The sequence below is a fragment of the Myodes glareolus genome, chromosome 22, assembly GCF_982192425.1.
Source record: "Myodes glareolus chromosome 22, mMyoGla1.1, whole genome shotgun sequence".
Lineage (NCBI taxonomy): Eukaryota > Metazoa > Chordata > Mammalia > Rodentia > Cricetidae > Myodes > Myodes glareolus.
In genome coordinates, this window is record NC_142047.1 from 13,568,411 (window position 1) to 13,700,857 (window position 132,447).

General features: G+C 50.9%; 12 protein-coding genes across 23 annotated transcripts; 6 read left to right on the forward strand and 6 right to left on the reverse strand.

Annotated features, from left to right (window-relative positions):
- The first annotated feature begins 1,783 nt into the window (after positions 1–1,783).
- On the forward strand, positions 1,784–4,958 carry Klf1 (KLF transcription factor 1). Of its 2 annotated transcripts, none has more exons than XM_048434697.3 (3): positions 1,784–1,967; positions 2,546–3,365; positions 4,426–4,958. In XM_048434697.3, exons 1-3 carry the CDS (start codon positions 1,881–1,883, stop codon positions 4,599–4,601), a joined length of 1,083 nt encoding a protein of 360 aa, XP_048290654.3. In that variant the 5' UTR covers positions 1,784–1,880; the 3' UTR covers positions 4,602–4,958. The 2 variants fall into 2 exon arrangements, with proteins under 2 accessions (XP_048290654.3, XP_085538337.2); XM_085682211.2 differs by having other exon boundaries at positions 1,832–1,967; positions 4,411–4,958.
- A 2,550-nt stretch (positions 4,959–7,508) lies between these two features.
- Dnase2 (deoxyribonuclease 2, lysosomal) lies at positions 7,509–10,335 on the forward strand. The gene is made up of 6 exons (XM_048434696.3): positions 7,509–7,732; positions 7,864–8,044; positions 8,138–8,216; positions 8,439–8,603; positions 8,688–8,885; positions 9,572–10,335. The coding sequence occupies exons 1-6, from the start codon at positions 7,638–7,640 to the stop codon at positions 9,916–9,918; spliced, it is 1,065 nt and encodes a 354-aa protein (XP_048290653.1). The 5' UTR covers positions 7,509–7,637; the 3' UTR covers positions 9,919–10,335.
- A 204-nt stretch (positions 10,336–10,539) lies between these two features.
- Positions 10,540–45,980, reverse strand: Mast1 (microtubule associated serine/threonine kinase 1). 3 transcript variants are annotated; one of them, XM_087900419.1, is made up of 27 exons: positions 45,878–45,980; positions 38,507–38,538; positions 36,700–36,788; positions 36,233–36,308; positions 32,536–32,614; positions 30,995–31,155; positions 30,788–30,863; positions 30,436–30,645; positions 27,966–28,067; positions 27,753–27,885; positions 27,619–27,686; positions 24,759–24,844; positions 24,462–24,670; positions 19,790–19,928; positions 19,554–19,686; positions 19,252–19,417; positions 19,071–19,172; positions 18,807–18,929; positions 17,250–17,359; positions 16,602–16,780; positions 16,277–16,524; positions 15,064–15,270; positions 14,646–14,875; positions 14,294–14,416; positions 14,078–14,214; positions 11,954–12,141; positions 10,540–11,876 (listed from the first exon to the last, which is right to left on the reverse strand). In XM_087900419.1, the coding sequence occupies exons 1-27, from the start codon at positions 45,914–45,916 to the stop codon at positions 10,621–10,623; spliced, it is 4,701 nt and encodes a 1,566-aa protein (XP_087756545.1). In that variant the 5' UTR covers positions 45,917–45,980; the 3' UTR covers positions 10,540–10,620. The 3 variants fall into 3 exon arrangements, with proteins under 3 accessions (XP_087756545.1, XP_087756544.1, XP_087756546.1); XM_087900418.1 differs by lacking the exons at positions 38,507–38,538; positions 45,878–45,980 and adding an exon at positions 38,166–38,339; XM_087900420.1 differs by lacking the exons at positions 38,507–38,538; positions 45,878–45,980 and adding an exon at positions 36,877–36,987.
- A 3,770-nt stretch (positions 45,981–49,750) lies between these two features.
- Rtbdn (retbindin) lies at positions 49,751–53,956 on the forward strand. Its single transcript, XM_048434723.3, has 6 exons — positions 49,751–49,841; positions 50,321–50,559; positions 51,504–51,657; positions 51,777–51,887; positions 52,792–52,888; positions 53,585–53,956. The coding sequence occupies exons 2-6, from the start codon at positions 50,391–50,393 to the stop codon at positions 53,768–53,770; spliced, it is 717 nt and encodes a 238-aa protein (XP_048290680.2). The 5' UTR covers positions 49,751–49,841; positions 50,321–50,390; the 3' UTR covers positions 53,771–53,956.
- Positions 53,957–54,974: 1,018 nt separating this feature from the next.
- On the reverse strand, positions 54,975–62,444 carry Rnaseh2a (ribonuclease H2 subunit A). 2 transcript variants are annotated; one of them, XM_048434691.3, is made up of 8 exons: positions 62,205–62,444; positions 61,941–62,012; positions 61,683–61,809; positions 61,496–61,583; positions 57,426–57,563; positions 57,230–57,317; positions 55,596–55,719; positions 54,975–55,493 (listed from the first exon to the last, which is right to left on the reverse strand). In XM_048434691.3, exons 1-8 carry the CDS (start codon positions 62,329–62,331, stop codon positions 55,349–55,351), a joined length of 909 nt encoding a protein of 302 aa, XP_048290648.1. In that variant the 5' UTR covers positions 62,332–62,444; the 3' UTR covers positions 54,975–55,348. The 2 variants fall into 2 exon arrangements, with proteins under 2 accessions (XP_048290648.1, XP_048290649.1); XM_048434692.3 differs by having other exon boundaries at positions 55,180–55,493; positions 62,249–62,388.
- A 19-nt stretch (positions 62,445–62,463) lies between these two features.
- Thsd8 (thrombospondin type 1 domain containing 8) lies at positions 62,464–66,475 on the reverse strand. Its single transcript, XM_048434694.3, has 3 exons — positions 66,271–66,475; positions 64,203–64,408; positions 62,464–62,629 (listed from the first exon to the last, which is right to left on the reverse strand). Exons 1-2 carry the CDS (start codon positions 66,416–66,418, stop codon positions 64,209–64,211), a joined length of 348 nt encoding a protein of 115 aa, XP_048290651.2. The 5' UTR covers positions 66,419–66,475; the 3' UTR covers positions 62,464–62,629; positions 64,203–64,208.
- Positions 66,476–66,584: 109 nt separating this feature from the next.
- Prdx2 (peroxiredoxin 2) lies at positions 66,585–70,639 on the forward strand. The gene is made up of 6 exons (XM_048434693.2): positions 66,585–66,739; positions 67,220–67,324; positions 67,414–67,567; positions 68,225–68,347; positions 68,495–68,625; positions 70,323–70,639. The coding sequence occupies exons 2-6, from the start codon at positions 67,222–67,224 to the stop codon at positions 70,406–70,408; spliced, it is 597 nt and encodes a 198-aa protein (XP_048290650.1). The 5' UTR covers positions 66,585–66,739; positions 67,220–67,221; the 3' UTR covers positions 70,409–70,639.
- Positions 70,640–73,662: 3,023 nt separating this feature from the next.
- On the reverse strand, positions 73,663–75,492 carry Junb (JunB proto-oncogene, AP-1 transcription factor subunit). The gene has a single exon (XM_048434690.3). It carries the CDS (start codon positions 75,184–75,186, stop codon positions 74,152–74,154), a length of 1,035 nt encoding a protein of 344 aa, XP_048290647.1. The 5' UTR covers positions 75,187–75,492; the 3' UTR covers positions 73,663–74,151.
- Positions 75,493–87,227: 11,735 nt separating this feature from the next.
- Positions 87,228–101,125, forward strand: Hook2 (hook microtubule tethering protein 2). 5 transcript variants are annotated; one of them, XM_087900426.1, is made up of 22 exons: positions 87,228–87,392; positions 87,869–87,954; positions 88,025–88,097; positions 89,992–90,042; positions 90,127–90,222; positions 90,378–90,445; positions 90,770–90,832; positions 91,157–91,237; positions 91,332–91,492; positions 91,570–91,710; positions 92,380–92,581; positions 93,693–93,803; positions 93,907–93,994; positions 96,657–96,726; positions 97,235–97,372; positions 97,452–97,539; positions 97,736–97,770; positions 99,232–99,314; positions 99,404–99,504; positions 100,375–100,485; positions 100,554–100,625; positions 100,715–101,125. In XM_087900426.1, exons 1-22 carry the CDS (start codon positions 87,371–87,373, stop codon positions 100,862–100,864), a joined length of 2,091 nt encoding a protein of 696 aa, XP_087756552.1. In that variant the 5' UTR covers positions 87,228–87,370; the 3' UTR covers positions 100,865–101,125. The 5 variants fall into 5 exon arrangements, with proteins under 5 accessions (XP_087756552.1, XP_087756549.1, XP_087756550.1 ...); XM_087900423.1 differs by having other exon boundaries at positions 87,229–87,392; positions 90,127–90,259; XM_087900424.1 differs by having other exon boundaries at positions 87,229–87,392; positions 99,401–99,504.
- A 3,368-nt stretch (positions 101,126–104,493) lies between these two features.
- Best2 (bestrophin 2) lies at positions 104,494–110,663 on the reverse strand. 3 transcript variants are annotated; one of them, XM_085682214.2, is made up of 11 exons: positions 110,524–110,663; positions 109,642–109,846; positions 109,449–109,543; positions 108,274–108,507; positions 108,045–108,199; positions 107,699–107,776; positions 107,021–107,173; positions 106,856–106,936; positions 106,566–106,720; positions 105,201–105,298; positions 104,494–104,942 (listed from the first exon to the last, which is right to left on the reverse strand). In XM_085682214.2, exons 2-11 carry the CDS (start codon positions 109,791–109,793, stop codon positions 104,875–104,877), a joined length of 1,269 nt encoding a protein of 422 aa, XP_085538340.2. In that variant the 5' UTR covers positions 109,794–109,846; positions 110,524–110,663; the 3' UTR covers positions 104,494–104,874. The 3 variants fall into 3 exon arrangements, with proteins under 3 accessions (XP_085538340.2, XP_085538338.2, XP_085538339.2); XM_085682212.2 differs by having other exon boundaries at positions 104,494–105,298; XM_085682213.2 differs by having other exon boundaries at positions 104,494–105,298; positions 109,642–109,867; positions 110,524–110,595.
- A 4,515-nt stretch (positions 110,664–115,178) lies between these two features.
- On the reverse strand, positions 115,179–123,853 carry Get3 (guided entry of tail-anchored proteins factor 3, ATPase). Its single transcript, XM_048434679.3, has 7 exons — positions 123,678–123,853; positions 122,783–122,930; positions 117,281–117,429; positions 117,049–117,199; positions 116,311–116,418; positions 115,979–116,176; positions 115,179–115,526 (listed from the first exon to the last, which is right to left on the reverse strand). Exons 1-7 carry the CDS (start codon positions 123,836–123,838, stop codon positions 115,395–115,397), a joined length of 1,047 nt encoding a protein of 348 aa, XP_048290636.1. The 5' UTR covers positions 123,839–123,853; the 3' UTR covers positions 115,179–115,394.
- A 1,391-nt stretch (positions 123,854–125,244) lies between these two features.
- Trir (telomerase RNA component interacting RNase) lies at positions 125,245–128,765 on the forward strand. 2 transcript variants are annotated; one of them, XR_007232009.2, is made up of 3 exons: positions 125,245–125,650; positions 127,911–128,104; positions 128,350–128,421. XR_007232009.2 is itself a non-coding variant. In XM_048434680.3 (3 exons), the coding sequence occupies exons 1-3, from the start codon at positions 125,315–125,317 to the stop codon at positions 128,455–128,457; spliced, it is 522 nt and encodes a 173-aa protein (XP_048290637.1). In that variant the 5' UTR covers positions 125,260–125,314; the 3' UTR covers positions 128,458–128,765. The 2 variants fall into 2 exon arrangements, 1 of the variants encoding a protein (XP_048290637.1); XM_048434680.3 differs by having other exon boundaries at positions 125,260–125,650; positions 128,027–128,104; positions 128,350–128,765.
- The last annotated feature ends 3,682 nt before the right edge of the window (positions 128,766–132,447 follow it).

The following is a 132,447-nucleotide window of genomic DNA, read 5'->3' on the forward strand; positions in this document are numbered from 1 at the left end:
ATAAACCAATCACAGGGACATATATTTACAGTGTAAAAGAATATTCCACAGCCAGCAGCCACTCTATTAACTGAACAATATCTGAAACCCTCATGTTTATTTTTGTATCTGAGGCTATCTCTGTGTTTGATGGGAAGGTGTGAGTTTAATAATTATAGAGACATCACGTTTGAGAATTCGCATGAGTCTGCTTGGTGTGACCAGAGCGTAAGTGGAACCGCATAGCTGTGTGGCTGCCTCGCCAGCAATCACTGTCATTATGAATTCTGCCTGCAGGCTCACCTGACTGTATCCCAAATTGCTAGGCCACACCAACACCAACACAACAACACTTATCTATTTATCTGACACTTACAGTGCATTAGGTAGTGTAATTAATCTGCAGGTGACTAACAGGTATATGGGAAAGCAGGGTGTGCCGGTACTTACCTATGTAAATGGGCAGCCAGGAGGCTCGGGCAGGATCACAAGTTCTAGGCCAGCCTGGCTACACAATGAGCTTTGTTACATGAACTCTTCCTGAGAAGTGAACATGTACTACCCACCCCAGACTGCGCACTGATGGCAAAGTTCTCTCCCTCTGAAGGAATGTCACAAGGCCCACGTTTGAGGGTGACAATAGACGTTATGCACCAAGTATCAGGTACCACAACAGAGAGACCTTGGGACATGTGAAGCCTGTTCCAAAAAACAACATTACTAAATGTATGTATGTTACTAGATGTATGTAGATTCAGTGCATATGTTTGTTTTTATTTACTATTATTGGTTTTTTGAGACAGGGTTTCTTTGTGTAGCCTTGACTGTCCTAGAACTAGCTCTGTAGACCAGGCTGGCTTCAAACTCACATAGATCAGCCTGCCTCTGCCTCCCAAGTGCTGGATTAAAGGCATGCGCCACTATGCCTGGCTAGATGCCATTTTCTATAGTGGATTTGATGTCCCCTGTGTATACCAAGCAGTGATGGTGCATGTGTGGCCATATGGTATAAGTGACACTCCCCTATCCTGCCTCGCGTGGCACCAGAATGAAGGTATAAGAATTGCAGGCTCTTTACCACAGCACACAGGCTGTGCTTCCATCTCATGACCCTAGCCCGCCCAGAGGACCCACACTGCAGGGTTTATAACATTCCCGTCAGCTCCACAGAGTTTCCAGTGAAGGTCCTCAGTCTCCAAGCTTGGACTGATTTGAAGGGCTCCCTCTTGCTAAATGGCTCAGACCCCAAGACAACTCAGGCAATTCAAAGTCAAGATAATTTGTGGCCCCAACCCCCAGCCCTTCTGCTCAAGGAGGGATAGAGCTATGGCTGTTCTGGGCCCCCTACCTGATAGCAGCCTAAAACATCTGGTTTGTCTGATAATGCCTGAAAGAGAGCTGGTGCCAAGTCCCGCCATTAGCACCGTTGGTGCTGTTTGTTGGGGAGGATAAAGGGGGACAGTAACCCAGCTGGAGGTCAAAGGGTCCCAAAGACCTTTCCCAAGAAATCTATCCTTCCTGGTCTACCCCTTCTCCAAGGAGACTTGAGTCCAGACCAGGGGGGCCTCTCATTTCTCTGGGGGGGGGGTAGGGTAAGTGGGAATCAGGCCCTTACCTGAACCCTAAAATTTTGGAGCCCCTATCCTTTGACTTCTGACTTAGTTTACATACAGGATTGGTTTCCCGGGACCAGTTCCCAAACAGGCAAGGTAAGGTCTGTTCCCTTGAAAGTAACACACATATCACTACCACCCTCCCTGCCTGGCCTGTGTCTTATCAGAGAAGACAGCCAATCAGAGGAGGACAGAAAGGAGCCCTCCAAGGAGCCCTCCAAGCCTCATAGCTCATGAGGCAGAAGAGGGAGAGTCCACCCTGAGGCCCAGGGTGGACATCAGCCAGTCATGGCCGCAGCTGAGACTGCCTTGTCCTCCATCAGTACACTCGCCACGCTGGGCCAGTTCCTGGACACCCAAGAGGATTTCCCCAAGGTGGGGCCAGTGGGGGGAAGGTGGTCTTGCTGTGACCTAGGGCATAGTGCTTGGGGGCCATGCTTCTGTCTTACTTTAGTATCCTTCTCTGTTCAAGGTTTTCTCTTGTTGGGGGAGTGAGCGTGGTTTGGGGTACTGTTCTAAGGATCTGAGAGCAAGGTGAGGCCTGTTTCTGTAACAGGAAGCTGAGTTCTGAGCTTAAGAGGCCAGCCTCAGACAAAGTCCCAGATAAAGGCTTCCTGGGATTCTCAGGCTTTGAGATGTAACCCTTGTTGGAAGGTGTGAAAAGGCAGGGAATGGCTGCGGGAAAGAGTCAAGACTGCCCCTTAGCCTCCCATTTTGAACTCTGCGACCCCTTCCCCCATCCTGAATGCTGTTCTCGGTAAGTGTCTTATCTGTCTCTAGCCAGACCTAATGGACTTGTCTGGAGCCGAGATGGAGGTTAGGGGAACAGTGTGGGGGAAGCAATAGGCATGCAAACTCCTCGACCAACCTGCCCCAACGGTGTTTCCAGCCGGGACTGCATCAGGGCCAGGTACTGGGTGCCCACCATTCAAGCAGTGCGCTCCCTCCCGCAGTGGTGGCGCCCCGACGAGACACAGGATTTGGGCCCGGGTCCCCCGGATCTCACCGGGCCATCCCTTCACGTGAGTCTGAAAACGCAGCCCCCTCCCGGAGAGGACGAGGACTTTGCGAGGGACGTGACCTGTGCCTGGGATCCGGATCTTTTCCTTACCAACTTCCCAGGTCCCGAGCCGCCAGGCACTCCCCGGACCTGTGCTCTGGTGCCCAGCGGGGCTCCGGTGGCACAGTACGCGCCGCCCGAGGCTCTGGGCGCCTATGCAGGTGGCCCAGGGTTGGTGGCCGGGTCTTTGGGCTCCGAGGAGCACGCGGGCTGGGCGCACACCGCCCCGCGAGCCCCAGCCCCTGAGCCCTTCGTGGCTCCTGACCTGGCTCCGGGATCTGTGCCAAAGGCGCAGCCTGCATTCTCCGATTCGCGAGCGAGCTCGGCAAGCGGTTTCTTCCCGCGGTCCGGGCTCGGGGTGCCCACGGCTCCCAGCGCCCCCTACGGGCTGCTGTCAGGGTACCCTGCGCTGTACACCGCGCCACAGTACCAAGGGCATTTTCAGCTCTTTCGCGGGCTCACGGCGCCTTCTGCCGGCCCCGCCGCGCCCACTTCCTTCCTGAATTGTCTGGGACCCGGCGCGGTGGGCACAGAACTCGGGGCCACCGCGCTCGCGAGAGACGCAGGCTTGTCCCCGGGAGCCGCGCCGCCCAAGCGCAGCCGGCAAGCTTTAACAAGAAAGAGGCAAGCGGCACACACCTGCGGGCACCAGGGCTGCGGAAAGAGCTACACCAAAAGCTCGCATCTGAAGGCTCACCTGCGCACGCACACAGGTAAGGGAGGAGCCGAGCGGTGGGGGCGGAGCCTGGAGCCGGAAGCGGTGCAAAGGGTGGGACCAGAGGGTGGGCAGAGGCGTGGCTAAAGGCGACCCCAGAGCTAGAGGCCTGAAGTGGGATCGTGAGACTCTGGCTAAAGTCTATAGGGGCAATTTCAGACCCAAATGTGGGTGGGCGAACCCCGGAAGTCAGGAGGCAGAGGCAGGTGGGTATCAGTGACTTCTAGACTAACCTGGTCTATTATAACAAATTCCAGAAGCCAGGGGTTCATAGTGAAATTCTATCTCAAAAATAAATAGACAGACAGATAAGTAAATGGGTGTAAGGAGAGGACCTGGGGAACATTTGGGGGGCCTCAGGGTTAGAAGCTGATGTGTAAGACCTGGTTTGGAGATGGGCAGAGGAGCAGAATGCAGGATGAGAGTAGCAAGGGCGGTGGGGGAGGGGGGTGACCTAGAGGGGCGACCCGGGGGAGGGTACAAACTTAGAATACCAGAACTCAGGGTATGGCCAATATTCACGTGCATGCTCCAGTTGGAAGCGTCCGGGATCCGGGGGTAGAATCAGTCCCAGACATAAGGCGGGCTGGAAAAAGAGATGGAAATGCTGGGAGACAGGATAGGAAGAGAAACCAGGTCATACCAGGGGTGTAAGACAGTTGTGGGCCTCCTGAGCACCGCAGGCCCACGCGCCAGGTGTATAATGGGAAGAGGGGAATCACTGGAGACAAGGCCTTGACTGGACATCAGCGGGAGGCTCTGCCAGTGCGTGAGATAGCTGGAACACTGAGAACAAAGAACGAAGGTGCAGCCACATAAGGTCTCAGGCAAGGGACTAAAACAAAGGAAGTGGGGTAGATGACTGGAAATGAGAAAACCCCAGGATCGCAGCTGCAGGTCCAGGAAAGGGTCAGGGTCACAGAGGGCAGGGCTGTGCGCCTCTCTTTAAACTGTGCGGGTTAAGATGAATAAACCTAAGACCTGACTCCACCTCATCAAATATGCAAATCGGAGCTGGATGGTTCGGACCATGGTACTCATAACTCCCCGTCCTTCAGGAGAGAAGCCTTATGCTTGCTCTTGGGATGGCTGCGATTGGAGATTCGCTCGCTCTGACGAACTGACGCGCCACTACCGGAAGCACACTGGCCAGCGACCCTTCTGCTGCGGACTCTGCCCACGTGCCTTTTCACGTTCTGACCACCTAGCTTTGCATATGAAGCGTCACCTCTGAGCTCCAGTCCTGCACAGACACAAGAGTGGATCCAAGGATGGTCTTCCAAAGATGGGCCAATATTGGACTTATAGCCCTACAGACCTACCCAGATCAAGAACTGACCCGTAGACAATGCAAAGGAGCCTTCAACAGAATCCTCACATGTCCCCAGGGAGCCACACAGAAACATCTGATGGCCCCACAGACCCAGCAAGACAGACCACCAATAAATGAACTCAGATGGACCCTTATCAGAGCAGGAGTGACCCTGAGTCTTGTGGAGTGGGGGTGAGAGTTCCCAGAGTCTAGAAGGGGCCTTCACACTGTCTATCAACTGGGATTGTCGTTGGTATTATTAAATTCTCCTGTATAAAACCGGTGTCAGCCTCACTGTAACATGGGCCTGGAAATTAGGAGCACTGAGCCCCTAGCAGGTGGGAGACTTCTGTACACACACACCTCCTACATCTTCTGAAACACATTCACTTCTGATGGCCCCTCCCCCCACAGTGCAATCTTCATAGCCCTTCTCCATCAAGGTCACCCTATACAGCCACGTCACCTGTCGTCAACCCAGGGACACTGACAACTGTCATCTGCCCTCTTCCCACCTCCCTTTTTTTTTTTTCTTAAGATATGATCTTACTATGTAGCCCTAGTTGGCCTGAAACTCTGCAGACCAAGTTGGCACCAATCACAGAGACCATCTTATCATCCTGCCTCTGCCCCCTGAGTGCTCTGCCTTTCTGTCCGTCTCTCTTTCTGAGACAGGGTTTCTCTGTGTAGCTCTGGCTGTCCTGGAACTCACTCTGAAGACCAGGCTGACCTTGAACGCAGAGACCCACCTGCCTCTGCCTCCCGAGTGTTTTTTTCCTAATATTTACTTATTGTGTATATAGTGTTCTGTCTACATATATGCCTGCTGGTCAGGAGAGGTTCCCAGAGACTGGCGTCTGGAAAACAAGGCGTGAAGGGGTTGTGGAAGTGTGAATCAGCCTCCAAGCTCTCTGGTGTGCGCAGCTGAGAGTTTGAGTGGGTTGTAATCGAGTGTCTGTGGTAGACTGACAATCCTCTTGTAAGATTGAGGGCAGGAGGCTGATGTCACTAGGCTCACCCCACTGGGACAGACTTGTTTTGTCTTCAGGTCTCAAAAAGTAAAAACAAAAACAAAAAACTGGACACGGTGGTACATGCCTTTAAACCCAGTACTTGGAAAGCAGAACTGGGTGAATTTCTGAGTTTGAGGCCAGTCTGGTATACAGAGTGAGTTCCAAGGCAACCAGGGCTACATAATATAGAGATTCTGTCTTTAAAAAAAGGTGCAGGGGGTGAGGGGGAGAGAAGCATGGTGCTGCAGGCCTTTAGGCCCAGCATTCAGGAGGCAGGTGGATTTCTTCCGCTGTAGGCCAGCCTGATCTAAATAGTGAGTTCCAGACCAGCCAGGGCTACGGTGCTACAGGCCTGTAATACCAAACTTTGGGGGTGGAAGCAGGAGGGTCAGTGTCAGGGCCTGAGTGACATAGTCAGTCTATGGTAGAGTGCTCAACAGTCCCTGTATTCCTGCCTCGTCACAACCCAAAGTGACTCCTGGTCAGTGTCACAATGAGGGCCAGAAAACTTGCAGAACAGACAGAGAGAGGATGCAGAAGGCAATGTGCCAAACTGGGAGGTAGAGACAGGCAGATCTTTGTGAGTTCAAGGCCATCCTGGTCTACAGAGTGGCCAGCCAGGACAGCCAGAGCCACACAGAGAAACCCTGTTTTGATCCTATCTCAAAACAAACAAACAAAGCAAGCAAAGAGTCTAAGTAAGCAAGGGTGACCCAGCTGGGTATGGTGCCCCATTCACACTGGGAATCTAAGCACTCACGAGGGTGAGACAGGAAGATGGTAAGTTAGAAGTTAGCCTTGACTACACAGTGAAAGGGGCAAGGGTGGTAATGGCTGGAGAGATGCCTCAGGGGTTACAAGCACCTATCGCTCTTCCAGAGGCCCTGAATTCATACCCAGCACCCAAACAGTGCTTATGACTACCTGTAAGTCCAGCTCCAGGGATCTAACACCTATGGAGATCTGCTCATTCTGAACATGGTATGCAAAACTCACGAGGGCATAAGCAGATGCACATAACTAATAGTTAAGAAGTTGGAAGGATGGCTCATATTTATAACCTCAGCCCTCACTCGGGAGGCTGAGCAAGAGTTGAGAGTTCCAGGACAGCCTGAGCTTACAATGAGACCCTGTCTCATAAAAATAATAACCAATAAGACTCAGCCTGTAAAGGTGCCTGCTGTCAAGCTCGACCCCCAAGCCCCATACAGTGGAAGGGGAAACTCCCACAAATTGTCCTGGCCTCCACATATATACAGTGTGGTTGAGCGACTCTGGGATTTGAGCTCTTGGGTGGTAGAGGCAGGAAGATCAGGAATTCAAGGGTCAACCACAGTGTTAAGAGGTCAGAGAAGGAATCAGAAAACTGTCAGAAAAAAAAAAAACAGAAAGAAAAAGGCCAAGATGATTAGTGCATGCTTTTGAAACAATTTTTTAAGAGGCAGATCTCTGTGAGCTCCAGGTCAGCCAGGACTACATAGTGAGATCCTGTCTCAAATAAACCATAAATAAAAATTTTTAAAAAGAGAGAAAGGGAAAGAAAAAAGAGATGGCTCAGTGGTTGCATAGACACCCAAATGATACACAGACACACATACATGCTGGCAAAAATACCTGACCTGCTCCAAAATGTGCCTGAGTTATAGAGCGGTAATAATTGGAGAGCCTTAAAAGAATCATGTGACAGACACTGCCTAAGGGCGGGGTGTGTCCAAGGGTGGCGCCTACCCGGGGCTGAGTCGCAAGAAACAGGAGGGCGGGGTCGGCCCTGGAGGGGGCGGGGTCCGCGGGAGGGATCGCGGCAGAGGAAGCCCCGCCTCGGTGCTCGGGGCCTTGCGGGCGCGTCGCCTTCACCCAGGTCCCTGCGGACTTTAGGGGGAAGTGAGTCTGGACCCCGTGACCCGGCCGTCCTGGGTCTTTCCACAGATTCCATCGCTGCCGCCTCATGGCAGGGCCGAGCTCGCTGCTGCTGGCCGCGCTGCTGTGGGTCCCTGCCGAAGCCCTGAGCTGCTATGGAGACTCCGGGCAGCCTGTGGACTGGTGAGCAAGGAGCTGCCTGCCCGACTGTCCCCTCAGGCTGCGTGGGCACCGGCGCGGGCACTGGGATTGAGGCGCTTTTCGGCGAAACCTCAGATCCCTTCACTCCCCCGCTTGTCTCCCCTGACCTCCAGGTTCGTGGTATACAAGCTGCCAGCGAACAGCGGGTCTGGGGATAGTTCATGGAAGGGTTTGAAGTACAAATACATGGATCAGAGCTCCGACGGTTGGCGCGACGGTGTGGGATACATCAACAGCTCGGAGGGAGCCGTGGGCCGCAGCCTGCTGCCGTTGTACCGAGACAACTCCAGCCAGGTGACCGAGTGCTGTGGGAACATGGGCTGGATTACTGTGGTGGGTCCCACGGGGTAGGGAGGATAGTTACGTGGCCTCTTTGCATTCTTCCAGCTGGCCTTCCTACTCTACAACGACCAGCCTCCTAATCCCAGCTCAGCTCCGGACTCTTCCAGCCGTGGCCATACAAAGGGTGAGGCTTGGGCTGGTGGTCCTGGAACCGCCCTGAATTTCTTGTAAATTTACCCAAACTAATCTGTGACCTACATGAAGGGTGATGGTGGGGGGATCTGCCCCGTCCAACCCTCGGCCAGAGTTTCCTATCAGTACCTAAGACTCCAGTACCTGGTTACAGATGAGCTGGCTCGAGGGGCCTACTTCCAGCAGCTTCTCTGACTTCCTTCTTGTGACTTAGGTGTTCTGCTCCTGGATCAAGAAGGGGGCTTCTGGCTGATCCACAGTGTGCCGCGCTTCCCACCCCCTGTGTCCTCTGGTTCATACAGCTGGCCTCCTAATGCTCAAACCTATGGCCAGACCCTACTCTGCGTGTCCTTCCCCTTCACCCAGTTTCTCGAGATTGGTAAGTGGAATCGTTAAGGTGTGGTAAATCTCAAACTGCTTGGCATAACCAGTCTCACGTTTTCCCCCTGGCCTTGTCTTCCAGGCAGGCAGCTAATCTATACCTATCCCCTGGTCTATGACCACAAGCTGGAAGGCAACTTTGCCCAGAAATTACCTGACCTACAGCAGGTGATCAAGGGTTACCATGTCCTCCATGAGCCCTGGAACAGTAGAGCAACACTCACGTCACAAGCTGGGGCCACCTTCCAGAGTTTTGCCAAGGCTGGAAAATTTGGAGATGGTGAGTCCTGGGGTTGAGGGGTAAAGAGCGCTTTCTTTGACAGCCCCAAGCCTGAGGGCAGGGCACATTTAGAGCCAGATGACTTTGCGAGTCATATTACAGTAACAGCCGTGAGTAGCAAACATCCAACAGGCCAGCTGGGCAGACGGCACATATCTGTAATCCCAGCACTACGGAGGCTGAGATAGGAGCTCGAGATTGGCCAGCAGACCTAGGTTCAAGTGTTGGTTCTGGATGTGCAGTATATGATATGACCTGAGTCTGTTTGCTCATCTGACAATTTAGAATATTGATGCTTTCCCTAAGAGGGTTGTGAAATAGCGTAGGTTCTTTGGTAAGGATGACCTTGTTCTCGTTTTGTTTTTGTTTTGGACATAGGGTCTCAATGTATAGCCCTGACTGGTCTGGAATGCACAGAGATCCACCTGCCTCTGCCTCCTGAGGGCTGATTTTAAAGGTTTGGGCCACCATGCCTAGCCTATCCTTTTGTTTTTGAGGTAAGGTCTCACTGTACATTGCAGGCTAGACCACCTGAGATTCTCTTGTTCCAATTTTCAGAGCGTTAGGATTGTAGATGTGACCTGGCTTGTTCATGTCACTCCAGAATTAGACAGTTGAGCTCTGAGAAAGACACTGGCCTGAGGACTCTAACAGCGACCCTCCCCTCCCCCTTCCTTTGCCTGCAGACCTGTACTCTGGCTGGTTGGCAGCAGCCCTCGACAGCGACCTACAGGTCCAATTCTGGCCAAATTCTCAAGGCACCCTGTCTTCCAACTGCTCTGGGACGCACCAGATTCTTGATGTGAATCAGACAGGCTTCTCTGGCCCATCTGGACCGACCTTTAGTGCCACTGAAGACCACTCCAAATGGTGTGTGGCCCCTCAAGGGCCTTGGGCCTGTGTGGGTGACATGAACAGGAACAAAGGAGAGATGCACCGAGGTGGGGGCACACTGTGTACCCAACTGCCTTCCTTCTGGAAGGCCTTCCAGTCCCTGGTAAAGGCCTGCAAGCCCTGTGAAGAGAACAGCTGACCAAGAGCCCAACAGAGCAAAGACTAAAAGAGTCAGGGACTAGCTGGGCATGGTGGCGTTCACCTTTAATCCCAGCACTGAGAGGCAGGCAGATCTCTGAGTTCAAGGTCAGCCTGGTCTACAAAATGAGTTCCAGGGCTACACAGAGAGAGTGTGTCTTGAAACCCCCAACCCCCCAAAAGGGACTAGTTTAGACTTGAATTTATTTTGGGGGGGGTGGTTTTGAACCTACCACAAGCTGCACAATCACCCTACAGCTGAACTCCACCCTCTGCCCTGACTATGAGTCTGAATACCAATCCAGCCCCTTCCTAACTGGGTACTTAATAGTGCCTTAACCTCTCTGACTGTCTACTGGTTTGTAATATGGGCATCACAACACATGTCTCTAGACGCTGTAATAAAAGGAACTCTGTACATGAGGCTGTTACCTTTCTCTTCAGACAGACACTAGGACACAGTGGTGGGACCACCACTTCCTAGGTCTGCCCCAAGCTGTTTTCATGTGAGGAACTGGCAGTGGATGGGACTCAGAAAGGCTCAACTGACAACTACCTTCCCACTTCTACCAAGCACAGGAGCCATTCCTTGTCCCGAGAGGAAATGTGAACCCCGGAAAGCTCAGGCAGCACGGGCACTTTATTTATATGTGTACATATGTATACAGGCAACTGTACAACACAGGGCCAAAGGCCTGCCCCGCTATGGGCCTAGAGGTGCGGGGCTGGGTGCCCCAGTTTTGGTTAGGCCTGCGGAAGTCACGGCTTCGGCAGGACACCGGGAGTTCAACCCTGTTTCAGGCTTGGCGCCTGGGACCACAAGGGAAGCAGGAGGGACTGGAGGAACTGCACTTCGGGACACATTCTTTGTTGGGACTAGGGCTGGAGTCTGGGGGTCGGGAGAGAGCTTAGGGGAAGCGGGCTTGGAGCGAGGTCCGCTTAGTGTGGTCCGCTCTTCCACCTCCTCGAGCACCCAGCGCTCCCGGCCCCTTGGCGCTTCAGGCACTAGAGGCACCTGGGCTACAGGTTCTTTCAATCCCTTGGAGTCTGTGCCCAGAGGCTGAGTTGTCTGGGTCTTGACCCCTGGCCGGGCAGGCTCTACAACAATGGGCACCGGGGGTGGGCCTGCCTCGCCAGAGCTACAGCGCCGGCCTGTCTCATGTTCCTGCACCGGGCTTAGCGCCGCCTTGGCCAAGGCCCTGGCCACCCCACCTGGGCCATCCTCAGTCTGCACGCTCTGGTGCCTCGTGCAGCCCGAGTCACGCTCCAGGGTCCGGCTCCCGGGGGTTGTCGCGCGAGGCGGGGTGCAAGCCTCTGCACCCCCCGGGGACTCCTCTTTACTTGACGCCATCGGCCTCGGGGCACCCTCGGGTAGCAATGGGTCCGCGCCCAAACTCAGGGGCGATTCCTGGCGGCCCAGGCGTCGCACGGCGACCTGCCGGGTCGTTCCAGGACCCTCGATGGGAGGCGTCTCACCATCGGACTCGGCGAGGCTATGTAGTGCCAGCTCACCGTGGAAGTCCTTGCGGAAATCCGGGTGACCCACTTCGAGGCTGTGTTTGCGCAGTGCGCCTTTTTTGTCTGAGCCCAGCGAAGCCCCCAGCTTCTCCGCTGACTGCACCCGCTTGAGCAGCGGCGAGCGTGGCGGCTCTGCACTCTTGGGGCGCGGGCGCACAACAGGCGGTGAGGAGTGCAATTTGGCGGGGAAGCTCTGCGTGGTGTGTGAGCTGCCCACCGTGTGGCCTGGAAGCGGCGGCGGCGACGCCTGCGTCGGGGATGGCGTGTGTGCCAGTGGTGACAGCGGGATGTTGCCGGCCGATTTACAGCGTGCAGAGCGGTACTGACGGTGTAGCTTCGGTGAAAGCCCGTGCAGGGTGCTGGGCCGGATGTGGTGCGACGCCGATGACGCGGGAGAGTTAGGGGTGCTGGAAGCTGGGGAGCTACTCTGTGATGAGGCGCCTGCAGGCCAGAGAAGGTGCAAGCAGTCTGAGCACTGCAGTGCCCCGTCCCCTACCCCGCGCAGGCGCAGAACCTACCTAGGTACGCGGAGTCAGGCGTGGAGCGATAGCTGTGCGTGGGCGAGCGTGCTGGTAATCCGTGCGTGGGCGAGCCGGGAAGACTGTCGCTGGACGACAAGGACCGGTTCAGTGAGGACAGCGATCTGCTAGTGTGCAGCAGGTTTGACTGTTTTGTGATCTTCCGGAAGAGGGAGCTGCGCTTCTTACTGGGGGATAAATACCAAAGGGTCAGCTCTCCTTAACTCTGGAACTCTGGGTTTTCCCGCTTCTGGATTGCAGCCCAGTAACCGCCTACCCCTTCCTAGCACTCCCCTTTCCCTACAACCCATCTATTGAAGCAGAACTTTTGACTCGATCCTGGTTGGACATGCCTACTCTTTCCTGGCCACTTAACAATCCCAGCCAGAAATCCCTTCCAAACAAACTCGGCCCCTTCTGGTCTCCGCCACATATTTTAGTCACGCCCCTTCGCACTCAACTCTCTTACTCGATTGATTTGCTTCCTTCACTGAAATCCTCACTTAGGTCCTGACCAAACTTACTGATCAAAACTGCTCCCCCAACCTCTTTCTTAGACAGGGTCACTATATAGTTCTGACTGTACTGAAACTATGCAGACTAGGCTGGCTTCCAACTCACAGAGATCTGCCTCCCTCTTGCGCACTGGGATTAAAGGCGTGCGCCAGTACAACCAGCTGTCAAAACTGTTCTCTTTGTAGCTGGAGAGATGACTCAGCAGGTAAGAACAGTGGCTGTTCTTCCAGAGGACCGGGGTTGGAATCCCAGCACCCACATGGCATCTGACAACCACCTGGAACTCTCTTTCCAGAGAATCTGGCACCCTCTTCTGGCCTCCTTAGGCACCAGGTACACACGTGATACACATCAACAGAAGCAATCAAAACGTTAATGCAAGGAAACAAAATCTAAAACAAAACAAAACTGTTCTCTTGGGGCTGGAGCGATAGCTCAGTGGTTAAGAGGGTATATTGCCCTTGCAGAGAACCTGGGCGCCTCTGTTGGACAGCTAGCTCAGAATGTCTGTAACCCCAGCTTCCAGGGGAATCCCATGCCCTGTTTTGGCCTCCACAGGCCAAAACATACTCATATTCACAGACACACACTTATGCATGATTAAAATAAAATCCTTTTAAAATTTAAATAAACTTTTCTCTTGGATCTGGGGAGGTGACTCTGTGGGATGAATACCTGGGTTCAGTCCACAGGGCAAGCACATGTGTGCATGAACACACACACACATCAGTATTCCTGGTCCCACCCTTTCCCTTAGCCCTTCCAATGTATAAGAGAAGAACTTACAGTCATGCCCCATAATATAACCACATAATATAAGCCACACCGTGTTAGTCTCACATGACTATCTGGCCTAGTGACCTCCCAGGTGAGCTGATATTCACGGCAGGAAATCCTGGGAGTGAGGAAGTAAAGATGCATTTGTCCTGACACTTCCATCGCGACAAATAATGCTTGACTATGTTTCCTTTCTTTTCTTCCCGTCCTCTATAGGCTCACACTGGCCTTTAATATCCAGAGGTCCCCTTGCCTCAGCCTCCCAAGAGCTGGAATTACAGGGGTGCCCCCACCTGATGGTCTGCTTAACTGTATTCCAGGTGGCTCAGTCTTTTTGTTGTTGTTTTGGGTTTTGTTTGTTTTTGTTTTTCAAGACAGACTTTCTCTGTGTAACAGTTCTAGCTGTCCTGGAACCAGTGTTTGTGTTGTTTTGTTTTTGAGACAGCATCTCTCTACATACGTCCTGAACAAGACCAGGCTAGCCTTGAACTCAGAGATCAGCCTGTCTTTGCCACCACACTGTCTTTGAACCTTGGGAATTGGGGACCGCTGGAATTAAAGCATGTACCACCTTGCCCAGCCAGTAGTAATCTTTTATCTCAACCCCTTTCAAATCCTGTTGAAAGAGGTCTAACCTGATCAAGGGTTTATCCACAATGCTTTTATTTTAAATAGTTTCCTTCCCAGGCTCCCCTACTTCCCCCCCCCCCCGGGTTTGATTGACAGTCTTTACTTCCCTTCCCTTCCTACCCACCACACTTTCCCTTCTGTTCCTAGCATCTCTCACACCACCCATTGTTAGGAGGATAAACTACTTATGGTCCCGCCCACCTCTCTTGGCCATCTTTAGCGGAAGGCCTCTTGTTCCTACGAGCCATTTTGGCCTTGTAACTGCTGCGCCTGGCAGGCCCAATGCGGATGGAGGTGTTTTCAAAGGGTGTGGTGGTCACAGCTACTTTGTTGCCGCTCTGGGAGAAGGGAGGGAAACCCATTGGTTAGAGGCTGCTGGGTCCTGTTCCACCCTCCTTTCCTTTCCTTTCCACTCACCTTCAGGATCAGCTCCACCACCTCAGGATGCACCATGCCATGCACAGGCTCACCGTTCACGTGGGTGATGAGGTCCCCAGCACAGAGCCCTGCCTCTTGTGCAGGACCCCCTTCCTCCACGTGCTGTAAATGGGGAAACCCACAGGGGCATGATTATGATTGAGGGGTTGAAAAGGAAGAAAGCTCCATATTATTTGCTCTGGTTCTTTATGAAATAGTCATTATTCTCCCCATTACACAGATGAAGAAACTGAGATTAGAGAACTAAGAGAGAGAGAGAAGTCTCACCTAGAGTCTCCTGCCTTTCACCCTAAGCATTGTGTCCCCCCAGTCCCCAGCCTGTGAGACTCACCCACACAATATGGTGGACACTGTAGACATCTGAGTCGCCCATGTAAACACGAATGGCACGCAGCGTGAACCCGTATTTCTTGCCTGAGCGTTGGATGGTGATGGGGGACCGGAGTCCACTGACAGCTGGTGAGTAGTCCCGGCTAGGTGAAGAGTCCCGTGAGGATGGATTGGAGGAGAGAGATCGAGGGGACATGGGACTAGCAAGGGGTGAGCCTCCGTGTGGGTCCACTGCAGACACAAAACAATGATCAGAGATCAGGACAAACCTCACAGCGCCATCCCAGCGTCTGTCCTTCGTGCCTTCCGAGTCAAAGCCCCATAGCAGATTCTTCATTGCTACATCCCGACAGCAAAGGTGCACCTGTCAGTCACCACTGCAGGGAACCCCTTCCCAGGCGGGTGGGGCCCAGCTTCACCTGCAGGAATCATGACCGACAAGGCGGTAGCCGAGGCTGACTTGATAACTTTGCCCCCAGTTCGAGAAGGTCGCTTCTCCACAGCAAGATCTCCAGACAGCTGCTGGTGCCTTGCCCTTCGCAAAACCAGGTCATTGGTGGCCCTGGGACCTGATGGGTCTCCATCCTTGGAGGGTGGGCACAGGTCACCTGGGTGTGAGCGCTCAGCTGCAAGAGAGAGCAAGAGCTATCAGGTGAGGGGCTTTTCATGCACTCTTCCTGTTCCTTACGCTGCACAGAACAGCCATAGACCCTGTGGTACAGCCTCTGGCCCCAGACAGCAACACCAGCCTTCCATTTGGCTGAATGACAGCCTGGGATAGTGAGTGTTGGTTTTGAGAAAGGGTCTCAAATGCCTGCCTATTCGAGAACTCACTGTGTCGACCAGATTGGCCTTGAACTCATAGAGACCACCTGCCTCTGTCTCCCAAGTGCTGGGTCTGTAGGCAGGTACCATCGCATTTGGTTTGGTGCTCTCTTAGTTTCTATTTATTTTTATTTGATGAGTGTTTCGCCTGCATGTATGTATGCGCACCGTGTGTTCAGTGCCTGCAAAGTCAGAAGAGGGCGTTGCATTCCCTGGAACTGAAACTGTGAATGCTGTGAGCAATGCAGTAGTTCAGATCCTGGGAACTGGGCCTGAGGTCTCTGAAAGAGCAGCAAGTGCTCTTAACCACTGAACTATATGTCTCCAGCCCCTGAGTGATCTTTATAAAAGGAAATTCAGCTAGCAACCCCCACTCACCTCATCCCCACCTCAGAGGTAGAATTACCAGCTCTTCCGAACTATGCTTTTTTTGGGGGGGGGGGTTGGTTTGGTTTTTTGAGACAGGGTTTCTCTGTAGCTTTGGAGCCTGTCCTGGAACTTGCTCTGTAGACCAGGCTGGCCTCGAACTCACAGAGATCCACCTGCCTCTGCCTCCCGAAAGCTGAGATTAAAAACGTGTGCCACCACCACCCGGGCTCCAAACTACCACTCCTACCACAAGTTTTGTTGTGTGGCTAAATCCTTAAGCCATAGCCCAGGTACCCCACTGAGCCTCACCGACCTTGTTAAGCTCTCTCAGTGGTAACACCCTCAGTTAGGTGCGTGTACAGTGCATGGGATCTTGCACGTACATTAATTGGATGCTCAATAGATGGTCCCTGGGAAACTGGGGGAGAAGGCACTCACAGGCCTCTGGGTCTCCAGGAGTAGAAATTCCCTCTCCTTGTGCTGCCTCTTTGGGGAGACGTGTATCCAGTGAGCTAGAGGGATCGGAGCTGGGCCGAGGAGGCCTGCGGAGTCGGGCCTCATCTTCGTCTTCCTGAGGGGCACTGAAGCGGCTGGGCTCCAGCAGCGCCGAGAAACGTCTGCGTGCTCCCAGCGGGGGACTGGCCTCCCCTTCCAGGAAACTGGCTTCAGACGCTGAGAAGCGCTTACTGCACGGAGGGCGGCCAGATCAGAAGGGACACTCCCATTCGGCCCCGCCCTGAAGCCCCTCTATAGCCCTGCTTACATCTCCGGGGAACCCCCTCTCCAGGTCTTCTCGCGCAGAGTCAGGCCACCCAGTCCCTCCCGCTTGCTGGCCACCTTCTCCTCTGGGCCCTTGGCGCTTGGGTCCCGTTTGCTAGCGCCTGATGCTGACACAGGGGTCTTGGGCTCGTGCTGCGACAGCTGCTCCATACTGCTATACACCTAAGAGCCGAGGAGTGGGAGATGCTGAGTCCGTCTTCTCGCGACATCCAGTCAGTTTTTCTGCAACCGCGCTCTGTCCTCCCTGGGCGCCGTTTGCTCAATTCTACAATTCCCTGCAGTTCTGCCGTCCAGAACCCTCAAAGTCAAGCCTGCCTGTTCTAGACCCTCCCGGTCCAGCTCCCTGATCGCTGTGTTCTCTACCTTCCCCCGCTTCTGTCTGTCGGGCACCAGGTTGGGCCAGGCATCCCTCCAGTTGCTCAGTACTGGTTGGACCCTTGCACGGCTTTGCCCCGCCCCCGCGGTCATCCTCAACCTCAGGCCAGCCCAGTGGCAAAGATCTGCCCTGTAGACCCCCACCCTCCTCCCCAACAAGATTTCTCCACTCCCTAGCTCCCACCCCTTCTGCAACTTTCCAAACGGAGAACCCTGAGTGCCTGGGACCCTTGCAGCCCAGCCCGGCTCGGCGCACCTTGCTGAAGCGCGGAGAGCAGGAGGAGAATTGGCGGATCTCCACGGGCTCCTCCTCGGTGGTGTCGTCCTCGTCGTAGGAGTTAACGTGGTGATACCTGTCCGAGCGGGCTGGAGAACCGCCGCCTCCTCAGAGCCCAGCCAGACTTTGTCCTCGCCATGCCCCCTCCAGTTTGCTCCGGGCTCCTCCCCCAGACGCCTCCCCCGCCCCCATTCTCCAAATCTCTCTGCCTTTCCCCAAGTCTTGGGGAGGTCAAACTACCAGATCCGCGTTTACAGCACCCAGCACCCTGATTCCACCTCAGGCTACTACAAGTCTTGCTCCCTTCTGGGTCCTAGCCCTGTCATCTAGCCAAAGTCCAGGCCCAACCTGACAACTCCCCCACGTTGAGGCTCAACCCCTGTCCCCTACCAAAGTCATTACCCACGTCTTAGTACAGGCACTGCTCCTAAAGTGGACCGCGCCAAATCCCAGGAGGCCATGCCCCAAAAGCAATTGGGTCTTGTCTCTTTTTTTGCCTTCCTGGGGGTTAAACAGAAGTTCTCTCCCATGCTAGGCAAGCAAACACTCTACCCCTAAGCCATGTCCCTAACCATTGTCTCAGTGACACTTTTCTTTTCGTTTTTCTTCTTTTAATAATAAAAAGTGTGTGTGTGTGTGTGTGTGTGTGTGTGTGTGTGTGTGTGTGTGTGTGCCGCGTGCGCGCATGCGCATACACTTGAGTTTTGGTGTAGGTTCCTGGGGAGGCTAGAGGCATCAGATCCAGGGAATCTACGGTTACAGATGTTTCTGAGCATCCCTTGCCGTCCGCCAATCCCCACCCTCTGGCATGGGGTGTTGGAAACAGAACCTGTGTCCACGCTGGCAGTAAGGACTCAGAACCCTTGAACCTTCTTCCCAGCTTTTTGTCATTTCTGTTCTGTTTTAATGTGTCTGAGTGTTTTGCCTGCATGTATGTCACGGCGTCACACTCATGCCTGGTGTCCCTGACGGTCAGAAATGGATGCTGGATCCCCTAGGCCTGAAGTTATAGCTGACTGTGAATTGGGTTCTGAGAATAACTACTGAGCCATCTCTGTAGCCCCACCACCACTTTCTGAGAGGGTCTCATTATGTAGCCATGACTGGCTAGCCTGGAACTCACAGAGATCTACCTACATTTGCCTCCCAAGTGCTGAGATTAAAGCCGCATGCTACCATGCCCAGCTTCAAAACGGTTTACTGTAGCCAAGGTAGCCTTGAACTTGAGAGATAGTTGAGGATCACCTTGAACTCGAGGTAGCCCAGCTTCCCAAGTGCTGGGATAACAGACATTTGCCACAATGTCCAGATTCACTTTCTATTTTAAAATGGGGTCTCACCAAGGTGCCCGGGCTGTCCCTGAACTCTCAGTGACACAGAAAACCTTCTTAGGAGCTGGGAGGACGGGCCTGCACCCTGAGGCCTGAGCAGCTTCAGTCTTTTTATCCTGACACACCCTCAGACAGGCCCTGTCCTAGCCCTCTAGCTAAGGCCTCCTTGGATCTGGCTTTGTGTCTTTCCCTACCCCCAACTCACTGTCAAAGTAGCTGGTGTCATCTTCCGACTCTAGGTGGGGAATGAACTCTGCCTTCTGCCGCAGCAGCCCCGTCCAGTCTAGGTCTCGGAAGAAACTGTGTTGCTTCACTTCAAAAGCCCCACCTGTGGGCAGGAGACACCTGACAGCCTGCCCAGCCGCCAAGACCCCCAACCCCCAGCCCTTCCGGCCATCTTCTACCGCAGGCCTCAGGTGGACCAGTCCTGCTTCCCAAGCTCAGCCGACTGTGCAGAAAGGCATCTTACCTGCCCCAAGTCGGACCAGGGGGTTGGTCTGCAAGAGGCTAGATATTAGCAGCTGGGCGTCTGTAGGCAGGGCCTCATCTCCTTCAGGCCATAGTATGTCATCTGCAAAGCGAAGGGAAGTTGAGCGGTCCAGGCTGCCCATCTTTCCACAGTCCCACCTACCCACCTAGGAGGCACGTACCACTGATGACCTGTCCAAAGAGCTCTTCTGGGGTATCCCCGAAGAAAGGCACACAGCCTACCAGGAACTCGTAGAGAATGATCCCCATAGCCCACCAGTCCACTGGCTTGCCGTAGCCCTGGCGCAGGATGACCTCGGGTGCGATGTACTCTGGGGTCCCACACACCTGGGGGCAGGCGGTCAGCCTGTGCCCTGGCCACAGAAGGGGCCTCAAGGGAGAGCTGTGCCCCCCACCAGGCCCTGGGCCCCTGAGGTCCTTCCAGGTCACTCCACCCTTGGTGACCCCCATGCCCGCCACACACCTGTTTGTCCAGGAACTCCCGGGCATCCTTCTCAATGTGGCCTTCATATAAGTTGGTTGTGAGACTCATGAGTCCCATCTTGGAGAGGCCAAAATCCGTGAGTTTGATGTGGCCCATGGAGGTGATGAGGAGGCTGCAGGCACAGAACATAAGCAGGTTTCAAAAGTGAGTCCTTTCCCTTCACCCACGTGTCTTCCAAGGAACAGGACAGGGTTAGAATAAAGGTCAAGACTCACTTGTCTGGTTTGAGATCACGGTGCACGATGCCATAATTGTGTAAGTACTCAAGGGCCAGAACCGTTTCTGCAAAATACATCCGAGCCATCTCCACGGGCAGCGCCCCAATGTTCTTCAGGAGGGTGGCACAGTCACCACCTGAGAGTCAGGGAAGGGAATCAAGCAAAGAGGGGTCACCCTGCACCCAAAGCCAAGCACACAGCATGCATTGTAGCTCTACTTCCATTGTACCCATTTGCAGAAGGGGAAAACTGAGGTCTAGGGATGGAGCCAGTCTGAGAAGGAGCTGCACTCTCCTAGGCTCACCTCCCGCTATTAGTCATCCTCTGGCATTGGTATGACCAGTCCACTTTCTACATAAGGACTCTGACTCAGGTCTGCTCAGACAGGAAGCTGATGATTGTGAGTTTTGTTTGGAATCAAAGACAGCATGACTTGACCTCTTGAGAATTGAACCTTGAGGGCCAGAGTTTTTTTTTTTCCATAGTAAGAAAAGTATAACCATATTTATTAAACTTGAGGTAAGTCCTGTACAATAAAATAAAAGAATTTCTAGAGGCATCACAATCCCTGACTTCAAACTCTACTACAGAGCTGCAGTACTGAAAACAGCCTGGTATTGGCATAACAATAGACAGGAGGACCAATGGAACTGAATAGAAGACCCGGATATCAATCTACACATCTTTGAATATCTGATTTTGACAAAGAAGCAAAAACTATCAAATGGAAAAAAAGAAAGCATATTTAACAAGTGGTACTGGCATAACTGGATATCAACATGTAGAAGAATGAAAACAGATTCATATCTATCACCGTACACAAAACTCAAGTCCAAATGGATCAAAGATCTCAACATAAAGTCAGCCATACTGAACCTTATAGAAGGGAAAGTTGTAAGTACACTTGAATGCATTGACCCTGGAGACCACTTCCTAAATATAACCCCAGCAGCACAGACACCAAGAGAAACAATTAATAAATGGGACCTCCTGAAACTGAAAAGCTTCTGTAAAACAAAGGGCACAGTCAACAAGACAAAACAACAGCCTACATACAGAATGGGAAAAGATCTTCACTAACATCTGACAGAGGTCTGATCTCCAAAATATATAAAGAACTCAAGAAGTTGGACACCAAAAGAACACATAATCCAATAAACAGATCTAAACAGAGAACTCTCAACAGACGAATCTAAAATGTTTGAAAGACACTTAAGGAAATGTTCAACATCCTTAGTCATCAGAGAAATGCAAATCAAAGCAACTCTGAGATTCCATCTTACACCTGTAAGAATGACCAAGATCAAAAACACTGATGACAACTTATGCTGGGGGAAAAGGGAACACTTCTGCATTGCTGGTGGGAATGCAAGCTGGTACAGCCCCTTTGGATGTCAGTGTGGTGATTTCTCAGGAAATTAGGAAACAACCTTCCTCAAGACCCAGTAATACCACTTTTGGGTATATATCCAAAGGATGCTCAATTGTGCCACAAGGACATGTGCTCAATTATGTTCATAGCAGCTTTGTTTGTCCTAATCAGAACCTGGAAACAACCTAAATGCCCCTCGACCGAAGAATGGATAAGGAAAATGTGGTACATTTACACAATGGAGTACTACACAGCAGAAAAAAATAATGACATCTTGAATTTTGCAGGAAAATGGATGGAGCTAGAAAACATTATTTTGAGTGAGGCAACCCAGACACAGAAAGACAATTATCACATGTACTCACTCATAGGTGATTTTTAAACATAAAGCAAAGAAAACCAGCCTACAAATCACAATCCCAGAGAATTTAGACCACAATGAGGACACTAAAAGAGATTTACATAGATCTAATCTACATGGGAAGTAGAAAGTAGAAAAAGACAAGATCTCCTGAGTAAATTGGGAGCATGGGGACCTTGGGGGAGGGTTGAAGGGGTGAGGGGAGAGGCAGGGAGGGGAGCAGAGAAAAATATAGAGCTAATAAATATCAATTAATAAAAGTGAAAAAAAGAAGTTTTTCAGAATACAAAAGAAAAAAACAAATAAACAACAACCCGCCCTCCCCCCCCAAAAATAACCTTGAGGTAAGGTGGGCAGGGAAAAGAGGGAGAAGCACATTCTGGAATGATTTCTCAAACCAGCACTCACACTGGTACCCAGATCAATGGCTGGGACACCGCCCTCCCAGCTGGCAGAGCCCTTCCTTCCCTAGGAAGAACAGCAGCAGAAGGGTGACTGCTCCACCCCCGTCTGTTCCCTCTGTAGTTCTCAGTCGGCATTCTGGGAAAAGGGAATTACCTCTATCACCTGCAAGTTACTCAGAGCTGACAGTTCTTTCGTTTAAGGAAGAAGAAGAGGAGGAATAGCTGCCTTAGGTGGAAGGCAGGAAGGCGGGACTGGAGGGCCGCGCAAACCCAATGGAAGGAAACCCACTCCTGGTCAGAGGTTTTTAAACGTAGGCTCCTGGCCTCCACCCAGGAGGAGTGTGGCCCACATGTTATTAGTCATGACGCAGGTGGGACCCACAGCCTTGCACATGCTCAGCAACCACTCCACTCCTGAGTCACACTCTCAGCCCCTGGTGGTGGCTTCTAGACAGGTGTTTTACTACTGAACCACATCCTTGCTCAAATACCAGTATTTCAGTCTTCCTGATAGCCATTCTCCCCTTTTCTTACAGGGGAGCTGTCACTCTAGGCAGGGTACCTAGGTCAATATGCAGCAGGTTTATGCTCTCCAAGGTTTATGCTCTTTTGCACGAACATTGGCCATAGCATGGAATCTGCTGGGCAGCAGCCTTGCTACAGTAGGGTATATCAGGAGGGAATGTGCATATGAGAGTGCAGGGCTATGTGATAGCTAATGGCTTGGTAATAGCACCTGGATACAGTCACTCCGAAAGGGGGCACAGACCTTTCTATCAAGTGAGCTGATATATTTCTTTATTGCATAATATAGAAAAAGATAGATGAAATGGCTGGGGCTGAAACCAAGCACACACAGGGTCCTGGGTTCAAACTCCAACACTCCTCAGAAATACAGAAAGATGGAAAATAAATGTAAAATATAAAGCAAGAATGATGATGTAAAGTATGAGCTTTAGTTAATACTATAATTAGTTAATTTATGATATTTTATTTACAATAATATTTATTATTAACTAAATCATAACTGAAGCTGGCCTCGAACTTCCTCTACCTATGATGGGCTGTGGACATGGCCCAGAGGGAGAGTCAATGCCTAGAATCCCCCAATAAGGGGTTAGGAGTGTGCCTCAGCAGAACACACCCAGAAAAGCAGAATTGGAGAGGGACAAACATGTGGAAAGTGAAAGGAGTAAATGGGGGATGCTGCACCCCTCTACTCCCAGCTACCCGGGGGCTGAGTGATGCTGCACCCCTCTACTCCAGCTACCCGGGGGCTGAGTGATGCTGTACCCCTCTACTCCCAGCTACCCAGAGGCTGAGTGATGCTGCACCCCTCTACTCCAGCTACCCGGGGGCTGAGTGATGCTGCACCCCTCTACTCCAGCTACCCGGGGGCTGAGTGATGCTGTACCCCTCTACTCCAGCTACCCGGAGGCTGGGGGAGGCTGCACCCCTCTACTCCAGCTACCTGGAGGCTGGGGGAGGCTGCACCCCTCTACTCCAGCTACCCGGAGGCTGGGGGAGGCGATGGAACAGGGAGTTCCAGGTCAGTGTCAGCTACACTCTGAAGACTATTTCAGGAAGAAAGACAGGAAGGAAGGAAGGAAGGAAGGAAGGAAGGAAGGAAGGAAGGAAGGAAGGAAGGAAGGAAGGATCAGATGAATGTGATTACAACTGTCTATAATGATCTCTGGTGCCCTCTTCTGGGTGCAGGCATACATGCAGGCAGAACACAGGACACTGCATATAATAAATAAATAAAATCTTAAAAACAAGAAGCAAAGTTGGATGGCGGTGGTGCACGCCTTTAATTCCAGCACTTGAGAGGCAGAGGCAGGCGGATCTCTGTGAGTTTGAGGCCAGCCTAGTCTACAAGAGCTAGTTCCAGGACAGGCTCCAAAGCTACAGAGAAACCCTATCTCGAAAAAACAAAAAACAAAACAAAAAGCCAAGAAACAAAAATGAGAATACAACTCAAAAACAAACAAACAAACAAACAAACAACTAAAAAACCAAACCAAAACAAAAAGACAACCCAAGAAACAGAAAAACAGGTGCTCCATTGAATGGGTGAAAAATAAATAAATTGATGAAAAGATGGATATAGAATGCAAATTGAGAGGTGTATTACATACCAATAGAACGCAAAACAGCTAATCCTGTACCCCCCAACTCATTCCTAAACAAGTAAATAGCATAATGAGCCCCAGTACTCAGAAGGATGAAGAAGGAAAAACAAAGTTAGAAGTCAGCCTGGGCTACATATTGAGACCCTGTCTCAAAACAAAAATAATACCAAATAAACGATGGGCACAATGGGCAGACAGATCAAGAACAGGATAGCAAACAGTTGGGAAAACAAGTATATAATCTAAGGGGTGACCCTGGATCTAGAGGGTGGCCCAGCCGCGTTGGCTGGCACAGAGACGCCCCAAAGGAAACAAGCATATGATCTAAGGGGTGACCCTGAGTCTAAAGGGTGGCCCAGCAGCGTTGGCTGGCGCAGAGATGCCCCAAAGGTGGCCGCACCTTCCACATACTCCATGACCATGCAAAGGTGTCGCCGGGTCTCAAAGGAGCAGAACATGCCAACCACAAAAGGATTCTCCGCAAACGTGAGGATGTCGCGCTCCACGAACGCCTGCTGGATCTGGTTGCGCAGGATCAGGTTCTGTTTGTTGATCTTCTTCATGGCGAAGCGCTGCCTTGTATCCCGGTGCCGCACCAGGTAGACGGCCCTGCGGGGGAAGGGAGCGAGGACCGGCCATCACCTCTGAGACACCCGGCCTCCGCCACCCTCCCCCGCCAGAGCCCCGGGTGGCTCACCCGTAGGCACCATTGCTTATGAGTTTGATAGTGTCAAAGTCACTCTCCCCAGGAGGTTTCTTGGCCTTTGAGGTGCTGCTGCGACCCTACAGGGCAAAGTAGAAGACCATCGTCATCATCACCTTTACACACGAGGAAACTGAGGAACAGAAGGGATGAATAAGTCCTTTATCCAGTTTGCACAGTGAGAAAGCAACAAAGGTGCCACCTGAACACAAACTTTCTCTGGTGAAGTATTCCTAACTTGGCTGTTAGGAAAGACAGAAAACCTATGAAGTGGCGAATCAGAATAGCATGCACATAGATAAAATGTTGCTAGAAGTTGGGAGCTGGAAAGATAGCTCAATGGGTTAAGGGACTTAACCAAGTCTGACAACCTGAGTCTCATCTCCAGGACCCACAGGATAAAAGAAGAAAACAAATTCCCAAAACTTGTCCCTTGCTTCCATATGCATGCTGTGGCATGTATCCCCTCCCGATTTAAAAAAAAAAAAGCAACTGAATATAATAAGATGTTTAAAAAAGAAAAGGGACTGCTAGGTGTGGTGGCACACACCTGTGAGCTTGTCCCTTGGGAAGTTGAGACAGGAGGCACAGACGCTAAAGGTTACATAATAAATTTCAGGTTACTCCTAGCTACATCAGAGACCTTGTCTCAAATAATAGAGGAAGAGGGAATGAGCAAATCCAGAGGTAGAGTTAAACCAGTGTCCCTGGGATCTGAGGGAGGGAACTGAATGGCACTCAGTATATTAGAGGTTTCTCTCTGGCAATGGAGAGAGAAGCTGTAGCTAGAGAGTCAGAGCTGTACAGCAGTGCAGGCATGCAGCACGCTACAATGTTTACAAAGGGGCTAGCGGCCAGCTGATTCCTAGCACAACCGAAATCACCAGCAAACAGAAAAAGTGGTTCAGTTGGTGACTTCTGCTATTTTGCAAACATCTGTAGTCTCAAATACTGGGGAAACTGAAGCAGAAGGTTCACTTGAGCCCAGGAGTTTGAGGTTAGTCTAGGCAACATAGCAACAACCCACCTCAATATTTGTAAGGATTTATTTTTATATGTGGGTTACAGATGGTTTTGAGCCATCCAATGTGAGTATTGAAAACTGAACTCAGTTTCTCTGCAAGAGCAGAGGTGTTCTGCTCTTTTTTCAAATATATAATTTATTTTATTTTATGTTCATTGGTGTTTTGCCTGAATGTGTGTCTGAGTGAATGTCAGGAGCCCTGGAACTGGAGTTACAGACAGGTGTGAGGTGCCGCCATGTGGGTGCTGGGACTTGAACCTGGGTCCTCTGGAAGAGTAGTCAGTGCTCTCAGCCACTGAGCCATCTCTCCAGCCCCAAATGTTCTACTCTGAACCTTTAAGCTAGCTCTCTGGATGTTAGTCCCTACATCCGAAGCATTTTACTTATTTATTTGCTTTTAACTTGAGGGCTTTGTTTGTTTGTTTGAGACAGGGTCTCTCTCTACAAATCCTGGCTGTCCTGGAACTCACCATGTGAACCAGGCCAGCCTCTAATTCCCAGACCCACCTGACTCTACCTCCAAAGTGCTGGAATTAAAGGCAAGTGCCACCATACCTACCCTCAATTTTTTTCCTTTCTCTCTCTTCCTTCCTTCCTTCCTTCTTCTTCTTCTTCTTTTTTTTGTTTTTTTGTTTGTTTGTTTGTTTACTGAGACAAGGTTTCTCTGTGTAACAGACCTGATTGTCCTGGAACTTGCTTTGTAGACCAGACTGGCCTCTAACTCACATAGATCCTCCTGCCTCTGCCTTCTGAGTACTGGGATTGAAGATGTGCTACACCACCACCTGGCAAATCTCAATTTTTAAAAAAATGGCTGGTGGTGGTGCATGCCTTAAATTCTAGCACTTGGGAGGCAGACACAAGTGGATCTTAGTGAGTTCAAGATCAACCTGGTCTACAAAGTGAGTTCCAGGGTAGCTAGGACTGTGACACACAGAGAAACCCTGTCTCAAAAAAAAAATGAGGGAGGTGAACTAAAAAAAAAAGGTGACATAGTCCAGCAGCACCTGGGAGGCTGAGGAACAGTATACTCATGAGTTCTAGGCCAGCCTGCGCGAAATAGTGGGATCCTGTTTTTAAATTTTGAGGTCTTGGGTCTGAGGCGATAGCTCAAGTCCATAAAGTGCCTGCCATGCGAGCATAAGGGCTCGAGTTCAGTTCCCCGCAATCATCTGAGTTGGCAATGGTGCCCGTGTGTAACCCCAACACTGGGCAGGGTGGAGGCGGCCGATGTGTGGAGTTCACTGGAGAGCCAGCCTAGTTGACTGGTGAACTTTACGTTCAATGAGACACCTTATGTCAAAGAACAAGGTGCAGACTGATTGAGAAAGACACCAAATACCACCTCTAGTTCCCACCTGTACACACGCACGCGCGTGCACGTGGACACACTCACACATACTCACACTCACATGCCCTGAAAGGATGGCTCAGCCAATCCAAGTGCTTGCTATTCTTTCAGAGAACCTGAGTTTGGCTCTTTGCACCTATGCCAAGTAGCTTACCACTGCCTATTAGTCTAGCTCCAGGGGACCCGATGCCCTCTTGTGGGACACCCACACCCACGTGCACCCACACATAAATGCAGACACACACAAATAATAATAATGATAAGATCAATGCTGAAAGAACAAGAAGTCTGAGGATGGAGTTCAGCAGCAGAGCACACACACAAGACTTTGTGCTCCGCGCTATTACGACACACACACAAACACTAAGCTCGTGGAGAAAGAACTGTCGCACAGGTGGGGAAACTGAGACGCAGAGTGTGAGACCAAGGCCACCCACAGCCCCTGGCCGGCCCAGCGTCAAGCTCTGGCTGCAGCTCACCTCGGACGTGTCGTCTTGTTCGGGCGTGTTGGAGCCCCCGCTGTCCTGCTCCTCCAGACGGACCACATCTAGAATGAGGTGGGTGTGAGCCGCTGCCCCACTGCTCGGCCCGCCCCCTCAGGCCCCTTGCACACCTGGAAAGGGGTCCCGGGTGAGGCCCAACTGTCGGATGATGTAGCGGGGGATGTCGGTTTTGACCAGGTGGCCCTCCTTGGCATGTCCCTCGGCTGCCTCCAGCAGGTGGTAGAACTCTTCCGGGTTGAATTCCTGGGGCAGAAATGGGCTTCACTTGCTGTGCCCGCCCCCAGGGCCGCCCCATCCCTCACGGCCCTCCAGCAGCCCCTCACCAGGCACTCCAGAAGTCTTGCAGGGCGAGAGATGATGATGAGCAATCTCTTCACCAGCTGGGTAACGAAGGCCACCTCCAGGCTCTCGGAGCGCTCGTAGGCCTGCGGTGGAGGAAGTAAGGTCATGGTCTCAGGGGTCAGCTGCTTGGCCAGGCCTTGTTCTCAGACCAGGCTCCCCAGGTTCTGGGGCTAAACGGAGCCTGCAATGTTTTTACTGTTCTATTTCCAGAAGAGAGCTGGGGGTGCAAGCCCAGCTCTGCTCTACACAGCAAGCGAGACCCCGTCCAAAGTGATGGCTATGTATTATTTGTGTATGTGTGATGTACAAGGGTGTAGGAATGTGTGTACCATGGTGGGTGCCACACGTGAAGGCCAGAGGACATCATTTGGGAGTAGGGTTGTCTCCTACTGTGGGCTCGAGGGGGTTACCAGCCCTACCATTCTTCCAAGGCTACGTTTATTAAAGTGAGTGGGGCAGACATCTTGGAACTCCAGATGTGGGTCAGTGGGAGATGAGGGCCTGCTTACCTGGGCTTTATCCTCAACACACACACACACACACACACACTGGAGTGGGGGTGGCAGTCAGGGAGATGGCTCAGCAGGTTATAGTACCTGCTGTGCAAGTCTTACAGCCTGAGTTTGGTTCCCAGAACCCATGACAGAAGTGACTCCCACAAGTTGCCCTCTTGTGTGTCCCCCATACAAATAATAGGTAAAACTTAAAATTAAAACGAGGGGCTGGAGATGGCCCAGCAGTTAAGAGCAGTGGCTACTCTCGCAGAGAAGCCAGGTTTAATCCCCTGTACCCTGATAGCACCAACAACCTTGTGTAATTCCAGTTCCAAGGGATTCTGGCTTCCGTGGGCAATGCACATACTCATGCACAAACATACATGTAGGTCAAACACCCATATGCAAAAAATACAAAAACACATCTTTAAAAACAAAATAAAATTTAAAAAAGGAAAGGAGCGAGCAACTTGCCGTCCTCGACCTCTTCTGGGCACAAGGTTAAATGGCATCGGAGCCGCAGAGCAAGCACTGGAGACAGATTTGACACAAGCCTACTGCTTCCTCCGCTCAGGGCATACTCCTTCTGGCTCTTTCCACAGAAGCCGTCTGTTTATTCTTGTCCCATTTCCCATGTCACAGCCCCAGAGAGCCTTCCTGAGAACTCTTGATAAGGCATCCAGTCACTGTTTTGTTTCCCTCTCCTAGCCCTAAACTGATACCATGATCCTTGACCTGTTTCCATGGTTCCTGAATGGCACTTACATTCCAGGAAGGCTGGGATACTTGTCTTCTGTGCCGGCCATGTCCCGGCACAGAGGAAGGGCTCAATAAGTGCCCTCCACGATTCTTGACTTGACTGGGATACTGTCTTGTTTGCTGTTATTCATACACCCACTTAATTCATTAATTAATTCCCGCATTCATTCATAGGCAAGGTCTGCTGTGGAGGCCAGGCTGGCCTGGAACTTGGGATGCTCTTACCTAAGCTTCCCTAGTGCTGGGATGACAGGCGTGTGCTGCCACAGTAGGTTCATCCAGTGGTGTGTGTGTGGGTGTGTGTGGTGCTAGGGACAGAACCTGAGGCTACCACATGTTAAGCAAACCCTCTGTCAATGAGCCATGCCCCCCAGAGACACGTATGTAATATTTGTTGAGCATCTACTGTGAGCCAGACACCAGGGACTCTGTATTGAACAGAACAACCTCGGTGCCCAACATTGGAGTAGGGAAACCAAGAAAGAAGACAAGTAAAAATATACAGAATGTGTTGTGTGTGCAGAGTTAGAAATTACGCACAGCCTGGGTGTGGGGCTGCAGGTCTGTGACGCCGGGAAGCTGAGACAGGAAGATGGCAAGTTCAAGGCCTGCATGGGTTATGCAGTGATTTGAAGGCCAGTTAGTGGACAACTTAGTGCAAACTAGAGATGTAACTTAGTTGGCAGAGTGCTCTCCTAGCATGTAAAGGCTGGGATGCATCCCAGCGTCTCATAAACCGGAAGTGGTGGCATAAAACTGTAAACCAGCACTCAATAGGTGGAAGTTGGAGGTTCTGGGGTTCAAGGCCATCCTCGGCTACATAGCAAGTGGGGGGGCCTGCCTGCACTACTCGATACCCTGTCTTGAACAAAAATAAAAAGGAAATAAACAAATAGGGGCTGGAAATGTAGCTCAGTCATAGAGCACTTGTCTCAAATGTTCTAGGTCACTGGGTCACAGGGTTCAATTCCCAGTGAGGGGAAAAGGGAGGAAGGTCTAGGAGGCCATCAGAGAAGGTGACAATTACTTAAACAACTAAAGGCCGCTAAGGAAAAAATTCCAGCTCCTCCATCGGACCTAGAGTGGGAACCACCTCCCAGTCTCTCGCTGCTCGCCCGGCTCCATGCACTTCGCGGGTGGAGGAACCGGGCGGAGCCTGCCCGGCTCGTGGGCGGGATCTGAAGCCCTTGACACTCACATCCTGAAGCAGCTTCTCCAGATTTTCCTGCAGTTCGTAGAAGTAGACCGTGGTGATGAGCCCATCGCGGGACTTGGTAAGGCAGTCTCGAGCCAGCTCAATGATCTGGTGGTGGATGAAGCTGAGCACGCCGTCGGCCAGCGGCAGCACGCTGTCAGGTTCGTAGGCGCGGGCGAAGTCCCGTAGCTTCTCTTCCATTTGCGCGGTGGCCTGGGCAGCGGTACAAGGATGCAGGGAGAGCTTGGAGGCTGTGGTCACCGGAGCCTGCGCCGCGCGCGCCGACCGCTAGGGGGCGCGCGGAGCCCAGGTGCGCCCGCGAGCTAGTGATGGTCATGGGGGGGGGGGCTCTCACCTTTGGGAACCGCTCCTTGTACACGTGGTTCATCATCACGATTTCGTTGTCGTAGGAGGAGGGGGAGCGGCCGGGACTGCAGGAAAAGAAGCACCCTGTCTTTGTGCTGACTCCCCAAACCCCCGAGCGCTGCTTCACTCTATTTTCCCAGGGCCGAAGGTTCTTGGTCATGCACCAAAACCCCATCCCTCTCAGGTGCCAGCGCACCTGAGACTCCGAGAGCGGGGCCGCACGGCGGGGGAGCGGCGGCCACCATCCTCGTCCGTGATGCTCTCGGTGCTGCCGAAGTGTTTGGACAGAAAGTGCAACTCGTCCACCGTGGGCTGGTAGGGGAGCTGATGAAGGCGCTCCTGGGAGGAGCAGGAGGACTAGGAGAGAGCGGGGAGTCAGAGCCGGAACTGGAGCAACCCAGCACTCGACCCTGGCCTGGGGCTCCCTTCTGTGATTCCAGCGCTTCAGAGTTTGAGGCCAGCCTCGGTTACACTGAGTGAGACCTATCTCAAAACACCAAGTGGATGGGGGGGGGGATTGCCGTGAGGAACCATCGTGGCGCCTATCATATCACAATGTACTCTCAAGGCCTTCCACTAGACCACAAGATCCTGCCCTCCGGGCCTTGTCTTCTTGCCACCATCTCTTCCTGCTCTCCCCTTTGCCTGCTCTGTTCCTTCCCCGCTGGTCCTGCTGATCCTTGTACAACATGCTTCTGCCCCAGGGCCTTGGCATTAGCTGTTTTCCAAACTTGGGCCATTCCTCTGTGAATCACTTGCTCTGCTCCAAGTCTTGACTGCACGGTTAGCTTTCTTTCTCCTTCCTTCCTTCCTTCCTTCCTTCCTCCCTTCCTTCCTTCCTTCCTTCCTTCCTTCCTTTTGTGGTACTGGGGATCAAGCCCAGGCCCTCAGGTGTGAAAGGCAAACACTTCACCAATACAGCTAATTTCCTCTGCAATTTGTTTCTTTCCTTTTCCTCCTTTTCCCTTCTCTCTCTCTCTCTCTCTCTCTCTCTCTCTCTCTCTCTCTCTCTCTTTCTCTCTCTCTCTCTGTAGTGGTGATGGTGAGGAACTGAAGTAGGTCTCATTTAGCTCAGGCTGGCCTTGAACTCCTGATGTTCCTGTCTCAGACTCTCCAGCTGGGATTGCAGGCCCATGCCACCTCGGCCAACTACATGACACAGGGACCCTCAACTTGCTGCTGTGCCATGTTTCCTGAGGCCTTCGGGAATTGACCTATGCTGCTGGCCTCCTGAGCATCTCACCCTAACCCCTTCCCATTCAAGCTGATCCTTTGTCCTGGTATCAACCACTTCTTCCAGGAAGCCTTGCTTTATACCCCTAGCCAAGTCATGTGATCATGTATCAATGTTTGTTAAACTTCACAGCAGAGGGTAAGAGAATCAGAGCTGTGTCTCTGAAGGGCATTGCAGGAGAGAGATTTGAGTGCCCAATGTGTAAGCAAATGGACTCTAGGTAGAAGTCATGGCGGCCTGACTTTGACTAGATAAAGACACTTGGGCACATGCCTTAATTCCCCAAGACTGTGCCATCATGGACAAGAAATGAGTAGGTTCCCGGGAAAATGCAGTGAGAGCAGAGAAGAGGCTCTGGGGGACAGATGTCACCTCTAGTGCATGGACAAACGGACACTCACGAAGGGCAGTGGAACCCAGCCTCTCAGTCCGTCTGGGACTGCTGGTTTTCATGTGGTCACTTCGGTCCCCGCCCTCCCCATCGTCTCCCTCCACATACTCACTGAAACAGTTGAGCTGGGTGTGTTGGTGCCATAGCCAGAGGAAGGGAGCGAGGCAAGTGACCAGCGGCGTCCATCCGCCCTGGAACCCAAACAAGCTGCTCTGGGTTCTGCCAGGGGCCCTCTCACTCCTGGAGTGAGAACCAGCATGGGGATGGGGAATGGGGAGCCTCAGATACCTGAGGCTTTCAGAGTGAAATGAAAGATGGCATATTTAAGCCAGGTGCCATGGTCGTGGAGGACAAATCCCTCCCTTTGGGACTTCCCCAGAATCCTTCCTTGTTTGGTACTATCACCATACCAAAATACCCAACCTCCCAGCAGGGTGTGGTAGAGCAAGACTTTAATCCCAGGCACAGGTAAGTGGATCTCTGTGAGGTCGAGGTCAGCCTGGTCTAGTTACAGAACAGCTAAAAGTGTTACACGGAGAAACCCTGTCTCAAAAAACAACAAAACAAAACAAAAGGCCCCCCAGATTGGGCACAGAAGGATTGGAAAAGCCCATCCAAAGGAAGCTAAGAATGTGGCTCAGCAGTAGAGAGCTTTCTTAGAATGTACAAGATCTTGGGTTCAGTCTCCTGCACCCCAAAAATGGTAACAGTACAATAAAAAGAAACTAAGATGAATAAATCACACCCTGGATCCCCAGCATCTAACTCCAGGGAATTCCCACAAGACATTTCTCAGAGAAGACCCCTAAGCATCTTCTCAGATAAAAGGCACCCATCCTCTAACAGATCCAGTGACACAGTGACTTGGGTCTATACACGTTTGTTCACACAGTCACTCTCATAGTGTGACTACGACCTCTCATGTTCTTGTGCCTAGTTTGGCTGAGTTCACGGACTGAGACCGAGAGGCTGGCACGTGATGACAATCCTAACACTCAGAAGGCGGAGGCTGGAGGATCAAAGCATTTGAGGTCAGCCTGGACTACAGAGTGAGCTTCAGGATAGCCAGGACTACAGAGAAACCCTGTCTCAAAACAAAACAAAACAAAACAGCACTTGTTGATCTTTTAAAGGACCCAGGTTCAGTGCCCAGCACATACATGTTGGCTCACAGTTCCAGGGACTCAGGAATGAATCCTTCTTCTGAACCCAGCAGGCATGATGCATATACATACAGGCAGCCATAGAAACAAAATATATAAAACTTAAAAATTAAACAAAACAAAACAAGGCCAGTGAGACGGTTCAGTGGGGAATGAGTTTGTTTTGAAAGCCTGATGACCTGAATTTGGTTTTTGGAACCCATGGTAGTCACAGCAGACCGAGTCCTGACCATTGTTGTCTGACCTCCCCATGAGCACCACCACACATTCACACACACGTGCATGTATGACACATGTAAAGAAAGGAATACATGTAAAGAAAAAGGTCAAGACTGGCAATGATGTGCTCACTTTTAGTCCCAGCACTTGGGTGACAGAGGCAAGTGGGTCTCTGTGAGTTCAAGGCCAGCTTGGTCTACAAAACCACTTAGGTCAAACAGGGCTACAGTAGTAAGATCCCATCTCAAAAGAGGGGGTGGATTTGCTGGCAAACGTGCAAAAACAGCTGCTCAAGACGTAGGAGATTCTTAGCAGCAGAGGCCAGTATCATCCTTGGTTACAGGGCAAGTTGTAGTCACCCTAAGCTATATGAGACCCTGTCCCAAACAAAACAAAACACATACAAAAATTCAGACTGTTGGGTCTGGGTGGAGCAGCAGTTAAGAGTACCGTACTGGTTACTCCTGCAGAGGACCTGGGTTCAGCTCCCAGCATCCACAAAGTGACTCCATAGTCCTATAACTCCAGTTACAGGAGATCTGATGCCCTCTTTGGGCCTCAGAGAGCACCAGGCACTCTAGTGGTACACACACACACACATAAAAAAAAAAACAAAATTTAAAAATCTTTTTAAAAATTTCAACTCTTAAGGCCAGCTTGTCTTCTAGCAATTTCCAGGACAGCCGGGGCTACACAGAGAAACCCTGCCTTCAAAGAGAAAGCAAAACAGAAAATTCCAACTCTCAGCCAGGTGGTAGTGGCACAAGCTTTTAATTCTGGCACTCAGGAGGCAGAGGCAGGTGAATCTCTGTGAGTTTGAGGCCACCCTGGTCTACAGAGTGAGTTCCAGGACAGCCAGGGCTACACGGGGAGACCCCGTCTCGAAAAACTAAAAAGAAAAGAGTAAATTCCAGCTCTCAGTCCCACACTCATCTCCTTGTTAAAGGCAGTTGTGAGCACGCGCAGCCCCGTACATGAACCCAAATACCGTACTCTCGCACACTAATACCCAATCGCGTGCCAAAGCAGACACACACTGACATGGCGCTATACACAAGGGAGCCGAGCGCACACTGACACACATAGAGTTGCATACTGACTCACACACTCCGTGGTTTCATCTCCGTGCAGCTACACAGTGGAGACTTTCATTCACTGTCAGACAGTCAGACTCCCACACAGCTACACTCTCATCCAGTCACACTGATGCCCACACCCATTGATGCACACGGGCCAGAACTCCTTCACATATATACTATGTCACAGACATACATTCGCATCCATTCCCGCTCAGCAGGACCACAAGCTCATCCAGGCACACTGACACCCATTCACTGATGCACCCAGGCACACGCTCCCTCAGACACACACACATCCCACACCGGCTGCACATGCCGCAGAGATACAGAGGTGGGGGTGTCCTCCTTTAGCATGCGTTTACAAACCTACAGTACACATAGATTTACATTCGAATGCATTTGCCCATCATTCATGCTTGCGTACCCCCACACTGGCACTCGGATGGCCAGTACCATAGACACACACTCTAATAGGGTGGGCTCTGGCCTTTTTCTACACAGAACAAACCCAGAGTCATGCTTGGCTTCCACTCTCTTCAGCTAAGTTCTACTACTGTTGAAAGGGGCCCCCGCCCTGTCCAGGAAGCCATTCTCTGTCCCCATTCCTCTCCTGCAGCCTTCATCAGTCTTCACTACGATTCCCCTCCTTTATCTTTACTGCCTCACCCTCCCCTCGTCACACTAAGGTCAGAAATGAGGTGTCCTTCATCCCATATGTCCTGTTCCTTTCAGGTTCATAACCATGAATATAGCTCAAGAAAAGGCGCCCCAACTTCCACTCCTGGCCCAAAGATTCCGATGACTCTCTATCTAAGTCTCTCCACAAAAAGCAGGAAGTCTTTGCCCCTCCCCACTTTTCATTATGGTCCCCAAAAAGATTCATTTAAATCCACCGAGAACCTTGGAGGCAACCGTAACATCTTACCTTTTGGAAGGTTGAGAAAATGCATTAACCACCCTCCCTCCCCACCCCCCACCCTCGCTGGAGGCACTGAGGCCCTAAATGGGCTCTGTGCAATGTGCGCTTGCGCACCTCATCTTGACAGCCCTGTTCTGTTGCTATGGAAACGGTCGGCCAAGCGCACAAGGCTTGGAGAAGGCCGACCCTGGGGCCCCAGAGTACAGCAGTTTCCCTCCACTGCAAAGGAGGACCCCTCCTCTCCATTCTGGATCAGTGATTGGTTCCACCTTTTTATAAGCTCCCCCTTGAATTCATGTAGGACACTGAGGCCCTTCCACTGGTCCCCAGAGGCTACTCGGGTGCAATTAGGACAAGAACAGATGGTGGCCCAGACGGTGGATGGGGAGGATAGCACCGAGTTCTGGGGCCCTCAGGGGAAGAACTCACCTTCGGGACGAAGCGAATGAGAAGTGGGCAGGGGTATTGGGAGAGAAGTTGCGGGGGCTGTCCAGGGGACTGCTACCTGCAGGAGAAAGGAGGACTTTAGGGTCTTTTGGTCACCAAAATAAGTTGCTAGGGACAGCTCACCCTTCTAATGTAGGCCCGTGCATGTATGGTAGAACACGCCCCTTTTGCAGTGGCCCCGCCTCTCTCAACATTTTGGGGGGGGGGGTCTCGATTCACTGAACTCACCCAGATGTCTGTCTACTCGGCCTCCTCTAAGACGGCTCCGCCCTTCAGCTCTGGTTCCTCCTTTCTGCTTCTACAAGGTCTAACCCAGCTTCCTCTAAACTGGGTGCAACCCACTCATCAATCCAGAATGGCCCCGCCCATAAGGAATGGCCACGCCCCGACTGTGGCCCCGCCTCCTACGGTCTAAATCCAAACGTACCCAGGCTGCATCTTTGTCTCACCTAAGTGGCCTGGCAGCGGGGAGTGGGGTCGCGGCAGGGTCGGTGAAGTGCTTGTCAGGATGAGGCTTTTCCTGTTACTGGTGCGGCAACTGCCAGGGAAGGAAAGCGGGGATCAAGAGAGGCCCCAGACCCTTGAGTGTGAGCCTATGAAGTCACTCTTCCGGTTCAGATCCTCACTTCTCTTCCATGCTGCAGCCAGTGTATGACGCTTCCAGAGTAGAGTGCGACTCGTGTGCAGCTCTGTGAGGTCTGTGTCAATTCTGGCCTGATAGCCATGGTGACACCACTGGTCATCCTGAATGTCCGTGTCCTTGAGATGCCCATAACATTCACAGTCTATAGACACATGTGGCAACCACGGGATGAGACCCACACTGGTGTGTCATGTATGCTATCTCTGTGACAACACATCTTTCTCTGTGTGGTGCAGTGAGAAACACAGCGTGTTCATGACTGTGTGACTCCTGCATGGTGCATGACTTCCGCTGCAGGTGTGCAGTTGACACCAGGGTATCAGCACGAGGTACACTGGCTGTGTGTGTCCATCACTGTGTGTTCCCATCCCTGTGTGTGAATTTAACACCCTGTGACACTGGGCACCTCCAAGCATGCAACGATGCACCACATGGATACGTGCTGTGTGACTGTGTGTGTCCTTGCCTCTGCAGAAGTCCCTATGTCTGTTTAGCCTGGTGTCAATCTAACACCGCTGTTGTGACAGGGTTAGGTGCGTGAATGTGTCATTTTAAAAACGGGTCGTTTTCGGTGGGTGGTCTTGCATGTAGCATTTTACTAAGCGAGCACAGTCTGTGTGACACCGGAGGTGACCCTATTTGTCCATGGCTTTGACCTGTGGCTGAGTACATGTGGTGCCTCCCAATGAGTGTATGGGAACCTCTAGGGTGTGTGTGTGTGTGTGTGTGTGTGTGGTCATATTCTGTGTGACACCGTGTCACTATTTTCAGTGTGAGGCTGTGTTAGACTTGGGAGGGTCCATGCAGTGATAGCGACCCCCATTTCCTCCTAGCAGCTGCAGAAGAGAAGCCCCCAGTTGCTCTAGCCCCTTCGCTCTCAGCCGCAGTGACTGAGCATATTAGCTTGTCCAAGAGCACGCGGATGGAGGAGGGGGGGGAGGCCAGGCTGCGGCTATTGTTCTGAGGGTGCCAAGCCCCCCCCCCGCCGTACCCTACCCCCACCGGGCCTCCTGAGCCCACCACGTCTGCAAACAAAGGCGCTGCAACCCCCCGCCGGCACGACCCCTGTCCCCAGCTCAGGCCTTTCTAGTCTCTACAGCAGCAGCACTGCCCGCACCGCCCGCGTTCAACCCTATCCCCTGCGGGAGGGCACAGCGGACACCTCTGGCGCAGCTGGACAGCGAGCAGCATCCCGGCCCCGCCCTGCCGCAGCAGCCGACCGGGAGGCTTCACCGGGAAGACCAGGATAGGGTGTCGGGGTTGGGGGTCTACCTCTTGGTGCGGCGGAACATGCTGCCGCCGGGGAAGGAGGGCATCGAGAAATTGGAAAGCGCGGTCCAGAGAGAGTCAGACATGACCCGGCGGCGGCGACATGGTGGCAGGTGCGGCAGCGGCAGCGGCAGCGGCGGCAGCAGCACAGGGAGCGAGTGTGCTGGGCGGAGGCTGGAGCCGCAGCGGCGGCCAGGGGAGGGCGGGGGAGGGGAGGGCCCTGCTGCTGCGGCCGGTCGCGAGGGGGCGCTGCGGGGTGTCGTCGCGCGAGGCCCCGCCCGCGTGCACGCCTGGTGCCCCTACCTGGGGATAGCATGCCGGTGCATCTTTCCCCCAAAGCTCACCTGCTGCTTTTCCGGGGCAAGGGCAAATCCTTCTGGAAGAAAAAGGGGTAAAAAGGATGGAGGTCAGCGTGGACATATGGCCACTGCCCAAATTGCAGCTCCGTTCACCTAAGGGGCAAGAGCGTCATCAGCATGACCATGTCACCCTTGCCTTTCTCCTGATTCCCGGTAGCCAAAACAGAGTGAAGTGCACAAGAAATAGACCCAACTGGACATCTGAAAGCATGTTCATGCGAATAAAGTTTTGTTTGCTTTCTGACAAGACAGGATCTCACTCTAGCTCAGGATGGCTTGGAACTCACCCAGGCTGTCCTCCAACCAGAGATCCCACTGCCTCACGTCCAAAGTGCTCAGATCACAGTTGTGAGCCACCATGACAATATTTGTAAAACATTGTTCTTTGTTCTGGATAGGGTCTCATGTAGTCCAAGCTGGTCTTGAACTTGCTGTGTAGCTGAAGGATAACCTTGATCTTCTGATCCTGCCGCTACACCTCCTCAGCACCGGCATACAGGCATGCGCCACCACACCCTGTATATGGTACTGAGTATCAAACCCAGGCCTTTGTGCACTTTCCCAGGTGAGTCATGAAAAATATTTCTGGCAGACCCAGAGGCCAACAAGCTTGACCGCTGGAGGTAGATTTCTAAGACCCACACTGTGGAAGGAGAGAACCCACTCCAAAAGAAAGCTGTGTACCTCTACACTCACACTGACACACACAAATAATTGCAAAGTTTCTCTCCCCAGGAATGTTTCCTGCTGTTGGTGGAGATGCACACTTTTAATTCAGCACCCGGGGAGTAGAAGCAAGAGAATCTCTCTGAATTTGAGGCCAGACTGCTCTACACATCTTGTTCCAGGCCAACCAGAGCTATACAGTGAGACCGTCTCAGGTAAATAAATACATACATTTATTGAACATCAGATCTTAATGCTGGACACTGGGAACATGGCAGTTAATAAGAAAAATGAATGTCTAGCCTTTGGGAAAAGACATTTAGAAGCACTTGCTTGTCATTCTAGCTACACAGAAGGCTGAGGCAGGATGTTCTTGCAACCAAGACTGTCCTGGACTCCATAACAAGAAAATAGATGATGTCTTTTAAAATAATAACCCACAGATATTAAATAAGAGTAATATAGGAGTAATAATATAGTAGAGATGGCTCAGTGGTTAAAAACACTTTGTTGCTCTTGAAAAGGACCCAGGTTTAGTTGCCAGCACTCACATGGCAGCATTACAAATGTCTGTAACTGCAGTTCCAGGGGAAATGATGCTATTTTCTGGCCTCTGTTGTACTGCACACACATTGTGCACAGGCATACACGCAAGCAAGACACACATACACATAAATAAAAATAGAGTTCATCATTATCCTTGGCTACATAGGGAGTTCAAGACTACATAAGAGATCCTGTCTCAAAAATAAATAAATAAATAATAAAAAATAAGAGGAAAAAGTGGCTTGTATGGCCACTCAATGAGTCAGGCTACCAAACCTGAGAACATGAGTTTGTTCCCTGGGACCTACATGGTAGAAGAAGAGAAATGATTTACAGAAGTTATTCCCTGATCTCCACATGTACCACATGTTCATTCAGGACAGGCACCCACCACACACGCACACGCACGCACATATGCACACACACACACACACACACACACACACACACACACACACACACTGAGATTTAAAAAGGAAGGAAGGGGCCACCACAGAAGAACTGTGGAGAGAATGTCTAGGGTACTGCAAGGATGAAGGCCTGGACATAATATAGAACTTACGTGTCTCAAGCATAAATGAAGAAATGAATGACTTCCTACGTCCCGACAGCCCTGCCCCACTCAAGGCCTGCTCGTAGAGTTGGGGTAGCATAGTAAATGGGACTTTGAGAGAAGCCAAAAGCTCTTTAATTAAAAAATTATATAGGCAGAATCAGGTGGATCTCTGAGTTCCAGGCTAGGCCACCCTGGTCTATAGAGTTTCAGGACAGCCAGGACTACACAGAGAAACCCTGTCTCAAATAAAGGAAAGAAAAAGAAAGAAAAAGAGAAGAAATGAGGGAATAAGGTTGGAGAGATGGCTCAGGAGCTAAGAGCAAGGACTGCTCTTTCAGAGGTCCTGAGTTTAATTCCTAGCAACCACATGGTATGTGATTGGTACAGAAGAATCTTTGTATGTGGTAAATATGTATTACTCTCATTAGTCAATAAGGGGCTGACTGACCTATAACTAGGCAGAAAGGGACTGGGTGAGAAAGCCAGACTAGGAGGACACTGGGAGTCTCCAGAGTTGGGAGCCAGACACAGAGGAAGCAGGACTTTTAGAAAATGAGGTAACAAGCCAGGGCTTAGTGGTGTACACCTTTAACCCCAGCACTCGGGAGGCAGAGACAGGCGGGTCTCTGTGAGTTTGAGGCCAGCCTGGTCTACAGAGCTAGTTCTAGTACAGCCAGGACTGTTTCGCAGAGAAACCCTGTCTCAAAAACCAAAGCAAAGCAAAACAAAACAAAAACAAAAATAAAACAAACAAAAAAGAAATAAATTGAGATATCAAGCCATAAACCACATGGTAGGACTTAGATAAGAAATAAAGGTTAGGGGGCTGGAGAGATGGCTCGGTGGTTAAGAGCATTGCCTGCTCTTCCAAAGGTCCTGAGTTCAATTCCCGGCAACCACACGGTGGCTCACAACCATCTGTAATGAGGTGCCTTCTTCTGGCCTGCAGGATATTGTATACGTAATAAATAAATAGATATTTTTAAAAAAGAAATATAGGTTAATTTAAATGTAAGAGCTAGTGAGTAATGAGCCTAAGCTAATGACCAAGCACGAGTACTTACATGAAAAGTCTGCCTACAGCATGGCTCACCACCATCTATAATAGGAGCTGATGCTCTCTTCTGGCTTGCAGCTGTATTTGCAGAGTACTCATACATAAAATATAAATAAATTTAAAAATTTAAAATATATTATAAAAATAAATCTTTAGAAAATGGAAAGGAGGGCAGGTGGCGATGGCACACACTTTAGCCCCAGCACTTGGGAGGCAGAGGCAAGGGAATCTCTGACTTTGAGGCTAACCTACTCTACAGAACAAGTTCCAGCACAGCCAGGGGTACACAGAGAAACCCTCTGTTAAAAAACAAAAGCCAAAACAAAAATGAAAAAGAGGAAAAGTCATTACATCGTCCCGATCCTTTTCAGAGGAGAGCAGTGGGATTAGTAACCTGTCTTTCACAGGCTGAACTAAAGGAGGTTGACTAGCAATGCAGGTGAGAAGAGTTGGGTGAAGGTTTCAAAAGATTTGTTTTATTTTGAAACAAGGTCTCACATAGCCTATGCTGTCCTTGAACTCCTGTCTCCACTTCCCAGGTGCTGAGATTGTAGATGCAAGCTAACATGCCTTGCTTCAGTGAATCTTTTGAAGGAGAAAAAAGGTATGTTATGATGCTGGTGACATTCCAGTGGATAAAGACTGTAATGAATAAGTTTAAGAACCAGAATTCCGGGCTGGAGAAATGGCTCAGCAGTTAAAAGCACTGACTGCTCTTCCAGAGGATCCGGGTTCAATTCCCAGCACCCACATGGCAGCTCACAATTCTCTGAAAATCCAGTTCCAGGGGATCTGACACCTTCACACTAATGCACATAAAAGATAAATAAATCATAAAAAAAGGAACCAGAATTCTAGGGCTGGAGAGATGGCTCAGTGGTTAAGAGCACATACCATTCTCCCTGAGGACCTGGATTCAGTTCCCAACACCCACATCAGGTAGCTCACAGCCTGTAACCCAGGCTCCGGGGTATTTAGTACATCTGACCTCTGTGGGCACTTGTATTCATGTGCAACTACCCACACACATACACATGATTAAAATAGATCTTTAAGAATAAAATACTTCTTGCAGGGCACGGTGGCATGCAACTTTGATCTCAGCACTTAAGAGGAAGAGAGTAGACAGGAAGATTCAAAGCCAGCCTGATCTACATAGGAACACCCTACTCAATAGATAAAAATAAATAAAATCTTAAACAAAACAAAACAAGAACCAGAATTCTAGTCCTCAACACCTACCCGAATGCTAAATGGGCATGAGGGCTCCCAGGCAAACCCAGTGCTGGGATGGGGTGGAGATGAGGGACCCCCAGGACAGACTGACTAGCTAGACTAGCCCATGTTAGCAAGCTCTGAGGTCATCCAGAGAACCTGCATCAGTAAATAAGGAGAGGACTGGAGGAAGACAGCAGGTATCAACCTCCAGCCTCTACACACATGTGCACACACGTGTGTACTCACGCACATGTGGACACAAATATATGCATGCATGCACACCACATACATACATGTGCAAAATTCTTTCTATGATCTCTCAGAGATGAAAACCTGGCTTTTAAATCCCAAACTTGCCTTTTGTGACCTTGGCAAATGACCTTCCCAAAGTACCCCTGTCTCCTAGAGGAGTCTGTGTGGTGATGCAGGTTTTAGCATTTTAGGGTGGTACCTGGCACTTGGTGTATGCTCAGCAAGTTGTAAGTACAGGGCAGAAGAGATGCTCAGCTCTTAAGGGTGTTTGAACAAGCCTAGTTCCATGAGTTCCAGCCACAGGAACCACGTAGTGAAAGCAAAGAACCCCCTTCTACAAATTGTGACATATGCTCACCTACATACACATACATACATTCACACACACAGATAGACAGACAGATAGATAGATGGTAAGATAGATCGATAGATGGTAAGATAGATAGATAGATGGATGGATGGATGGATGGATGGACGGACGGACGGACAGACAGAAAGACAGATAGATAGATAAATAGATAGATACAGGTTGGAGAGAAAGCTTAGCAGTTTAGAGCACTTGTTCTTGCAGAGGATTTGATTCCCAATACCTACCTACATGGCAATTTACAGCTGTCTGAAATTCCAGCTATAGGGGATCTAATGCCTTCTTCTGGCCTCTATGATCCCTGGCTACTGGTAGTTCACAGACATTCATGCAGGCAAAACATCCTTACACATGAATTTCAAAATTAGTAAGACAAATTTTTAAGTAAAAATTTAAAATGTTAAAGTAATAAGTCAGAATAAAAGTTATTGATAGGCATGGCACACAGCAGAGAATGTCTCAGAGGATCCTACCACTTTCATGTACAAAGGGCATTCAGACAGAGCAGGGTCAAAGGGCAGCCTGCCCTGGGGAGCCAAAGTGGCCAGAAAGCCAGACTAGATCTTCTCTCTTGTAATGGCAGGTTTGGGGTGAATTGGTCTCCCGGTTTACAAGCTAAGCAGCTTTAATGGACCTAGCAAAAGTAAGACCTGGATTTTTCAGTCATGGGGCCAAGGTCTCCAGACCTTTGTAACGAGGCATAGGATGATAAGCCTTAAAGAATCTTTAACTACCACAGAAAGAAGTCCTCAGAATGAACCTCATCTGCAAGCTACCCATAAACATCCCAGAGTGGAGAAAAGGGACAAACCAGAGCCACAGAAATTTAGATCCTTTCTGTATTCAGGAGGCAGAGGCAGGGGAATCTTTGCGAGTTTGTGAGTTCGAGGTCAGCCTGGTCTATATAGCAAGTTCCAGGCTACACAGTGAGATGCTATCTCAACACAGTTTTTAAAATTAGATAAAAATAAAGAAAGAAGAGAAATGTAGAACCTTGGAGTCATGTTAGACAAACGCCACCTCCCACTCCCCTACTCCAGCTGCAGAGCTGTTCTGCTTCTCCCGGCAGGGTGCTGTGCTCTTCGTGTTTAGTATCCTAACTGCACACAGGCGACTCTGGAGCTGAGGAATAGTGGGATATTTGCTTAGCGGTGGAACCGATGCGAGTGAATGGACCCAGGCATTACAGTGGCTAGCTCAGAAGGCAGAGGTGGCCGCATTCGAGAGAGCAGGAATTCCTTGCACGTCCTGAACTGAGTGGATGAGCAGCCATAATATAGGGGTTGGGGGCGGAGGCTTGCGTCAGAGACAAAGTCCCGCGTGGCGTTGAGCCAATGGGATTCGGCGCCGGTTCGAAGGACCGGGACACACCCCGTTCAGGGCCCGCCCACTTCCATCCTTCTGCGAGGAGCGGGTGCCTTGGACCGGCTTAGCTGCTGTAGTACTTCCTCTGGCTTTGCCGCAACACCCTCTCGTACTCAAGACTCACACTCCTGATCTACCCTGGGAGCAGGAGGGAAAGTGAGGAAAGACGTCGAGAAACCCAGGCTTTGAGACTCTGTTTGAAAGCAAATTAGCTTTCCAATCAGGGGCTGTTCCAGCCTCCTGGGATGTCTTTCCTACTGAGTCTCATTTTCCCCCCTGCCCTTACTGATTGCTCACCTCTCCGTGGTCTTGATCTTGGAAATGATGCATTAAGGGAGCCTACAATTGGACAAGAGCCTGGGCTCACAACTGATTTAGTCTAAATTCTGGAGCACAATCAGGGACTGACCTCCAAGGAGGCTCAGAAGAACCAGCTTCTAGGTAGCCCTAGGCGTTAAGCCTTGATCATTTCCCCTGTGAGGTTAGTTTATAAACTCAGAAGGACAAGCCAAACCTCAGAGGACAGTTTCAGCCTCAAACTCCCTACCTGCCTGAGGATTTGTTTCAGCTTTCCCTCACTCCAAAACCCCTCAATATCCCACTCTGTGCACTGGACTCACGCCTCCTGCGCCTGCGCAGCCTAGCGACCAGCATCTTCGAAGACTGATTGCAAGGAGCTAAAAATCGCTCCCGCCCACCCACAAGCTGGGCTGGACTTAAGGATCGCGGGCGGGTGTGTGTATGTGTGTGTGTGTGGTGGGAGTATTGTAGTGGAGGGGGTGGAATGCAAAGTGGGAAGGCTGTCTAGGTGCCTGTCCAATTAGGGCAGTAGGAAGAGTCCTAGTGGCCAGACAGGTGAATGGAGGACTCAGGTTCGCAAGCCTAGGAAGGGCTCTGAGGCGGTGAGGTGGGAGGCTGACGAACAAACATGTTTACAGCTGCTGAAGTGCTGGTAACCCCGAGGGGCTCGAACCCTGGGGCAATAACTTTACTTGCCGCACCTTCACCCCCAGACTGTCCAAACGTCTGGGCAAGGACCTGGGCCCCGCTGCCTCCGACTCCGGTGGGGCCAGATGCAGCCCAGACCATCCTCGAGGGGGCGCGCTAGGATGCAGCCCCTCCAGTAGCCTCCGGGATACACGGGCAACGCCTGAGGGGCGGGGTCCGCGCTGCCAGGACGCGCGGCCACTGCACTCCTAGCCCAGAGCATCCTCTAGCAGTACTAAGGGTCGCCAGGGCCGACCCGGGCGCAAGTTCTCCTGCGTCCTGCTCGGCCCCGCCCCAGGGCACCGACCCCATCCCCTCCTTGGAGCCCGGGCTGCAGCGTACCTGCAGCCTCCGGCGGCGAATCAGGCCCGAATCGTCCATGGCGGCGGCGACTTCGGTCCGGGGGAGGGAGGAGGGAAGTGGCGGCAGCAGGAGGAGGGAGGAGGGAGGAAGAGAGAAGCCTCGGGGACCGCGGCGGCGGCCGGTGAGGGAGGGGGGGCGGAGGGCGGAGCGAAGCGGGGCGGGCCCGGCGCCGTCACTGCGTCTGGGAGCTGGAGCCCGGTTTCGGCCACCGTTGCCCGCGCTGGTGGTGGTGGGGCGAGCAGGGTTGGGTGGGTGGAGCCTCCAGATGTCCCAAAGGGAGGCATGCTGGCGAGAGACCCTATCAAGACATTCTCTTGCACAGACCCTCCAACCCAAGAAAGATCCCCAAGGGAGCTATTCTCAACAGACGAATTCCCGGTGCGACTAGCGGCCCCCCCACAGGCGACACATTCCCACAAGGATGTGATCTGCCATGAAGAGCTATCCCTTCACCCTGAAAATCACTTCTAATACAGATAGTGTCTGAGAGGTGACGCTTCATCTCAATATCCCCCTTCCTGAAGAGGCATTTCTTCAAAGATCCTATTGGTGACATATTTGGGCACCCTGGAGCGAATATCCCCCACAATGGGACCACTCGAAGGCATATTCTCTTCTCTGTGGGAAACTGTCTCCACCCCAGGACATCCTCAGATCTCCACAGATGCATTCTTCCAGAGTCACGTGTTCAGCCAAGAGGCTGGTTCTCATGGGAGTTTCCCCCTCAGAAAAATGTGTATATACACTCAACTCAGACCTCCTTCCTTTGCCTGACACAGGACAGAACCCCTTAAGTCCTGCAGCCCCTCCAGAGTCTTTGCCTCATGGTCAGGATTAAGGAGTTAGGCCAGGTCAGGATATATTTATAAGAGCGATTAGCTGGTAGCTGGGGAGGGGGCAGATGGAGTGATCCTTACTCCGCTCCAGCTCACTCGGTTTAGGCCAAACTAGACCACGCTTCCCAGCGTTGGAGAGGACATCACCTGAACCCTAGACAGAGCGGGAAGTGGAAGGGTGGCCCTCTGAACTAGTGTGACCTCCATTGGACAACGGAGGGGAGAAGAGGGCTGGGTCAGTGTGTTCTTGGTGGTTGGCCCTCGTTTCTGCACCTTTGCCTGTGTTATTGTTGCCTGCATCTTTCTCAGTTGGTCAGCATAACCACCTCAATGAGTCTGTTGCTTATATTTGTCTATCCACGACTTGCAATTTTTCTCTTGTTCCCAGCCTAGAAAGCTGTCCCTGGTGCTGGCTTCGTGCTCCTGTCCACGGTGCTGAAATGTGAGCACCGTGAAGGCGATGAGGGCATGCGTGTGCACAGGGTCTTGAGGGAGGCAAACCCCACAAACACGATAGATATGACTCTCAACCACCTTGGTCCAGCCCAGACAAAAGCTGTTTCCTGTAACAGTTGGCTCCTGGGACCTCTATGATGTCACTGTTGCTCATAGAAAGATAGAGAAATAGAGGTTCCAGTCTAGCCTGGGTTACATAGGGATATCCTTCCCTAGGGAGGCATTAATTCATTAATTTCCTTACTCAACATCTACTGAGCATGTTCGGTGAGAAAGTACAAAATTTGGCAATATAGGAGTTCAGCAATGAAAAGACCAAAGCTACATCCCTGCCTTTGGGCCAGAGAGGTTAAGTTCCACAACAAGCTGCAGGGATGTCTTACCCACTAAGAGTACACTGACTGCTCTTCCAGAAGACCTGAGTTTAATTCCTAGCACCCATGTAGTGGCTCACAACTGTTCATAACTCCTATTCCAGGGGATCTGAGATCTTCGTTTGGCCTCTATAGGTACCAGGCACAAACATGATGGGCATATACATGCAGTCAAAATACCTATATGCATAACATAACTTAAACTAGAAGTAGAGTGATTGATGCTCTTGCAGAGAAACAGAGTTTGGCTCCCAGATCCACACTGGGTAGTTGACAAGAGCATGTACCCTCAGCTCTGGGTGATCAGAGGCATCTGACCTCCCCAGGCAACTACAGTAAAGTGCACACATACCCCCAGACCCAATGCATACTAAAATAATTAAATAATTATTTTTTATTAAATAATTAAAGTAAGCCTTTAAAAATGCCTGCCTCACTGTGAGATAGGAGGGAGACACATTTCTGGTGGTGCTATACATATTCTATAAGGATGGATGCATATCTCTAAAAACATGCATATGACATAGGAGTAAAAGCAGAAAGTGCTCTGCACATACACTGTTGTGTACACACATATTCTACAAATACATTCACAAACACTGCATATCCTTACACATCTTACTCTTTAAACACAGACACAAACAAGTACTCACACATAATGTGTACACACTCCTCAAATAAAGACCCACTTATTCTCCAAAAGCATGCATAATGGGTTAGGGAGATTGTTCAGTGGTTAAGAGAACATACCACCCATGCAGAGGACCCAAGTTCAATTCCCAGCACCCATGTCAGGCAGCTCATTGCTGCCTGTAACTCCAGCTCCAGTTGGATCAGAGGACTATGACCTCATAGGGCGACTGCACTCATATCCAAAGAGACAGACAGACACACACACACACACACACACCTGTCTTAAAATAGTAAAATATAAAAACACACACACACACAAAATCAGCAAAGAGAATCACACACAACAAACATAAATATTTGCAAATATCCAGCAAACAGACACACATAATATACATAAACAAGCACACACACACACACACACACACACACACACACACACACAGGCTGGAGAGATGGCTCAGCAGCTAAGAACACTGACTACTCTTCCAGAGGTCTGGAGTTCATTTCCCAGCAGCAACATGCCCTCTTCTTGCATAAAGACATACATGCAGATAAAGCACTCATGTACATAAAATAAACCTTTTTAAAAAGATACCTTCTTAAAAACTTACATTCTGCAATCATACAAACATATATTTAGGAAAAACGGACATACAGACACTTATCAAATGCAAACACACTTAAAAAAAAATTACAAACCCAACATGTACAACTCCAAAACCCAAGGATGCTCTATGGTGCACAGTTCCCACTTAACACACAGATACACACTCCTCCCAGCAGCTGGCACACAGGTGCATGAGAGCCATGCACACCCCCTTCTCCAGCGCTTTTCCCCCACCTGGTTCTCCATCTAGAGTCGAGTCAATTCTGTGAAAACAGATTGCCAGATCTTGTATAAGTGCACCCCAGAAACCAGTACCGTGTTGCTTTATGTGTTTCTTTTTGAGGTAGGAATTCTGCCATGGCTGTCCTAGAACTCATTCTGCAGACCAATTCTCCTGCCTCTGTCTCCTCAGTGCTGGGATTAAAGGTGTGGGCCACCATGCCCAGCTTCTCAGAGTGTATGTTTAATAAATGTCTATTGGGCAGGTGTGGTGGTGCACACCTTTAACCCTAGCACTTGGGAGACAGAAGCAGGCAGATTTCTGTGAATTTAAGGTCTACAGAGCAAGTTCCAGGACAGCCAAAGTTACATAGAACCTTGTCTCAAAAAAAGCAAAACAAATAAACAAATATCTTGAATTAATGAACAGAATGCTAAAGGACACGGATTACAATAACTGGAGAAAGGTACAGCAGTCTATACCAGCCAGCATGCACATGAAACCACGTACTCAAGAGACATTCTCTCATACAACACAGAAGAGAGACAGAGACACAGGGTTACCCACACATCACACACACGCACGCACCCAAGTCAGTCAGACAGACAGGATCTTAAATCCCGAGTTTAACACAAGGCAAGCTTGTTAATATAAATGCACCAGTCCCAAGAGCACGTGTTTTGTGGCTGTGGCGGGTGGGACTTTGGAAAGCCCCGCCCCTGAAGCAAACCGCACCCCTTACAGTTGCCGCTGTTCACTGGCCTTGTTCTGTGGTTCTGAGGTGTCTTCACAGCCCCTATACGCCAGCCCGCTAAAGGTGAGTGGCAGGGAGTAGGTAGGGAGGTGGGAAATCTTGTCTCCCATACCCTTGCCTTCCTCTGTCCAGAAGCTTGTAGTACCTAGGGGCAGAACCCCAGCCCTGCCAGAATCGAGCTCATACTAAAGGTCCAGACCAGGGCGGAAGCTCCTAAGCCGATTGTGGATCCAGAGAAGGTGACCGTGAAAGTAGTGAGGAGGGCAGGGCTGGAGAGAGAGAGGAAATCTTGGGTGGAAGAGCTGAGGTGATCCTGCTCCTCTGAAGGAAGTTAGTAGCAGAGGGCAAACAGGGTGAGAGATTGTTTGCATGTGTGGTTTAAGCTGGGGGTGGTGCGTGGGCCAGAAAGAATGTGTGTGCTGGGAGGGGCTCTTCCCTGAAACTCCCCCTAGGGTTCTGAGAGCCTGGCCTTTGCCTGGCCTCCTCTAGTATTGCCCATTCTCTGTTCTTCCTGGCACTCATCTCTGGTGTCCGCTCACCAGCGCCGAGCTGAACCTCCAGGACAGTCACACCTCACCCTTCCATACCAGCTGGCTCTTGTCTCAGGTGGACATGGCCCACAAAGGCCACTTTCAACCCAGCAGCCTGGACTGGGCCCTGCGACTGATCCTGGCATGGATCTTCTTGGTGGCCTGTGGAGGGAGTCACCCCCTGCAAGTTATGTTCTGGGGACACCCTGGGCTGCCAGCCAGTGTGCGCACAACCCAGCTGCACCTAGCAGGTGAGCATCTTATGTAAATCCTAACCCAGAGAAACCCCACTCTGAGCTTCCTTATAAGAGGGTAGTGACGAGGGTGGGCAGCCAGGGTTAGTGATAATACCAGTCTCTGGGTATCAGGCTGCTTGGTTCCAATTTCAAATCCACACTTTGGTGCTGTGACCTTGAGCCAGTCAGTTGACCGGGGTAGAGAGAGAGGTTCTGTGATGCCCACCTGTAATCCCAGCACGCAGAAGGTGGATGTAGGAGGATTAGGGTTTCAAGGCCAGCTACATAGGGAGTTGGAAGGCCAGGCTGAACCACATGAAACTCTATCTCAAAATAAATGCATAGGGCTGACGAGAGGGCTCAGTGGGTAGAAATGACTGCCAAAAGCTCAACAACCTGAGTTAGGTTCCTGGAACTCATATGGTGAAGAGAGAATCAACTCCTGCAACTTGCCCTGACCTCCATACACACACGCGATGGTACATGACTACACATACAACAAATACAATTCTAAAAATTAGTATAAATAATGCTGAAGATATAACTCAATGATAGAATGTATGCCTAACATGGGTAGTGCCCTAGATCCAATCCCCAGTATATAAGAACATGGAGAAATCACAGAGCTAACATGCAGGTGTTGTGGAAATGAAGTGCATACAAAGAAACACAGACATAACCCATTATGAGTGATACACGGTTCTGCTTGAAGTCACATTTCTCAGAAAAATGTCTCCAATAATGGGAGTTGAACCTGGTGCCTTTTACACACTCGGCAAGCTTTATACCACTAGGCCATCCCTAGCCCTATTTGTTCTTATTCTCACCCAGGATCTAAGTTCCCTCTGCTCCAGCCTCCAAGTGTCTGGGATTGCAGATCCATGCCGTTTCACTCAACTCAAGAGAAATCTTTTTAAGGTTCTTCTCTTTGGGATGGCTGATAAAATTCCTGTTGTCAGGGCACCCTCAGTCCTCGGTTCCACAGCCTTACCCGAGGATCCAAGATCCTGGTTCACAGACATCACCAGAACCTTGCTGTGCCTCAGAGATAGACAGGCCAGAGGCATCAAGCCCAGGAATCCCCCTAGAGAGCTGCGGTGTGCCAAGCCCAGAGTGAGTACTGCACCCACTAGCCTGTCCATCTGCTCTTCGCCCTATTTGTCCGCACCTGGGCTCAGACTTCATTTCCCCTGAGGACTGTGCCCTGCCTGTTCTGTCTCTCCCACGTCCAGATGTGAATTCTTCTTGGGACGCCTCCAACGTACCCTCCGCAATCGCTTCCACCCGCCGCTGCTTGGAGTGCACCAAGAGCAGCCTCTCTGCCCGGAGCTCTGCCAGACTTGGTAAGGGAGGCGGGGACAGGGGCGTGCCCTACAGTATGGGCAGGGCGGAGGGCCTTAGCCCCTACAGAGCAAGGGTCGGTCTATGAGAAGAGATCTAGTGTGTACCCGAGGTAAAAGGGTAGATCCAGGTAGATGCCACGGTAAAAGAGAATGAACTAGCATTTAAGGCAGCGTGAAACCATGGCTCTGGACGGCCAGGAAGTTTCAAAAGATTCAAGTTTTTGACCCTTAGAGGAGCTAAAAGAGGAATGCAAGGAGCAGCTCACAAACAGGTTCTCTGGGCTGGAGAGATGGCTCAGCCGTTAAGAGTGCTTACTACTTTTTCAGAGGACCTGGGTTCAGTTCCCAATACTTATGTCAGGCTCACAGTTGCTTATAATTCCAGCTCCAGGGTATCTGACGTCCTCTTTGGAATCCCCCTGGCACCAGCACTAGTGTGTACACACATAATTTAAAAGTAATTTTAAGTTGGGTGATGGTGGCACATGCCTTAAGTTCCAGCACTCAGGAAGCAGAGGCAGGAGGATCTCTGAGTTCCAGGCCAGCCTGGTCTACAGAGTTAATTCCAGGACAGTCAGGGCTACACAGAGAAACCCTAACTTAAAAATTAAGTTAAATACTTTTTAAAAGGTGAAGGGAATGGATAGTGTGGTGGTACTGGTGGCCTCTAATACCAGTACTTGGGAAAGTGGGTCAGGAATTCAAGGTCATCCTGAGACACCAAACAGCTTCTAGACTAACTTCAGGGCCTGTCTAGGAATAAATGAATCAGCCTGGGATATGGACCCTGCAAAGGCTGGGTTGGTCTTTTGAAGGGATGGAGCCTGAGGGTGAGGCTGTTGGTCAGAGAGCAGGACAAACTGGCTCCAAAACCCTAACCCATTTTCCCTTCTCATATACTCAGGTTCACTACCTGCAAGGCAGATTTCACCTGTGGTCCGACTTGGCTGCAGCCCTCTGGGAAGAGGGGCTGTGAGGCCAGCTGCCGCACCTATGGGCAGGTGAGGACCAAAGCGAGGGGTTGGGTGGGATTCATACTGTGGTCTGAAGAACCGACATGCTCCAACACCTGAGGTCTTTTACTTTGAGTTAGGGACTTTCTACGTAGCTCTTGCTATCCTGAAACTCACTACTTAGACCAGGCTGCCTGTTGCTCTAGTACTCTCAATCCCTTTAAAAGTGTGGGTTACCACAGCTGGATCATCTTTAAAGACTTACTTTTATTCTGTGTATGAGTGTTTTGCCTGCCTGCATGTGTACTACCTATGTGCCTGGAGGAACTCCTTACACAATGTGGAGTCCCTAGAATTGCAATTACGGTTGTAAACTACCACGTGGGTGCTGGAAATCTAACCTGGGATCTCTGTAAGAGCAGCCAATTCTCTTACTGGCTGAACCATCTCTCTAGTCTAAAGGGCCATAGGCTCATGCTCCACTCTCCCACCGTTCCAGCCTCAGTGTGGGACGTGTGCATGGTGCCCAGGAGCCCACTGACGCCAGACTCTCCTTCCATGCTACTGTCTTTGCTCTGGGTTCTCAGCAGGCCCAAGAAATCTGTTATCCCTCCCCTGGCCCTGCCAGAGACTGACCAGTCCCTCAAAGGAACACCATTGCTCAGATCACACCCTGGACCAGAAGACCTGTCCCAGCAACGCAGGCTCCACCTTCTTTAACCCTGACCCCACCCTTTCTCCTAGACCTTCGCCAATGCTGAAGACCTGTGCCGCACAGTTCTGGGCCACACACTACGGGTGGCAGCTCCAGGTTCACGCCACTGTCTCAATGTCTCCACCTCCTCCCCACGTGCCCGCCGCTCTCGCACCTGGATCTTGAATGCTGCAGGCAGCGGCAGCGGTAGCGGCAGCGGAGACAGCCCTGAGTAGATGTTTGGCTTCCCTGGGTCAGGAGCCAAATAGAGTCACATTCCTCTCCTCTCCCTCCCAAACCACGCCACGCCCTGGGGCTGCCTAGACAGATTTTTTTTTTTTCTACCCACTATCCTAGAAATGGCTCACCTCTCACTTATTTGCTCTCTTTCCCAGAATAAAGTTACTGCCTAGACCACGTTATACGATGTGGTTGCTGCTTGGAGTAGTTGGGAAGCTGCAAAAAAATGATAATCTCATAGGGGAGGAGGAAGAGGGGGAGAGGAAAGGAAAGGAAAGAGAGACCAGGAAAATGGCCCAGCAGGCCAACTGATGACCTATGCTCTATCCCCAGAACTCACACAGTAGCAAAAGAACCAATTCTTGCCGGGCGGTGGTGGCACATGCCTTTAATCCCAGCACTCGGGAGACAGAGGCAGGCGGATCTCTGTGAGTTCGATACCAGCCTGGTCTACAAGAGCTAGTTCCAGGACAGGCTCCAAAGCTACAGAGAAACCCTGTCTCAAAAAAACGAAAAGAAAAAGAAAAATTTTTTTTTGCAAGTTGTCCTCTGACCTCCACATTTGTTCCTTTCCCCCAAATAAACAAACTATTTCTGGCTTTGAGTCAGGATCTCATGTAGCCTTGCCTGACCTGAACTTACACGGAGGTGTGTCTGCCTCTGACTCCCAAATGCTGGGATTAAAGGTGTGCGCCACTACAACGGCACTGACTCTCCTGCCCACCGCTCCTTCTACAGCAGAGGACCTGATTCCCAATACCCACAAGGTGGCTCCAAACCATCTCTAACTCCAGTTGGAGGTGATTTGGTGCCCTCTTCTGACTTCATTGAGTATTGCATGGATGTGGTGCAGAGACATATCTGCATGCAACACACACACACACATACACGCACAGATATGTATATCTTCCCCCTACCCCTCAGAGAGAGCTGGCTGTCCTGGATCTCACTCTATAGACCAGGCTGGCCTCAAACTCACAGAGATCCACCTGCTTCTGTCTCCCAAGTGCTGGGATTAAAGGCATGCGTCGCCACTGCCTAGCAACACCTTTATTTCCATCTCTCGGGAGAAAACACAAAGGCAGACTTCTGTGAGTTTAAGGCCAGTCTGGTTTACAAATTGAGTTCTAGGACAGTCTGGGCTACATAGAGAAATCCTGTCTTGAAAAACAAGACAAAAATCTAAAACGGGGCCAAGCATGGTAGCACACACCTTTACTCACAAGCACTCCAGAGGCAAAAGCAGATGAATCCTGTTGAGTTCAAGGACAGCCTTATTGCTGGGTGGTGGAGCACACCTTTAATCCCAACACTTGGGAGGCAGAGGCAGGTGGATCTCGGTGAGCTCAAGGCCAGCCTGGTCTACTTAGTGAGTTCCTGCAAACTAGGGCTACACAGTGACACATTGCTTTAAAAAAAAATTTATCAAACTGTACCAACCTAGAAACACCTATTCTGTTTGAGGAGTCAGCTGCCAGCCACGGGCATACTCCTGCCAGACCTCAGCCACAAAGCACAGCGTTTACTCTCTGTGAACAGCTTTCATTCCTAGGGGTAGGTACACACATTCACTCCTAGAGGCTGCTGGCTGCCTCCAGGCCTCGCTCCTGGAAGTATCTGTGGGGGAGCTGTGGGCGGCAGGTCTGAGGTCCCTGGCTGAGGAAGTAGGATGTGATCCTTCCTGGTCGCTCAGGATCTTCCTCAGCGGCCGAGTCCTCCCTGTGGGGAAAAGGAATGACACTGGCCACTTCCCAAGAAACTGAGTGAACAAACATGGCCTCCCTCCCTCTTCTGCCCCCTCAGCACGCTCAGGACACGAACCACGTGACACTTTCTGCCTCCTTTTCCAGGATGGCCTGTGCTGTGCTCCAGCTGAACCGAACAAACTGGGGGAAGCCAAAGACGGGGTCCACGTGTTTCCTCAACCAGGCTTTCGTCTTGGGATCTAGGGAGAGAGAAATAATGGTGATTGCACCAGAGTGGCAGGTGACAGTCACGTGACACCTTCGTCCTCAGCTTCTTTGTTGTTGTTGTTAAGACAGAATTTCACTCTGTAGATCACTGACTGGTCACCCGCCTGCCTCTGCCTCCAGAATGTTGGGATTAAGGACGCATGTCTTTGGTTTTTTTGAGTACAAAGACACCCCCTCTATCTTAAGTTCCTATCTGTCCCATGTCCTTTGCATAGGCAGGTATAGTCTGTCTCCAACCCCCATTCTGTGTCTCATCAGTGCTTAAGAAGTTTTGGGAGTATTTCTGAGACAACTCCCTAAAACACAAGGATAACAGTCATCAAACTGATTTTTTTTGTCTGGGACAAGGTCTTGCTATGCTGCCCACGTTAGCCCCAAACTTGTGATCCTCCTGCTCCTGTTTCAAGGATAAGAAAGTACTACTGTGTCTAGCTTAACCTTTTCTTTCTTAAGAATTTTGTTGTGGGGTGGAACTCAAGGCCTTGTCCACGATGAGCACATATTCTGCCACTGAGGTATACACCAGCCTTAAGTCGCTGAATCCTCGCAGCAGCCCATGTCCGCGCTTGTGTTTGGGGAGTGGGTGTGCAAGTATTCCTGTCCATAACGGAGGAGACTGTGAGTCTCATAATGGAAAGAGTATGAAATGAATCTGTGGCCCAACGCCTTCCATTTGCTTTTGTTTGCTTGCTTTGGTTCTTCAGGACAGGGTTTCTCTATGTAGCCCAGGCTGACTGCAAACTCACACAGATCCACCTGCCTCTGCCTCCCGAGTGCTGGGATCAAAGATGTATACCACCACCCAATTTTATTTTCCTTTTTTTTAATCTTCCAGTTTTTAAATATTTATTTTTGGTTTTTCAGACAGGGTTTCTCTTTGTAGTCCTGGCTGTTCTGGAACTTACTCTATAGACCAGGGTGGCCTCAAACTCACAGAGATCAGCCTGTCTCTGCTTCCTGAGTGCTGATATTAAAGGCATGTGCCACCACTGCCAGGCTTAATGTTTATTTTAAAGTGTATGTATGTGTGTCTCTGTGTGTATGAATGCATGTACCCTTGGAGGCCACTGGCTTCCCTAAAGCTGAAGTTACAGACAGTTATGAGCTGCCCAATGTGGGTGCTGGGAACTGAACTCTGGTCCTCAGCAAGAGCAGTCAAGTACTCTTAGCTACTGAACCACCTCTCCAGACCTCATTTTGATTTCTGAAAATATTTCCTTTTATTTTACATATGTGCACCATGTGTTTTGCAGGCATCAGACATGCACATGGCACACAGATATACATGCTGGCAAACCACCCATACATATAAAATAGAATTTTGTTTTGCCTTTTGAGACAGGGTCTTCATATAGCCCTAGCTGTTGTGAAGCTTACTATGTAGAGCAGAATGGCCTCAAACCCAGAGATCCTCCTGCTTATGCCTCCAGAGTATTATAAAAGAGTTTTTAAAACGTAATGAAAAGAAGCCCCTCAGTTCACCATTGGGATAGCCTGAGCCATAGTCAGAGTCCAGATCCTGCAAACTCTCCACAAACTGCCAGTTCTTCACAGCCTGGTCTCGAGCCACCTGCAGGCAAGGCAGGAAGTAGTTTAGTGTCTCCTTCCTCATGGGAGTCTTGCCTGTCCCTACACAGGGGAGATGCTGGGAATGGGCCTTGGCCGGCAGGATGCTAACCTTGGCAAAGATGCTGGCAGCACTGACCACAGGGAACAGGGAATCTGCTTTGGCCTTGACTGTCACCTCTATCCCTGGAAAGCGTTGTTGCAGCCGAGCCTGGTACGTCTCTGGCATTCCTACAGTGTCCACAAATACCTGCCATGGTGACAGAAACACAGAAAAGAAATGGAATCACCTAACCAACAGCAGAAAAGACAACTGTAAAGCACGCAGTCTCCTACTCTACTGAGGACCAAACTCAATTCCTAGCACTAAGCTGCCAGCCCAGTGTTGTTTCATCTTATGGTGTACAAGTGTTCTGTCTGCATGTATGTCTGTGCATGCGCTTGCCTTGTACGGATGTTTTGTCTGCATGTGTGTCTGTGCATGCGTTTGCCTGGTGATTGCAGAGGCCAGAAGAGGTCAGGTCAGATGCCCTGGAACTGGAGTCACAGACAATTGTGAGCTCCCATTGAGGTGCTGGAAATTGAACATGGAGCCCCTAGAAGAACAGACAGTGTTCTCTAACTGCTGAGCCCCCTGGGTTTTAATTACTATAAAATGTGGGGGCCATGGAAACAGCTTAGCAGGTACAGGTGCTTGCGCTCTGTCTGGATCTTAGTTAGAGACTCAGTCCCCCAAGACAAGAGAAAGCTGACTCTGAGTTACCCTGACTCCCCATGCATGCCTTGACATGTATGTGTCAGTGCTCACGCATATACTGCACACCAATGTTTTGGGGTACCTGCCTCAGATTAAAGGTAGGTGTCTCCATATGTGGCATAATACATATTTAAAATATTTTTATTTTATACATATGAGTATTTTGTCTACATGTATGTTTATGTATCATTTGTATGCTTGATGCCTACAGAGGCCAGGAGAGGGCGTCAGATCCCTTGGAGGTGTAGTTAGTTTTAGCCACTGAGAAAGTTAAAGAACTGAACACAGACCTGGAAGAGCAACAAGTGCTCTTAGCTGTTCAGCCATCTTTCCAACCCAGTTTTTTTTCCTTTTCAAGGGAGGTTTCGCTGTAGCTTTGGAGCCTGTCCTGGAACTCACTCTGTAGACTAGGTTGACCTTGAACTCAGAGATCTGTCTGCCTCTGCCTCCCAAATGTTGGGATTAAAGGTGTGCACCACCACTGCTAGGCCAGCCACACAATTTTTTAAAAAAATTATTTATCAGGGTTAAGGATAGTTCAATCATAAGACTGCCTCTTACTACACGGGCAGCTCTTTCCGCCCCACCTACAGCACTGTTTAAAACATTGGTCTCAATCTTCCTTTAACACAGCTACTCATGTAAAAAAAACCATAAAATTATTTTGTTGCTACTTCCTAACTATAATTTTGCTGTTATGAACTGTAATGTAGATATCTGATATGCAGGATATCTGATAAACGATCCCTCAAAGGGGTTGCAACCCACAGGTTGAGAACTACTGACCTAAAACAAGATATGCTTTCCCTAAGCATGCGACAGGCTTGGGCACTTAGTGCGCACCGTTATTCTAGGGGCTGAGGACGAGGCAGCAAACACCCTGCATTAGAATTCTTGCATTTGGGCTGGGGATATGGCTCGGCAGGCAGAGTGTTTGCCTAGAACGCTCAAAGCCTCCGTTCCGTCCCCAGGTCCACATCCCTAGCTTTGGTGGCATAGGCCTGTCCTCCCAGCTCTTGGAAGACGGAAGTAGAGATCAGAAGCTCAAGGGCTAACTGCATATGGAGCTGGAGGACATGCTGAGCTACACGATAGCCCTCAAAAACAAAAAGGGTTAGAAAGATGGCTCAGGAGTCAAGAGCACTTGCTGTTCTCAGAGGACCTGGCTTCACTTCCAACACCCACACGGTGGCTCAAAACTATTTGTAACTCTAATTGCAGGAGATCTGATACCTTCTTCTGACATCCAATGGGCACCATAATGCATGTGATATACATACATACATACATGCAAACAGCCATACACATAATCTTTTAAGTTCATTAAATAAAAAAACAAAACAAAACCCTACATTTCACTGAGACTGTCAGCTTTGCAAAAAGCAGGGCAAAGGGGGCCACCTAAAAGTGGGCTCACTGAGAAAACTGGATGGGATGGATTCCCAGGTGTAGGGTGGACCCTGGCATAGGACAGAAGCCAGAACAAGTAGAACTGTGGAATCACTCTGGACCACTGGAGACTTAGGATAGGGAGGTTGGGGCATATATTTAGGGCAGGAATAATCAAAATAAAATCTGGTTCTAATGCTGAATTTGCCAACTAAACTTTTCCTAAAGGAAATCTTATTCACTTTTTGTAGTATGTGTGTGCACATACACACAGGCCAGGCTGTGGAAGTCAGAAGACACTGAAGAAGCCAGTTCCCCCTCATGAGGATTGAACTCAGATTGCCAGAGGTTCTTATGCACTGAACCACCTTGATGTAGGAGAGTAGGCGCAGGTGCTTGAGCATGCTCGGCACAGCTCTACTGCTCACCTGCAAAGCTGACCCTCGTTTCCCTTCCATCCACTGTGTGTATGCACGTGTGCCTCAGCGCGCCAGGTGAAGGGTGCATGAACATTCAGGAGGAAGCCGGAAGTCACAGTCAGGGCTTTTCCTCATTGCTCTTCAAAAGCCACCATATAGCCAGGCCCCAAGGTGGGTGGCGTGTACCTTTAGACCCAGCCCTTGGGAGGCAGAGGCAGGTAAACCTCTGAGTTCAAGGCCAGCCAAACCCTTTCTCAGAAACAAAACTAAACCAACAACAACAACAAAAATAAACAAAAAGAAGAAAACCCATCTCTGTGAGTTCAAGGCCAGCCTGGTCTACAAGAGCTAGTTCCAGGACAGGCTCCAAAGGTACAGAGAAACCTGTCTCAAAAAAAACAAAAAACCAGGCTGGAGAGATGGCTCAGCGGTTAAGAGCACTGACTGCTCTTCCCGAGGACCCAGGTTCAATTCCCAGCACCTACATGTTGGCTCACAACTGTCTGTAATTCCAGTTCCAGAGGAGCCAGAACCCATGGCAAAACACCAATGCACATAAAATAAAAAAATGTATGCCTGGAACTGGAGTTAGAATGTTTGTGTCTGAGTCACCCTGTGGTCCTGGGACTCCAACCCAGGTCCTCTGGAATAGCTGCCACAACTCTCATCTCTCTAGCCCTCTGTTTGTTTGTTTGTTTTTGTTTTGTTTTGTTTTGTTTGAGACAGGGTTTCTCTGTGTAGCCTTAGATATGCTGGAACTCAGTCTGTAGACCAGGCTGGTCTCAAACTCACAGACATCCACTTGACTCTGCCTCTCAAGTGCTGGGACTAAAGGTGCACACCACCACCCCAACTGTTACTGTAGCCTGGCTCTAGGGTGACTTTTGAAGAACAACTGAGGAAAATCCCCGACTGTGACCTCTGGCTTCCACCTGAATGAACATGTACGTTTTTATTTATTTATTTGTTTGCCTAATTTATTTATTTATTTTGACACAAGGTCTCTCACTAGACCTGGAGCTCCCCAATTCACCTAGACTGGCTAGCCAGCAAGACCCCAAGATCTGCCTTCATCCCGGTTAAGTGTATCGGGATGACAGGTTTATGTCACTGTGCCTGACTTTACACTGGGGGCTATGGATCCAAAGAAAGGTTTTAGACAGGGTCTCACTATGGGTGGATGTCCTGGAACTCAGAGATCAGCCTGCCTCTGCCTCCTGAGTGCCACCATGGCTTTTCACACTCATGCCTCTGCAACAGGCATGTACCAACTAAGCCATGGAGGGTCTTCATGTATGCCCGAAAGTCACAATTCTCCTCCTCCACTATGTCCAGCTTTATGATTTAAAACAAACAAACAAAACAAAACATGGTTCCAGGTGGTACAGGCTGACACCAACTCACTCTGGAGCTAAGGGTGGCTGGCCTTAAAATCTTGATCCTCCTGCCTCCACTTCCTAAGTGCTACAACTCTGATTTCAAGCAATGCTGGGATGGAAGCCGGGACTTCAAGCATGCTAGGCAAACAACCTACCAGCTGAACTCCATCCCCAGCTTCAATTTTTTAAAGCCCCTTTCACCAGAAGGCCACCAAAAGGCTGTGACCCAACAGCTCACCTGGGTGACATTCACACCCTGATCCAGCGCATACTGTATCAGCCCCGCAGCTGTATCATGGGACAGGGAGTTGAGGTTGTACTTGACCCTGTGGTAAGGGACAGAGCTTAGCCAACACCATCCCAGATGCAGAACCCAGCCAACCTGTGTTGGTTGCTCTTCCCCCACCCACGCAGGGGCCCCTTACCGCCCAAGCATGCTGGTAGAGATCAGGTTTGGAGACAGAATGTCCAAAGCCCATCCCACAAAGTCTCCATCCTCCTCCATTTTCGCAAAGAGCCTCTCCCGCTCGTTCTCTGTCAAGGTCTTTGAATCTGAGAAGTTAAAGAAAAAGGGGGGTGGGGAGCAGCTCGCTGGGTCTTTCAGTTCCGCTTCCCCCCTCCATCTCACCTGCCCCCTGCACATACCCCAAAACCCCGAATGTAGACATTCAACACAGGCTCACCTGCCACTTTCAGGCCTTCAAGATCTGTCAGGCGGGACAGCGGGCAGTAACAGATGGCATAGACCATGGGTCCTTGGGAGGGAAGTCAGATTTCTGAGAGCGGGGTACCAACCAGTGAACACCTAAAAGTCGCCTACCTTGTTTCATCACCACCACGGCCCAAGGACATCCCACTATCACTCCTGGTCGATCTCCACTCCCACGTCCCTGCAATCTACACCCCTTTCACAACGCGCCTCCCAGCCTGCGGCCCTGGGGGCGCACCAAGCACCGGGCCCCGGCCCGCTTCATCCACGCCCAGGACGCACGGCTCCTTGAGGCACACGGCAGGTACAGGAGAGCTCAGGCGACAGCGGCCCGTATTGTCCCTTTCCAGCTCGCTGAGATCCATGCCGCCTCAGCGACAGCCAAAAGCTGCAGAAAACAAGACTGCAGGCGCAGCTCCCAGCGCGCGTTTTCCGCAAGTCCAGTTGCCGCTCTCGATGCCGACCAATCGACGTGCAGGGCCCGCCCCCGACGCACCCGTCGGCGTGGTCGTTGGCGCGCGCGACGCTGTCGCCGCCGCTGTACTCTCTTCTGGGAATTGTAGTCCCCAAGAGCTACCACTAAGGGCGCGGTTTGTAGTCGGGGCTGGGCGGGGTCACTTTGCAAGCTCCGCCCCGTTGCTGCTGGAACCAGGCCCTCAGTGACTGATGTAAAGAGAAATAAAGAGGAAATTAAGATGCAGTTTAGTTGACTGTTTTTTTGCGGTTTTTTGTTTGTTTGAGACAGTTTCTTATGAAGCCCAGGTTGCCTCCCCTGAAGTCACAACGTGGCCTAGGATGACCTTCTACTCATAATGCCTCCTGTCTACCTTCAGGATGATGTACCAGCCCACACTCAGTGGACTTTTCTTGAGACTTAATAGACCAAATATAAGCCAGGCGGTGATGGTGCACGCCTTTAATTCCAGCACTCAGGAGGTAGAGGCAGGTGGATCTTTGGGTTTGAGGCCAGCCTGGTCTGCAGAGCGAGTTCCAGGACAGCCATGGCTACACAGAGAAACCTTGTCTGAAAGAAGAACAAGCCTAACAAAATGACAAAAGATCAAATATTGCACTCTCGGAGTCTTGGTCTCACGTCTCTCACCTGACGTTCAGGTTTGTGCTAGACATCTGACTGTCTCTCCACGTGCACTTTTGTTGTTGTTGTTGTTGTTGTTGTTGTTTTTGCCTGGCTGACCTAGAACTCGCTACATAAATTGGCCTTGAACTCACAGAGATACACCTGCCCCTGCCTCTCCAGCGCCAACACACTCCACATTCTCCACATAGTCTATGCGCCTAGTACTAGGTGTCCCAGATTTAACAGGGCTCAGGCCTTCTGACTCCGATTTCCCAAACCCCCGTGTTAATAGCTCTCAAGGCCCCTGCTGCCTCCAGGACCTGTCCCATGATACCATCTCATGGAAGTAAAGCCTTCTCTACCACTATTATAGATTCCAGGCCCCGGCAGATTCCCATTTAAGGTTTGCACACACCATGCAGGCTTCTTTCTCCCTTCTTTCCCCCACCCATCCTCCCTTCTCCTGCTCTTCCCTAATTTAGGGAACCCTACATCTCCCAGACCTCTCTGCTAATTCAATCACACTCCTCTACTGTTCCCTTCCTCAGTGGGACACAAGTCCTTTTGTGTGGAATCTTGTTTCTCATCAAAGTCAAGGTCCATCCTCTGAGTTCCAGTTCATCTATCACGTGCCTCTCTTCAACCCTTCCCTTTTCTGCTTTTTTTGTTTGTTTGTTTGTTTTGTTTTTGTTTTATTTTTGTTTTGTTTTTTTGAAACAGGGTTTCTCTGTAGCTTTGGAGCCTGTCCGGGAACTAGCTGGAAAGATCCGCCTGCCTCTGCCTCCCGAGTGCTGGGATTAAAGGAGTGCGCCACCACTGCCTGGCTCTGCTTTGTTTTGAAGACAAGGTTTCCTGTAGCCTTAAATGGCCTGCCCTTGCTATCTACATAGCCCAGGTTGATCTTGGAACTCTTGATCCTACTGCTTCTGTCTTGGGCACCAACAAGGTTCGCCTCCACCAACATTTCCCACCTTCCCCCTGGCTATTAGAAAGACTCCTGTGTCCAAAGTCAGCTGCCTGCTCCCCCCACCAGCCTAAAGTCTCAGACTTTGGGTCCAAGTGCTCATCTCATGCCAGCCCGTACCTCACTTCTCTCCCCGCCTACTCCTGGGTCCTCTGGATCCTCCCTGGCTTCTCTGCGCCTCCCCAGCTGCTCACCTCTGCTCAGATCCTCCAGTCGCAGTCCATCGGTTTGCAAGATGAACAATCCCGTTGTCGGCAGGGCCTCAACTGTATCAGGTTCTCCCGGTCCATGAACACAGGGACCGGCGCTGTGCCCTGCACCTGACGGCTGCGCTCCTGTTTGCCCAGATCGCAGAAACACCGCCACTCTCCCCACGGGCCTAGGACGGAATCTTCCACTACTGGAGAAGGAGGGTGGACTTGAAAACCCAGGTGGGAAAATTAACCCCCTTACAGGTGACTTGTCCGGGGAGGGACAGAGATAAGGAACCTAAGGACAGCTGGCGTTCGAAGACTACGCTGCCTCTGTGTAGTGGTGAGCTAGGAGAGCAAGCCACCTGTCAGGCTGACACCCCGTGAACTGCCCACAGCTGCAAACCAATACCTCCAATCTGTGCCAGCCTGCTCAGCTGGGAGTCGGGACTCTCTGTCCTCCTTCACACCTGACAACCAAAGTTGACTCTTGTCCTAAGGGACTTAATCGGGCTACGCAGCAGGCCCACTGCCACCTGACAGGCAGGGCTAACAGAGGGTGATCTATATGACACACTGAGCCTATTTCAATCCCCTGCTGCTGCCAGCCTGTGCTAACTTGTAGCAACAAAGTAGTTTTTATGCTCAGGAGCTGCTACGCCTTTTTTTTTTTTTTTTTCCAGTGTTGTGCTAAAGATAAAGGTAAGATTTAATCCAGGGCTCACACACTCTGGTCAAGTGTTCTACCACCCGACCTACACTTTTTTTTTTAATATTTATTTATTTATTATGTATACAATGTTCTCTCTGCGTGTACGCCCACAGGCCAGAAGAGGACACCAGATCCCCTTACAGATGGTTGTGAGCCACCATGTGGTTGCTGGGAATTGAACTCAGGACCTTTGGAAGAGCAGGCAATGCTCTTAACCTCTGAGCCATCTCTCCAGCCCCCAAACTTTTTTTTTTCCGATTATTAATCAGCACATTGATCACATTTACCATCGATTCAGCACAATTATCATAGATTTATCATGACTATCGACAGCGCAGGCAGGATTCTAACCCACGACGGTTGGCACCAGGGCGACCCCTGGCACCGGCACACAGCGTTAAGCTGCTCTACCTCTCTGAGCCCCTGCTCGAGCTGGTGCGACCTACACTTTTACAGGACTCTTTTTCCTTCCTTCCTTCCTTCCTTCCTTCCTTCCTTCCTTCCTTTCTTCCTCCCTCCCTCCCTTTTTTCCTCCCTCCCTCCCTCCTTTCCTTCCTTCCTTTCTTGCCAGAGTCTCATGTACTCCAAGTTGGCCTCCAATTCCTTTGGTAGCCAGAGATGACTCTGAACTTCAGATCCCCTGACTTCAGTTCCGAAAAGTTAGGATTGCTATAGGGTAGTGGATTCTGCAGTGCTGGGGAAGGAACAGGACTTCATGCTGGCTGGCTGGGCCAAGGGCTCCTCCATCTGAGCTACCAGTACAACATCAAGTCTTATCACAACTCCTTATTGATACTTGTGTGTGGAGATGAACTCAGCCTGGTGCCTCATACCCTTCCTCGACAGATCTTTGCCAAACAATCCCAGCTTTTCCCATCCTCCCCTGAGGCCTTTTGGCCTTTGCATTTGTTCCCGTCTTCTGGGACACTGCTGCCCAATCTCTGTAATTTTGACCCTGCTAGTCATTCCGGCTGTATGGGTTGCTACCATCCTCACCACACCTTGGCTGACATCTCAGGCTGACTGGGCCAGTTTCCATCTCTGTCCCTACCCTTCCTAGCGCTGTGTTTATAGGTTGTTTATTGTCTCCTGGTGCCCTGCTCCTGACAGGCAGTGTCTGTTACATTTATCAGACCACCAAGGAAGCTGCCGGGTAAAATTTTCAATATAGTGAAATGAAACAAAAACAACCACAGATGAGAAACCAACACACTCAGAGAAAAGCGGCCAGTCCCAGAGGGCAGGCCTGTGCTGAGCTGGGCAGAGTCGGCACAGGAGGGTCTGTGTGTAGCCAGCTGGCTAAGTGAGGCTTCTGGGGGTACCTTTTGAAACTGTCACTCCCGCCACCTTCAAGTTTACCCTTTTTTCGCTGCAGCTTCAGCAGCTCCCAGGTATCACCTGCGCCCTGCTGGCCAAAATACTGGTAGTCCGGGTCTATCTGAGTAGAGGACACCAGCCCCAGAAGTACTAGAGGTGGCAGCAGTAGAGCCAGCCGGCTCCGGGCCATGCCCGGACTCCAACCGACCCCAACGCGCCCCTGCGGCTCGGGACCGCGCGGAGCCCACAGCACAGACAATCCCGGCATCCGCAAGGGCACACCCCACCCATCTCCCTGTGCAAGCGCGTGAACCGGTCCTCGCGCTTCCCCTCTGCAGGCGCAGTGGATTCGACCGCGGAGCTGTCCCGCCCACCTCCCCCTGCCCTGCTTCGTGTGGTTTGGGCCGCGCATAAAAAGCTCTAGGGCCTAGGGCTCACTTGGTTCTGAGATCTCTGTTTTCTGTGTCCTGTCGTGTCTGGTCGTCCGCGTGTCCGGATCTTGCCCACGCAGGTATGGAAACCCAGAGTGCACACGAATAGGAGGAGCCCCATTGGTGTGGTTTTGGGTCTATTACGACCTCCTTGCTGGCGGTCTTTGTTTTCCGTGCTCTATGGTGGCCGCCTTTGTCCTTGCAGGGATGGGGGTGGTGGGATGGGGGTTGGGGGCAGACTCAAGGCTGGAGCCCTGGCTTGCAGGCCGTAGCGCCGAGCTCACGGGCTCACCATCCCGTTCTGAAACCAAGGGCTCACGGCCCTTCCCCCGTGCTTGGGCTGACTCAGGTGGCAGCGGTGACCCCATCACTTGGGCCCTGTTTGGGGGGGGGGGGGGACGGGTCTCCTGAGTCCTTGCAGACCTTGTTCTGCAACAAGGGAGGTTGAATATGAGTGCTGCTGTTTCCACATCTCGCACTCAGTGTCTGGACTCAGCCCCAAGAGTGACCTTGGGAAAGCCAGACAAAGGGTCTTTTGCGTTGTGGGTCTCTGCTTGCAGTCATGGCATCCGGCAACGCACGTATCGGAAAGCCGGCCCCTGATTTCACGGCCACCGCGGTGGTGGATGGCGCCTTCAAGGAAGTCAAGCTTTCGGACTACAGAGGTGAAGCTGCCCGGAGGGAACCCAGGTGGGGATAGGGTAATATGAAAGGGACTTGAACTAACTTTTCTTCCGTTCTCCTCTTCCCTTAGGGAAGTACGTGGTCCTCTTTTTCTACCCGCTGGACTTCACTTTCGTGTGCCCCACGGAGATCATCGCTTTTAGCAACCACGCTGAGGACTTTCGAAAGCTGGGTTGCGAGGTGCTCGGAGTGTCTGTGGACTCTCAGTTCACCCACCTGGCGTGGTATGGGTCTGCGAGGGGAGCGGGTGCAGAGATGTAGGAAAGCCCAAACTATGGGGATAAACTGTCTTCCACCTTCATCTTCTAAAGAATGGAAACAATTACACCCAAGCCCTTACAATGATGACGGTAATTAGCGTTTGGCACCTAGTTGGAAGGTGGAGGAAACTGCAGAGGCTTCGTGGCTTAGTTCTCAGGAGACAAACTGCTTTGCCCTATTTCATGAAATGGGAAACTAGTTCTCAAGAGGATGGGTTGATAGATGAGAGCTGGATGATGGTGGGAACTCCCCTCCCTCCCTTCCTCCCTTTTTTCAAAACTAGGAGTCAGTCCAAGGTCTCATTGCTGCAAAGCAAGTGCCCTCCCACTGAGCTCTACCCCTGCTGTTGGGCAATGGGAACTCTGATGTGGTGTCTCTACTGCAAGTTACGGGAGCCCACAGTGAAGCTACTTGGAGATGAAGCTTTATCTGGGGCCATCTCTTCCCAGCTATGCTGCCTACACCAGGGTGGGGTGGGTGGAGCTCCCCAGCCATTTTTAAATCCTTTATCTCTTGCTGCCAGTACCCTCACTCAGCCCTTATCACACTGGAGGCCCATGGGGGAGAATTCTGCTGTGCTGGACATCCTACGGTTCCAACCCTGACTCTCTCACCCACAGGATCAACACTCCACGGAAGGAGGGAGGCTTGGGCCCCCTGAACATCCCCCTGCTTGCTGATGTGACTAGAAGCTTGTCCCAGAACTATGGCGTGTTAAAAACTGACGAGGGCATTGCCTACAGGTACAGCAGGGACCTCAGCCCAGCTCCAGGATCCCCATCTCAAAGCTAAAGGGACCACTGTGGCTAATGGGGTGTGTGCGCGTTTCCTTCCCTGGCCCTGGCAGTGGGGGGCTCCAATCTCCTCACTGTAGGCCCTCATGTCTTCAGGGGCCTCTTTATCATCGATGCCAAAGGTGTCCTGCGTCAGATCACAGTCAATGACCTCCCGGTGGGACGCTCCGTAGATGAGGCTCTTCGCCTAGTCCAGGCCTTTCAGTACACAGATGAGCACGGGGAAGGTGAGTGAGTGTCCGCAAATGGGGAGGCCCTTCTCACCTTGCCCAGCTTGCAGACATGAGCCTTCTGCCCTAACAGCTTTGTGGGGTGGATGTCAAAGCCCCAAACAAGGGCTGAAGAGATGGCTGGAACACTGGCTGCTTTCCCAGAGGGCGAGGGCTGGATTCTCAGCACCCACATGGTAGCTCATAAGCATCTATAATTCCAGTCTCAGGGGATCTGACACTTTCTTCTGTCCCCCTTCTGTAGCAACACAAACATGTACACAGGCAAAACAAACACTAGGTTTTTTTTTTTTTTAAGCCCCATACAAAATTCAGTTCTCTGCCTGCGGGGAGTGTCTAGGATGGGGTGGCGATTCGTATACATAGTAGACAAAGCTGAGGAGCTGGGAGCTGGCTGGAGGTATTTGATCTAGGTGTGCTGGGTTGTACCTGCCATCCCCATACTTGGAAGACTGAGGCAGAAGGAAGTCTGAGGCAGGATTAAAGCTAGCCCATGGTATATAATGAGACCTTTTCTTAAACAACCAAAACAAAAAGGTAAAAAAATAAGCACTGACAGGCTTGCCTACAGGATTTCAAGCTGGGAATTTGACTTGGTCGAGTGCTTGCCTGGCGTTCAAAAAGCCCTGAGTTCAGTCCCTGACAGGATAAAGCTGGGTGTGTGGTGGATGCTGGTAATCCCAGCACTCAGGAAGCCCAGGGAGAAAGGTCAGGTTGAGGGTCATCTTCAGCTACTGAGTTAATTCAAGGCCAGCCCAAACTCCTTGAGAACCTACCTCAAAAAAAAAAAAAAAAAAAAAAAAGGTATTTGAAAAGTGTCCCAAGTTAATCTTAGTTGGGTTAGAGTAAGCCCTTCCATACACACGTGTGTGTGTGTGTATGAGAAAAGGTCTCAGTATGTATTGCTGTTGGCCTGGAGCTAGCTGTGTAGATCAGCACAGACATTCTCTTGTTAGTGATCAAAGCTTCAAACATACTAGACAGTGCTCTTCCACTGAGCTATAGCGGCAGTCCAATCAGGACCTCATATGGAAGGGACTGCTGACCATAGGTACAAAGTTTGGGGAAGTTAAGGCTGATTGAGTGAGAGAGTTGAAGGGGAGGAGCGTGGAGACAGGCCTATAATCTCAGCGCTTGGCAGGTGAAGCAGGGGGCCAGCATGGGCTACAGACTGAGACAGTTTTAAAATCAAAAGGCTCAGTGTGGTGATACAGTCCAGACACTGGGGCAGCAGAGGAGGAGATTCGCTGCATGTTTGAGGCCAGCCTGATCTGTGGAGAGAGTTGAAGAAGACAGCTACACCTAGATGTAGAGCCCTTGCCTGGCTTACAAAAGGCCCAGGGCTTAAACGCCAGTACTTCAGCAAGTAAAATAAAAAGAATTTGCAGCTTAGTGTGGTGATACACCTCTGTGATTCCAGCAGTCAGGCTGAGATAGGGCTGTCATGGGGTCTAGGCCAAAAATAAATAAATAGATAAATAGATTAATTAATTAATTAATTAATTAATTAAAAATATGCAGGACAAACAGAACATAGAAAAGTGTTGCTCAGGAAACCGTCTCACTTGCAATTTGGAACCCTGGCCCTTAGCTCCCAGACTCTTCATGCGGCCTAGGCTCTTGCGTGGCCTTCTTATTCCTGACCTTGGTGCTGGTGCTGAGCCTCACGTGTTCATCCTTGTGTGTTTTTCTAGTCTGTCCTGCTGGCTGGAAGCCCGGCAGTGACACCATCAAGCCCAATGTGGATGACAGCAAGGAATACTTCTCCAAACACAACTAAGATGGCTAAACATCAGTGATCCTGAGTTCTTGAATCTCGCCCCACGTGGATGTCCCGTGCTGGCCCAGAAAAGACTAGATCCCCCTCCCACGTTCTGTGTGGGGGCTGGAGGCTGGGCCAAGGTTTTCTCATTCCCCACCCGGAATCTGGTGAATAGTGACCCCCTGCCCTGAACCTACCCAGCTGGGCACCGGTCTATAGAAAACCAATAAAGTATTAGGGACAGTGGAAGACTGTTTTGGTGTACTCTCTAGCTTTTGACTCCAACCCAATTGTTAAACTCTGGCCTGTACAAGTGGCTCTGCAATTACTCCTCTTCACCACAAGGTGGAGGCATTACCACATTCACTGCTCGGTACTCCATTACCCCGTGACCTGAGAGTGGAGAGACTTAGTGAGATCGGTATTTTTTTTTTAAATATTTATTTATTTATTTATTATGTATACAATATTCTGTCTGTGTGTATGCCTGCAGGCCAGAAGAGGGCACCAGACCCAATTTCAGATCTGAGATCAGTATTTAAAAACAAACAAAACAACCGGATCGGGCAGTGGTGGTGCACCTCCTTTAATCCTAGCACTCGGGAAGCAGAGGCAGATCTCTGTGAGCTCGAGACCAGCCTGTTCTACAAGAGCTAGTTCCAGGACAGGCTCCAAAGCTTACAGAGAAACCCTGCCTCAAAAAACCAAAAAAGAAAACACCAATAACAGGACCGGAGAGGAGATGGTTTAGCCGTTAAGAGCGCTTCTTGCTCTAAACAGCCAAAACAGGTGGGCAGCTTACTTCTAGATCCTGTCTCTGTAGACCAGTGCCCGCATCTTGCCATCAGCCGTAAAGTGCTATTTAACAACTGGGATCGTCACTGGGTCTCCTCATTGGATGGGAATAAAATCAGATCATCACGTGAATTCCAGTAGGTGAAGTCCAGGCTCAGTCCCATTTCCATGTAATATTTTGGGCAAGCGAGTGAGACCAAGGTCCTGAGAGAGCCAACAGTGGGAGTCGCTGGGTAGAGCATTTGCTTCCTGAGGTCGACGGCTGAGGAGGGTGAGGAGGGTTAGATCGGAGATGGGTGTTTCAGAGGTTCCATTCAGCTGTGTGCACTTAAACAGCTTTGCCATTCTGAGTTCCACTTTCATTCCTCAGAACAAAGACGATCTGGTTGTTTGTTTCTATTTGTGTTTTGACACAAGAGTCATCAAACTATAGTTCCTTCAGCCTGAGCTGAAATTTTACCCTTACACCTTTGTGCCTTCAACATCTCACTCTGGAAGTCATTCATAGCTCCCCCCCCCCCACACTTTGGTACTGTTTTTCCCTTTTTCCATTAAAGGGATGGAATCCAGGGCCTCTCGAAGGACATGTGCACACTCTACCATAGAGCCCCATACTCAGCTATTCCCTGGAATCTAATGTCTCCCCAAAGCTCCTGCTTGGGTCTCCTTTGAGTTCATCCACCCTACTGTGATTCCTCCCATTTCATGTGCCTTCTTCAGGTTTGTTTGGGCCACAGTATGCGCATCCCTGTCCCAAGCTTTGCTCGGGCCCTGCACTGCCAAATCTGTTGCAGGGCTAACAGTGCATTACATTCATAGATCAGCCTGCCTCCCCTGCCCCAGCAGACACACTTTGAGCTGATCCTCCTCTTCCTAACTCTCATCGCCATTTTTCAAATCATGTTTGCCCTCACTTTTATTTCATTGGTTTTTCGAGACAGGGATTTTTTGGGGGTAGCCCTTGGCTGTCTTGGAACTAGTTCTGTAAAAGTGGTTTTTGCTTAGAAGAGTGCAGTGCCTGTGGAGGCCAGAAGAGGGCATTGCATCCCCTGGAGCTTGTTATAGGGGTTCGTGAGCCGCCTAAGATGGGTGCAGTGCATGCTATGGAATAGCAGTGGTTCATGCCTTTAACTGCTGAGCCATTTCCTCAGCCCGTCTTTTTTCTTCTTTTAAAAAGTGTCTGTGTCTGTGTGTGCGCGCTCGCGTACTCATTTGTGCTGAAGGTATGTGAAGGTGAGTGCTTCTTCCTCCAGGGCCCAGGGATCAAACTCAAGTACTCAGGATTGGGGGCAAGCATCTTTACCCGCTGAGCCATTTAATCTCATCTACCCCTTATCTCCTCTCTCTCTCTCTCTCTCTCTCTCTCTCTCTCTCTCTCTCTCTCTCTCTCTCTTCTTTTTCCTATCTATAGTGTGATCCAAGCTGTCTCTGAGGTTTTGTTTGGTTGGGGTCAGGGTTTTGTTGTTGTGTTGTTTTTGAGGGGATGGGAGGTGAGGCAGGGTTTCTCTGTGTAGCCCTGGCTGTCCTGTCCTGGAGTACACTCTGTAGACCAAGCTAGCCACGAACTCAGAGATCCGCCTTACTATGTAGACTGACTTAAAGCCCATCCACTTTAGTACTTAACTATTCCTCGGCTCCACCCGAATACTATGGTTTTCCTCTTTGCACTGAGGTCTTCCAGCTTCAAGGCCAGCGAGATCCCACCAGCAACTAGCAGCTTTGACTTCAGCTGCTGGGGAGCGGGCCCAGCATAAAGGCTGCGGCAGCGCCCAGCGGCCCAAACAACTGCCCCGACAGGACCAGACCTGGCAGTCGCCAGCTTCTGGCCTGGCACACGGGAGGGGACACTGGCAGGCGGGCGCCGCCCTTCCTGGCGGGAGTTGCCCCGACGGCGTCTGCCACACCGAAGCTGCAGCTGGGCTCCACCAGGGTCAGAGCCGACGGAGGGGGCGTGGGCGCGGCGAGACTCCGGCGCCAGCCTGTTGAGAGCCGCTCGGGTGGCTCCCTATGCCCAGGAGAGCGTAGCCCTCCCGCCGCGGGCGCCCTGGACCCGGGCCTGGGGCTTTCCGCGCCCAGAGGGCCGCCTGCCCGGGAAAATCCCGGCCCCCTTCCCGGCGCCGAGGCCCTGCCCGGCAGAGCTGGGGGAGGGGATTCCCGGAATCTGCCCGGAGACCGCGCTGGCGTCACTGAGCAGAATAGGCCCATATATGGGCAGCGCTTCCGGCGCGTCAGCGGGGAAAGCCCCGGCGCTGGGCGGCTGGGCGGGGCGCGGCGTACACATCCCGCGTTTTGTCCAGGGCGGCTTCTTCCCTGCCACTGCCTGCCTGCCCTGCGTCGGTGCCAGCGCAGGGGATGGAGGTCTGGATGCTTGTACTGGGCCCTAGGATATCTGAGAGGAGCGAGCTCCAAAAGCAACGGCTGGGGGCAGCCCGTTCTCCCGCCACCCGCCCGGCTTGGAAGAAAGAAGACCACAGAAATTAATAAAGACAATTTTTTTTTACTTAAATAGATTCAATAAAAAGTCAAACACACACACAAACACATCTTAAAATAGACTCTTAGACACGAAGTGCGTGTTTCTTCTCCACAGTACTGTGCAGAGGGGGAGGGTAGGGGGCGGAGGTCCCTCCCTAGTGTCCCGGCAGGCTGAGTACCAGGCGGCGGGGCCAGCTCCGCCGCGATAGCCCCCTTCTCCCTCCCTGTTAAATACACAAATATATTATATTCAATATGAATTCGGTCTCTTCCCAGAAAAAAAAAAAAGACATACAAAATACGCTGACAGTGGGGGGCCATGTAAACGTCGAGGTGGAGGGACTGGGCGCAGGCGGGCGAGCCCGAGTCCAGTGTGTGCGCGGTGCCCCAGGCCTCCGGGCGGATGCCCATCGCCTGCCCCCCTCACCCCAGCGGGGGGCGGGCGTCCAGCCTTCCGGGCTGGGGGTGTCCGTGTGGAGCTAGGGAGGCGCTCAGAAGGCGTGTCCTTTGACCCCTAGCAGTAGCTGGCAGCCGTTGCTGACGTGGGTCATGACCTTCTGCTTGAGCTGGGCCACTTGCTCCCGTAGGAGGCCCGCAGTACTCGACAGCCCCGCGTTCTCAGCCTTCAGAGTCTTCACCTTGTCCTCCAGGCGCGCGATGCGCTCCAGCTTCCGCTTCCGGCACTTGGTAGCCGCCAGCCTGTTCCGCAGCCGCTTTCGCTCCACTTTGATGCGCTCCTGGTCTTCCATGTTGATGGGGGACACCGGCGGCGTGGCGTCGCGGCTGCGTGCCTCTGGGACGGTCTGCGGTTCCTCTTTAAAGGCCGCGGCGCCGCGACCCAAGCCCAGCTGCGCCGGGTGGCCGCCCGCAAAAGGTGGTGCATGTGGGAGGTAGCTGATGGTGGCCGTCGGGTACGAGCTCCCAGTCCCGACAGCGGCCCCGGCGCCTCCAGAGGATGCAGAGGCTGGGGAATAACTGCTGAGGTTGGTGTAGACGGGAGGCGGCTCCGGACCAGCGTAGACGCCCCCTGGCCCAGCCTGGGGACCCCCGCTGGCGCCCAGGGACACGTTGGGGGGCGTCACGTGGTTCATCTTGTGCAGGTCGTCCAGGGCTTTGACAAAGCCGTCCGCGAAGCCCTCCTGCTCCTCGGTGACGCCGCCCCCTGTACCTCCACCGCTGCCACCCCCACGGGGGTAAAAGTACTGTCCCGGAGGCGTGGGCGTCGTCGTGATCACGCCGTTGCTGTTGGGGACGATCAAACGCTCCAGTTCGGTGGAGGCGAGCTTCAGAGACGCGCCTGTGTCTGATCCCTGACCCGAAAAGTAGCTGCCTGCCCCACTGCCCTCTGGGCCCGGGCCGCGCGCTCCAGGGCCCTTGAGACCCCGATAGGGATCCGTCAGGTTGAGCGCCAAGGTGGGTTTCAGGAGTTTGTAGTCGTGTAGAGACAGACTGCTAGGGGTTCGACCGTATCCCGCCGCTGCGTATGAGTCGTCGTGATAGAAAGGCTGTTCCATTTTCGTGCACATCCGGGCGGTCTGGGAAAGGTCCCCCTGAAGGGCCGCCCCGGGCCTCGCTGCGGCGAGCGGCGAGCTGTCCTCGGCAGCGGCGGGACCCGGTGTACGGTCGCGCGTCCTCGGGAACTGGAGACGGTCGGCAGCGGCCAGTTGGAAGCCGTGCGTAAAAGCGTTGCCGGGTTTTCGGACCTCGTCTCTCCCTCCGTGGTGTGCCCGCTCCCTCGGCGTCGCTTTCTTCAGTTCCCCGCTCCTCGCAGGATCCAAAACTGGCCCGGCCACCCTCAAGGTCCCCACCGCGCTGCCCCAGCCCCAAGCTTTTATACTGAGTTTGTCAGCTACGGAAGTGCGCTCTGATTGGCCGACGCGGGAGCCGGGCCCCCGCGGCCCCCTCCTAGAGCGTGGGGAAGGGGAGGAGGCGGCTCGCGTCACTGTCAGGAAGCGCGTGTCCTTGTAAACAGCGGCCACGAGCCTGGTGGCTCTGCGCGGCTGCAGGGGGGAGGGGCTGTAGGGATGGAGACACTCCAGCCAAGGGATGTTGAGGGGCTGAGGCACACAGCGGTTAGGACTGCGGGAGTACACCTAGTTGAATATGAGAGCTTGGTGCGCAGCAAGTGGGGAAGGGGGGCCTCGGATACACCCGGTAGAGTCTCGAGGGACCCAGAGTACCCGTAGCTTGAGAACTGACAATACACTAGAAGACCCCAGCAAGCAGGGAAGGGACAAATCGGAAGGAATTTGTCAACATTTAACCCAGGGATTAACTGGAGGTCCCAGGTACAAAAGGCTTGAAGGACTGGAATTGTCACAGGTGGGAGGAAGGAGTAAGGAAGCGGGGCTCAGGTACCTATTGTGCAAGAAATGAGTAGGGAGGGGTTCTAGAGGCCATAGATGAGTCTGAAGATTCTCCTATAAGTGGAAATGGGAGAGCATTGTCCTGCATACACTGAGGTAATAGAAGAGGTGAAGGATGGGAACATGTCTACCAAAGGTTGAGGCTACTGTGGCCACTTGCACAATTCTGATGGCGAGTTAGATGGGTCAGGGCACGACTTCCGAGCTGTAAGGGCGATGACAGTAGGGTATCTGAGATCTGCCTGAGCAGATGACTCGGGGGATCCCAGAGACAAGGGACTTGTACGAATAGGGCTGTGCCTCGTGGGTGGTCCCTAGGCACCTGCATAGCTTGGACCCTAAGCCCAAAGCCCTCCCTTAGTCACCCTGGGCTCGCCCGATACCCTGCCAGCTCTTGGAGAGCCGACGGGCGGGATAGCTGGGGCGCGGTCGCCCAACCCCACTCCCTTCCTTAGAAACAGGCTAAGGAAAGAGAGCAGAGGCAGGAAGTGTGGCAACAGCCCCGAGGGGGAAAGAGCCCGGCCCTGTCTCGTCATTCTGAGCCTACAGGACGGTGCGCCCGGCCCTGGGCCCTGCCAATTCTGCTCCTGAGAAGAGGAACCCGGGCAAGCGACCCCCGAGGAAGTCACAGCCCAGCTACAAACGCCTCCAGTCACTGTCTGTTCTCCCCCATCTAATAAATGGTTCAGCCTGCAGTCTCCGGCGACTACTAAGCCTGGCAGCCCGAGGACTGTTCCATTGACCCTCTGGAGGGGGGATGCAGCCTGGGAGCGGGGCCTTCATCACCAAGGCAACAGGCCGGAGTCCGCGAATTGGATTGGGGGCGGGGCAACCCCCTGAATTTCTCCCCAAGATCCATATTAGGGCACAGGAAGAGGTGGGACCAGTGTAGTCTTGGGGCGGGGAATTAGGAGCCAGGAACCCAGGGTAGCTGCCAGGTCCCAGGGCGCGCCCGGGCCCCCGGACGGCTAGTCCGGACCAGCCTCGACCGCCACCCCCGGGGGCCTCCCGGCGGCCTTACCCAGCCCCGCGGAGCAGCTCTGGGGCTGAGTCCTGTCCCGCCCGACTGGGTCGGACGCAGCCTGGCAGGTCCCCGCCTGCCCGCGGGCCTGGGTCGGACTTTGCCCCCGGCCCGCCAGGGCGCGGAGGGGGCGGGATGATGCCTTTAGGCATACCTGGCGCCTGGGCAGGCTGGTACAGGGCTGCCTCCTCCACTGGGTATGTGCCCTTCCCTTCTGCCAGAAGATCTAGGGTCCCCTTTCCCGACCCCATGTCTTTGAAGTCTGGATACTCCTCTTGCCTACTTCCATTTCAGTTGGGAGTGAGTGAGGTACCTAAAAGAAGGTCCCTGCCTTACTAAACCGGCTCCCTCATCTGGGAACCTTTCCACTCAAGTCGCAGGGAGAAAATGGAAGAACTCACAGCCCCTTCTCCAGGAAGGGCAAGGTGGAGGTTTAAATAGCAAGGTTTCCAGTTAGACAGGTGGAACTTCCAAGTAGTATGGGAGCCACCAGAAGACAGGGTGAGAGTTCCATCGCTTCCTCTTTCCCAGACTCAGGTCTCTCTGGTAAGACAGAGGAGGTTTCTTTAGAGAGAAGCTTAGGGACAGGAGCTAACTAATAGACTCATAGATCACCTACTGTGGGACAGAGAAGGAAATCGAAAGAGGCAAAAGAGAAACAGCTGGGAGGGGGGGAGGGGGGAAGTCCAGCAGAGTAGGGACATTGGAAAGGAAGGAGCTGGGGACATCCCAGTCTTTGAAAGATCCTTGTGACCCTTAAGTGCTCCCTCCCATCTTGCCCTTGCTTGAACAGCTCCCCTCCCCCACCACAGTCTCAAGGGAGATTCCAGAAGCCGCTGAGTCTGCGGGCATGCTGCCAGGCCTGTGTCTCCTGCCCATGCTAATAACTGCAGCTGACATGTGGCCTGGCCCGAGGGGGTGCTGGCCGCAGCCTTTGGGGGCAGGGCAGGACGGAGGGCAACATGTTGGGAAGCCAACCTGCCTGTCCCACTGGCCAGGAGGCCACACTGACTCACCCATGCCACAGCTGAAGCTGGCTAGGCCAAAGGGAAGTCCTGGAGAGAGGCCAGGCCTGCCCAAAGAGGGTCCAAAGAGAAGACAAGAGTGGGTGGCTGGAGGCAAGGAGGCAGAACAAGGGGAGACACCCAGAGAGACAGATGGGGCCAGGTTAGTCTTCTGCAGACATGGAGACTGGGAGATACTTAAGACAGGCAGACAGACTGTCTGAGAAATAGTAATTATTATTTTAATAGCTAACACTTATATGGTTCTTACCGTGGACCAGACACTGTTCTAAAGTGGCTTACATAAAGTTGGTCATTGGCTACTTCCAATGATCCAGGCAATTGCATGCTGTATGAGTTTCCATTTAACATATGAGAAATTGAAGCAAAGGAAATGAAGGACCTTTAATAATTGTCTCAGAGCTAGAAGGACTAGAATTCCATACAGTCTGTATGGAATCAGCTGGCTACCTCCTCAACACTACTATGTTGTAGATAGGCATTTATGGGGAACCAGCAACAAACAGTGTTCTAGTGTGCGTTTTGCAAAGGGCCTGTCCTTTCTCCTCAGTGGGAGAAGTAGAGTTTGGCACAGAAAGGTGATAGTGGCGACTCTGCCAGTGTGGGGTCTTCCTTCACACTGTCTGGGTGTTTGAGAAGGGGCTGAGGAAGAGGCCAACCAGGGAGGGCAGGGCCGGCCAAGCTGGTACAGCCGGTTCCTGGCCCCTACCATTCTCACTCTTGTGGCCTGGGCACCACCTCCTCAAGTCGCCCTGCTGGCGCCAGGCCTGTCCAGTGTGGAGGGTGTGAAGACAGCCCCTCCTCCACACTGCCTGGGCTACAGGTCAGCACCAGACTGGCCTTTACTTGTCAGGTTTGCCCCATCCTAGGACCTGGGGCCAGGGGCTACCTCTCAGGATAAGGAGGAAGTTCACCCCCTCCCACCCACGGTCTCTCTGGGGCTTTTGGCCTTGGCACCAGGGACTTCTCCTTCTTATAAATAGTTTGGTGACCGTTCTCCTCCCTGGCCCCACTGACCGGTGCCACTGTTGCCACCAGGAAACTGGGCTGGGGGCTGCCTGTGAGTCATCCAGTGGGCAGGCTGGGGCGGGAGCCCACAAGTCACAGCACCCAGTCTTCTGTCCCTGCCCCTGGGTGTGGACTGGTGGCTGGGCCTGAAGAAGCTAAGAATCAATCCCAGAAGTCTTCATCTTGGAAGGCCGCCAGCCACCTCCCTCCCCTATTCTGCGGTTTTAGGGGTCCATTGCCCCTCATCTGGAGAGGAAGTTGCTGGTTTTTCTTGGAAACAGGCTCTATCCTCACACTGATTCAATTGGGCCCACAGGGAGTTTCCCACACAACTGCCAAAGACTTGGGGGCCTGAGCTCCAAGGTGTCCACTTCAAGAGAGATAATCAAACAACCAATCCTGCCTGACAGGGGAAGCGGGAGAACAGCAGGGAAGTAGGGGTGATGTTGGGAGAGGAAGTGCCAGGATCTCTGGGCCCCACAGAACCTCAGCAAAGGGTGTGTGAGGGGAGTGCAAGTGTGGTTGGCCTGTTAGGGCCTGTGAGAGTGCACGAGGCCTGCTGGGGCTTCTGTGTGTTGGTCCAACCCTGCAGGGGGTGTGGGCTTGTTTGTGAGAACTCAGTTCTGCTTTATGTGGAGGGAGTGAGGGTGAGGAGCGCTCATGTGTGTGTGTGTGTGTGTGTGTGTGTGTGTGTGCACGCACACACGTTCCATTGGGTGGACAATATGTGACTCAATTCTGGGCATACATATGGCTAACATATTTGTATCTGGTTTGTGTGTGCAAGGTACATGTTTTGCCTTACATCTGTGAAGTGTCTTTATGTTTATATGTCTCTGTATTTACATAGATAGCCCGGAACTGCTTGCCCCCCTCATACATATAGACCAGCCATTGCTAAACATATATTCCAAATGGGAAGGGAGAAAAGGGGGACATACTTTGTGTCTGGTTTTTGTGGTCTATGTGTGTCTATGAGAGGGAAAGAGGAAAGAGAGAAGCCTAGTTGGTCTGTATGTTTTGTGTGTGTGTTGTGTGGTCTGTGGCTTCTTGTATGTGTACGTGAGACAGCATGAGCCCTGTGTGGTTCATGAGAAGTCTGTGTCACTAGCCGCAGCTCTGTCAGGGTGTCTCCATGCTCATGTGTTCATGAATGCTGGGCTATGGTCTGCACTAGGTATTATTATTATCTGTCCAGACCGCATCTGAGAATGTGTCCATCTGTACCCTCCTGTTCATCTGTTGGCTAGGGCCATTAAGAGGTGACTATAGCTGGACATGGTCACACAGGCCTTAATCCCAGCACTCAGATGTCAGAGGCAGGTGGATCTCTGTGAGTTCTAGGCCAGTTGGGTCTACAAAATGAATTAAAATTACAGGCTAATGGGGGCACAGTGAGACCCTGTCTCAAAAAAAAAAAAATAAGAAACAAAATCTCAAAATGATTGCGTATAAGCCTTCACCTTCAAATGTATATGCCACAATTATGTTGGTAGGTGCCTGGGACACTTTGACATGGTATGTAGGTGACCGTGACGCCTCTGCACATCTGTCTATAGAAATGTTTGTCGCTCCTGTTTCTGTATAGTAATAATACTGCTTGTGCATGTGGCCTAGAGGCTCTCAGTTCGCTTCTGTCATTTCTGGGAATGTGCACTTTTGTGTACTGATATCCAGCCTGCGTGCAGAGCTGGTTTATCTGGGTCACACCTATCCTGACTATGAGCTTTGTTTGAAATTCTGGGGATTGAATCCACTGCCTCATGCTTACTAGACCACTGAGCTACATCCCAGCCACTCTGTCTGCTTTTGATCTGTGCTTGCCTTTGTGAGTTCTGTCTCTCCCCTCTACGACTGAGTACATCTCCAGAGTCCTTGTTCTTGACTTGGCTGTCACTGTATGGGCCATTGCTGGGTGTCTTAACCAGATGGATGTCTGCTTTCCCTGTCTGTGTGTCTCTGACTAGATGTCTTAGTGGCCTGGGCACAGAGGTTTGTTCCTCTGGACTGGCTCTCTCAGGGTGACCGTGTATTTGTGTACATTCTTGCAGAGCACCCCCACTTCACCCCTCCCCCGCAGTCTAGCCACCCTGGGCCATGTTTATTTTGCCCCTGTCTATGTCTGCCCTGCCCTGGGAGGAGCTGACCCTCTTGTCTGTCCAGCTAGCTGTCCACAGGATGTTCCCGAGACGTTGTTTCCGGCCACCCGCAGGTCAGGACCCAGGCGTCCAGGGTGGCGGGGGTGGGGCTTTATCGTGGAGGGGGGGTCCTTGTCAGGGCATGAGAATGAGGGTGGGGGGCGGGGAAGGGACTAACCCAACAGGTTCCGCCTCATTCCTGCCCCGCCTCTCACTTCCTGGGTGCCAGCCCGGGGCAGGGGTGGACAAAATGAACCCCATGGCCTCAGAGTGCGTGGGTGGAGCATGGAGTAGGTGTTTTCTGCTGGGCACCTGGACACCCAGGTCTGAGACACCCCTCCCTACCTCTTGTGTCCAACTCTGAATTCGAAGCGTCCCATCTATTATTCATCAAATCAACACAAGTCCTCAACGAGTTGGACATCATTTTCAAATGGGAAACGAGCGAGGGAAGAGACAGGATTTGAACCGAACCGAACCAAACTCTGTACGCAGCTGCTGCTTCACAAGACCCACAGTCAGCTAAACAGCCACCTTTCCCCTCTAAGCAGGGTGTCTGTGGGGTGTAGAAGGAGCCCTAGTCCCCGTGAGGCCAAGCTTTCAAGGGGGTACCCGCTTGCTCTGAGTCAAAAAAGCCCCTGGATGAAATGAATAAGAAAACGATTTTAACCGTTTCATTGCCACGATAGGTTCTGCCAAAACTTCCTGTGGGCTGGTGGGCGGGGGCACTGGGTTCCCGGAGACAGGCCGGGGGAAGCTCTGTTAATTGAGGGATGGAGGAAGTGTCCCCAATGACTTTCGCAATGGCCAATGAAAAGGGGCGCCTGGTCTCCTGTCTCCTGAGGGGTAACCCCTCACTCTCACTGGAGGTCTTCAGAATTTGATTCCTAGTCCTGGATGTCTTGCGGGGGGGGGGGGTCCCAAAGTCCCCTCCCCAGGGGCCTGAGTCATGCATAGGGAAAGCCGCGAGGCATGAGTCACCGATGCAGAGCAAGGGGAGTGAGGCCGAGTGCGGCCTGGGGACCCCAGGGCTGGTTTGAGTCACGCACGCCCTGGCCCTACTGACCCCCAGCCCTGCGGTGCTGAGATCAGGAGCGGGAAGCACATGGTCGGAGGGAGGAAGGGCAGAGCGGGAGGAAGCAAGCGCCGGGCTGATCCAGGAAGCTGTTTCCATGGCAATCGGGGGTCTCAGTTCTCTGAAGGAAGGTCTTCCCAGCAGGGACTGCCCCGCCCAGCGAGATGGGGAAGCCCCCGTTTATGCGGCTCTGGGGCCCGGAGTTTCAGGTCGGGCAGGAAGGGGTTAACGGCAGTCCCCCTCGGAGTTTCACCTGCTCCAAAGTCTCTGGTTCCGCAGTACTGGGCCCCGCTCGCTCACGCGGCTGCCCCCGCGCGCTCACGCACACGTACAGCCACCCCACCCCCGGCTTACACTCGCACGCACGCACAACCGCGTCGGGCTCCACGCACGCAGCGAACTCCGTCGTGTCTCACGTCACGAAAGACGCACGCGCCCCCGCAGTGCGGGGTGGAGTCCTCCCAGAGGGAGAGTTGCGGATAGCGACAGTGGTGCGCATGTAGCTGCCTCTACTGAGTTGGCTGTCTGGTGTGACTTTGACACCCTCATCCACACACAAGGTCACAAACAACTCTGACCCACAGTGTCACAGTCACAGGGACACAGGATACACCTGCTACACTCTAGAGAAACCCCTGTTCAGGCAGCCTTGCGAACATGGAACACAGTCACAAAGGGACTTAAATCTAGAAGCACAGTTTCTCAGCACATCGGTCATATAAGGTGTGTGACAGATAGACAAATCCATATGTACACACAGAAGTTGATATATGCCACACCATTGAGGCAAAGTATACCATTCTCTGTCACCTGGGATTTGGGCTGTCCCACAAGTGCCCCTCACATGGAAATTATGGCTGAGACATGGTAGAGACAGTCATGTCATCACCAAGTTATCACAGGCGGCACACACATACTTTGACTGTTAAAGGGGCATGATAAACCAGACCCATGATAAGGGCACAGTATCACAGGAAAACAAAAGCTGGAAACAAGTAGTGTGTCCAATAAAATAATCCGTTTCTCAGAAACATGGATTCTGTTAGGTTGCAGAACAACAACAACCAGTAGAGTACGGTCACAGACACAGATCCAAGTGCCAACCTGAGCATCAATTGTCACACATTTCTCACACAAAGAATATCACAGACTGACCCAAAAAGAGGATCATATTGAGAAGCCTGTAGTTGGCAGACATAGGAAGACAAAATCAGAACAGAACAGTCTCATAGACTCTGCTTGGACTATGCAGAGAAAAATAAAGCGGTGTTAATGAGGCTCCTGGGTAACCCTAAACCTGAATTTTTGTTTGTTTTGAGACAGGGTCTCACTTGGTAGCCTGAAACGTGTTAAGTAGGCCAGTCTACCCTTGAACTCAGAGATCCACCTGCCTTTGCCTTCCTGTGCTGGGATCAAAGGTGTATACCACCAAGGCTGGCTGACCAAATTTTTGGTTTGTATTTTTGAGACGGGGTCTTACTATGTAGACCAGGCTGCGTTTGAACTCATAGAAATCCACTTGGTTCCTTCTGAGTGCTGGATGAAAGGCATACACCAAGCTTACTGTGTTTTTTAGACAGTGTCTTTTGGAGTCCAGACTCACCTCTAACTTGTCTTGAACTCCGGATCATTTGTCTGCCCTTCCCAGATGCAGATATTACAGGTATGCCCCACCCACCACTCCTAGCTTTTTTTTTTTAAGTTTCTTTTTATATATATATATTTTTTTGAGTGTTGGCCTACATGCATGTATGTGCAGCAGGTATGTGCCTGTATGTAAAATCTTCTGGTACTGAGTTATGGATGGTTAGGAGCCACACAAAACAAACTGGGTCCTCAGCAGGAGCAAGTGCTGCAGTCCCTACACTCATCTTTTAAACCTGTGTATTATGCAGAGATTGATGGCCTAACTCCTTGGCAGTTACCAAGTCATACACACATAAGCAGTTGTACAAACTCCAGGATCCCAAGACAAAGGTGGAGGCTAACCCAATCATAAACCCAGCACCTCACACCTACAGATATGCGCACACTTCCCTTGACTTAGGAACACAAATGGCATGATGGGAGCAGGATAGGAGCTGCTGTAGAACTGGAGAGGCTGAGTGCAGGAAGACTGTCAGTGTTCCCATGGTAATGGCACATGGAATGCACGCAGAGGGTTTTACATATCCAGTGGGGAGGGGGAGGAAGTGGTGTCCTCTGGTTGTAGAACCCAGGGTCTCCATGCCATCTGTGATGACTGGATCAATGTCCAGATGTGCAGGCTGAAGGGGATAGGCAGGGGTCCAGCTGTGGCCTTAGGGAGGGGTTGAGTCACTCATTTCCCAGCAGTACAACCCAGGCTGGGCCCAGCTGTCCCTGGAAACAGTAGGAGGAGATGGGATCCCCAAACCAGCTAGAGATTACTAATCCAAACTTGCAGAGTGGGGCCTCTTGGTTCCTACAAATGGAAGCCTTCAGATCTCTGCAAACTTTGAGGTTCACTACATCTAAAATGCGCTGGCATCCTAAATATGTGGTCAGTCCCAAAGGAAAGGTTTGTGGCTCTTTTTGCAGAATTAAAGGCACTTAGATCCATAGCATTGCTCCTATGGCTAACCCAATCATAAACCCAGCACTGGTTGTAAAAACAGATTGCAAGTCTTCCCTGCTGCCAACATCACAGCCTCCTTCTTCTCCCTAAAAGATGGGACTCCTTGCTAACTCAGGGGGAGAGCAAAGTACCTTCCTTCATCTATCTGTTAACGCATTTACTTATTTACTTTGATATAGGGTCTCTCTATGTGGCCCTTGCTGTCATGGACCTTAACACAGTAATTATTTGCCTCTGCCTCCAGAGTGCTGGGATTACAGGCAGGCACCATCTCACTCAGTCCCTAACTTTCATTTAAATCGTTTTTTTTTTTTCTTTTCTAGTTTGTTTCTGGTTCTTCCAGACAAGGTTTCTCTGCTTAGGGAACTCTCTCTTGAACTCAGAGATCCACTGGTCTTTGCTCCCTAGCTTTATTAAGTTATGACTTCCTGAACATCTAGAATGCCTATAATATCACATCAACATTGGAACAATTTAAGTCATCCTCCCAGCTGGACAGTGGTGGCGCACACATGCCTTTAATTCCATCACTCAGAAAGCAGAGGCAGTGCGGATCTCTGTGAGTTCGAGGCCAGCCTGGTCTACACAGTGAATTCCAGGACAAACTCCAAAGCTACACAGAGAAACCCTGTCTCAAAAAATCAAAGAAAAAAAAATTTAAAAAAGAAAGAAAATGAATAGGAAAGCCAAATAAATAAATCAGTAAGTCACCAGGCCATACACAAATAACTGGATTCTCAGAGTTCTAAACTTCAAAGTCCCTGTAACTCCTTATCCCAAATTTTTGTGTCCCAGATGTCAGCCTCACATTCTTTTCATAGTCATGGTTCCTGGCTATGGTGCGTGCGCGAATGCATGTGTGTGTGTGTGTGGGGGGTGTGTGTGTGTGTGTGGATAGTATAGCTTTGTTTCCGCTTTGGGATATCAACTTCTCAGGTGGAAGTGGCATAGGGGAGCCAGCAGCAGCTCCCAAGCCCATTGGAAACCAGTCCATTCCCAAGCACGTTCCCTCTATCCATCTCCACAGGTTCCCAGAGACTGGCGTCTGGAAAACAAGGCGTGAAGGGGTTGTGGAAGTGTGAATCAGCCTCCAAGCTCTCTGGTGTGCGCAGCTGAGAGTTTGAGTGGGTTGTAATCGAGTGTCTGTGGTAGACTGACAATCCTCTTGTAAGATTGAGGGCGGGAGGCTGATGTCACTAGGCTCACCCCACTGGGACAGGGTCGCTGGATCAGGGCTCAGTGCGCTGGATTCCGGCTCAATATCGCGCCCCGCCCCCCCCACCCCGACCTGAACCCGCCCCAAAGCAGAGTCGGCCCTGCTCCTCCCTCTGGGTACATCTAATAGCCTCTAATTACTGCATATTACCCCACCCGCCTGCGGGGGAGGGGCTTTCATTGGATCCAGGGGTCAAAGGACGCGGTCTAGGGCTTTATCCCAGGCGTCAAAGCCAGTGTACTTTGTAGCCGTTTTTTGCTCATCTGCAAAACGTGATTTGCAATTTTTTAAAATAATAAAGTGTCTAAAATTAAAAAAAAAACATAATGGGGAATATAAAGTAGCCCTTGACTCCTAGGGTCGTGGAGGACATTCAAATGTCTGGGAATATATAGCTTAATGTAAAGATTGCAAATAGTAAGCACTTTACAAACGATGTCTGGAGATTATTGTTAGCAATTGATTTCTTTCTTTAGAGCCCTCTGCGATCGGAGCTGGCTCAACCGGTGGACGCACCCTTTTCCCTGAAGGTTTACCTGCGGTTTGCGCGCCCCCTGGTGGCTGTCAGGCGACCCGACGCTTTGGCCTGGCCAAGTATTCTAAGCGCTGGAAGCGCGGGCGGCCGGGAAGGAGCAGGGAACTCAATGGAAGGCGACACTAGGCTAGGCAACGGCGTGCGTCCTTCACTCGGGACGTGTGCCTGCTTGACCCTTCCTGCTCCCGACCACATCCGTCTCTTCTTGAAGGACTCCAGAGTCACTTCTCCGGGGAGGACTCTTTTATTAATATCTGTCCGTCCATATATAAAGGCTCTGATCACAGAGCGGCCAAACAGGAGGCTTTCTTTCAGCTTCAGGGAAAGAGCACGGATGTGCTTCTGACACTGGGTGCGGTAGATCCGCCTTAGAAGGATCATGAGGACCACTCCGCCTCAGGAGAGGCCACGAGGAAACGAGGCCACCACTCCCCGTCAGCACGGCTGGGCCAAACTGCCACCTAGCGGCAGGACGAGGGGCAGCCTGCGTCCCGCAGCCAAGATGGCGAAGGGGCGGAGAGGCAGGAGATCGCATTTGGAAGCGATCACGTGTTTGGGGCGGAGCCTTGCCTAGGGGGCGGGGTGGAGCGGGGCGGCGCTCTAGGCCGAGCGGGAGGTCTGGGCTTCGGGCTCTCGCTGGTGGCGGACCCGGAGGCTGCTGCTGCGCGCCGGGGCTTCTTGGCCCGGATCGAATTCGATCCGGAGCCATGAGTGTGGACAAGGCCGAGCTATGCGGGTCTCTGCTCACCTGGGTAGGTCTGGGGGGCGGGGCTGGGTCAGGTGTGTGTCCTCTCTTCTCGCCCTGTCTTGGTCTTCTCTCCTGTCTTGGGGCTGGAAGGAGGAATAGGTCGTAGGATTGCTGGGCCGTTGGACTCTGACCTGACCACCTGCCCCTGTCACGTGGGCAGGCCTGAGAGGCAAGAACAGGTGAGGCCCCGCCCCTCTGGGGCACAGAGCTGGTCACATGTCAGCTGTGGGGAACAGGTGACTCATGGTAACTCCCTGACTTAGGCTTGCAGGGTTTGTCAGACTAGGTGAAATGAGGCCACGCCCCCTCATGCCCAGGTATGTAGAAGCCACGCCCCCGCAGAGTTGTCGTGGTGGAGCTATGGAGCTACAGACTAGTGCCTTCCCAACCCTTGGAGGTGTCTGAGTGGTTGGGGCAAAGTCTGCAAAAGAAGAGTGTCATATCTTGATTTTTCCTGTTGCCCCTTCCGGCCCCCTTTAGTTGCAGACGTTCCAAGTTCCACCCCCCTGTGCCAGTCCCCAGGATCTGAGCAGCGGACTCGCCATAGCCCATGTGCTGAATCAGATGTGAGTGGGGCTGAGTGGGAGGATCCCGAGGGACTCCCCAGTCAGCTCATCACACTTTTCTTGCCCCTAGAGACCCTTCCTGGTTCAACGACACATGGCTCCAGGGCATCTCAGAGGACCCAAGTCCCAGCTGGAGGTTGAAGGTGACAGGTGGACTCATGACTAGGGAATAACTAAAGGATGAATATAAGAGGTGATCGTAAAGGGACAGTTAGACACAGGTCCTGCATAATGGACAGGCAGACCTTCCAGGAAAAGGGCCAGATGTCTGATCATCAGCAAGCTATTTTTGTTCTTTATACCGAGCACCCACAGTAAGACAAAAGCTTGCCATCATTCTTGTGATGTGGGCAAAAAGCACATACACAAACAGATGTTAACTTCCAAGAGGTATGGTGGCAAATGCCTGCAATCCCAGCTATTTTGACTCAGGTATGCTGAGTCAGGAGGATGGCAAGTTCTCAGCCTGGGCAACTTATTGAGCTCCTGTCTCAAAACTTTAAAAGGGGCGCCAGAAATATAGCTCAACAACAGAGAATTTTCCCACCCTACCCAAGATCCTGGGTTCCATCTCTAGTAGCGGGGGCTGTAGTGGAGGTGGTAGCCAGGACGTGTGACACACGTGGGATCCCAGGACTTAGGAAGCAAGAGGATCAGGAGCTCAAGGTCAACCTTGGTGGCTATACAGCAAGTCAGAAGCCACCCTGAGCCATGAGAGATGTCGTTTCAAAAAACAAAGTTGGGCTGGAGGAATGGCTTAGTGGTTAAGAATGAATCCTGCTCTTCCAGAGGACCTGAGTTCAGTTCCCAGTACAGATATCAGGCAGCTCTGAACCCCCCGTAACTCTAGCCCCAGGGAATCTCACACTTCTGACCTCTGCAGGCATGGACACACACACACACACACACACACACACACACAGTAATTTTAAAAAGTGGGTGCTATAGCGCATGCCTTTGATACCAGCACTTGGGAGCTAGAGGCAGGTGGGTCTCTGTGAGTTCAAGGCCAGTATGGTCTGCAAAGTGAGTTCCAGGGTAGCCAGAGATACACAGAGAGAAACCCTCTCAAAAAACAAATAAAAGACAACAGGAGGTGGGTAGGTGCTTTCTTGAGATGGTCTTATCTCCATGTTATACTTGGAGAAGGGGTTTTGCGTGCACAGGGAACAGTGATTGCAGAATGCCTAGAGTGGGAATGAACTGAGTGAGGAAGAGTGAAGAGGTCAGAAGAAAGAGGAATAGATCAAGAACTGAAGAACTTAGATCACCAAAGGCCCAGCAGGTCAGGAAGGCAAAATAGTTTGTTTGGTTTGGTTTGGTTTTTTTGAAACAGGTTTTCTTTGTGTAGCCCTGGCTGTCTTGGAACTTGCTCTGTAGACCAGGCTGGCCTCCAGTTCAGAAATCCTCCTGGCTCTGCCTCCCAAGTGCTGGGTTTAAAGGTTTCCATGCCTTGCAAGTAATTCTACTTTAAGTACTATGGAAAGCAGGGAATGGTTTCCGCAAAAGAAAGACACAGCCTGGACCCAGCCCTTTAGAAGCTCCCCCTAGCTGCTTGTGGAGGAATGAATGCAGTGTGGACAGCAGGAATAGATGAGGGCTGGGAATGCAGCTCAGAGGGCCACAGATAGCCCAGAATCCAGCATTGAGGGCAGGAAGCATGGCTCCGTGGAAGAGCCCTTGTCTACCATACCTAAGGCCCTGGGTTTGATCTCCAGAATTCCTACCCCTCCCCACACACTCACAGGTGGGAGATGAGAAGCAGTGGGTACAGGCATCCAAGTGAGAGATGATGTTGTTGGTAGTGCCAGGTATCAAAAAGCCATTGGGTTCTGGGACTTGTGGATAAAGATGGGCAGGTAGACACTGAGTACAGGCAGTGCAAGTCAGCCCTAGGGAAGGATACTTAGAACAAGACCAAACAACGAGGGGATAAGCAGCGAAAGAAAATTGAGGCAGGGTGTGGGGAGGAAGTGAGAACGGATTTGGGAGCCATACTTTAGGCTCCATGCATAGATAACTCCTTGGCCTCACCAGGTCCGGAAACTGGAGAAGATCTTACAGAGCTTGATGGAATACTCGAAGGATGTGAGTAACTGCAAAGGGCTTAGGGGGCTGGGCTGGGAGACAGTTCGGTCTGTGAGCCCTGACGTCTCCTGTCTGTGTTCTCAGGTTCTGGGACATCCCGTATCGGAACAGCTTCTTCCAGATGTGAGCCTCATTGGCGAGTTCTCAGATCCTGCAGAGCTCGGCAAACTGCTTCAGCTGGTACTGGGCTGTGCTATCAGTTGTGAGAAAAAACAGGGTATGAGGAGGGCCAGAGGGGAGGAAGCCAGAGAGCTCCCAGAGGACACCTGGGGGGATGCTCTTCCCTTGCCCATCCATCCCTACGTACAGCCTCTCACCTCCGCCTTTGTCCTCAGAGTATATCCAGAGAATTATGACACTGGAGGAATCTGTTCAACATGTAGTGATGGAAGCCATCCAGGAGGTGGGTGAGGGCATCCCCTGTGGCAGTCCAGAAGTGTCAGGGGAGGGGACATTGGGCAACTGGGCCCAGCCCTTGCCCTGCTTGGTAAGGTCTGGCCTCTGCCCGGAAGTCAGCGGTTCCAGACCAGTGTATGTCGGCTGTAAGTCCGAACCCTGTAGCCTCAGAAGTATTGGCCTTTTTCTGCACTGGAGGGAGCCTCTGAGCAGGAGTTATGTGGCTAAACTAGCCTCGGAGAGGAGCAGGAGGGAGGTCCCTAGGCTGATGTGTAGAAGTTCTGAAGGCTCTATCAGCCAGCCTAGCTCATCACAGTGCCCCCTTCCGCAGCTCATGACAAAAGACACTCCTGATTCGCTGTCAGCGGAGACTTATGGGAACTTTGATACACAGGTAATGGAAAGGCTTGTCCTTGTGTAGTCCCGGCAGCAATGGTGAACTTTAGATCCTCCTGGTTCAGGAGCATCTGATAAAGGGCTTATTATCCTTCAACTTAACCGACCATCCCTGTCTCTCTGGTCTTAGCCTCTTCCCTTGCCCCATCTCAGGGGTTAGAAAATTACTCTTCTTCCATTCTCTTAGGACCCCAACCCACTCTTAGATCCTGGGCTTCCTTGACCCTTCCCCAGGGCCCCTGAAAATCACAGCTTTTCTCCTCCCTCCCTTCTGACTGGATCCCCAAGTCCTTCATCTCCCACCCATTGTCCGTCTCCTCAGTCCCGAAGATACTATTTCCTGAGTGAGGAGGTGGAGGAGGGTGATGAACTTCAACAACACTGCCTAGATCTGGAGCGGCAGGTGGGTGAGGCTGAGGGAACAGGGCCACTTGCATAAACCTACCTACACAAAAACCTGGTTCATGCTCCACTTCACCCGTCTCCCCCACCCACAGCTTGTACTCCTTTCAGAGGAGAAACAGAATCTGGCGCAAGAGAATGCTGCCCTCCGGGAGCGGGTGGGCCGCGCGGAAGTGGAGAGTGCCCCCGGCCTCACTGCTAAGAAGCTGCTGCTCCTGCAGTCACAGCTCGAGCAGCTACAGGAGGAAAACTTCAGGTGTGATCAGCGGGGCTCGGGGCCAGGGCACTGGCGCCCACGGGCATCCTTCTGATGTCTTTGCCCTGACACCCCAGGCTGGAGAGCAGCCGAGAAGATGAGCGGCTGCGCTGTATGGAGCTGGAGCGCGAGGTCACTGAGCTGCAGCAACGGAACCAAGCGCTGACCAGCCTATCCCAAGAGGCACAAGCACTAAAGGATGAGATGGATGAGCTTCGGTAGGTGGCAGGTCCTGAATGCACACCACATACCTGCACCATCGGCACAGACTGCTCTCTAGTGCTATGGTACCTCCAGCTCCCAAATGCTAAGTAGATTTATACATCATACCTCCTAGGCTCAACACGCCGTCCTGAACCACACAGTGCCCACTAGGGCCCCCTTTAGAGAGACCTCCTGGATCCATGGAGCCCCCTTGGTTTTACAGTGTCATTAGCCCCTCCATGCAATACTCTCCAGACTCCAGGGTATCATTTGGATCCCGTCATGCCGCTGGATTCTAGGATGGCCTCTAAGAATGTATCATCGCAGCTCCCTGTGAACCTGCTGTGCTTTCTGTATCCCCAAAGACCTCTCCTCTAACCCTATATACTCTTAGAATGTTGACACACCCAGAGAACATCCCACCTTGCCTCTGAAGACTCCTCACAGCTCCCCCATGACTCCAGAGTGTCCTTATTACTCCTTTGCTGCCCTATAGCTCTTCCATGTTTGTGCACTTCCGCTCCTGAGAACCTCTCCATTATAACCTGTTACCGTAATGACCCCTAACCAGAGCTACAAACCTCACTACCTTCACCTCGAACCCGAATCCCTCGGGCTGAAACCCTTCCCTGCCCAACATCCCAGTTGCCTTCTGAAATTTCCACTTCCTATGCCTCTCTCAGACAGTCCTCCGAACGTGCAAGGCAGCTGGAGGCCACTCTGAACAGCTGCCGGAGCCGCCTGGGTGAGCTGCAGGAGCTCAGGCGGCAGGTGCGGCAGCTGGAGGAGCGGAATGCGGGCCATGCGGAACGCACGCGCCAGCTGGAAGAGGAGCTGCGCCGTGCGGGATCCCTGCGTGCCCAGCTCGAGACTCAGCGCAGGCAGGTAAGGCAGGTAGCACCATCCCTTAACGGCTGGGCTCATCGCTATGGTCCACTCCCAGCACAGCTCTGCAGCCTCCCTCTTGTTTTCCAAGGCCATGCCCTCTAGATGCACCCTTTCTCGGGCTGGGTTTGTAAGCCCCACTTCTCCTCAACAGTCTTCCTCCCAACTTCTGGGCACCACTAGGTCCCTTCTAGACCTACCCCCTCTTATGGTTCCCCCCTCTAAGGATTCTACCCCCTCTTCTGCGGCTCCTTTGCTACCCCTCCTATCTCTGCTGTCCTCACTCCTCCCCTTTCCGCCTGGTTTTTCTGTGTAGCCCTGACTTTCCTGGAACTCGTTCTGTAGACCAGCCTGGCCTCGAACTCAGAAATCCACCTGCCTCTGCCTTCCAAGTTCTAGGACTGAAGATGTACTCCTGTACTCCACCACTCCCAGCTCTCTCTCTCTCTCTCTCTCTCTCTCTCTCTCTCTCTCTCTCTCGTTATTGTTGTTTGAAGCAGGGTTTCTATGTAGCTTTGGAGCCTATCCTGGAACTAGATCTTGTAGACCAGGTTGGCCTCGAACTCAGAGTCCGCCTTCCTCTGCTTCCCAAGTGCTGAGATTAAAGGCATACTTGGTCTACAGATCGAGTTCCGGGTCAGCCAAGACCGTTACACACACACACACACACACAAAACCTCTGACTTGAAAAACAAGAACAAACAAAACAAAAAATGTATGTGTATGGGCGTTTCCTCTGCATGTGTGTCTATGTACCACATGTGTGCCTGTGCTCATGGAGACCAGAGGGTGTCCCCTTGGACCAGAGCTAGGGACAGTTGTGAGCTGCCACATGGATGCTGGGACTTGAACCCCTATCCTCTGGAAAAGAGGAGCTAGTGCTCTTATCTGTTGAGCCATTTCTCCAGCCTCCAACTTCCCTTCTTAAGCTACGTTTTACTGATTTTGTGTGAGAGTTTGTGTGTGTGTGAGTGGGGTTCAGAAGACACCTTGCCGAAGCTGGTTTTCTATTTCTGCCCTGTGGGTTCCAGGGACTGAGCTCAGGCCGGCGGTCAGGCTCAGTGGCAAGTGTTCTTATCCGCTGAGTCTCAGGCCCACTCGACTTCTGCAGGTGCAAGAGCTGCAAGGCCAGTGGCAGGAAGAGGCCATGAAGGCTGAGAAGTGGCTGTTTGAATGCCGAAACCTGGAGGAAAAGTGTGACTTGGTGACCAAGGAGAAGGAGGTAAGGCCTCAGCCCTGCAGCCCAGCCTCTACCCTGTGTCCTAGGATAGCCCAGTTTCCAGGAGGTCCAACTGGCATCGGCATCGTGCATTCTGTCCCTGTAGCGGCTGTTGACGGAGAGAGACTCTCTGAGGGAGGCCAATGAGGAGCTCCGCTGTGCCCAGCTGCAGCCTAGGGGATTGACTCAGGCTGGTGAGGTTCAGATCCGGGTTGGGGGTGGTCTGGGGCTGTACTTTTTTTGTTGTTGTTGTTGTTGTTGTTTTTTATATATATTTTTTATTGATATTTATTGAGCTCTACATTTTTCTCTGCTTCCCTCCCTGCCTCTCCCCTCACCCCTTCAACCCTCCCCCAAGGTCCCCATGCTCCCAATTTACTCAGGAGATCTTGTCTTTTTCTACTTTCTACTTCCCATGTAGATTAGATCTATGTAAATCTCTTTTAGTGTCCTCATTGTGGTCTAAGTTCTCTGGGATTGTGGTTTGTAGGCTGGTTTTCTTTGCTTTATGTTTAAAAATCACCTATGAGTGAGTACATGTGATAATTGTCTTTCTGTGTCTGGGTTACCTCATTCAAAATGATGTTTTCTAGCTCCATTCATTTTCCTGCAAAATTCAAGCTGTCATTATTTTTTTTCTGCTGTGTAGTACTCCATTGTGTAAAGGTACCACATTTTCCTTATCCATTCTTCGATCGAGGGGCATCTAGATTGTTTCCAGTTTCTGGCTATGACAAATAAAGCTGCTATGAACATAGTTGAACACATGTCCTTGTGGCACAATTGAGCATCCTTTGGATATATACCCAAAAGTGGTATTACTGGGTCTTGAGGAAGGTTGTTTCCCAGTTTTCTGAGAAATTGCCACACTGACATCCAAAGGGGCTGTACCAGCTTGCATTCCCACCAGCAATGCAGGAGTGTTCCCTTCCCCCCACCCCAACCTTTCCAGCATAAGTTGTCATCAGTGTTTTTTTTGTTGTTGTTGTTGTTTTATTAAAAATTTCTACCTCATCCCATTTCCCTCCCCCACCCTCATCAGTGTTTTTGATTTTGGCCATTCTTACAGGTGTAAGATGGAATCTCAGAGTTGTTTGATTTGCATTTCTCTGATGACTAAGGATGTTGAACATTTCCTTAAGTGTCTTTCAGCCATTTTAGATTCCTCTTTTGAGAGTTCTCTGTTTAGGTCTGTACTCCATTTTTTTTTAAATATTTATTTATTAGCCGGGCGGTGGTGGCGCACGCCTTTAATCCCAGCACTCGGGAGGCAGAGGCAGGAGGATCTTTGTGAGTTCGAGGCCAGCCTGGTCTACAAGAGCTAGTTCCAGGACAGGCACCAAAGCTACAGAGAAACCCTGTCTCGAAAAACCAAAAAAAAAAAAATTATTTATTATGTTTACAATATTCTCTCTATGTGTATGCCTGCAGACCAGAAGAGGGTACCAGACCCCATTACAGATGGTTGTGAGCCACCATGTGGTTGCTGGGAATTGAACTCAGGACCTTTGGGAGAGCAGGCAATGCTCTTAACCTCTGAGCCATCTCTCCAGCCCCCTGTACTCCATTTTTTTTTATTGGATTATGTGATCTTTTGGTGTACAATTTCTTTTTTTAATAATTTATTTATTTATTATATATACAATATTCTGTCTGTGTGTATGCCTTCAGACCAGAAGAGGGCACCAGACCCCATTACAGATGGTTGTGAGCCACCATGTGGTTGCTGGGAATTGAACTCAGGACCTTTGGAAGAGCAGGCTATGTTCTTAACCTCTGAGCCATCTCTCCAGTCCCTGGTGTACAATTTCTTGAGTTCTTTGTATATTTTGAAGATCAAACCTCTGTCTGATGTGGGGTTAGTGAAGATCTTTTCCCATTTTGTAGGCTGTTGTTTTGTCTTGTTGACTGTGTCCTTTGCTTTACAGAAGCTTTTCAGTTTCAGGAGGTCCCATTTATTAATTGTTTCTCTCAATGTCTATACTGCTGGGGTTACATTTAGGAAGTGGTTCCCTGTGCCAATGCATTCAAGTATACTTCCCACTTTCTCTTCTATAAGGTTCAGTGTGGCTGGCATTATGTTGAGGTCTTTGATCCATTTGGACTTGAGTTTTGTGCATGGTGATAGATATGGGTCTATTTTCATTTTTCTACATGTTGATATCCTGTTATGCTAGTACCACTTGTTAAATATGCTTTCTTTTTTCCATTTGATTTTTTTTGCGTCTTTATCAAAGATCAGGTGTTCAAATATGTGTGGATTAATATCTGGGTCTTCTGTTCCATTGGTCCTCCTGTCTGTTCTTATGCCGATACCAGGCTGTTTTCAGTACTGTAGCTCTGTAGTAGAGTTTGAAGTCAGGGATTGTGATGCCTCCAGAAGTTCTTTTATTATACAGGATTGTTTTGACTACCCTGGATTTTTTTGCTTTTCTTTCTTTCTTTTTTTTTTTTTAAGGTTTATTTATTAATTATGTATACAGTATTCTTAGTATTCTGCATGTATGCCTGCAGGCCAGAAGAGGGCACCAGATCTCATTACAGATGGTTGTGAGCCACCATGTGGTTGCTGGGAATTAAACTCAGGACCTTTGGAAGAGCAAGCAGCGCTCTTAACCACTGAGCCATCTCTCCAGCCCCTTTTTTGCTTTTCCATATGAAGTTGAGTACCGTTCTTTCGAGGTCTTTGAAGAATTTTGTTGGGATTTTGATGGGCATTGCGTTGAATCTGTAGATTGTTTTTGGTAAGATTGTCTGGGGCTGTATTTTAGTCCTCAGAGATGACTCTTGAAAAGAGAACCCAGGAATAGAGACCGTGTGTGCAGCAGAAACCTGAAGATTTTTTGTTTTCTTCAGACTTCTCGTTGGATCCTACTTCTTCTGGCCTGGAAAACTTAGCAGCAGAGATCCTGCCTGCAGAGCTCAGGTATACTGGGACCTCGTGAGGTTCTGGACCCATCCAGGGTAGACTCTTCCTCAGCCCCACTCTCTTGGTGTTCCTGCCCTGCTCTACTGGTTCAAAGGCCCTTCAGAGGCTTTTCAGTGCACAAATAAAGTTCAACCCACGTGACTTTGCTCCGGAGGCAAAATTCCTACATTTTGGCTCTGCTTACTTGACCTGAGACTTAGGTTCCTGCCCTGGTTCACTGGAGTCCTTGCTAGGTTCAGTTCCTTTTACCCTGCTCTGCTCACTCCCACCTAGCGCTTACTGTTTCCACAGCGGGTTCAAGTGTTCTAATCCTCCCCAGCCCAACCAGAGCGCCTCTTTGGAGCCCCTTCCATCGTGCCCAGGTCAGCCCCAGAGCCTGAGCCACTGGAGCCTGGTCCTCAGTACTCCCACCCCAAGTCAGGCTGGGCTCTTTCCAAGGCAGCGATCAGCCCAGAGTTTCACCTCATGGGTCCTCTAGGAGCTCAGCCCTATTCCCTATTCTCAGAGAGACGCTCCTGCGGCTCCAGCTGGAAAACAAGCGGCTACGCCAGCAGGAGGCCGCGGACCGGGAGCGACAGGAGGAGCTGCAGCGCCACCTGGAGGAGGCAAACCGTGCACGCCATGGGCTGGAGACGCAGCACCGGTAAGAGCCCTAGTCAGCTTGTTTGGAAGGGAGATCTACAGGCGACTGCGCGCTGGTACTAAGCACCCTTCCCCATCAGGCTGAACCAGCAACAGCTGTCTGAGCTGAGGGTCCAGGTGGAAGATCTACAGAAGGCCTTGCAGGAGCAGGGGGGCAAGGCTGAGGATGTGAGTGTCCACCTCCTCCCTGCCTGGCCCCCCCTAGTGCTCCCCAGTAATCTTCCTTTCTCCCCACCCCACTGCTGCCTGATGCCCTATGAAGGCCACTGTGAGTACCACGGCCCAGGGAGGCACCCCATCGTTACCACACAGGTTTTCAGACCTTGTTCCCCGCCCCTCACTCCCTGCTGCTTCTCTCCCCCAGCCCACCCTGCTGAAGAGGAAGCTGGAAGATCACCTGTAAGTGCGGAGAGCCGTCACTCCTGGGGTGGGAACCAGTGGGTTAAGGTGTGGAGAATTGTGGGTGAGGAGGTCCCGTCAGCTCAGGTCAAGTACAGTCTTTGTTTTGATACGGGCTGTCGGACTGTCGTGTGACTGAAGCTGGCCTTGCTCTCAAGTACAAACCTTTGTTTGCCTTAATTGATTAATTTATTTTTTATGTGTATGAGTGTTTTGTCTGCATGTACCACACGTGCCCGTGGTGTTCAGGGAAGGGTTCCCATCCCCTGGAACTTGAGTTACAGGACAGCTGTGAGCCACCATCTAGGTGCTGGGAACCATACTTGGGTCCCCTACAAGAACAGTGAGTGATCTTAACCCCTCCTTTTTTTTTTTTTTAAATTATGAAACAAGTTTTCTTAGCCCAGACTGGCCGAGGCTTTGTAGTCCTCCTGCCTCAACCTTCCTCCTAGCATTACCATTAGGTCTGACTCAGAATCTCTTTTAGAAAAAGTAGGAGGGGCTGGAGAGATGGCTAAGTCTTTTAACAAAAAAGAAAGAAAGAAAAGAAAAAGTAGGAGATAATGGTGTGTGATTCCAGCACTCAGAAGAGAGGAGGGGGACAGGAGTTCAAGGCCATCCTGGGTTACTGTCTCAAGCTGAGGGCAAGGCACATGGGGGGGAGCAGACCACCTCGCCCTAATGGGGTTCTACGAGCAAAGCCCCAGCCAAGCATGTCTCTGATTTAGTGGTAGATCACTAGTCTAGTATACACAAGACTTTTGGGTTCCATCCTTAGTGCCACAGAAGTAACAAATAGGGATCACCCTGGGCCTTGAGAGATGGCTCAGCAGTTAAGCTCACTTGCTAGTCTTCAGAGTAGCCAAGTTTGAGTCTCAGTCCCCATGTCATGTGGCTCACAGTCACTTGTAACTCCAGTTCCAGGGAATCCAACACCCTCTTTTCCCCTCCCCAGGTACACAGACACATGTGGCTTACACTCAACCCCCCCCACATAACAAATAATAAATCCTAAAAAACAAAACAGAAACCAACCAAACAAAAAACCCACCAACCTTGACTGCTGGGTTTAGAATGAAATGGAGGTGTTGAAAGTGGACAAGAATGGCCAGGGATGAAAGGTGACGAGGACCAGACCAACTTGAGGACCATGGATTGGGGAGATAGTTAGGCAGGGCAGGAGGTCTTGGCCATAATGAAGCTTCTGATTTGCTGGGATACCACTAGGACGAAAGAGAAGCCAGTGGGCCAGGAGTGTCTCTGCTGTAGAGCATCAGTCTAGAGTTCAGTGAGATACTGGGGTGTGGCCCAATGGCAGAGCACTTGTCTAGCATGGACAAGGCCCTGGGTTATATCCCCACACCACAGGTGGATGGATTGAGGGATGAATGGACGGACGGATGGATGGATGGGCAGACAGAGATGCCAGCCCAAGACTATCCACTTCTCCCATGCCCGCAGGCAGAAGCTGCATGAGGCTGACCTGGAGCTGCAGAGGAAACGAGAATACATTGAGGAGCTGGAGCCTCCTACTGACAACAATAGTAAGTGGGGTTGGGGTTCAGCAGTAGCCAGGGCTAGAGGGAGCTCAGCGTGCAGCTCGGAACTTAGAGACCTTTTTGTTCTTCAGCAGCTCGTCGGATTGAGGAGCTGCAGGACAGCCTGCAGAAGAAGGACGCAGACTTGCAGGCCATGGAGGAGCGCTACCGCCGCTATGTGGACAAGGCTCGCACGGTAAGGATGCTAGGTGTCCCGCTATCCGCCCGCCTCAGGTCCTGCTCCTTGTGCTTCCCATCAGTTCACATCTGGCAGTTTGTACATCCCTGCCCTCTGCATTCAAACCCATTATACCACACCATGTCATATTCTAGGCGTCTGCATGGTGCTGCAGCCATGGACTGTCATAGTCTTTGTACTTCAGTGTGTCAAGGGGGTCTGCAAAGAAGCTCTGGGCCATAGCTCAGTGGTAGAACTTCTGTCTCAGATCTACCAGTGAGGTGCTGGAAACATTGCTAAGTGATAGGGTGCTTGTCTATGATCTACCAGCCAGGGGATCACTCATGATACTTGCTTAGCAGGCAGGAGACCCTGGGTTCAGTCACTAGCATTCCTAAAAATAAGTAAATATATCACATAAAAGCCAAAGAGGAGGTCTGGGTGGTTCAAGTCTCTATTCCCAACTATTCTGCAGGATTAGGTGGAGTGAAAAATAAAGAACCAGGCATAGTGATATACTCCTTTAATTCTAGCACTAGGGAGGCAGAGACAGGTAGCTCTCCATGAGTTTGAGGTCAACCAGACTGCATACTGAGACCTTGTCCCATATAGATGATAGACAGACAGACAGACAGACAGACAGACAGACAGACAGAAGGAAATAGATCCAGGTGTGGTGGCACCTTGTGACTCAGAGGCAAGAGAATCATAAATTTGAGGTCTGATCTGAATGAGACCCTGTCTCAAACAAAACAGAATCATGCTGGTGGTAGAACTATGTTGCCTAGCCTGTGTGAGGCCTTAAATTCAATCAGTCCCCAGGACTTCAAAAAGTCACTGTCATTATAATCAAGCTCACTCTTCTCTAATTTTTTTTCTAATCCCCAGGTCATTCAGACCCTGGAACCCAAGCAGCGGCCACCCACTGGGGTGTCCCCGGAACTCCAAACCCTGAGGAAACAGCTGTGGGAGCGGAACATGCGAATACGGCACCTGGAGGTAGGTATCCTCACGCCCCCAGGCGGCCATCAGCACACCCAAGCCCCTGACTCTTGCTTTCCTGGCAGATGGACTATGAGAAGAGTCGGAGTCAGCGGGAGCAGGAGGAAAAGCTGCTCATCAGTGCCTGGTACAGCATGGTAAGCGGGCTACCTCCACGGGCGGTGTGTCAGGCTCACACGGCTTAGGTAGGCTCACTTACACCCTGTCAATCATACCATCTCTCTAGGGTATGGCCTTGGAGCAACGGGCTGGGGAAGAGCAGGCTCCTGCCCATGCCCAGTCCTTCCTGGCACAGCAAAGACTGGCCACCAACGCACGCCGAGGACCCCTGGGACGCCTGGCTTCTCTGAGCCTTCGCCCCACTGACAAGCATTGACAGATTTCAACTCCTGCTGCCTGCTGGAGTCCTCCAGCTCACGTGGTACCCAGCTTGGGGCCTTGACCTTGACTGAGTTGTGACTTCTGCCCTTTGCTTCCTTAGATGGGAGAGAAGGGGAGAGGCAGGTAGCAGGTGGTGCAGGCCAATCCTTTTTAGCAATGTGATTCTTATCCTTGATTCTTCTTCTGGGTCTCATACTACCTGGGAAGAGCCTGATTTTATATTTGAAAATAATAAAGATTTTAAATCTATCGTGAATGGACTCTGAACACCATGGTAAGAAATAGAAAGTGGGCTAGGGACACAGACTGTTGTTTCTAAGAAAGCCTTGTCTTGTCTTGCATTCTTTTTTCCCTCCCTCCCTTCCTTCCTTCCTTTCAACATTTTTTTTTTTTACATATATGAGTGTTTGAGTGTTTTGCCCTTGTGTGTGTTTTTGTACTATATATGTGTTTGGTATTTACAGAGGCCAAAAGAAGGCATCAGATCCCTGGAATTAGAGTTAAGGATAGTTGTGAGCCACCGTGTGGGTTCTGGGAGTTGAATCTTGGTTCCCTAGAAGAGGAGCCAGTGCTCTTAACCACTGAGCCATCTCTCCAGGTTCTTGTCTTGCATTCTTGTGGGATTTTTGCGTGTTTGTTTTGTTTTATTTTGTTTTGAGACACGGTTTCTCCCCCTGGCTGTCCTGGAACTCAGTCTGTAGACCAGGCTGGCCTAACTCACAGAGATCCGCCTACCTCTGCCTCCCTCGTGTGAAGATTAACGGCGTGTGCCACCACTGTCCAGCTCCAGCTTTTCAATCCTAATAAAGTATGCGTGACCAGTAACACAATGACAGATGAGAATGCTAGAGTTTTTGTTGTTATTGTTTTAAGAAGCTGGGAGACTGCTCTGTCTAATCATGCATGAGCTGAGTTTAATCTCCACCAACTACAAAAGCCTTTGATGGTGGCTGCATGTGCCTGTAATCCCCACTTTGAGGGGTTGGGGACAGATCAAACTTGAGAGCACACTGGCCAGTCAGCCTAGTCAGAAGCAGTGAGTTTCAAAAAAAAAAAAAAAAAAAAAAAAGAGGTCCAGGAAGGCAGGCCTGGCTAGGAGGCAATATCATTTAAGCAAGCATATAATCAATCAGAGGCTAGGGTACCCATCTAGACACCTAGGGAAGGACAGACCAGACAGAGGTACTAGCATGTCATGTGCAAGGCCCTGAGCTGAGAGCTTGCCTGGGGGGCAGAGACTGGAACCGGGTGAGGAAGAAGTGAGGGAAGGGAGGTCCTTAGGATCTCGCTGACAGTGCGAGGACGTTCACTTTGGTTCTAAGTGGGGGAAGAGCCCTAGAAGACTCGGAGGAAGCATGTGACAAACTTGGGTGTTGGTAGGTGCTCTCTGGTGGCTCATGCAGGAGGTGGCAAAGCTGAAGGGACAAGCCCAGAACAGAGGTCACTGTCTAGGTGATGTGTTGTTTGTTGTCTCTGGCCAGGGTGAAGAGGGGCGCTGATGTGTGGAGAGTAGGTTAGAGCCTTTCAGGTTTGGTGGTGGTTAGGACTGGGTGGTGTGGTTGAGAGGAAGGAAAAACCCCAGTTAGTATGATTTTGGCTTCATTTTCTGGAAGAACACACATGGTCCAGATTGGGGAGCCACTGGGAGCTGATTTGTGGGATTTGGGAGGGAGGTGATCAAGGAAACTTCTAATTGTCAATTCAAAAGTCAGCGGCATCTAAGAGCAATTCAGTTAAGGCCTGGAAAGCCAAGCGTAGCAGTCCACGCCTGTGGTCCTAGCCCTGAGGTGGTTGAGGCAGTAGGATTGCTGTTGAGTTTAAGGTCATCTAGGACTATATAACAAGCTTTAAAACATAAAAAATAAGTAGCCAGGAGGTGGTAGCACATGACTTTCTTTAATTTCAGAACTCAGGAGGCAAAGGCAGGTGGATTTCTCAGTTTGAGGCCAGCCTGGACTACAGAGTGAGCTCCAGAACAGCCAGGGCTACACAGAAACACTGTCTTAAAAAACAAAAAATGACACAAAGAAAGGAAGAAAGAAAGAAAGGAAGGAAGGAAGGAATGAAAGAAGGAAGGAAGAGAAAGAAAAAGAAAAATTCCTGCACTTGGTAGGTAAGGGTAAGATCAAGAATTCAAGGGTTGGAGAGATGAATCAGAGGTTAAGAGCAATGGCTGCTCTTCCAGAGGTCCTGAGTTCAATTCCCAGCAACCACATGGTGGCTTACAACCATCTGTAATGAGATCTGGTGCCCTCTTCTGCCTACAGAGATAAATGCAGGAAGAACACTATATACATAATACATAAATTTTTAAGATCAAGAATTCAAGGTCATCTTTGACTTTATAGTGAGTTCAAGGCCAGCCTGGGCTATATCATTCTCTGTCTAAAAGGAAAAAAAAAAAAAGCAGTTTGGAGAAATGGCTCAAATGGGTAAAGGAACTTGCCACTAGGCTTGATGACACAAGTTTGGTTCTGGGAACTCACATGGTAACAAAGAGTTAACTTCTAAACGTTGTCCGTTGAACTCCATGTGCACACACACACACACACACACACACGTTTGGTAGAAAAAAAATAAGCAAGGTTAAGAGCACTTGCTATTGCAGAGGACCCAGGTTCAATTCCAGTACCTACATGGCACTCACAACTATCAGTAACTCTAGTTCTGGGAATCTGATACCCTCTTCTGGTCTCCAAGGGTACCAGGCTTGCATGTCGTACACATATACACAAGCAGGCAAACATGTACACAAAATAAAAACAAACCTTTAACAAATAAGAAAGCTGGGTGTATCCTAGCACTCGAGAGTCAGAGGCAGGTGGATCTCTTGAGTTTGAGGACAGCCTGGTCTACACAAAAAGTTCCAGGACAAGCAGAGCTGTATAACTGTCTTGAAGAAACAAAATAGGGGTCAGAGAGATGGCTCAGCAGTTAAGGGCACTGTCTGCTTTTTCAAAGAACTTGAATTTGATTTCCTAGCACCCACATGACAGCTCACAACTGTTTGTATCTCCAGTTCCAGATCCATCATCCTCTTCTGGACTCAGAGGAACCAGGCAAACAAGTGGTACACAGACTTACATGTAGGCAAATGCTCATACACATAAAATAATAATTGCCTAACCAAGAAAAAAAATTAACAAAGCAGGCAAACCTGTCCTGCCTGGGCTGGGGGCAGGGTAGCACAGTGGCAGAGCCCTTGCCTGTCTTAGCTAGTATGCCAAAGGACCTGGGTTGCATCCCCCAGCACGGTACCCACAGGATCTTCAGTGCTGAGAGAATCTGAGGTTGCTTGGAGCAAGGGGAAAACAGTTGACAGTGGCTAACTTTGTGATGAGTGGGCCTGGGGTATAGCTCTGTTCCCACGACTCGTCTTTCCTGCTGAGAGCTCTGATCACCAGGTAGCATTTCTCTCTCACTAGTGAATAAAACCTATGTCAAGAAAGTCTGGAAGGCGAGGGGTGGTGTCGGTTGCCTTTAAGCCCAGCACTAGGTAGGCAAGGGAGGTGAGTGTGAGCTCCAGGAGAACCTAGTCTTTGTCAGGTGGTGCAGGCCAGCGCACAGTGATACCCTGTATCAAAAAAAAAAAAAAATATCAAATGATCTGGCTAGAGACACCACTTCAGTGTTAACCATTTATTGAACACGTACTATAAACCAACTGCTTTAAATTCACCGCTTCGTTTATTTTTGTTTTAATCCTCATAAATTCACGAGATAGGCACTCAGAGTTCCACTGGAAGGAAACAACCCAGGTTGCTGGTCAGGTGCTGGTGTTTGGGAAGTGAAGCCACTTAAAAGAAGCTGGGAGTAGATTAAAAAAAAAAAAAAAAAAGCAACAGCAGCTGTGAGAATATGGACCCCTAACACCACTGGGAGACATAGCTGATCAAAATGGGCAGGTCGACTTTGTGCAGGCCTAGCTAGCCTGTGCAGACTTTGGTGGTCGTCAGCATGCCCTGTACAGGATTGGGTGTCCATCAGGGTCCAGGTTCTAGGGTCTCAGGCCGGACTCTCTTCCTCCTCTCCAATAGGGCTGGGCAGCCATGGCGGCGCTGGAGCCCGGGGCCCTGGAATGGGTACGGTGGTGAACGATTCAGCCGTCGGCCCCGGGATGGGGGCAGGTGGTTCAGGACATGCAGGGGGCTCGAGCTCGGGCTCCCGCAGGCTGGGGTCAAGCAATGGCTCTCCACAACCGCACTCAACCCCTGTGTTATCCGCTGCGCCTGCACACCCGCAGCTGGCCGCAGTGGACGCCTCTGACACGCAACTGTTCTTACGCCGTAGCAGAGACAGGCGCCGCCCCAGTGGACCCATAGAGCCCGCACCCAGTGGCAGGAGGCGCTGCAGAAAGTCCCCGTGAGCCTCTCCCAGCGGGCCGTCCACGCCGTCCTGCGGCTGGAACTGCATGTCCTCCTTAGCCAGCCTGCAGGATGGACAGGGGTCAGCACTGAGGCCTCACTCCTTTGCGTTGATTTATTACTTCCTTTTAGATTTTTTGTGTTTTTGTTTTGTTTTTCGAGACATGGTTTGTTTGCGTAGCCTTGGCTGTCCTAGTACTAACTCCGTAGACCAGACTGGCCTCGAACTCTGTAGATCCGCCTGCCTCTGCCTCCTGAGTGCTGGGATTAAAGACTTGTGCCACCACAGCCTGTCTAGTTTTCTGGTATTTGTTTAGTTGTTGTTGTTTTATTTTTTAAGTAGAGGGAAGGTATATTAAGAAAAAGAGAGGAGGGCTGGAGAGATGGCTCAGTGGTTAAGAGCTTTGCCTGTTCTTCCAAAGGTCCTGAGTTCAATTCCCAGCAACCACATGGTGGCTCACAACCATCTGTAATGAGGTCTGGTGCCCTCTTCTGGCATTCAGGCATACACACGGACAGAATTATGTACACATAAATAAATAAATAAATATTTAAAAAAGAGAGGAATTCTCAGAAGAAATTCCAAAGGAGAAATATGTTTTCTCTCTCTCTCTCTGTCTCTCTCTCTCCCTCTGTGTGTGTTTATGTGTTTGTGTATGTGTGTGTGTGTGTTTGCTGTTTGTTTTGACAGTATCACTGTGTAGCTCTCACTGGCCTGAAATTCACTATTCAGTCCAGACTGGCCTCAAACTTGGTAAAGGAACCTCTGCCTCTGTCTCCCCTGTCCTGGGATTGGCTACAGATATGTGCTATCAAATCAGGGGCTATTTAATCTGTCTATCTATCTATCTATCTATCTACCTACCTACCTACCTACCTAGCTATCTACTTATCTCTGTCTGTTTAGCGGTGTTTGAGATAGAAGAACCTCTGGTCTTTCCCTTCTTGATCCGCAAAGGGGGGTCCGAAGCATCTGAGATTTACCTATCTCCCCCCACTCCTTTGTGTCCCTCTGAAAGACCTAGCCAAGACTCGTTTGTGTCCCCCTGAAAGACCTAGCCATACCTGGTGCTACCTTGTCTCGTAAGGTCTTTAGATCTGCCCCCAGTCTCCAACTGATTACCAGTTCGCACCCCAGTCACAGCCCCGAACTTGATAGCCAAACTCCTGATTTCCTTGGCTCCACCTCCCGAGTGCTAGGATTCCTGGTTTACGCAGCCTTTCTGGGTCAAAGAACCTAGCTTGATTTCTGGAGTACCTGGATTAACCCCTTATACCACAGACCCTTCAAGGTCAGCAGAGCCCTAAGCCACGCCCACCGCGCTAACTCACGTTATATCAAAGGTGGAGCCCTGGAAGGAGGGCTGCTGCCGCAGGAAAGCGGTGGCCGCAGTGTAGGGCGCGCGAGCCTCGGCCGCATCCCAGTATAGATCTTTTTCTAGCATAGCCAAGTCGTCATACATCTCGTCCACGGCTAGCATCGACACCTGAGGATGTGGACACGCAGGGTGGGGTAGGTGGAGCCCTCATGGTGCGTGATCAAAGAGAGAAGGGTGTTTAGGGTGAGGCCTAAGCGAGTCTGGGACCACTTAGGAAACCAGCCACGAAGAGGAGACTCTGACCTGGAAGTTGCGGTCAATAAGAAAGTTGGTCTCAAAGTCGTCGTCGTCCTCTCCAAAAGGGTTGATGAGCTGCTCTGCTACCTGAGTACAGAGAAAGAGGCAGGTGGAGCTTGGAGAATCTTTTCATACTCCACACTTTCGTTCCGGGCCTCCGGCCCCACCCACCTTAAGCCAGCCAGCGTAGAAGAAGAACTGCAGTAAGGTGAAGATGGGAATGCACAGGTCCAAGGTGTGGTCTTTGTAGCCCTGTGCAGGGTCTAGGAATTGACGGCCGATGAGGCAAGCGAGGAAGTAGCTGTACACTGCGATGGTCACTACCTGGGGGCCAGGCAAATAAAAACGAGATCACGTCTGACCCCCACCCACCCATGTGCCTCAGGGAGTCTTAGAAAGATCAGGACCAGCAATGAACAAAAGGATGATTGAGTTTTAACTGACTTTCAGTCCCTACACTCTTTTTAATTGAGAAAGGATCTCGCGGCCAGGCGTTGGTGGCACACGTCATTAATCCCAGCACTCGGGAGGCAGAGGCAGGCGGATCTCTGAGTTGGAGGCCAGCCTGGTCTACAAGAGCTAGTTCCAGGACAGGCTCCAAAGCTACAGAGAAACCCTGTCTCGAAAAACCGAGAGAGAGAGAGAGAGAGAGAGAGACAGAGAGAGAGAGAGAGAGAGACTCTTGCTATGTCACCTAGCCTGGTTTCAAGCTCTGGGTCCCCTGGGTCCTCTAGTCTCAGCTTCCCGAATGCTGGGAACAAATGTGTGCCATTATGAGTGACCTCCATTTTCCCAGAAGAGGAATAGCATCTCCTATGCTAAGTATAAATGGAGGCACAGAGAAGTTACCTGGGTGTAGACGAGGGGTATGCTAATCCAGTCGTAGTGAAACAGCATCCCACATTTGCTCCGAAACGCATTCAGCTCCTGTGGGCAGATGTGAGTCATGAAGGGGTTGAATACGGAACTCACGTGGAGATTAAGTATGCATACGCGGATGGAGAGGGTCACATATATTAGGCGAGGGTTTCCAGGAGCTACAGGGTGTTTGGTGGTGATGTACAACTGGGTGGAGGTACCATGGACTATAGAACTGCCCCCAGGGAAATAAGTGTATTGGTAAGGGTGTTTGGAATACGGACGCGTGGCACAGTTTCTCTGTTATTCTAGAAGAATGACTTCCTTGCAGGCTCACCTCCAGCAGCAACTTAAGGGCACTGTTGTCACGGATGCGCCCCTCTCGCCGTGCCTGCGCCGCCAGGTTAGAGAACCACACGCAGGGCACCCAGTACTTGTTGTAGGATGAGTTTAAGTTCTCGAACTTCTTGCGCTCCTCGCGGGTCATAAATCCTGGAGGGGTGTGATCCGGAGTTACTCGCACCGCTCCCCTGTCTGGCCCTGCCATCCTCTGGTCAGAGACTCACCAGCCTCCACCACGTGGTCTATGGTGGGGAATCGCTTGAAGACGGCTGTGCTGACGGACCTAAGGATCAGCACCGCGGAGAGCCCTGCGTAGCGCATGAGCGTGCGCCGGTAGAGGCGGCCTCGATCGTCCCGCCCGTGCACCGTACCGACCACCACGCACATGAGTGCGTCCGGCAGGGGCATGCACAGGTACTGGTTCCACCAGCGATGCACCACCAGCGTTACGTAGAAGCCTGAGGGCAAGCCAGAGACGGAAGCTTAGCAGGGATTCAAGGGCCAAGAGTCTGGGAGCCCAAGTCAAGGAACTGGGATGACCTAGAGCTCGTATCACAGACATCTGGAAAAGGCTGGTCACCCTGGCCACACGGGTCATTCGGCCTAAGCAGATATCCGGCCCTGGCATTCAAGAGGTTGGAGCAGGCTAGGGTATCCTGAGATGGGGGAATTTTATCCCAATATGGTAGTGGAAATCTAGGGCCCATGTTAGGGGTATGAAGGAACATGTTTATGTTCCTCTGACCCCAGAGAATCACTGGGCTTGGGGTATCTGGATTGGAAATAAGGTGAGGGCACTGGTGTGTGGAGGTGGAATGTACACCAGGGGCATCTAGATAGATTTACAACAGCAGCCACTTGTAGTCCCTGAACCTTGGTTAGGAAAGAGTTTCACCCTGAGCCTGAGTTACATGAGTTTCAGGCCAGTCAAGGTTACACAGTGAGAGACCCTGTCTCAAACAACACACACATAGAAAGAAAGAGTTTCGGTCTTATGTGAGAGGGAGACCTGGACAGGCTGGTCATTCCATCCTTGTGATGGGAGGGTCACGTGAGGTTTCTGTGGGGCTAGGGGCCAGGCTACATTTGAATGGAATCATATTTGGTCCCTAGAGGATAGTAATCTGATGCAGACATAACTAGTAACTAGCGATAAGTTTGTGGGTGAGGTGACGCTCCCGTGGGGGCACCTCGGAGTGTACCCTTAACTAGGTGATATCCAGTGTCTCAGGATGTGGGGCCATATGGGCATCTTCAAGGTGTGGATTCAGAAGTGGAAAGCCCTGGAGGTTCGATTTGGGTGAGGTGCTTTAGAAGGGTAGGAATGGGGGTCTCCAAGAAGCATGGATGGAAAACAGATTTCCCCTGTGAATAGGACACTCAGGGGGCGCAACCTCACCAAGCACGAAGGAGACGGGGATGAGGCTGGCGTACTGGTCGCAGTACATGACAAGCTTCTCGAAGTAGCGTTTCTGCTCTTCTGCCAGTAAGAAGCTGCGGGACAGGGAGTGCAGTGGCTACAGGTCTCTCCTCCACTCCCAATCCCCCTCCACGGGACACAGCTCCCCTGATCCCACCCCAGGTATTCTTACCGATAGGCGGCGCTCAGCGCCATGTAGAGCCCCAGGAAACACAGCAACTCTCGCCACAGGAGCTTGTAGATGCTTCCGCGCCACAGCAGCAGCAGCTGCGAGAAGCCACCGAAGCGAGCATTCGCCACTCGGGCTGTGTAGGTCACGGTCATCGCCGCGCCGGGCCAGTGTGGCCAGTGGAGAAGGGGTTAGCCTGGGCCCCGGCCTGTGAGCCAAGGGGAAAAGGCTGGGAAGGGGTGATCCTGGGAATTTCAGTTGCAGGTGCCGGCGGACATAGCCACTGTCCTCACGGCACTGGGACTGTCCCCACCCCCCTCCGGTTCCTGGCTCTCTCCCGAACTCCCTTCTGTCAGTCTTGCTCTCTCCTCCCCTAGACTACTGGTCCAAGCCTCTTGGATTTTGAGTTAGATCTTCCACCTCCTAAACCCTTGGATGAATCTAGTTAATTTTTGAAATGCCTCCCACGCCGCCCCCCCCCCCCATTCCTTTCACCTATGCAGCGCTCAACCTTCTTGACTTCCCAAGTCCTCAGTTTCTAAATTCTCAGAGCTTCAACAGCCCTCTCCACTTAACTCATTGCTCACTCTCCCAACCTTGGTTCCCTCTCTCCACTCCCTTGAGCTTACAGTCTCCCTTTGCAGACTGGGGTTACTATTCCCCTCAATCTGTTCCACAGCCTCCCTATCTCCCGATAGGAACCAGCCCATTCTGACCCCTACTAAACCCTTCCTCTCTGACTCCTTCGGTTCTACCCCAGACCCTCCTCTGCCACTTTTCCTTTCTTGCTGTCCCTCCTAGCCTTCCCCAATGTACCCCAGGAGTCCAGTCCAAAACCTGCCATTCCCCAAGGTCCTTTATTCTCCCAGGCCTGGTCTTTCTCACCTGTGTTGAGGGTGGCAGTACAGGGACAGACAGGGAAGGAGACTGAATGGGAGGGTGGCTTCAGTGTTGGGTGGGGCTGAAGCCAGACTCTGTGCAGGAAGGGACCTGGGAAATGGGCAGCCCCTCCCAGGTCCATCCTCTCTAGCTGAGCTGCAGTCTCAGAGTTTTGTTTGGAGAAGGTCTGCCAGGTTGTCTCCTGGGCAGGGGGTGGGGTGTGTGTGTGTGTGCTGCCTGTACTTTCTTGCTCCTTTTTGTCTCCCTCCCTAGTAGAAAGAAGGAATCTACAGCTGGAAGAGAGGGAAGAAGAAGCTCACACGCACACACACACACACACAGAGGGAGAGAGAGAGACAGAGAGACAGAGAGAGAGAGAGAGAGCACTAACAAGACTGGGTCACCTTTCAGTTACCTGTGATTACCAGTTGTCATAGAGATGCACACCACACCGTAGACCCAGGCACACAGTTTGCTTCCCCAACACAGCTTTACTTAACCACCGTGGCCCTTCACAGGGTCATACAGAGACTTTCAAGGTCAGTCTCTTGTCAGGTATGCTGGCAGCTAAGACAGGAGGACTGTCATGTGTTCTAGGCTAGCCTGGGCTAGAGAGAGTGAGACTGAGTCTTAAAAGGCCAAAAGAGGAGCTGAAGAGATGGCTCAGTGCTTCTCATATACTGCTGTTGTTGAGTTTGTTCCCAGTACCTACTCTGGTAGCTCACAATCACCTGTAACTCCAGCCCCAGGGGATCCAAGGGCACCTTGTACTCAGATGCACATATCCCCACACAGGCATAAAGGCATATACACATAATTGAAAAGGTAGGGCTGGAGATACGGCTCAGAGGTTAAGAACTTATACTGCTCTTGTAGAATGAGGTACCTAGCACCCACATTGCTGTCTGTAACACCAGTTCCAGGAATTCTTACACTCTCATTTGCCTCCTTGGGCATTTGTTCATGGAGTGTATGTACATACGTGCAGGTAAAACATCCTTACAATAAAACATAAACAGCCTGGTGGTGTTGGCACATGCCTTAATCCCAGAACTTGGGAGGCAGAGACAGGCAGGTCTTTGAGTTCAAGGCCAGCCTGGTCTAGAGTTTGGTTACAGAGTGAATTCCAGGACAGCCTGGTCTACACAGAAAAATCCTGTTTTCAGGGGCAATAAAATAAGAAGAAGAAGAAGAAGAAGGAGGAGGAGGAGGAGGAGGAGGAGGAGGAGGAGGAAGAAGAAGAAGAAGAAGAAGAAGAAGAAGAAGAAGAAGAAGAAGAAGAAGAAGTCGTCACCTTTTTAATTCCAGAAACTAGAGAGGCAGAAGCAGGCAGAATATGTGAGTTTGAGATCAGCCTGTTATACAGGTCTACAGAGAGTTCCAGACCCCTCCCCCTCAAAGTGTAAAGGTGTATATTTATGATCTTAGCGTTCTTTAGGAGGCAGAGGCAAGATCACATAGAGGAGATAAAGACACCAACCGGGGCTACATAATGAATTTGGGGTAAGGCTCAGTTTGCTATATGGTAGATTCTGTCTAAAAAATAATGCTGGGCAGTGGTGGTGCACGCCTTTAATCCCAGCACTCCAGAGTCAGGGGCAGGCGATCTTTGTGAGTTTGAGGACAGCGTGGTCTAAAGAGTGAGTTCCAGGACAGCTGGGGCTAAACAGAGAGACCCTGTCTCTAAAAATCATGTGTGTGTGTGTGTGTATGTGTGCATAGAGATGTCTCAATGGTAAAGGGACCTGCTATACAAACCTCATCATCTGGCCAGGTAATGGTGTTGTACGCCTTTAATCTCAGCACTCAGGAGGCAGAGGCAGGTGGAACTCTATGAGTCTGAGGCCAGTCTGGTCTATAGAGTGAGTTCTAGGTCAGCTGGGCAATACAATAAAACCCTGCCTCCTAAAAACAAACAAACAAACCAAATCAAACTAAACAAAACAAAAAGCATGACATGAGTTTAATCTCTCATGTAAAGAAAACCAGCTCCACAGAACTGCCCTCTGACCTACACACACATACCAGTCCGACGTCACACAAGGATCCACTGGAGCAAGTGGGTGGAAGGCAAGTGAAACCTGGAAGCAGCCAGTTCTCAGCTCATGGGCCCATACTAGGTGCTCCAAACAGCCTTACAGGAGGGCAGAAGAAGTGGGCCTTCCTGTAAGCTCTCACCATATGACAACGATTCAGGAGAGAACAGTCACCCACACCTTCCCATCCACGGCCACAGACTTCATATTCAGTTTGAAGTCTCCCTTTCCTCTGTAAAAGACACATCCAAAGTCACATGAGAAGTGTGGGGAGACCTTCCTCAACACAGTTGGATACAACCCTAGGGTCAGAGCAGGGCCTTGGTGATGTTTGCCAGTTTGCAAGGGCTGTGTGTGGGTAGCTTAACGGTGAAAGACTTGCCACGCATTTGTGAAGCCCTGGTTTCCAACCCTAGCACGGCAGGGGGATGACAACAGGAATCTCGCCTTAATATTTTCACCAACTAAAACCCCGGTGACATTAATGCATTTGAACATAATATGTGTAGGCAGTCTTGGTGGCATATACCCATAACCCTAGCATTTTGGAGGCTATGCATTCAAGGACAATCTAAGTTATACAGACAGGCCCTGTCTAAAATTTAAAAAGCCTCGTCTCAATGCTTCCTCCTTTATGTGCTGTTATGTGCTGTGTACAGAAACACCCAGACATATACTTAGGTTTCATACTCAACAAAGCCCTGAACACACAACTAGGGGCATAAATCCTTGTCCCTACATTTGGCACTGATTCGAGACAGATGTTCTCTCTTCAGAGACACACCAACAGGAGGGCCGCTCCCAGCCTGGCACAAAGAACACGCCCACCGCCACCCTCAACTTCAAGCATGTCCACAGATACATGGGTATGAGAGGGGCAGAGGCTCAGGGGTCTGACCTGGGTGGGGCACTCTGAGGTTCCCCCATGAGTTCCTTGGTATCCTCCTGCTTAGCAGCATGAGTGGGGATGGCCCAGTACAGCATCACTGGGAGGCCCATCTGGCCAGGACACAGTGTTCCCAGGCTGGCAGATGTCTGCCCCACCTGGGTAAATTAGGAACCAGCTTGGGCTGGCCACCCTTAGGCCTGTATCTCCGCTGTCCAGCTGCCCCACAGCCTATAAACTCCAGCGACGACAGCAGACTCACTGCCAGCTGTAGGACCTGGAGACTGGACAGGCTGTTCTTTGACAGGCTGCCCCGACTCCCTAGCATGTGCCCTTGAGCTCCCTGCCTAGCATCTCTTCTCCCTCAGCACACACGTTCCCACAGTTCCCGACCCCCAGTGGCTCTGGAGGGCGGGTTGCCTGGTTCACATGCCCTCTCACTGCAATAGCACGTGACTCTTAATGAGGGCTGAGCCGGTGGCGGAGGAAAATCCATGCCAGCAGGGGAGATGGTTCCTGTTATTCCACTAGCCTCAAGAGCAGACCACATCTCTGATGATACAGTCGAACAGCTAGGATCTGAACCCAGGCGATATGGGCTTGGAGTCTGTGGTCCTTCCTTCCTATGGCTGCTTCTGTTTGTTTATATCTGCCACTACGGCGTGCCCATACCAGCTTGCACACACCCAGAGTCCAGCAGGAGGACAAGTCTAGACGCATAAATGGGTTCCCCTTACATGCATTCCCCAGCACGCCTAGACCCTGGGTGTACCAGGAACACTTCTGAGTCATGTATGTCTTCCAGCACCCCTTCTTGTCCCCTCAAACCAAGTAGCTGTGGAACTTGAAAACACCCAAAGTCATGTTTTATTCCCAGTTTCTCAGGTGTCCAATATAGTGGCTGTTCAGAGGGTAAAGGGAAGGGCAGGAGATGTTGGTCTGCTAAGTAACTTCCTCAAAGGTGTGTTGTCTGAGAATTTGTGCCACAATTCAGGTCACCAATTTAAGGGCTGTAAGACTAAAGCCCAAACAGCTGGAGGCCTGTACTGGTGAACCTCAGGAAACCTTCTCTGAAAGCAGGTTCAGCCTAAGGGAACCCCCAACATCTTCTGGCTCCTGCCAGTCCTCATTAGTCCCACCCCAGGAGGGGCTGAAAGTATCCCAGGAAGGCAGGAACTTGGGGCGTGTATGCACATCTTTAATCCCCAGTCTGGCAGGCCCAGCCTCTGCCCAGGGCACCCACTAATTCCCAAACTAAACAGCAGGCGGTGTTGGGCTCACTGCCTGCTTAATCTGTTCCTACCAGCCTGGGGCTGGCCATGGGGCCTAAAGATTCCCACACTCTGAGCCTCTGCTTTTTTTTCCAGATAGGGTTTTACCTGTGCAATAGCCCGGGCTGACCTGGAATTCATTTTGAAGACCAGGTTGGCCTTGAACTCATAGAGATCCTGCCTGCCTCTGCCTTCTGAGGTTAAAGTTATGTACAAATACACCTGGGACACTCTGGGTTTTTAGGGAAGGGTGCAGATGCTTGATTATAGGCTTTGCAGCCCTAGAAAGGTTATCTTTAAGACCAGGCTTCTCTTTACTTAAGACAGCCTCTTTCCACTGCTACCATAAACATGTATCACCCTAGGTTTGCTGCAGACGGATCCCTGTGTGCGGGAGAGGGAGATACCTTTTGTGCAGCCTATGATCTGTGGCTATATACAGGCGCTTACTACCCATGCCTCCATTAATGAAGAGTTGTTTAAGATTATTTTATTGAGGAGTGTGAGGCAGGGAGAGGTGGGGGGCATTGCAGCCTCCCCAGGCCCCACCAGGGGGAACAGACCCCCTCCCAACTTCCCACCTCCTAAGTGGCTCCCCATACTGTGGGGGACTTTGTGCAAACTCTGCCCCATGGGGAAAGAGGAGGGTGTAAAACAGCAGCAGCTGGGATGAGTGGTGTGGTGCTACTGGGTGCTGGGGGGCTTGTAGGGCTCCAGGAGCAGGGCAGAGAAAGTGTTGACTTTGTCAGCTCCCCGAACCTCGTGGGGTAACAGTGGCAGCTTCACAATGTGAAAGTCTTCATACAGGTCTTCCATCTGTAACCAGGTTAGAGAGAAGAAAGCAGAGATTAAGGGCAGAAAAGGTTTACACGGGGTAACAGGTTAGGGCAGAGGCCTCTTGATATAAGTGGGAGGGGGGCTAGTAAGTCCAGGACTGGACTAGATGTCATGCTTCCCAGTCCAGTTCTGGATACAGAAGGCCCAGGAGTGGAAGAAGGTCATCAGGAGGCACAGAGGTCAGATAGGACTGGGGGCATGGCTCTGCAGAAGAGCACTGCTAAGCATGGAAAAAGTCTCATGTAATATCCTCAGCAAGACCAAAATGAATGCATGCGTGTCTCTGTCTCTGTCTCTGTCTCTGTCTCTCTCTCTCTCTCTCTCTCTCTCTCTCTCTCTCTCTACTGAGCTTCATGCCCAGTCCTCAGAGATAATAAGGAGTAAAAGATACAGGATTCTTGGCTGGGCTGGAGCTGGGCAGGTGGGCACACCTGGTCCAGGTATTTGGCCTGGATCTTGTGGCGTGCCTCACACATCTTGCAGGGTTTTTCAGGGTCAGGGAAGACAAGCTGGTTGACGATGATGTTGTGGGTGTCGATCTTGCACTTAGCTAGCTCCTGGATCAGCCGCTCCGTCTCATACAAGGACAAGAACTCAGCGATGCACACACAGATGAAGGTTGTCTGCTCCTGTGGGCAAATACAAGAGCAAGGGACACGCAGATGAAGGTCGTCTGTTCTGTGGGCACAGGACAAGAGCAAGGGACGGGCCCAGCTATCCCCATCCTCAGGAACCTCTCACCACCTGCTGGATCACAACTCACAGGGTCCTTGAATTGTTCGCTAACGGATCGGATGACAGGCAATGTCTCTTCTAGCTTGGAGGCCAGCTGGTCAGCATTCATGTCCCCAAGGCCCAGCATGTTGCACATCTGTGGGAATGAGGGGACAGGTTTGCCACCTTCCTGGGTCCATCAGTCCCATAGGGGCTTGCTGAATACTGCAGCATCTCCAATAAAGGCGTGGTCCCTGGGGCCGGCTCACGGGGTAGGTCTATTTTTTAGTTCTTCCACTTGATAAGCAAATATGGCCAAGATATCCGACCTCCTGTCTTCTCGGTTTTTCCATCTCCACACCTTACCTCCAAGAGCTGCTGTGCTAGCTATGTGAGCTGTCAGGTTTTTAGCACAGGTTGGTGCTAGGCATTAAGTAGCTACCCAGCCGACATTACTATCTGAGGCTGGAGGAGGAAGGTACATGCATGTTCCAGAGATAGACGAGGGAGGAGTGGCGACAAGTGTCATACTATTGACAGTCCACAGGACCATTCTTGGACCCTCCATTTTTGTGTTTTTAGTGGATGTGCTGTTGAAGTGAGCATTACAGTTGGCAGAGAAGGAAAAGAGGATGTAGACAAGTGAGAAGAATCACTTGAGGTCACACAGTGGCCGTGCGTGGAGGGAGGCAGTACACTAAACGGGAGAGACGGGGGACCATGCTTCTTGTTCTGCCACATGGATCATGGCCCCAGGAAGACACTGACAGGAGTGTGTGGCACCAACCTGTGAGATGAAGGGGCTGATCTGGTTCTTGATCTGCATGAGGCGGCCCAGGCCCCGCTCCACGATGGTGGGAAAGTTCAGGAGTCTGAGTGTGTGGCCGGTGGGTGCTGTGTCGAACACTACCACTGAGAAATTCATGCCTTTCACCAGCCTGAGGGGAGATGAGGCTCAGGTTCACACCAGAGGCTCGCCCAGAGGAGGCAGACAATGCACCAACCCCTCCCAGGCTTACCTCATGACCTCGGCATAGCTCATGGCCTCATCAATGCCAGGGAAGGCACTCATGGCCTCCTGCATCATCTTCTTGCCCATGCTCAGCATGTTGTCTTCCTCGAAGAACTCATCGGGGAGCTCTGCCACACCCAGGCTGGGGTCTATCTCCTGGGGGCCGAGGGGACCAGACTCAGGCTGCTGCGATGACGGATTCCCAGAGGGGGCCTCAACTCCTAGGTGTAGGCCAGAGGAAGCCCATGTAGGGCTCCAACCACATAGGATCCCGGGTCTGTCCCATCAATGGTTTAACCTTCACAATCAAGTAAGAAATTGCAAACGGGGACTGGGGGGCCCCCAGAGATAAGCTGAGACCCAAGCCCACTGCAGAAATCTGCATAGCTGTCTGCCACCCAAAATTTGCCTTCCCAATAGTTCCAACTGTTTTTAGATCATGCCTCTAATGTGGGCCATCTTTAAATATAATTCTTCTATTAATTATTTATTTGGGACGGGTGGTGGTGGCACACGCCTTTAATCCCAGCACACGGGAGGCAGAGGCAGGCGGATCTCCGTGAGTTTGAGGCCACCCAGGCCTGCAAGAGCTAGTTCCAGGACAGGCACCAAAAACTACAGAGAAACCCTGCCTTGAAAATAAAAATATATATATTTTTTGTAAGACAGGGTTTCTTTGTATAGCCTTGGTTCCTGGAACTAACTCTGTAGACTGGGCTGGCCTCAAACTCACAGAAATCCACCCGCCTCTGCCTCCCAAGTGCTGAGATGAAAGGTATGCGTAGCCAAAGCCTGGCTAATTCTTTTATTTTTTTAAAGAAACAAATCACTATGTAGCGGAGGCTGGTCTTCCTCAACTTCTTGAATGCTGGGACTGCAGGTGCGGTGTGTTCCACCAGGCTCGGCTCACTCCAGTTATTTTCTGTGGCTCACCCTGATCTTATTTCCTTTCCCTGCCTGTTTGCTGTTCCTCTTGGTCAGTATTCTATTGTGTGTGTGTGCGTGCACACACACGGGGGTGGGTTTGGGGGGCAGTGATGCTGATGGAAGAAACCAAAGGCTTTGTCCAGGCTAGGCTGTACTCCCATCAAGTTATGCCTCCAGTCACTCACTGGGAGATTCTAAGCATGGGTTTTACTGCTGAGCAATTCCTGAGCCTCTTAAAGGTGGCTTCTAGCTGGGCACTTGATCCCATGGCCCCAGCCTCTCTCTGCCTGGTAGATTTTAGGTAGGAGTTCTATTACTGAGATATAGCCCCAGCCTTGGCCTGCTCTCTTACCCAGCCTAGGCTACATGAGAAGCTTCTGCCAATTCTCCTGTTTTGCTGAAGACAAGCTTCCCACTCTGCTTTTCCCTGGCTCTATGGTATTGTTGCTTTGGGGACAAAAATACACCTTACCAGTCATACCTATCCCCATTCCCAATGACAGATGTTTGAAAAGTCACACAATTCTGCCCACTACCCCTGCTCCCTCCTCAAATGTCACCTGTTTCATTCACTGTGGAAGTCCTGGCCTTTGAAAGAGAAAGACCCTGGCTAGGCCCGGTGGTATAGGTTTGTAATCTCCACTATTCAGCAGAATGAGGCAGAAAAGTTGCAAGGTCTGTCAATGCTACTGAGTGAGCTAATTCTGGCTGTAAACTTAGTGAGAGCCAGTCTGAAACCAGCAATATCAAAACTTCATAAACAAAACCGAGATGGCTCAACAAGTAAAGAAACTCTCTTCACGAGCTTGAAGACCTGAGTTCTATCCTGGGATCCACTGAAGAGAGAGGAGAAGAAGCTCTAAGTCACACATGTAACAATAACTAAGAAAAAGTAAAAAGGGTTGGCGAGTTCAGTGGTGAATCTACCCCAGTATGCACCAGGCCCTGAGTTCAATCTCTATTTTTGGGGAAGAAAATTAAAAACGAAAGTTGAAATGTCACTGTTTTAACACCTGCTCTGCCCCAGGAGCATCCCAGTTCTACACATTGCCTTCTGATTTCCACCCCCAGCAGAGTCTAAGCCCTGGCTGTGTGTGCCGAACAGAGCTCAGCCTTTAAGAATTATCCTTGCAGGGCTGGAGAAATGGCTCAGAGGTTAAGAGCACTGACTGTTCTTCCAGAAGTCGTGAGTTCAATTCCCAGCAACCACATGGTGGTTCACAGCCATCTGTAATGAGATCTGGTGCCCTCTTCTGGCCAGCAAGCATACAGACAGACAGTACGCTGTATACATAAAAATAAATAAATCTTAAAAAAAAAAAAGAATTATCCTCGTCATGTTATGTCTTTCTCTTCTCTGGAAAGTTCCAGCAACAATCTAATATGCTCTATCACCATCTTTTGCAGACAAACCCTTCCAAAGCCAGGTATGGCACTGTGGTCCTGTAGAATCAGCTGCTTTAGATGCTGAAGCAGAGAACCAGCTGAGCCCAGGAGTTCAAGGCTAGTCTAGGCAGCATAGTTAAAATTCTGTCTCAAACACTCCCTGTTTTTCTCCTGTAAGATTCCCATTTCTCAGTTCCCATCAAGACAGTTACTATTTTCCTCATTAAACCAAAATCAGGCAATCTTAGAAACTGGAGAGATGGCTCAGAGGTTAAGAGTACTGGCTGCTTGCGCCGGGTGGTGGGTGCATGCCTTTAATCCCAGCACTTAGGAGGCAGAGGCAGGAGGATCTCTGTGAGTTCAAGGCCAGCCTGGTTACCTGGTCTACAAGAGCTAGTTCTAAGACAGGCTCCAAAGCTACAGAGAAATCCTGTCTCAAAAAAACAGCAACAAAAAGAGTATTGGCTGCTGCTCCAGAGGACCCAGGATCAATTCTCGGAAAGCACATGAAGGTCCACCACCATCTGTAAATCCAGTCCCAGGGACCTGAGGGTACTGCATCCAGTTTGTGCACAGACACACATGCAGACAAAACAGCAATGCAAAAATGAAGCAAAGGGCCTTGATCCTGTCTCAAAGTGATGTGCGAGCGAGCGAGACTTTGACTCCTCATGGGAATCCTTACCTCTCTGAGGAGTGGATCAGACCTGGGGTGGGGGAAGCAAGGGGGAGCGGTAGGAAGGGAGGGAGTGGGAACTGGGATTGGTATGTAAAATGAGAAAAGATTGCTTTAAAAAAATAAATAAAAATGATCAGGGTGGTGGTGGTGCCTGCCTTTAATCCCAGCACTTGGATCAGCAGAGGCAGGCTGATCTATGTGAGTTTGAGGCCAGCCTGGTCTACAAGAGTTAGTTCCAGGACAGGCTCCAAAGCTACAGAGAAACCTTGTCTCGAAAAACCAAAAGAAGCAAACCCAATCAATTTTTGGCAGGTGCCATGATACCATGACACATACCTGTCTTCCCAGCACTTCAGAGGAGGAGAAGGATCAGAAGTTTAAGGTCATCCTTGGCTACATATCAAGTTTGAGGTCACACATGAGACTGATCTCAAAAAACCAGAATAATGAGGACTGGAAGAAGTCTTAGAGGTTAAGAGCATTTGCTGCTCTTGCAGGAAAACACTCACATCAGGCATCTCACAACTACTTCTATCTTTAGTTCCAGGGGATCTGAAGTCTTCTTCAGGCCTCTCCAAGCACTGCATGCAAATAGTACATGCCATACACAGTAACACATGCATACACATAAAATTAAAACAAACAAACAATGGCTTAGTGGATAAAGCACTTGTGCAAGTGTGGGGACTGAAATTTGGATCTCCAGAACCCATGTAAAGATGAACATGGTAACATGATTCTATAATCCCAGGGTTGCTATGTTGAGATAAGAGATGGAGAACCCGCCGGGTGGTGGTGGCACAAGCCTTTAACCTCAGCACTAGGGAGGCAGAGGCAGGCGGGTGGATCGTCGTGAGTTCGAGGTCAGCTTGGTCTACAAGGGCTAGTTCCAGGACAGGCTCCAAAGCTACAGAGAAACCCTGTCTCGAAAAACCAAAACAAACAGACAAACAAAAAAAGAGATGGAGAACCCCTGGCAATACTTAGGTCACCTAGCCTAGTGTATACAGCAGTAAACAAGAGAGACTCTGTTTCAGCAAGGTGGAAGAGCGAACATCAGTATCTGAAAATGTCCTCTGACCTCCATAGTGGCATATGGGCATGGGTGCGTGCATACACAGGCAAACACACACACACACACACACAAGGAGAGAGTGAGAATGAGAGAGAGACAAAACCAGATAAGACCTGGGTAAATCCCTAGCCTTCTTGTAATCCTATTTCCATATGACAGTTAGAGATGGATTTCTCCCCCCCATCCCTGGCAGGGTTTCTCTACATATCCCTGGCTGTCTTTGAACTCACTCTGTAGACCAGGCTAGCCTCAAACTGTCTCTGTCTCCCGAGTGCTGGGATTAAAGAATAGTGCCACCATGGTTAGGCACTATTATATTTTTAGACAAGGTCTTACTATGTAGCCCTGCTGGCCTCAAATTCATAGCGATCCACTTGCCTCTTTCTGTAGTGCTGGGATTAAAAGGTATGTGCCACCAGGCCCAGCCTGTTTCAGAGTAGGAACTTGAGAGTGGGGGACACAGCTGAGCACGGGCCTAGCATGCTGGCCCTGGCTCCATTTTGGGTTTTTTTTTGGGGGGGGGGGTAAGATTTATTCATTTATTATGTATGCAGTGTTCTAGGTCTGCATGTATACCATCAGCCCAGAAGAGGGTGCCAGACCTCACGACAGATAGCTGTGAGCCATCATGTGGTTGCTGGGAATTGAACTCAGGACCTCTGGAAGAAGACCCAGTGCTCTTAAAGCTGAGCCATCTCTTCAGGCCCCTGGGTTCCATCTTAAACAGCAGCAGCACCACCACCATCATCACCACCACCACCAACACAATAACAACAACAAAAACGTGAGTATGGGGTTAGAGAGACGGCTCAGCAGTTAAGAGTGTGCACTGCTCTTCCAGCGCCCTCATTCAATTTCCAGTACCCACATAGAGGTGGGAGTTCATACTTGCCTGTAACTTCAGCTCAACGGAGACCTGATACCTCTGGCCCCCGCACATATAACTAAAAATAAAGTTAATCTTTAAAAGAATAGCTTTCTTTTATATAAAAACTTCTATTAAACTTAGACTCAAAGCCAAACTGCTTGCTCAGCCAGCAACACTGCACACTGCATCTTCGGTTGGTCTTCCTCCTTTTCCTTCCCTTCCCTTTGCTTGCTTAGTTTCATTTGGTCACCTTTCTTCCTGTTCCCACATGTCCCTCTGGATGAGTATGCCAACTGTGAATAGCCTGGTGGCTGCTGGTAGGTATATGTCCCCAGAAGACCTTATGGTTGGAGCTCAGTGGTTAAGAATACTGGCTGTTCTCCCTAAGGATCTGGGCTCGATTCCCAGCACCCAGATATTGGCTCATAACTTAACTCCAGTCCTAGAGGATCTGATACTCTCTTCTGGCCTGCCTGGGTATCACCCATGCACTCTGGGCAAAATACCTGTCTTTAAAACAAAATTAAAAAAAAAAAAAAGGAACCTCAGCCATAGCGATCCCAGCTTTACTTACCATAGCAAAGAGGTTGTCATAGCCTTTGACTTTGGTAGGCACCTTGGAGAATTTCTGATCAAAAGCATCTGAGATATTGTGGGCTGGGTCTGTGGAAATGATTAGAACACTCTCACGTCCTTTAGATAGTTGGACCGCCAGGCTGCAACTGCGCAAAAGAAAGGTGGGAAGACAGGAGTGAGGAGCCAGCTTTGGAAGTGGGTTATAGCAGGAGACACAGGGTTGGGCCACAGAGCCCTGGATCAGCGGGACCTTAAGAGCAAGTATGGGTCCCAGTGGAATCATGCTTTAATACTTGCAGAGATCACCACCTGACCCTTCTATTTGGATTGGACTGGTGTGCAACGTTCAGTTGACTGGTTCGGCCTGTTCAAGCACCTGCTTCTGCTTTTTTGGCATGCAGCGGCACAGTCCAGGTGTCCAGCCAGCACAGACTGCTTTTCCTCCCTCGCTCCATTTGTTCGGGGACAAGTACTTCACCTCTCAATGGACTGAGGCACTGTAATCATGTGCTTTTTACACACCCTTCTACTCCTTCCCGCGCTGGGCATCAAATGGAAGGTTCGTCATACTACAACAGCTTGCATTAGTGTCCCCCCCTCTACTCTGAACTTCCTGTGGGGTACTGTCCAGCCGACTGCGGTATTTAAAAGCTCCTCTGCACACCCCACGCGCTAGATTCACAAGACCCAAAGAGGGATAATTCAACTAGGACGCCAGACTTGCATTCAGGAGGTATCTTCAGCAGGCTGCAGTACCTTCCGCTGAGTACATCCCCGGAGAGCCCCGCTGAGCTCGCTCAGCCCCGCTCGGGATGAAAAAGCCGGTCCCCGTTCTCCCTTTCGTATGGTGGTACATCCCACCCGTCTTCTTGGCCCCACTAGAGCCTCCTTACCTGCAGGTGGTCTTACCCACGCCACCCTTGCCCCCGACGAAGATCCACTTAAGGCTGCGCTGCTCGATGATATTGCTAAGCGTGGGCTCCAGCGGCTCCACATCAGGAGCATCCTCGAACTCCTCTGCCTCAACCCCCCACCCGGCCACCCCCGCCGCCATCTTGGAGCCGGCTCACGTGATCAAGCGGGACGCTCCACGTCCCAAAAACCTACAGGGGAAAAAAGTCAGCAACATCCCTGTGGAAGCTGGAAGCCTGACTTATTTTCCTCCTGCATTGACCTTTACACTGACAACAGACGCTATGTTTTCACCGTTTTATGCCTCGAGGGCTCACCTTGGTGAACTTTTTTCTGTAGTTTTCTAAGACTTCCCCTGACTTGTGAACATATTGGTATGACCCACAGCATTGCCCTTCACTGATTGGATCCTAAGTCTTGCGGCACTCTTTTTATTGGCTGTATCTTGTCTTACTTCCACTAGTCACGCTCAAGTCCCTGTAGGCGTCAACCTCTCTCTCCTTAGCAACCAGCCAAACATCCTGTCTCTGCTCTTTGAATGAAGTTAGAGCAAGGGTGTCTCTTGGCTCGGTTCTACAAGCTCACTTTCCTGATGATCATTTCCCCATTACTTTCTACTTTGGACCTTAACATCTCTTCTTGTCCGCCAGTTACTCAGTTGGTTGTGAGCCACCTGGCTCCTGTCGCAACCAATCACGAACGGACTGGTTAGTTGACTGAGGGTCGATAAAAGGCAAAAAAGACTCCATTTGTGGCAGGGCATGCAGACTTTTGTCCTATATGCCCGGAATACCCAAGCTGGGTAGGAATGATGTCTGTAACAGTCGTCCTTGTAAAAAGAACTTTAATTTTCTAAAACTCTTGTTGCCCTTGGCGCTCTGCTTCCCCTATCCCCTCCGTGTACACGTGTGTGCGTGCTTCAAGTTCAACAAATGCTGTTTGAATTCAATCCCTGTTCTCGGGAAGGAATACTAGGGTTCTTAGTCCCTTAGCGCAGAACTCAGCTCAGAACATTAAGTCTTAGAGAAGGACTCAGACTAGAAATATCTTCGGCTTCATTTGAGTGCTCAGCTTTATACTACTCTGAGACTGGGCGTCTAGCTGCACGCAGCCAGCAGTATGCTTATTTAAAGGTACGAGATTAAATTCCGAGACAGATGTCCAATCTGGAGAAGCTTTCACTTCTAATAGGAGGTGTCAAGTTAGATAAGCCTTGTAGACTTAGTTAGGGGCCGCCCAAATTCCCTCCCGAGTCAAGTGAGCACGCAGTGCCCAGACAAGATTCTTTAGAGTTCTGGCAGCCGACAGGGATTGTGCGTTCAGCCTTTAGAGGGGACTCGGGTCCCAGACGATGGTTCGATTCTCGGGGAGCTTCTGTCTGCTTAACGAATTCGTGTCTGGCAGGATTAGGGAAAATCCGTGGAACAGAGGAAAGAAACCCGACGTTGGGTCGTCAGGTCAGAGCACCCTGGCTCCACCCAAGCCCCGCCCACTGGCGTTGGTTTCTGGGATCAGTCCTCCCTTCCCAGCATGCAGTGCTCCAGACGAAGTCAGTCCCGCGCCAAACGCGCGAGCTGAGAGCTTTCCCGACGTTCCTTGCGCGGCACCTGGCGACAAAATGGCTGCCCGAGGGAGACGGGCGGAGCCTCCGGGTCGGGAGGCGCCCGGCCCGGCGGGCGGCGGCAGGAGTCGATGGGCTGAATCGGGGCCAGGAACGTCACCCGAGAGCGGGGACGACGAGGTGTCTGGCTCAAGTCCGGTGTCCGGCGGTGTGAACTTGTTCGCCAACGACGGCAGCTTCCTGGAGCTGTTCAAGCGGAAGATGGAGGAGGAGCAGCGGCAGCGGCAGGAGGAGCCACCCCCGGGCCCGCAGCGACCCGACCCATCGGCCTCCGCCGCGGCGGGCCCTGGGAATCCGAAGAGGAAGGGCGGCCCAGGCCCCACGCTCAGCTTCGTAAGGAGCCGCGGGGGTGGGGGCGGGCGCCGGGGCCCGTGTTGGCAGGGGGAGTCGGGCCCGGGAAGGGGCGTCATGGTCCAAGGCAGCCCTCCGTCGGGACGCCCGGACGATCCCGGTCGCTTGCTGAGAATGTTGAACCTGGATTCCGGACAAGAGGTGTTTCTGGGCGGTAGTGGGAACACCCAGATCTTACTCGCGGGACCTGGGAACCGGGAAATTGTACTGGAAGCAGCACTCTGGGGATAGGGGACCTTAGACACTAGGATTCCTGTTTGTTTTGTACCCAGACTTGGAATAGTGGGGACCCAAACACACAGTTTGTGGGAACAGGAGGGTACAAATTCAAATTCCGAGTCTACTGTATTCGTTAAACTCAGACCACGGACCGTAGCCGGGTGTGGTAGCACACGCCTTGCAATACCAGTACTCCGGATTCAAGAAGACCGAGGATTCGAAAGTGAGATCCTGCCCTAATTAAACAAAACCAACCAACCAACCAACCAACAACAACAAAATGCAAATCACCGACTTTGTGGCTTTAGGAAGATCAGTCGATTCCTTTCTATATCTTTTAATTACTGTCGGTTTATTGAGCACATTACTTTGTGCTGGGTATTCAGTGTTGAATTTGACAGAAAAGAACGTTGTTTGTTTAGAGCCTGGGCTGCCTACCCTGTTTTTCTGTAGTTCTAAATTGTTGAAATTTCACTTTTGGATGTGAGAATATTCCTTAGAAAATTCAGGCTCTTACAGAAAGAACGAGACCAGTGGTTCTCTATTGGGGACAACTCTCTTTACCCTCATTGGTAAAGTCTGTAGACATTTTGGTTGTTAAAACTCTAAGAGGAGATGCTAGTGACATCTATGGGTAGGTACAGGGATGCTGTTCAGTATCCTACAGTGCATGGGATAACAAAGAATGATCTAGCTGAAAACGTCATGAGTGCCAGGTTGAGGAGCTCTGGGTTAAATAAATTGGATATATAATTTTTGTTAGTTTTGAGCTTGCTTTGTCTCAGGTGTTGAGTTAGAGGCCCTGTAGCGGGGAGGAAGAAATGTTGGTTTGAAAATAACAGATCGTGGGTCAAATCCTGAACTCAGCTGTGTGGTTTGGGGCAAAACTTACGTTTCTTTAGCTCTTAAAAGGATGTATGCGCCAGATAAGGTGACACATACATGTAATCCTAGCACTGTGTAGGTTGAGAGAGGAGGATTGAAGAGTTTGAAATCAGCCAAAGTTACATAGCAATAACCTGTTTCTAGAAACAACAGGAAGAAGTTGTATTTGTGTGACTGGGTCCAGTACTGTGTTCCTGTGATCTCAACTATTCAGGAGCTGAGACCAGAGGGTCTAAAGTACAGAGTGAATTCAGAGCCAACCTGAGCAACTTAGTGAGACCCATCTCAAAATAAAAACGAGATGTAGAGATTTAGCTCAGTTGTAGATTACTTCGAATGCTTGAGAGCCTAGATTACATCTGTAGTACTACGCGAGAACAGGTGATGGGGGAATAGTCACAGCAGTAGCTGATGCCTAAGTTGAAGGATGAGTACAAGCCTCTCCCCCCCCCCCCCCCCCCCCGTTAAGGGGAGAAGATGGGATATTAGGGTTGAAATCTAGAGTAAAACTGTTCTTAGAGGAAGTAGAAAGTGACAGGTGACAGGATATCTGGGTCTGGGTTGATGTGACAGTCAAGAATAGAGGCTGAAATCTTCTCCAGGAATGGGAGCAGCAGTAGTGGTACTATTAATTCCATATGTTCATGACTAGCCATTATAGTTACTTATACCTCTAAAACAGCCAGGCCAGTTCAGGGCAGGATTATTAGGGATGCGTTGTGGTTCAGGGTGCTCCCACTGGCTTCGCACCATCTTACCCTGAGCATTGCTTTCTTGTTTTACAGCGTGTTCTGTTCCTCCCAGAGACTTGTCTTTAATTTTAGAGACTTGTCTCTAAAATGGGGTAGTTATTACCTTTTCAATAGCATAACTGAATGTGAGAGCAGATAACATAGTCACAGCACTCTTTGTGTTGTGTATAAGGCTTGGTAAATACTCAATAAAGGTATTGCTACCTATGTGGTCCCTGCCAGGACAGGGGGAGGCCTGGGCAGAAAGAGTGAGGACAGTGCCACTCCCCAGCAAGGTGAGCACTCCTCTGCCCCCTGGGAGGGTAGCCTGGGGCCCAGGACTGCCTGGGCATGGCAGCCCAGGGCAGGTGCTGAGTCGAGTGTGCTCCTCTCTGATTGCTGCGCAGGTCGGCCGGCTGGAGGAGCTGGGCGAGGCGTCGCTAGGAAGGTGTAGTGGGCCTCAGCACCGCCAAGGGCGGGCCCGGCTCCTGTAACCCTTGCAGTCTTCTGTCCCTTCACCCAGGTGGGCAAGCGCAGAGGCGGAAACAAACTAGCCCTCAAGACGGGAATAGTAGCCAAGAAGCAGAAGACGGAGGATGAGGTGAGTGGGCTTGCTAGGGGTGCCACCCTAACTGTCTTGTCTTTCCAGATTCAGACTTTGGGTGGGTGGGTCTGGTAGGGTGGGAGGTCCCCCAGATAACCTGCTTCTGCTTATTTTCGCCTCAAACCTAGGACATTTAGGGGGACATTAGGAATGGGTTAGCTGTCTCATTGTGTTCCTGACTCTTGTCCCAGCTGCTTCGTCATCTGTCTTCCAACTGGTCCTCCCCTCTTCCGACCCCACAGGTATTAACAAGTAAAGGTGACGCATGGGCCAAGTACATGGCAGAAGTGAAAAAGTACAAAGCCCACCAGTGCGGTGATGATGATAAAACTCGGCCCCTGGTGAAATGACCCCTTCCTGGGTGCTCACTGCCTGGGACTCTCTGCGATGTACATAACTATTTAATGCGGTAATGGCAGCAGCCTTCCTGGAGGACTGATACACAGAAGGAAACCAAGGCGCTTCCCGTGGCCGCAGACCATTCTCCAGGACTCTTTTTTTACCTTGAGCACTTGCCTCCTGAGACTTACTAGACCAGTGGTTTACTGTCCCCTTTCTTCCCACCACCTTGCTTTCTCTGGCTCTGTCTGTCTCTTCTCGCTGTCTCTCCTTTTAGCAGTCACTTCTGAGAAGTAAAGAACCTGATTTAGTGCTGGAATTGTGTGCTCGGTTTGTCATCTTTGCGATCTCCAAGCTAAGACTTTGCCCACTAGTGGCTACCACGTCTACCAGTGCTGGGGTGGAGCCTTTGTGAAGGACAGAGGGGAAGGTTCTGTAGGCAGGGGCACATGCTGCCCGTCTTAGACTCGGGACATCTTTCTTCCTTTTTTAGTAACTGACACTTAAAGGCCTGTCTTGTTTTTGTTTCGAGATAGAGTCTTATGTGTACAGGGTTTGTCTCCTGCCTTGGCAGGCAGCATGGTATGGATTTGTACTACCTTCCAAGTCTCCTCACAGTCTCAGTTTAGCTATGAGTTAGGGTGTACTTAAGTGTGAGTGTGCTTGCTCAGTGCACGTAAGGTGTATTCAGTCTCCAGCACTCCACATTTGTGCAGTGCACTAACCTTACGTTTTGGTTAATACAGAGCTGCTATTTTATTTATTCCCCAGATACTGACTAAGCACTTGGTATATGCCAAGGCTGTTCTGGATTCTAGGGACCAGAGCTTTAAACAGCCTACATTTCCTCTGTTGTTACAGGAGACAGATGGGAAGAAAAGGGATGGCTTTTTGGGTGGTGACTACTAACAAGGATAGAACAGAGGCTTGTTGCAGGAAGGGATGTCTGTTTTAGGCAACTTTTTATATTTTTGGTTGTGAGCATAGCCTTTAATGGCTTATATATCTCTCCAACCCACATGTCACTTTTTCGGTTGCTGTTGTTTTTTGTTTTTCGAGACAGGGTTTCTCTGTGTAGTTTGGAGCCTGTCCTGGAACTCTCTCTGTAGACCAGGCTGACCTTGAACTCAGAGGTCTGCCTGTCTCTTCCTCCTGAGTGCTGGAATTAAAGGAGTGTGCCACCACTGCCTGGCCATATGTTTCTTTTTTAAAAAAATTATTTTTATGTGTTCATTTTTTGCTTGCATGTATGTCAGTGTACCACATGCATACCTGGTACCTGTGGAGGCCAGAAGAGAGCAGCAGATTCCCTGGAACCAGAGTTAAAGCTGGGTATTTATGAGCTGCCATGTAGTTGCTAAGAACTCAACCTGGGTTCTGTAGGAGAGCAGCAATACTTTTTAACAGCCTCTTTAGGTGACATCTGATCAAAGTCTGGAGGGAAGGAGGTGAGAAGAGGAAGTGTCTCAGTAGGGATCTCAAGACACTATAAGGACAGGTTTTACAGTAGCAATCTCTGGTGGTTACTGAGGAAGCACAGATAGCTGTGGTCCAGGAATGTAGAGGGGTGTCCCTGGCCTTTCTGTTAAAGCAATCTGAAGGCACTGTGTTCATTCACTCAGCTAACAAATATGAGGTAGGTACTGGGCATGGTGACTCATGCCTTTGATCTCAGTGCTTGGGAGGTGGAGGCAGGTGGATCAGGAATTTAGGGTATCCCTTGTCTCATGTGGAGTCTCCCCAAAACCACATATAAAATGCAAAGTTGGTCAGGGTTGACAGTTTGATAACATTTGCTCTAGATTTCAAAGATGGCAGGTCAGTCTGGAAGGTCCTCAAGTTCTCCAGGCAGAGGTAACAGCAGGTATAAAGATCTAGGGGTCATAGGTCTTCAAAAGAGGGGTTGGGTGGGTTAATGATAGGGGAGGAAACTGTGGCTGTCTCCTTGGAAGCCAGCAACAGTGGATCATAAACACACACAGACACAAGTAGGTTACCACTGGAGCAGCTTGGCCTCTATTCTGGAGTGTGTCAATAAGCAGGGCGAGTTGAAATCCAGGCCCTCCTCATCACAGTCTAGCCAGATATGCGACCTTGGAGGAGTAAAAGGAAATTCAGGTACAAGTTTGGATGAGTCACAGCCCTCTTCTGCTTTTTGTGCCTGTTAGCTGTTTCTATAGATCATTTATCTTTTTTAAAATTGATTTTTTTCATTTGTATGTCTATACCTGCCATATGTGTACAGATGTGTTAAATCCCCGGGAGATGGAGTTAGAGCCAGTTGTCAACCACCTGTCAAGGGTGCTAGGAACTGAACTCTGGTATTATGGAAGAGCATTTAGTGCCCTTAACCCCTGGGCCATTTCACTACTCCCATCACTCCGCTTTTCCATGGCTCATTTGTTTTTGGTCATTTGAGATAGATTTTCTTTTTGTAACCCTGACTGTCCTGGAACTCACTATGTAAACCAGAAAGGCCTTCAACACAGATCCACCAGACTCTGCCTCCCAAGAGCCGAGATTAAAGGTATGTACAAACACATGACTTTATGGTGTGTGTGTGGGGGGCTTGAGACAAGGTTTCTGTGTGTGGTCTTGTGCTGTCCTGGAACTTGCTCTAGACCAGGCTCGCCTTGAACTCACAGAGATCCCTTGTCTCTGCCTCCTGAGTGGTGGGATCAAGGTGTGTGCCACTGCAACCCAGCCCCACACCTGACTTTCTTTTGTCTTATTTTTAAAGATAGGGAAGCATCTTTAAATTCTAGTTGTAAAGAGCCAGGACTGGGGTGTATCTTAGTGATGCAAGGCGTTTGCCTGACATTTAAGATCCTCATCACTACAAAAAACAAATGAAGATATATATAGATATAGATATAGATCTATATCTATATCTATATATATCTGCCAGTTATATATAACTGCCTTCATTGGTTCTCTGAGAGAAGTTAGCTTATGTTTACAGGCTGTATTCTACAGTTCTGATCGAACCTATTTTTTGGGGCATGCTGGCAGGCACACTAACATTGACCTACATCTTGGAGGCCTTGTTTAAAAATTAGACTGAAGCTGGAGAGATGGCATACTGGTTGTGAGTATTTGCTGCTATTGTAGAGGGATTTGGTTCCTCTGGAACTGTTGTTGCAGGTGCTTCCTTGTTGCCTGATTGTAAGTCCTGGGGACTGAACTTGGGTCCTCTGCAAGAGCACTACATGAGGCATCTTTCAAGCCCTTGTTACATTTGTTTTTAAACTGTACTTGTGTGTGTGTTTGTGTGTGTGTGTGTGTGTGTGTGTGTGCATATTTCTTCTATGGCACCCGTGGAAGTCAGTGGACTTCCTTTAGTCAGTTCTCTCTCTACCATGTCGGATGGAACTCAGGTTGTCTAGTGTGGTGGCAAGTACCTTAATCTGTTGAGCCATCTTTCTTTCCAACCTCTCCTAGAACACAGTTTTTGAATGACTGCTATGGAACCCAAGGTCTCATCTATGTTAGGAGACCACTCCAGAGACATGAGTAACTACACATTCTAAATACCAAAAGTGTTTATGTTCTCCCATCAGATTCAAAGTTGGACACAAGTTGAATGCTTTTAGTTGAACTCAAGTAAATATTGGGTGCCTTAGGCCACTCTGAGAATTGTATAGGAAAATACTGTTTGGAAACCCCATGACCGGGAATAAATAATAAAAATGGGAGAACCCAGTATAGTGGTGCTCAACTGTAGTTATCCAGGAGACTGAGGTGGGTGGATGGTTTTAAGACCAACCTGAGCAATAAAAAGTACACCGTATCAAAAACAGCAAAAAGCAGGCCAGGAAACTTGTGATTCAAAATCTCTTGTGGAAAAAGGGAAGAGACTGCTACTACGCCAGTGTAGTGGTCGCTCAGGAGGCTAAGGCAAGAAGACTGCAAGTTGGAGGCCAGCTTGGGCAACACAGATAGGCCCTGCCTCGGGAAAAGAGATTTTAAAAGGGGCCAGTGAGATGGCATGATGGATTAAG

Bases quoted from the DNA above. Each gene is read 5' to 3' on its own strand.
- Klf1 (XM_085682211.2), top strand. From the start codon at position 1,881: ATGGCCGCAGCTGAGACTGCCTTGTCCTCCATCAGTACACTCGCCACG. The intron at 1,968-2,545 runs GTGGGGCCAGTG...TCCCTCCCGCAG, and splicing joins CCCAAGAGGATTTCCCCAAG to TGGTGGCGCCCCGACGAGAC. The intron at 3,366-4,410 runs GTAAGGGAGGAG...TGGTACTCATAA, and splicing joins TCACCTGCGCACGCACACAG to CTCCCCGTCCTTCAGGAGAG.
- Rtbdn (XM_048434723.3), top strand. From the start codon at position 50,391: ATGGCCCACAAAGGCCACTTTCAACCCAGCAGCCTGGACTGGGCCCTG. The intron at 51,658-51,776 runs GTGAGTACTGCA...TCCCACGTCCAG, and splicing joins TGCGGTGTGCCAAGCCCAGA to ATGTGAATTCTTCTTGGGAC. The intron at 51,888-52,791 runs GTAAGGGAGGCG...TCATATACTCAG, and splicing joins CCGGAGCTCTGCCAGACTTG to GTTCACTACCTGCAAGGCAG.
- Thsd8 (XM_048434694.3), bottom strand. From the start codon at position 66,418: ATGGCCCGGAGCCGGCTGGCTCTACTGCTGCCACCTCTAGTACTTCTG. The intron at 64,409-66,270 runs GTAAACTTGAAG...CTCCTTCTCCAG, and splicing joins GAAGCTGCAGCGAAAAAAGG to TAGTGGAAGATTCCGTCCTA.
- Junb (XM_048434690.3), bottom strand. From the start codon at position 75,186: ATGTGCACGAAAATGGAACAGCCTTTCTATCACGACGACTCATACGCA.
- Rnaseh2a (XM_048434691.3), bottom strand. From the start codon at position 62,331: ATGGATCTCAGCGAGCTGGAAAGGGACAATACGGGCCGCTGTCGCCTG. The intron at 57,564-61,495 runs GTGAGCTGTTGG...TCACCATGGCAG, and splicing joins AGGGTGTGAATGTCACCCAG to GTATTTGTGGACACTGTAGG. The intron at 55,494-55,595 runs GTTCGTGTCCTG...TTTTCCCCACAG, and splicing joins GAGGCAGAAAGTGTCACGTG to GGAGGACTCGGCCGCTGAGG.
- Trir (XM_048434680.3), top strand. From the start codon at position 125,315: ATGGCTGCCCGAGGGAGACGGGCGGAGCCTCCGGGTCGGGAGGCGCCC. The intron at 125,651-128,026 runs GTAAGGAGCCGC...CCCTTCACCCAG, and splicing joins CAGGCCCCACGCTCAGCTTC to GTGGGCAAGCGCAGAGGCGG. The intron at 128,105-128,349 runs GTGAGTGGGCTT...CCGACCCCACAG, and splicing joins AGCAGAAGACGGAGGATGAG to GTATTAACAAGTAAAGGTGA.
- Mast1 (XM_087900418.1), bottom strand. From the start codon at position 38,248: ATGTCTGACTCTCTCTGGACCGCGCTTTCCAATTTCTCGATGCCCTCC. The intron at 32,615-36,232 runs GTGAGTTCTTCC...TTTGGGTTCCAG, and splicing joins TCATTCGCTTCGTCCCGAAG to GGCGGATGGACGCCGCTGGT. The intron at 11,877-11,953 runs GTAGGTTCTGCG...TCTGGCCTGCAG, and splicing joins GCCTGACTCCGCGTACCTAG to GCGCCTCATCACAGAGTAGC.
- Dnase2 (XM_048434696.3), top strand. From the start codon at position 7,638: ATGGCAGGGCCGAGCTCGCTGCTGCTGGCCGCGCTGCTGTGGGTCCCT. The intron at 7,733-7,863 runs GTGAGCAAGGAG...CCTGACCTCCAG, and splicing joins TCCGGGCAGCCTGTGGACTG to GTTCGTGGTATACAAGCTGC. The intron at 8,886-9,571 runs GTGAGTCCTGGG...CTTTGCCTGCAG, and splicing joins GGCTGGAAAATTTGGAGATG to ACCTGTACTCTGGCTGGTTG.
- Get3 (XM_048434679.3), bottom strand. From the start codon at position 123,838: ATGGCGGCGGGGGTGGCCGGGTGGGGGGTTGAGGCAGAGGAGTTCGAG. The intron at 117,200-117,280 runs GTAAGCCTGGGA...ATCTCCCCTCAG, and splicing joins AGCTATGCCGAGGTCATGAG to GCTGGTGAAAGGCATGAATT. The intron at 115,527-115,978 runs GTGTGCCCACCT...ACCTGGTTACAG, and splicing joins AGGCCAAATACCTGGACCAG to ATGGAAGACCTGTATGAAGA.
- Hook2 (XM_087900422.1), top strand. From the start codon at position 87,348: ATGAGTGTGGACAAGGCCGAGCTATGCGGGTCTCTGCTCACCTGG. The intron at 88,098-89,991 runs GTGACAGGTGGA...TGGCCTCACCAG, and splicing joins GTCCCAGCTGGAGGTTGAAG to GTCCGGAAACTGGAGAAGAT. The intron at 99,315-99,400 runs GTAAGTGGGGTT...TTTGTTCTTCAG, and splicing joins GCCTCCTACTGACAACAATA to CAGCTCGTCGGATTGAGGAG.
- Prdx2 (XM_048434693.2), top strand. From the start codon at position 67,222: ATGGCATCCGGCAACGCACGTATCGGAAAGCCGGCCCCTGATTTCACG. The intron at 67,325-67,413 runs GTGAAGCTGCCC...CTCTTCCCTTAG, and splicing joins CAAGCTTTCGGACTACAGAG to GGAAGTACGTGGTCCTCTTT. The intron at 67,568-68,224 runs GTATGGGTCTGC...TCTCACCCACAG, and splicing joins CAGTTCACCCACCTGGCGTG to GATCAACACTCCACGGAAGG.
- Best2 (XM_085682212.2), bottom strand. From the start codon at position 109,793: ATGACCGTGACCTACACAGCCCGAGTGGCGAATGCTCGCTTCGGTGGC. The intron at 108,200-108,273 runs GTGAGTCTCTGA...ACACCCCTCCAG, and splicing joins AGACCACGTGGTGGAGGCTG to GATTTATGACCCGCGAGGAG. The intron at 107,174-107,698 runs GTAACTTCTCTG...CCTGGCCCCCAG, and splicing joins TACCCCTCGTCTACACCCAG to GTAGTGACCATCGCAGTGTA.